At 46.5% G+C, this 125,212-nt stretch overlaps 13 protein-coding genes and 4 pseudogenes across 20 annotated transcripts; 9 read left to right on the top strand and 8 right to left on the bottom strand.

Annotated features, from left to right (window-relative positions):
* The window catches only part of LOC101765399, a 3,921-nt pseudogene extending 1,041 nt beyond the window's left edge, over positions 1–2,880 (top strand).
* Positions 2,881–10,545: 7,665 nt separating this feature from the next.
* Positions 10,546–11,768, bottom strand: LOC101765005 (probable NADPH:quinone oxidoreductase 1). The gene is made up of 3 exons (XM_004984246.2): positions 11,607–11,768; positions 11,282–11,479; positions 10,546–11,119 (listed from the first exon to the last, which is right to left on the bottom strand). The coding sequence occupies exons 1-3, from the start codon at positions 11,701–11,703 to the stop codon at positions 10,812–10,814; spliced, it is 603 nt and encodes a 200-aa protein (XP_004984303.1). The 5' UTR covers positions 11,704–11,768; the 3' UTR covers positions 10,546–10,811.
* Positions 11,769–13,994: 2,226 nt separating this feature from the next.
* On the top strand, positions 13,995–19,216 carry LOC101775287. Its single transcript, XM_012849122.2, has 4 exons — positions 13,995–14,919; positions 18,162–18,369; positions 18,455–18,584; positions 18,696–19,216. The coding sequence occupies exons 1-4, from the start codon at positions 14,117–14,119 to the stop codon at positions 18,932–18,934; spliced, it is 1,380 nt and encodes a 459-aa protein (XP_012704576.1). The 5' UTR covers positions 13,995–14,116; the 3' UTR covers positions 18,935–19,216.
* A 3,792-nt stretch (positions 19,217–23,008) lies between these two features.
* LOC101764326 lies at positions 23,009–36,823 on the top strand. 4 transcript variants are annotated; one of them, XR_001162991.2, is made up of 2 exons: positions 23,009–23,206; positions 23,599–23,959. XR_001162991.2 is itself a non-coding variant. In XM_004984244.2 (2 exons), the coding sequence occupies exon 2, from the start codon at positions 34,104–34,106 to the stop codon at positions 36,675–36,677; it is 2,574 nt and encodes an 857-aa protein (XP_004984301.1). In that variant the 5' UTR covers positions 23,027–23,206; positions 34,075–34,103; the 3' UTR covers positions 36,678–36,823. The 4 variants fall into 4 exon arrangements, 2 of the variants coding, with proteins under 2 accessions (XP_004984301.1, XP_012698100.1); XR_001162990.2 differs by having other exon boundaries at positions 23,592–23,959; XM_004984244.2 differs by lacking the exon at positions 23,599–23,959 and adding an exon at positions 34,075–36,823 and having other exon boundaries at positions 23,027–23,206.
* Positions 36,824–43,425: 6,602 nt separating this feature from the next.
* Positions 43,426–44,355, bottom strand: LOC101774882 (annotated as a pseudogene).
* A 2,910-nt stretch (positions 44,356–47,265) lies between these two features.
* LOC101763920 (uncharacterized protein HI_0077) lies at positions 47,266–50,248 on the top strand. Its single transcript, XM_004984243.4, has 2 exons — positions 47,266–47,974; positions 49,188–50,248. Exons 1-2 carry the CDS (start codon positions 47,390–47,392, stop codon positions 49,752–49,754), a joined length of 1,152 nt encoding a protein of 383 aa, XP_004984300.1. The 5' UTR covers positions 47,266–47,389; the 3' UTR covers positions 49,755–50,248.
* Positions 50,249–55,111: 4,863 nt separating this feature from the next.
* LOC101774485 lies at positions 55,112–56,640 on the top strand (annotated as a pseudogene).
* Positions 56,641–57,639: 999 nt separating this feature from the next.
* On the bottom strand, positions 57,640–58,875 carry LOC101774079 (GDSL esterase/lipase At5g03600). Its single transcript, XM_004986917.1, has 3 exons — positions 58,827–58,875; positions 58,494–58,715; positions 57,640–58,403 (listed from the first exon to the last, which is right to left on the bottom strand). The coding sequence occupies exons 1-3, from the start codon at positions 58,873–58,875 to the stop codon at positions 57,640–57,642; spliced, it is 1,035 nt and encodes a 344-aa protein (XP_004986974.1).
* A 1,996-nt stretch (positions 58,876–60,871) lies between these two features.
* Positions 60,872–63,996, top strand: LOC101763252 (atherin). Its single transcript, XM_004984242.3, has 5 exons — positions 60,872–61,397; positions 61,556–61,634; positions 61,712–61,799; positions 61,892–62,061; positions 63,596–63,996. The coding sequence occupies exons 1-4, from the start codon at positions 60,909–60,911 to the stop codon at positions 62,025–62,027; spliced, it is 792 nt and encodes a 263-aa protein (XP_004984299.1). The 5' UTR covers positions 60,872–60,908; the 3' UTR covers positions 62,028–62,061; positions 63,596–63,996.
* A 4,071-nt stretch (positions 63,997–68,067) lies between these two features.
* Positions 68,068–69,344, bottom strand: LOC111255948 (putative F-box protein At3g13624). The gene is made up of 2 exons (XM_022823614.1): positions 68,936–69,344; positions 68,068–68,816 (listed from the first exon to the last, which is right to left on the bottom strand). The coding sequence occupies exon 2, from the start codon at positions 68,774–68,776 to the stop codon at positions 68,306–68,308; it is 471 nt and encodes a 156-aa protein (XP_022679349.1). The 5' UTR covers positions 68,777–68,816; positions 68,936–69,344; the 3' UTR covers positions 68,068–68,305.
* Positions 69,345–70,104: 760 nt separating this feature from the next.
* On the bottom strand, positions 70,105–75,230 carry LOC101762841 (sugar transporter ERD6-like 16). Of its 2 annotated transcripts, XM_004984240.3 has the most exons (18): positions 74,851–75,230; positions 74,633–74,695; positions 74,177–74,266; positions 74,029–74,088; positions 73,886–73,951; positions 73,626–73,691; positions 73,468–73,543; positions 73,154–73,218; positions 72,677–72,769; positions 72,520–72,600; positions 72,285–72,369; positions 72,171–72,214; positions 72,033–72,095; positions 71,895–71,954; positions 71,189–71,242; positions 70,915–70,974; positions 70,667–70,781; positions 70,105–70,425 (listed from the first exon to the last, which is right to left on the bottom strand). In XM_004984240.3, exons 1-18 carry the CDS (start codon positions 75,220–75,222, stop codon positions 70,304–70,306), a joined length of 1,635 nt encoding a protein of 544 aa, XP_004984297.1. In that variant the 5' UTR covers positions 75,223–75,230; the 3' UTR covers positions 70,105–70,303. The 2 variants fall into 2 exon arrangements, with proteins under 2 accessions (XP_004984297.1, XP_012698449.1); XM_012842995.3 differs by lacking the exon at positions 71,189–71,242.
* Positions 75,231–77,125: 1,895 nt separating this feature from the next.
* On the bottom strand, positions 77,126–81,973 carry LOC101762444 (sugar transporter ERD6-like 16). The gene is made up of 18 exons (XM_004984239.3): positions 81,582–81,973; positions 80,798–80,860; positions 80,351–80,440; positions 80,207–80,266; positions 80,053–80,118; positions 79,846–79,911; positions 79,682–79,757; positions 79,534–79,598; positions 79,284–79,376; positions 79,122–79,202; positions 78,908–78,992; positions 78,788–78,831; positions 78,652–78,714; positions 78,509–78,568; positions 78,255–78,308; positions 77,983–78,042; positions 77,764–77,878; positions 77,126–77,555 (listed from the first exon to the last, which is right to left on the bottom strand). The coding sequence occupies exons 1-18, from the start codon at positions 81,840–81,842 to the stop codon at positions 77,434–77,436; spliced, it is 1,524 nt and encodes a 507-aa protein (XP_004984296.1). The 5' UTR covers positions 81,843–81,973; the 3' UTR covers positions 77,126–77,433.
* Positions 81,974–82,994: 1,021 nt separating this feature from the next.
* LOC101773262 lies at positions 82,995–86,825 on the bottom strand (annotated as a pseudogene).
* A 68-nt stretch (positions 86,826–86,893) lies between these two features.
* Positions 86,894–91,328, top strand: LOC101761877 (serine/arginine-rich SC35-like splicing factor SCL28). Of its 2 annotated transcripts, none has more exons than XR_215935.3 (7): positions 86,894–87,223; positions 88,294–88,371; positions 88,868–89,032; positions 89,125–89,192; positions 89,279–89,318; positions 90,242–90,521; positions 90,742–90,883. XR_215935.3 is itself a non-coding variant. In XM_004984238.3 (7 exons), exons 1-7 carry the CDS (start codon positions 87,018–87,020, stop codon positions 91,006–91,008), a joined length of 729 nt encoding a protein of 242 aa, XP_004984295.1. In that variant the 5' UTR covers positions 86,894–87,017; the 3' UTR covers positions 91,009–91,328. The 2 variants fall into 2 exon arrangements, 1 of the variants encoding a protein (XP_004984295.1); XM_004984238.3 differs by lacking the exon at positions 90,242–90,521 and adding an exon at positions 90,999–91,328 and having other exon boundaries at positions 90,742–90,903.
* Positions 91,329–95,115: 3,787 nt separating this feature from the next.
* LOC101761478 (probable protein S-acyltransferase 17) lies at positions 95,116–100,002 on the top strand. Its single transcript, XM_004984237.2, has 10 exons — positions 95,116–95,412; positions 95,490–95,583; positions 96,704–96,798; positions 96,875–97,042; positions 97,335–97,407; positions 97,481–97,533; positions 98,330–98,421; positions 98,725–98,777; positions 98,858–98,983; positions 99,517–100,002. The coding sequence occupies exons 1-10, from the start codon at positions 95,264–95,266 to the stop codon at positions 99,790–99,792; spliced, it is 1,179 nt and encodes a 392-aa protein (XP_004984294.1). The 5' UTR covers positions 95,116–95,263; the 3' UTR covers positions 99,793–100,002.
* A 182-nt stretch (positions 100,003–100,184) lies between these two features.
* LOC101760819 (nodulation protein H) lies at positions 100,185–103,978 on the bottom strand. 3 transcript variants are annotated; one of them, XM_022822901.1, is made up of 8 exons: positions 103,743–103,978; positions 102,755–102,917; positions 102,393–102,525; positions 102,078–102,316; positions 101,713–101,971; positions 101,244–101,423; positions 100,792–100,947; positions 100,185–100,701 (listed from the first exon to the last, which is right to left on the bottom strand). In XM_022822901.1, exons 3-8 carry the CDS (start codon positions 102,411–102,413, stop codon positions 100,525–100,527), a joined length of 1,032 nt encoding a protein of 343 aa, XP_022678636.1. In that variant the 5' UTR covers positions 102,414–102,525; positions 102,755–102,917; positions 103,743–103,978; the 3' UTR covers positions 100,185–100,524. The 3 variants fall into 3 exon arrangements, with proteins under 3 accessions (XP_022678636.1, XP_022678635.1, XP_022678637.1); XM_022822900.1 differs by lacking the exon at positions 102,755–102,917; XM_022822902.1 differs by lacking the exon at positions 102,755–102,917 and having other exon boundaries at positions 102,393–102,520.
* Positions 103,979–115,829: 11,851 nt separating this feature from the next.
* Positions 115,830–117,869, top strand: LOC101760000 (probable serine/threonine-protein kinase PBL15). The gene is made up of 2 exons (XM_004984233.4): positions 115,830–116,895; positions 116,987–117,869. Exons 1-2 carry the CDS (start codon positions 116,176–116,178, stop codon positions 117,572–117,574), a joined length of 1,308 nt encoding a protein of 435 aa, XP_004984290.1. The 5' UTR covers positions 115,830–116,175; the 3' UTR covers positions 117,575–117,869.
* The last annotated feature ends 7,343 nt before the right edge of the window (positions 117,870–125,212 follow it).

Raw genomic sequence — 125,212 nt, 5'->3', positions numbered from 1 at the left:
ACTGATATTCGTAATTAAATTCTGCCCGTTGTTACTCTATTTCTGCGATCGAAGATTACACCTAACTACTTGTTATATAGGTTAACTAAGTTTAAATTTGTTTTCTAGATATGTTGTAGTAGAAGCAATCAAATTGCAGTCGTATGAATTATTTTGTCGTCCATTTTATATGGTATTTTAATTAAAAATATTTCTATAAACATTTTAACAAATGTCATTGAGCAACTCCAAAAGCTCTCTTATATTACCCCCCAGATCTTATTTAGGGAGAAAAACACATGAAATCAAGCTCCAATAGGTCCCTATTCTTCAAAAAAAAATACAGCAAGGTTAAAAACTCCTCCGTCACCCCACATATTTCCACATTGACGCTGCTCCCCAATCACCCCTGCTTCTCCTTTCCCGCGTGCGCGCAAGCTCCTTTCCGCCACGCCGAGGCATGTCGTCGTCACCACTAGGCCGGCCTCCCTCATGCCGCGCATCTAGTGGGGTGCCTTCTTGTGGCGGCGGCAGAGGCGGTCCGATGGACGGGGAGCGACGTTGGGAGCCCCATCACACGATTCCTTTGCCGCCGCCTTCTGACATGCCTCCGTCGCCAAAGATTCCGACGAGATGGATGGCTAATGAGAGGCTGCACCGCTGCAGTAGGGGCTGGAGGAGGCGCCGCGCTGGATCGTGCAACCATGGTGTTAGGCCGCAGCGGAGGTGGACCTGGAGCACGTCCTAGTGCGTGGTGCGGAGCTTGGTGAGCGGCTCCAGCAGGTGGGCACCAATAGCAGGCGGGGGCGTAGGGCATGCAGCGCAGAGGATGGGTGCGTGCTGCTGCGGTGCCGGCACGGGGGCACCTGTGCCTGTGCCGCGGGTGTGAGGCGGCTGCTGAGGAGTGCTCGTAGATGGCGGCAGCTACTGCCGGTGCTTAAGTTCTACGCAGAGGTCTTGGTGCTGATGGAGAAGATAAGGATGCAAACTGGCTTGATTAAATTGAGGAGTAGTAACATATTGTATTGGATTTGGTGTATCGATTGGATTTGTGAGCTGAAAATTGCATGATGATTGCCCGATTAGACACGGAAGAAGGACATGCTGCTGCTTGCTTGCTTCATGGGAACAGGAGATGCGAGAGCTGATGATATGCTTGGTCCGGCTGCCCTAGACCATGCTGCTCGACAGCCGGCGTACGGCGGCAACGTGGCGGAGGTCACGAAGGGGAGGGAGAGATCGTGAGGGGGAGGTGAGGGCAGCCCAAGTGGATTGAACCCACTCGTAATGACATGGCCTATTTTAATCCGTGGTGGGATGATAATATTTTGGGAAAAGAAAATTTTAGAGAAAACCTCAATATATAGTTTTGGGAAAGAATTTTTGGAGCCATCTCTCTTTTTTCTCTTGACACTTAAGAATGATGTGTATGGTGAGCCATTACAAATTTTCACACCAAATGCTCTAAACTATGTATAAAAGCTGAACACGTGGAAACTACATGGATTTTGTTTAATTAAAATGCGTTCATAACATAGTCCTTTCCTTTTCATAGTAGCTTGATGAGCAGACGGCTAAGAATTTTGTGCATATAAGATAGGGTCATTTCAAGCTTTCCACACCAAATGCTCTAAACTATATTATATATACATAAACGTTGAACACGTGAAAGCTACATCAACACTAGATTTTTTTTTATTAAAATGCTTTCATAACGTAGTGCTTTTCTTTTCATAGTAGTTTGAGCAGCCATACTGGGACTGTCCTATATGCACAATATTCTCAGGCTCTCAGCCATACTCGGACTGTTCTTGATGCACAAAATTCTCAGCCATACTGGGACTGTTCTAGATGCACGAAATTCTCATCCATATAATGAGTTGGGCATCTAAGATATAGTGTCTGGGATAATGTTTTCTATTCCTTTGCAGAAAAGTCTTATATGCAGTTTCATAAAGAGAGTTCTTATACAGGCAAAAGTCCCACAATCCATCGGACAGCGATGCGCTCCATGTTCTAAACCAATACTCTGCTACGTTCGTGTAGGACCTCATCGTTGGCGGCACAGACACCTCGTCGGTGACCATCGAATGGGCCATGTCGGAGCTCCTGAGGAACCCTGACGCCCTCGCCAAGGCCACCGAGGAGCTCGACCGCGTCATCGGCCGGGAACGCCTCGTCACGGAGGGGGACATCCCGAACCTCCCGTACATGGAGGCCGTCGTCAAGGAGGCCATGCGCCTGCATCCTGTGACGCCATTGCTAGCTCCGCGGCTGTCCCGTGAGGACGCGTCCATGGGCGGCTACGACGTTCCGGCAGGCACGCTCGTGTTCGTCAACGTCTGGGCCATCGGCCGTGACCCCGCCGTGTGGGGTGATGCTCCCAGCGAGTTCCGGCCGGAGAGGTTCGTGGGGAGCAGTCTGGACGTGAAGGGGCAGGACTTTGAGCTGCTGCCGTTCGGCTCCGGCCGTCGGATGTGCCCTGGCATCGGACTTGGGCTGAAGATGGTGCAGTTGATCCTAGCAAACCTGGTGCACGGATTTGCATGGAGGCTCCCGGATGGCATGGTGAAGGAGGAGTTGAGCATGGAGGAGAAGTTCGGGCTGTCCATGCCGCGCATGGTACCGCTCGAAGCCGTCCCAGAGCCCAGGCTTCCGGCTCACCTGTATGCCGGGCCATGATGCAAATGCTTGTTCATTACCTGCATCATCATCTCGGCGTGTACGTGGGGGAACAAACATTATGCACGTGCTTGATCCGAAAATAAATAAGGGTTCGTGCCATACTCGGTTGGGACTCTTTTTGGTGTTTGTGCTTGATTTTGATTGTGTATAGTGGTCTATCAACTCGTGCTTCCGCACAGAGTAGTAATTTTGAAAGGCATAAGAATTAGAAATTTATTGAAAAAATTAGGATGCGCAACTCAGAGAAAGACTAAATTTGCAATGGTACGAAGCGGTGAAGGGTAATTAATATTTAGTGGCATATAAGGAATTCGCTCTTTTAGTTGGCCTCAATTCTAATTCTTTAAAATTTTACAGTTCTAGCAACCGGTGTAGTACTTGTATGTTGTAGTGTCAAACCATCAAATGGACAGAGAAAAATTGAGTGCTACCATTTTTCTGAAAAAAGTTCCATCGTCCTGAATGACACAAAATCCCTTTGTCGCCTAATCAACCTGATAGCTACTTCCACTAATGATTGGTGCGATTGTCGATCTTAACATCACGAATAATTTTGAAAGGTAAACAACGAAAACCCCACTCTGAGTGACAACTGATCGAATTATTAGCACAGCACGAAGACAATAAGTTAAATAGTGTACGACAGTTTTAATTGACCCGCAACAGGGACACTATGAGTAAGATATGCCATGCTTGAGTAGCGTAGTTGGAACACGAATTTACAAACAAACTCACTGTTTGCCCATCGAGCGATCCCTCCATATCATCCCACTTATATACGTCGTTGCTGCACACGATAGGGAGTTCTATTGCTTTTGACTCTTGTTGTTGGTCCACTGTCTGGCCACCTAGACAACTTCAAATAAAAAAATTCAACTAAAAATATAGTTCTCTTTACCATTTGCGAATAAAGCTTATCTCCATTCAAGTTTATATATAAAACTTGCAAATTCCTAAATAGCACATGAAATTCAAATTGCAAATGCGAAAAAAATTATCCACACTGGCTCTTAATAGAGCCGGCAAATAATCTTAAAAGTATCCTTGCCGGCTATTGTTGGGAGACGGCACATAGAGCTAGCATGGGTAATGAATTTTTCATGCCGGTTCGTGCTCGTGCTAGTATACATGACTTATCTGTTCCAGCTTTTAAATGACCAAATAGATGATTGTTTCTCTAGTAAGTATGAGATTTTGGTATTTCGATATCAAAGAAATTATAAAATCATTTTAGTTAGCATGAAAAAGTGTTTGCATATACGGCGCTGCTAGCGCCCAAACGTCGGATGTTCCGACGAAACATAAAAATTACCTAGTGCAACATCAGCGGTCACTATTTGCAATATGAATAATAATATGTAAAAATGACAACGTCGTTCGACTCTGGAATAGAAAATTTCTGCCGCAACATGAATGTTCATGCAACATTCACTGTAAAACATGCGAATACAATAGTTGCAACATCGGTACTTAACTATTGCAACATTAGAACGTCCGATATTTTTAAGAATAAGTATTACCGTTGCATATAAGTCATTGTATATAGATGGTAGGGACCAATAACTGATTGAGTACATGGCATAGTTGTCAGTTTGTCGCGGCTCCGCCTAGGCGACGCCAAGTCGCCGACCAGGCGTCCAGGCGGCCGAACACAGACAACAGTCAACAAGAGCCTTCGCCTAACTATTCTGCCTACACGCGACAAGAAAGCAAGAATCCTCCGCTCGATTTCAGCCATCCCGGCTCAATTTTTCTCGGGAACCAGAGGTAGACGCGTGACGGCGTGAGGCGACGACATGCCGGCCCATCTCCGAAGATGGCCACTGGCCAGGACGGCGCTAGGCCGAAGCTCGACAGCACGAGCAGCAAGAGCGGGAGAGGCCCTAGCGCTGTGGTTTTTTTCGAACTGGCCCTTTCAGAAAATAATTTTTACAAATAGACCCCTGATAGAACTATTTCTAAAAATGGACCCAAAAACTCGGCGTGCTGTCTGTTAACGCCGAGGTACTACAAACTCATGCCAACTATTTCCACGTCAATGCCAGCGTGGCCGCCCGGATTGCCTGAGTCCGTAGCTTGGTGTGGTGAGGCTTAACGCCAAGCTGCCTTACCTGGGTGTACCAAAACGTAATGCCGAGCTGCCTTACTGTGGCGTCCCACATCCTAACGCCCAGATCTTAGCCTTAGGAAGCAACAATTGAACACGCTTCTGCTGTCTTATGTAGCCGCTCAATACAAAAAGGACATTGGACTCTAGAACTTGCTTTTGCTCGAATTGTCATGGTATTAGCTGCTAGCCTGCTACGTGCCTTTAATTTATCAAGAATGAACAAAGTCTACAAATTGTGGCCGAAGGAAAACTAGTAAGATGTGAAGAATTTTTTTTAAAAGGCAAAGCTAGTAGCTGACTAGATGGATTAACATATGAACTCCACAAAATCAACACCTCACAAACCTGAATGTTGAATCTGAATGGATTGAAACTTCATACAAGCCAAACATTCACCCATCGACATAGCAAGAACTCATCATCACTTTTCAGTACATTCAGAAATTCAACACACGATCGGATGCAAGCAAGTGTTTTTATTGCTTCATGCACACCGCGATGTGGAAACAGAAGTCAAAGAAATAATTCAGAACTCAATACATCTCATGAACGTAATCACACAAACAAAACTACACACGGAGCTCACTACGATGTCGGGCTTAGCTATGTCGACGCCGGCCTTGATGTCGCCTAGCTGGTCAGTGCGCAGTAGTTGTCTAACCCACCTTGTGTGCCCAGTTCAGTCCACAGGAGGCAGCCAGGCCATCGTCGACTGTAGATTCTCGATTCCAAATACTCTGCATCGTGCGCAGTTAAGCCATCATGAGAACCTGCACCACCGAGCCTGCTCCATGACTCCATCGCCTTCGCTCTGGTTGTGTTCAAGCTGTAGCACAGTTGGACAGGATCAGCTTGAACATAATCCCACAGTGTGTGTTCCATTTTGAACATTTGGCTTCCGGCTCACCTGTATGCCGGGCCATGATGCAAATGCTTGTTCATTACCTGCATCATCATCTCGGCGTGTACGTGGGGGAACAAACATTATGCACGTGCTTGATCCGAAAATAAATAAGGGTTCGTGCCATACTCGGTCGGGACTCTTTTTGGTGTTTGTGCTTGATTTTGATTGTGTATAGTGGTCTATCAACTCGTGCTTCCGCACAGAGTAGTAATTTTGAAAGGCATAAGAATTAGAAATTTATTGAAAAAATTAGGATGCGCAACTCAGAGAAAGACTAAATTTGCAATGGTACGAAGCGGTGAAGGGTAATTAATATTTAGTGGCATATAAGGAATTCGCTCTTTTAGTTGGCCTCAATTCTAATTCTTTAAAATTTTACAGTTCTAGCAACCGGTGTAGTACTTGTATGTTGTAGTGTCAAACCATCAAATGGACAGAGAAAAAATGAGTGCTACCATTTTTCTGAAAAAAGTTCCATCGTCCTGAATGACACAAAATCCCTTTGTCGCCTAATCAACCTGATAGCTACTTCCACTAATGATTGGTGCGATTGTCGATCTTTACATCACGAATAATTTTGAAAGGTAAACAACGAAAACCCCACTCTGAGTGACAACTGATCGAATTATTAGCACAGCACGAAGACAATAAGTTGAATAGTGTACGACAGTTTTAATTGACCCGCAACAGGGACACTATGAGTAAGATATGCCATGCTTGAGTAGCGTAGTTGGAAAACGAATTTACAAACAAACTCACTGTTTGCCCATCGAGCGATCCCTCCATATCATCCCACTTATATACGTCGTTGCTGCACACGATAGGGAGTTCTATTGCTTTTGACTCTTGTTGTTGGTCCACTGTCTGGCCACCTAGACAACTTCAAATAAAAAAATTCAACTAAAAATATAGTTCTCTTTACCATTTGCGAATAAAGCTTATCTCCATTCAAGTTTATATATAAAACTTGCAAATTCCTAAATAGCACATGAAATTCAAATTGCAAATGCGAAAAAAATTATCCACACTGGCTCTTAATAGAGCCGGCAAATAATCTTAAAAGTATCCTTGCCGGCTATTGTTGGGAGACGGCACATAATAGAGCTAGCATGGGTAATGAATTTTTCATGCCGGTTCGTGCTCGTGCTAGTATACATGACTTATCTGTTCCAGCTTTTAAATGACCAAATAGATGATTGTTTCTCTAGTAAGTATGAGATTTTGGTATTTCGATATCAAAGAAATTATAAAATCATTTTAGTTAGCATGAAAAAGTGTTTGCATATACGGCGCTGCTAGCGCCCAAACGTCGGATGTTCCGACGAAACATAAAAATTACCTAGTGCAACATCAGCGGTCACTATTTGCAATATGAATAATAATATGTAAAAATGACAACGTCGTTCGACTCTGGAATAGAAAATTTCTGCCGCAACATGAATGTTCATGCAACATTCACTGTAAAACATGCGAATACAATAGTTGCAACATCGGTACTTAACTATTGCAACATTAGAACGTCCGATATTTTTAAGAATGAGTATTACCGTTGCATATAAGTCATTGTATATAGATGGTAGGGACCAATAACTGATTGAGTACATGGCATAGTTGTCAGTTTGTCGCGGCTCCGCCTAGGCGACGCCAAGTCGCCGACCAGGCGTCCAGGCGGCCGAACACAGACAACAGTCAACAAGAGCCTTCGCCTAACTATTCTGCCTACACGCGACAAGAAAGCAAGAATCCTCCGCTCGATTTCAGCCATCCCGGCTCAATTTTTCTCGGGAACCAGAGGTAGACGCGTGACGGCGTGAGGCGACGACATGCCGGCCCATCTCCGAAGATGGCCACTGGCCAGGACGGCGCTAGGCCGAAGCTCGACAGCACGAGCAGCAAGAGCGGGAGAGGCCCTAGCGCTGTGGTTTTTTTCGAACTGGCCCTTTCAGAAAATAATTTTTACAAATAGACCCCTGATAGAACTATTTCTAAAAATGGACCCAAAAACTCGGCGTGCTGTCTGTTAACGCCGAGGTACTACAAACTCATGCCAACTATTTCCACGTCAATGCCAGCGTGGCCGCCCGGATTGCCTGAGTCCGTAGCTTGGTGTGGTGAGGCTTAACGCCAAGCTGCCTTACCTGGGTGTACCAAAACGTAATGCCGAGCTGCCTTACTGTGGCGTCCCACATCCTAACGCCCAGATCTTAGCCTTAGGAAGCAACAATTGAACACGCTTCTGCTGTCTTATGTAGCCGCTCAATACAAAAAGGACATTGGACTCTAGAACTTGCTTTTGCTCGAATTGTCATGGTATTAGCTGCTAGCCTGCTACGTGCCTTTAATTTATCAAGAATGAACAAAGTCTACAAATTGTGGCCGAAGGAAAACTAGTAAGATGTGAAGAATTTTTTTTAAAAGGCAAAGCTAGTAGCTGACTAGATGGATTAACATATGAACTCCACAAAATCAACACCTCACAAACCTGAATGTTGAATCTGAATGGATTGAAACTTCATACAAGCCAAACATTCACCCATCGACATAGCAAGAACTCATCATCACTTTTCAGTACATTCAGAAATTCAACACACGATCGGATGCAAGCAAGTGTTTTTATTGCTTCATGCACACCGCGATGTGGAAACAGAAGTCAAAGAAATAATTCAGAATTCAATACATCTCATGAACGTAATCACACAAACAAAACTACACACGGAGCTCACTACGATGTCGGGCTTAGCTATGTCGACGCCGGCCTTGATGTCGCCTAGCTGGTCAGTGCGCAGTAGTTGTCTAACCCACCTTGTGTGCCCAGTTCAGTCCACAGGAGGCAGCCAGGCCATCGTCGACTGTAGATTCTCGATTCCAAATACTCTGCATCGTGCGCAGTTAAGCCATCATGAGAACCTGCACCACCGAGCCTGCTCCATGACTCCATCGCCTTCGCTCTGGTTGTGTTCAAGCTGTAGCACAGTTGGACAGGATCAGCTTGAACATAATCCCACAGTGTGTGTTCCATTTTGAACATTTGGCCATCGACATATTAAGAAATTGTTGGAAAATTAGACAATCGTAAGACTAAATTCCGAACTAGATTTATCATGACAAGAAAAAAAATTAGCATGTATATCTCTAACATACTAAGCAACATCAAGCACACCGACATAATCTCAGAAAGTACGCTGAAATAGCAAATCAGATCACAGTGTACGTACTCAGCTGTGATGACAAGCGGTGCTGACGGAACGACGACGGTGTCGTGGATGGAGTGCAGCAGATGACATCGAAGACGATGGCACGCCGCAACGTCGGACTTGGATGGAAGACGAGCCGTGGCGAAGACCCTGAGCAGTTGCGCGGAGGGCTTCCCAAAAACCTTATTTGCCCTCTCCCGGTGCAGGATCACAAGAGCAAGAGATTCCGGAGACCTACTCTCCTGTTCGCCGGTGCACGTCGGCACTTGAGATGGAGTAGACTACTGTGGCAGCACAACAGCAAGAAGAGGCAAAAATCTAGCTCGATTAGATGTCTATTCGGTAGAGGCCGATAGGTCGTATATAGAGGAGAACCCATGATCTCACGTCGCGATGATCTAAACCAAATTAGGCTTCCATATATCTCACTGAGATTTCGGTGGACCATCTATCTTGAACCATATCATACATGAATCAAATGATACGTACAACAAATACATCCTATGTTATGCAACTTTTTTAAAAAAAATCGGGACTAAACAGAACAAATCTAAACACATTTCAATGCAATCCAAATGAACTATAATGGAAAAGTTTTTTTCTTATTTTTTTTTTTGGGGGGGGGGGGGGGGCGCAATTGCCCCTTGACAAACCCTCCCTGGCTCTGTTCGTGGCGACAAATCCGGCGACGACAGCGTAGAATTGTTGAAACATGACATTTCATCTTTTAACTACGGAAAATCTAACCCGCACTCGATTGTTACAGAGGTCGCCATCGCTCGATTAGCTGATCCTCCGATCTTCGCGTATGTTTGATCTGTGCCGTTTGCTACCTGTGCTCCGTTGAGCTGCCTTTTCATCTGTTATATATCCTGGATTGTGGGCCCCAATTGTTATAGACAAATTGTTCAGATTTTTGGGAACCGTGCTCCTTTTCTCGGAGCCAACGGCCTTCCACGAATAGTCTCAGCATTTCTTCATCTTCCTCGGCCCCCGCTCCGCCAGCGCCAGGTCGGCGATTAGCTCTAGGGTTTAGTGATTTCTTTCATTTTCGAGTTTTATCTGTCAGATTTTTGCAACTAGAACCGTAGCTACATGTACGAGCTGCCATACTGAATTAGAGGCTCGAACCTTTGTCCTGTTGGAGTGGAAGGAGGCACTGTACAATTTTCAATCTAGAGTTGAAGGACAATGCTAAATCTGATGAGTCCCATGCTACACTGGCGTCCCCGACCACCGTCCCGCACTTGCAGCAAGAAGCTGGCACCACCAGCACCCCACCCCCCCTGGCTGCCTCTATCAACCCGTAGGCTAACAAGGAGGGACGGAGCTAGGATGGAACAGAGGGGGGGCCAAAGCAAACTATGGCATGCAAGTTTCTTAGAGATTAGGGACAGGGACAACCGAAACAAATTTGAACAAATTTCAATACAAACCAAATGAGCTGTCATGGAAAAGTTTTGACTTTTGAGCATAGGGACAAACCCAGCGACAACAGCGTAGAATTGTTAAAACATGGCATTGCATCTTTTAATTATGTATTTAAGATGTTTGTAAGACATCTTAATAGGTTTAAAACTTGTATTAGAAATTGGCACTTTACGTTCGCGATATTTCAAAAAAATATTCTCTGTATATTGGACCAGCCTAACTTCTTCAAATCCTGAATTCGTTACTGGTGAACGGTGTTATTTATCACTTCCATTCAATAACTGAAATGGGGTACAAGACCAAATTATCGAACAATAGGCAAACTGGGGAGTAATCCCGGTACAAGACCAAATGACGAACAGTGCGCAAGCTGGAGGGTAATTTCAGTTTATCTTTGGTTCCAGCCTCCAGGGATGCATATACGGTTGGTAAGGACAAAGTTACTAGACGCTCAAGGTAAACGCAGATTAATTATTACTGTAGCGAGGTGATCCCGAGACTGGATTATTCAATCCTTCCTCTGGAGCCTGAGCGTGAAGGCCTGGAGGGACAGGAGCACCTGCTTGAGCCGCTCCCTGGTCTCGGCGTGGATCAGGTTCCCATCGCCGTCGAAGAACTTGTCCGGCTCGGAGAAGGCGAAGACGAACAGCTCCGGCTTGTTGATGAAGTGGATGTCCAGGAACACCCCGACCTGGCGCAGTTGGTAGCTCGACCTGCCGCCGCCGAAGTTGCCCCCCGCGCAGACGATGGCGGCGGGCTTGTCCGCCCAGCAGTTCACCCCTCTGGAAGCCCAGTCCAGCGCGTTCTTCAGTGGGCCTGCAGCAATTATATCATTAATTTTTTTTTTTTGCGATGAGTTGGTGATCATCACACAAATAAAAGGCATGTAAAGCAGAGAGAGAATACGATAATGGCCAAATTAAAAGGGAAGAGACAAGAGAGGTATAGCCGTGCAACAACAACAACGTGCGTACTAACTGGTGATGGAGTAGTTGTACTCGGGCGAGGCGAAGAGGAAGCAGTCGGCGTCGCGGACGCTGGCGCGGAACGCCTCGACGGCGGGCGGGAAGCCCCTGCCGCCGTCGGTCTCGAGGTCGGTGTTGAGCATGGGCAGGCCGGCGACGTCGACGTCGTCGACGCGAAGCCCCGGGATGGAGTCCGCGCACACCTCCGCGGCTGGTCACGTTGCATTATAATTGCCGGTCAATTGCCAGCAGGGTGAGCGTCAAGCCAAGCGTGGTGTTTACTACTAGCAGGAAGAGACAAGTACACTGCTGAACACAGAACACTGGAGAAGGTGTACCGGCGCGGATGAGGCCGCGGTGCCAGGAGGCCTTGCGGATGGAGCCGGAGATGGCGGCCACGCGGAGGACGACGGGCTTCGCCGCCGACGCTTCCATTGTCGTCTCTATCCTCGATCAGTTCCTCTCACTCCTCAATTCTACTGGCTACTGGCGATCGAGCACACTCTGCACTCTTGCTCTCCGGCTCGGCCAATGTTAGTGCCAATAAATAGAGGGAAGGTGAAGCTGGTCGCGCAGGAGGATAGCCGCCCGGCGGCGAGATTATCTTATGCAGTGGTTAACGGCGACCATCACTCTCGCGTAACAAGTTAATCAGCTTTTAGGCTACTTAATCAAATGCTCCTATGTCCCCAGGTGAATTTTGTATTCGGACGGGAAGTTTCCAAGTCTTGGTGTCTCTATCTGTAGCTGCGTGCCTGCGCGCTGAGAGTGAGAGGCACTGCAACAGACTGGAGCTGCGGGCGCACGTGACCAAAGTCGCCCGGACGCTTGATGGTATAAAAACGGAGACAATGAATGCTGCCTTTCTCGGACTGTCCCATGATTAGAGGCAGCCAAAAGCAAGGGGCGCCTGAGGTCATCCGTTAGCTCATGAGGGACGTCATGTGGCATACTGGCATGGCTGGTCGGAGAGAGCTTTATGCGCTAGTAGGCTCCATCTCCAGAGTCCACATATAGCGGTAATGGGCCGAACAGCCTACATGCTGATTTCCATCTCCCGGAAGTTTTTTTAGTTACCGTTTGAGATTCGTGCAAACATTCACATCCGTGGGATCGCCACCACCCAAGTCCTAGCTTCACCCCTCCATGCCTGCTCCCTCCCTCCCCCACCTGCGCCGCCGCTGCGGCCGGTCCCACCATCATCACGTGTCGTTAGGGTCGGTCGGTGCGCCTCCCCGCGCCGGTGCGCTGCCGGCCTCCCCGCCGCCGGTCGCCGCGCACCGCCGCCGGAGTCGGAGAAGAAGATTAAAAAAATATTGATCAATTTTTTTAAAAAAAATGTTAGTGCAATTTTTTTTAAAAAAATGTTGGATTCAACTTTTTCTAAAGAAATTTTTAGCCCAACTTTTCTCAAATAAATGTTGGTTCAACTTTTTCGAAAAAATGTTGGTTCAACTTTTTCGAAAAAATATTGGTTCAACTTTTATAAAAATATTTTTTTAGTTAAATAGTCTTTGGTAGGTTTTTACTGTGCTGGGTGATAATGAGCCGGGTGGGCTGAAAGTTTCAACCCCCTGATTTTGTGGGTTTTCAACTTCGAATTTCTCTCTCAATCCATTGTCCATTTTGTCAAGACCAATCCAATATTGACATGTTTTGAATTCTTTGAAAGAATCGACAGTTTCAGTGCACTGCAAATTTGAGCATACTATTTTAGTAAACCAAACAGCTGCTTCGAAAAATCGTATTCATTATTATGTTGAACACAATATCGCTATTGACAAGGAAAGAACAATTGTCCTAGCAGGATTTGAACTTGACGCTCTGATGCCTTGATATGATATACCATTCTAAGTTTATATGTATCGATGACTTTAATCCAAAAACTTGCAAGGACGGAGGCACCAACTAGTTCAGCTTAAAAATTTAAAGCTTATGAAGAATGTATCCAATTCACATATACTTCACAAGTTTGCGTGTGTTGCATTCTGCAAGTTAACCGTAAAAGATGCAAGGTCCCTAGACAGGGGACGGAGGAGTTGCAAGCTGCCAAGCTATGCCTGTGCGTAAGCAACTTAGAATCGCATCACACCTCACACTGTCATGAACGTTATCAAATTCGTTTCAACACTTGAGTTTAATTATTTTTTAAGATCAACACTTCAATCTTACTAATAGAGCTGATAAGTGCCCCCACAGTCTGATAAGCGCCCCACAGTCACGGCGGTGCCCGGGGGGCCATGCGCCCCCCCTCCCCCGCAATGGTCCATATACAACGAAGGTTAGTACGTACTAAATCATCAATTATTTAGACTAATCACTAATTGTTTAGGATAATCACTATTATTTATTCTTCAAATGATATCTTTTTCTAACAATTAGGTCTTCTAATTCTCCAATTTTAATTGTTGCTGCCACTGCAGACATTATTCTAAACAGATTACCTCTGAGTTTGATTAGCTTGGCTCGACCTTAAATCTAATTTCTGGCTCCGGCCCTGCACACAGCCCAACATTTTATCCAGTGCCTGGAAAGATGCCACGTACTGGTGCTGAAGGCCGGCAAGCATGGATCCACACCTGTTAGGGAGCAGTTGAGGATGATGAAAGATATGAGATGGCCCACGGGAGAAACCGGTCGGAATCGTCCACCTCTGTGGTCCGTGGATCACTTGATAATGTCAACTGCAGCAACTTAGGCAGTTGTTGAGCAGTTGAATGGGTCGATTCAGTGTGATGAGCTGCAATTGCCAAGTTCCCGTATTGGAATCGTGTAGCCTCTGCCGTTTCCCGTTGAGAAGGCAGGTGGAGCCACGAGTATAGCGCGTGCGTCCTCGGCGCCTCGGGCCATGACGACGGTGAAGGATGCGCTCCATCGCCTCATCGACGGCCTCCGCTCGCTACCGCCACGTCGTCGGACGGGCCGCCGCGCGGGCGCCGCCACCAGTTCCAATAAGGGGCCCCGGGTCGTCGTCATCCGCCGGCCCGGGAGCCCGGACCGCGCCGCGGCGCAACAGCGAGCGACGTCCTCGGCACCGGTCACCATCCGCGTGGCCACCTTCAACGCCGCCATGTTCTCCATGGCGCCCGCCGTTCCGCCGGCGGCGAACGGCGACGACGAGCTGCAGTACCCGCGGAGCACGGGCACCACCGCCGGCGCGGGGCGGCGGCAGCCGAAGAAGGGGATCCTGAAGGCGCAGGGCCCGGCGTCCCCGGTGAAGCAGCAGCTGCGCGTGTCGATCAACCTCCAGGACGACGAGATCACGGCGGAGAGGGTCCGGAACGCCGCCGGGGGAGCAGGAGCCGGCAGCAGCAGCAGCAGCAACGGCGGCGGCGCCTGGAAGGGGAAGGAGGCGGTGGCGGAGGATGCGAGAGGGGGCGCGAGGGTGCCGGAGTGGAGGAGGTCGTCGTCGCGGAGGACGAGGAGCGTGGCGGAGGTGCTGCGGGAGGTGGGCGCCGACATCGTCGGCCTGCAGAACGTGCGCGCCGAGGAGTGGCGCGGGATGCGGCCGCTGGCGGACCTCGCCGAGGGGCTCGGCATGCGCTACGTGTTCGCGGAGAGCTGGGCGCCCGAGTACGGCAACGCCGTGCTCTCCCGCTGGCCCATCAAGCGCTGGAAGGCGCACCGCGTCGCCGACCACTCCGACTTCCGGTAATTAAGCCACTCCATCGCCGTACTATGCATCTATGCCATGATTAACAGCTTAAATTTGCTCCAATGTGCGCGGGTGAACAACCTAATTTGTCCTCTAGAATCTAGACATTCAAGCACATAATTGCACGGAAATGGACTGGAGGGGAGTAGGACAAAGCATGCCGTGTCCTTTGATGTCCTCTTCAAGACTTCAAGCTGTAGATGCTCCGTAGTTTCTCGTTTGTTGCATGCTATCGATCATAGATTCATAATTGTACGTAGATTATATGCATACGTACGCCAAAAAAACCATTAACCGTACATACGTTTTTTTTACGGTGGTTTAAGCTTTAAATCGAAGATAAGTCGGTTCTTTGTACAAAATAACCCATCCTTTGTCGGGTGAACTATAGATAATAAGTATACTGGGAACCAGATTTTCTAAACTTTCACGATTCATATCAGTCAATGTATATATCAAAATCAGCTACATATACATGAAGTTTATATTGCAAGATTTATTTTAAGAAAGTCACTAAAAGTAATGTTTTTGTTGCATACTTGCATATCAGCTTAAAAAGTTATAGAAACTAATGGTTAAAGTTGTATCTTGTAGGCAGGTAAAAATGAAATCTTAGTAGAGGCTCCTTTAGAAGCCTTCAGGACAAGCCACCTAGGAATTCTATGTGGACACTCTGGAAAAAGAGAGAAATACTAGAAATTCTCACAGAAAAGCAAAATATTTAGCTATCAATCGGTAAACTCAAATCATCGTAGTCATTGGATCTATTATGTTTTCTAAAAAATTACCCACACATGCTATTATGAAAATAGCCTAAAATAACCCCCTAAATCTATATCTAAATTACCCACTTCTACCATTATATAAAATAAACTAAACTAACCCCTAATCTTCATCTAAATTACCCACCTATGCCATTATAAAAAATAATTTAAATAACCCCTAAATTTGAAGCCAAATTGTCACCACTAATACTTAAAAATAGTTTAAAGTAACCCCTTAAATTTACATCTATATTACCCACATATGCCATTATTAAAAATAACATAAGCGAATCCTAATTTTGAATCCAAATCACCTTCATTAAAAATATACACTAATATGATTATAAATTTTCCTTTTCTTACACCATTGGTATATGATATAATCATCATTCACCATTTATAAAAATATAGTGAAAGTGATGAAAATATAAATATCTATGTTAAAATTATAGCTCAAATTTAGGGTCCAGTAAATAAATTCATGCGCATACCTACGATGCAATGTGATGCAACGTGAAAATTTAAAGATTATAAATGTGGATGAAAACATTATAAAGTAATTACTAGCTAAAATCTATCACAATCGAATAAAATAATAAGTATTGTGTTTGAATATTTAACAAATGAGAGGTAGTTCAAGGTAATAGTTTTGTAGCAATATGAACTCATTTTGTTTCCATTGGAGATTCCACATTAATTCTCACAAGATATGCTATAAGAAAAAGACAAATCCTAAAAATTCTCATAAAAATCAGAAACATCAAGCATCAATCCTATAAACTCTAATAATCATAGTAATTGGTCTATTATATTTTCTAAAAAGCTACTCACTACTATCATTATGAAATTGTTCTGAAGTGAATCCCTAAATCTATATCTAGATTACCTAGCTCTGCCATTATAAAAAATATCTAAAGTAACCCCGTAATCTTCATCCAATTTACCCATGCATATCATTATAAACCATAACTTAAAATGCAATTCTAAATTTGTATCTAAGTGACCCACGTATATTTTTAAAAATAACTTGAAGTAAACACCTAAATATTAATCTAACTATCTTCATGTTTATCATAAAGAAATATCCAAAAGTAAACTAATATATGATTCTGAATTACCTATTTATGTTATTGTTAATATACATATACTAAGTTAAGGTATATACGCATGATGGGTGTCACCATGTAGACTATTTATACATGTATTTGAGAAAGTGATGAAAAATATCAATTTTTATTCTAAACACAATACATATGAAAGTGCAATACAAAATGAAAAAGGTATGCATGTGGATGGAAAAATGTATAGAGTAATTACTAATTAAATATCAATCATAACAGGATAAAAATAAGTACATATCTATAGAAGTATTATGTTGAAGTATTAAAAGAGAGAGAGAGTAGTGGGTAAACAATTCTGATTATTAGCTAGGAGTCTAATTTCTAAATAATTTTTAAATACAATAGTTTTTAAAAATATTAGCCCGTGCGGGAGTACGGGTTGATAGACAAGTTGTTTAAATACGAATGCAGGTAGTCCATAGTGTCAAACAGTGTTGTTGAAGATGATAGCTTTTGACAAGGCTGCTACTAATATAACTTTTTGCAATAATAAAATGGATAAATGTCATCCATAGTGTCAAGGATGGATACGTCTCAATTGAAACCTTCAACGGGAGATCCAAATAAAAGGATCAACAACTGCCCATCATTTATATGTAGAATATCAGAATCCTAGTACTATTGGTTCATCTATGGGGAGTACTAGCTCTCACCTTTCTGATCCTTCTCAGCCAAAAGTAGCAAGTATCAAGCAAAATATGATGCTGACAAACTCAAGACGAGCAGCGTTACCTTTTACCAGTATCCCCAAGATTGATTATGGAGCAAGTATAGTTTTGTTTAATCTTTGGAGCAAGTACAGTTGAAATGCTGAGCAAAAGTCAGATGCTTCATCCACTTTTTGATTATGTCAGATCATGCCTTGCGATTTAATTTGTTGGATTAAGGATTAGGTGAGCTGCTCCAAAAGCATCGACGGTGACACATAGTTGTAAATTATGGCTGCTGGAAAGTCTACATTCCGTGAGAAGAAAAACTTTCATTCTCCATCAGACAAAACAGATTATACAAAAAACAGAACTTTATTGGGATCAAATTATTGTGCATTTTAGATTGCTATGTCTCCGAATAGTATATTGCATTTTAGATTTTGATAAAGAGAAGGGCAAAATCACCAGCAAATGCTAGGAAATTTTTTGGAGCTTAACAGGGGCTGAAACTATGCAATCTCACTACCTTATCACTAGTCAGTGATCTCACACAAGGAAAGTTTTACACATCGACATGGTTCAGAAATGTAATTTTACCACAAAACTGTACATTATTATTGTATTGCAAGTAAATAGTAAGTTTTCATCGGCGAGAAAGTACATTTGAGGGGGAAGTAACAAATAGCATTATGCACGAGAGCAGGAACGTACTGAGGGTCACTGTCGATGTGCCGGGAGCAGGGGAGGTGAACTTCCACTGCACGCATCTGGACCACCTCAACGAGGTCTTGAGGATGAAGCAGGTGAACTCCATACTACGATCGGCCGATGGCCATCACATCCTCGCCGGCGGCCTGAATGCGCTCGACGCCACGGACTACTCCGGCGATCGCTGGGCCGACATTGTCAAGGTAGATGGATTACTTATACTGTAATTCCGGTCCAAGGAGGCCATGATCGTGGCTCATTCTGAACTTCTGGTGACCCCGATCGCAGTACTACGAGGAGATCGGCAAGCCGGCGCCGAAGACTGAGGTGATGAGGTACCTGAAGGCGAAGCGGTACGTCGACGCCAAGGACTTCGCCGGAGAGTGCGAGGCCGTGGTGGTGGTGGCCAAAGGGCAAGGTGAGATCAGACGACGGGGGCAGCTCGGGTTATTAGAGAGTTTCAGTCCATTCTGTTCGCTGCTATTTTCTCTGAATTTGCTTCTGATGAACCAACTGCGTCGGCGTGCAGATGTGCAGGGGACGTGCAAGTACGGCACGAGGGTGGATTACATCCTGGCGTCGCCGAACTCTCCCTACAAGTTCGTCCCCGGGTCGTACGCCGTCGTCTCCTCGAGAGGGACATCCGATCATCACATCGTCAAGGCGGACGTAACCGTCGCCGGCGATGACGGTGCGCGCAGCGTTCGGAGGCAGAGGGTGGTGAGGATGAGCAAAGGATCGGCGAAAGGGATATGGGCAGCGAGATAGCTCCGATTTCTTGGTGATTCTGTCACTAGATTTCTTGTATATATATTTTCCTTGGTTTGTAGATTGCCTCTGTTTTGTTCTTATACAAATTATTAAAGGTCCCTGTTCTTCTGTTTATCTCGAATAGATTATACAGCTGAGCTATTGACCTTAGTGAGAACATAGGTTGTGATACTGATCAAGGCAGCACCACTGTGAGTAACGTGTAACCAGAATGCGTTAAAAGTTGAAACCAGTGGAAGTTTGTGCGGCCCAACAATAATGGGCACCACTTGCAGCACAGCCCAACAACGTTTTCTAATTGTTTGTTCTTTCTCTTTTTCTTTAGAGTTTTCTGTTCTCTCTCCAAAACTTACATTTTCCTTGAGTCAAAATTTCGCCTAAGATGCTAGGGACGTTTTGATCGGCCCACGCCCAATCTCCAGCACATCCAATGTTAAAATTTCCACTTCAAGATTTATGAGCATAATAATTAAATTCGTGTAGAAGTTTCCCGATCAAATATATATAGATTTTGTAGCTGTCAACTAACATAAGTTTCCAAACATTTTGACTGCCTCGTCGCTACGGAACGCACCCAACCCGTTGCCTAGCAAACTGACAAACTAATCGAAGCTAATGGAAGGCGTGAGCGGACCGGGAGGCTATTTGCGTGGCTCGTAGCTGCTGGGACGTCCATTTCTCTGTTTCTGTTTTTTCCGAATATACGTGAGAAAACGAAGTTTGCGGCCGTACATCCATCTTGATATGGAACACCTAGAACTGCTATTAACGCAATTGGAAGTTTTGAAATAAATCTAAAAAAAATACAACCAACCTATGTTGAGACAAAAACTCAAACCTAAAATGGTATATTTCATCATAAGAAATCTAACCAACAAGATCAAAGAGGAGGCATTCCCTCTGGGCAGCAGCAGGAGCAAAGCACCTGAACACGCTAATTCACCATCTTTGAGGCCTTCCTCCATTATCCGGTCTATTTTTTTACCTAAAGTTTTATTGAGTGATCGCTTACCTGTGTTGTTGAGGTGTTGTATAATTTTGTGCTTATTGGCTTTCCGATCTAGTCTCGCTCTCATCTATTGAATACAATGGGCAGCTCTTTTGCTGATTTGTTTCAAAAAAATAAAAATAAAGAGTCGCTGATCGTTCCTTCTCTTTGAACCTGCAATCTTTTCATAGGGCTGCTTTGGATCTGTCCATGTTGGATAACCCGATCACTGAAGAAGAGGTCTGGGCAACTATCAAGGCCTTGCCGACCGATAGGGCTCCAGGACCAGATGGATATACGGGCAAGTTTTACGAGGAATGCTGGTCGGTGACCAAATCAGATTTCATGGCTGCTATTATCACTTTGCAGCAAGGAAATGCTAGGGGATTAGGCCTTCTTAACGTAGCTTACATCACACTCATCCTAAAAAAGGATGATGCAATGCTGGCCAAAGATTTTCGCCCCATCAGTCTTGTTCATAGCTTCGCGAAATTAGTAAGCACGATCCTTGCTAACAGATTGGCACCTCATCTCAATTCTTTGGTTGCTACAAATCAGAGTGCTTTTATTAGAGGGCGAAGTATTCATGATAATTTCATCCTTGTCCAACAAACTGTGAAGGTGCTTCATCGCCAAAAGGTACCAAGTCTATTTCTGAAATTGGATATCTCTAAAGCCTTTGATTCGATAACTTGGGTGTTCCTCCTGGAAGTACTCTCTCATTTGGGTTTCAGCATATCATGGTGTAATCTGATTTCAAATCTGTTATCTACCTCATCCACTTGTGTGTTGATAAACGGGGAACCTCGAAATGTTATTCGGCATCAGTGTGGACTCCGGCAAGGCGATCCTTTATCCCCCATGTTATTTATTCTAGTTATGGATGTGCTTAATTGCCTCTTTGTCAAAGTTGGAGAGGAAGGGCTCCTGCAACCCCTCTCCTCTCCCAAAGAATTTCTGGACAGCGCCTCTCTCTATATGCTGATGATGTTGCTCTCTTTATAAGACCGATGGAGGATGAGCTAGAGGTCACAAAGAAAATTCTCGATGTCTTTGGTATGGCCTCGGGGCTACAAACCAATTTGCACAAGAGCAGCATTATTCCAATCCGATGTGATGATGTTTCCCTGGTGTCAGTAAAAGACTCTCTCCCTTGCACTGTTACTGAATTTCCTTGCACTTATCTAGGGTTGCCGCTATCCAACAAGAAACTAAGAAAAGCTGACCTGTTGCCTTGGATTGAGAAGGTGGCAGATAAGTTGCTAGGGTGGAAAGTTGTCCTAATGAATAGGGCAGGGCGTATCACTATGGTCCAGTATGTTCTTTCAGCTATACCTATCTATCTTCTGATCGCCATCAACGTCCCAAAATGGTTCATAAAAGCAATTGATAAAATCCGGAGAGGCTTTCTTTGGAAGGGGAAGGAACAAGCTAATGGAGGTTGCTGTTTAGTTGCATGGGAAAAAGTCAGGCAACCACTGGATCTTGGTGGTTTGGGAATTATCAATCTAGAGGTCATGGCTTGGGCACTGCAAGCTAGATGGCAGTGGCATAAGAAAACATGAACTGATCGACCGTGGATTGATCTTGAACTCCCCTCGCATCCTAACTCACTAGCCTTGTTCTCTATTGTTGTCAGCACAGAGTTAGGAAATGGAAACAATACGCTTTTTTGGACAGACAGGTGGTTGCATGGATGTTCGGTGGAGAATCTTGCACCTGAGGTCTTTGCAAGTGTGTCCCCAAGAATCCGCAAAAGACAAACAGTAGTTGAGGCTTTGGACAATAATAAATGGGTTTCCGTAATACGTAGGAGTCTATCCTAGGTTGGAATTAGGGAGTTTTTGCAAATATGGGACTGTGTTCAAGGCATCCAGTTGAATGATCTTGAAGATCGGCACATCTGAAAATTGGAAACTGGGGGCTGCTATTCTTCTAAATCTGCTTATCGGGCTTATTTATAGGGATCAGTAACTTTTGAGCCTTGGAAAAGACTTTGGAAAACTTGGGCTCCAAATAAGTGTAAGGTTTTTATTTGGTTGGCAATTTGTAATAGATGTTGGACGGCCGATAGATTTGAAAAGAGAGGCATGCCTCATCCTGAACAATACCCCCTATGTGACGAGGCAGATGAGACAGTACAGCACTTGTTAGTATCTTGTGTGGTGGCAAGACAAGTTTGGTTTAAGCTTTTAGCACACTTGAACCTGGGTGATACCATTCCAAGGCAGCGGGAATGTAGCTTTGCTGAGTGGTGGCGCAAGGTTTTGAAGAAAGTGAAAAAAGAATACAAGAAAGGGGTAAATTCCCTAATAATTTTGGGTGCTTGGATGATTTGGAAGCATAGAAATGTCTGTGTGTTTGAGGGAATGGCTCCCTCGGTTAATACCATTATGAGAGATCTCAAAGATGAACACAGCCTTTGGTGTCTAGCTGGCGCTAAGAAGCTGCAAGGCCTAGGCTTATAGGGTGTAATCTAGACAGCTAGGTCAAGTTTTGGTCATGTTCTATTTTATTTCATAGGCTAGTTCTTATTTTGTTGAACTATGTCTCATATTCTCTCCCCGTATGAGAGATGGAAGCTATATGGGACTTTTTTCTCTCTCTAATACAATGAAGCGCAACTCTCCTACATTTTCTAAAAAAAACAACTAAACCATGCCATGTTCGCAGTGATTAATTATAAACATACGTGTCTTCTATTGTTACCTGATCCTGCTGAGGACTTCTGGTCCGATTAATTTAGAATATATATATATATATATATATATATATATATATGATTTTGATTACTTCGAATGCAAGATAGTAATAATGCACAATAGAAATCTGCAGAGCCTATATCCAAAATATAGTTTTAATGATTTAATGATACAGTAAACACTGTGTACCAAGCTAGCTCGTTCTCGTAAACTAAATCGATTATTTAGGGTGCAGAACCTTGCTTTCCGCTTCGTCTCATGTAGGCCACCCATTAGCTGATAATGCCTTGTGTGGTCGTATGCGCACATGCATGCTGTGCTCCTTTGCTAGTCCAGCCAGTATGTACCTAGCAAAAAGCTCTTTAAATAGAGATGCGGCTGCAGCATTAATAGGAATAAGGAACTTGTAACGCAACACATCCTGATCATATGGCTGAAAGCAAGGCTGCTCCTCCTGTTAACCAGGAGATAGGTGGCTCAATGGTGGTCGCTGCCATCGCAACCCTCGACGATGGCAGCCCATTTGATCCCAGCTTATGGGATGACTTCTTCATCACCTACACCCCTCCTGAGTCAGAGGTATGTATACAGACAATATAACTTTTCATATAGTCCGTATATACAGCACCTATAGTTTGTGTGTTGTTTTTTTTATACCAGTTCAAAAAATAGGAGGCCGATATTAGAATTGGGAGGTTCCAATATTATTGTGTAATTCTAGTACCTCCCCCATGGATAAAAAAAATCTACAAATATATGCATACATGTCACTACTGGAACCGCGTGTGTATAATTTAAGGATCGGATTAATAAGGGCCGGGCTAAAATATTATATAATTTTGAACTAAATAATTGAGTTGGATTGTGAAGGAGGCATGAGGTCATAATCCAATACATCTTCATCCGCATGTAATTTATTGCAATAAGTTCATATTGTTTTAGTTTTTTTTAGCATGTTACTTAGTCTACAGAGGTAAGAAGATTGGATGAGGAAGAAAGCAGATCAACTCAAGGTGGAAGTGCACAGGATGTTCGAAACATCCAAGTCCATGAGCGCATCTGATCTGACGTGGCAACTCAGCTGGTGGATGCACTCGAACGCCTTGGCATAGATAACCACTTCCACGAGGAGATTGCAATGGCATTAAGCCGTGCCTACAATAACGGGTTAGAATTTGGCAGCTATAACAGTGACCTACATATTGTGGCCCTATGGTTTCGCATTCTAAGGCAACATGGAATCTGGGTATCCGTAGGTGCGCGTAGAATTCTTATGCAGAAATATAGTTAAGCAACTGATTATAATTATGCACTGAGTATATATACTCTGTCACTGCAGATGTGTTTGATAAGTTCAAAGATAGCATTGGAAATTTCAAACCAACCTTAAGCAGTGACCCAAGGAGCTTGCTGAGCCTGCACAATGCGGCTCACCTTGCAACCCCCAGCGACGAGCAAGCCTTAGATGAAGCCATCTCCTTCTCGAGGCGTCACCTCGAGTCCATGAAAGGCACATCTCTAGCGAAACTGCCAAGCGGAGTCCGTGCAGGAGCGCTTCGTATTGAGTCTCATTGTTGGACACCTCTCAGAAGATTTGCAGAACATATTTGAGTTGTTCGCCTTTGGGAGAGATTAAGAGTACTCCTGCGCCGGCGCCCTCGAGATCCATCAAAGTACATGACTCAATACTTTGGTCATTCTGTTAGTGTTGGTACTTGATTTTCCCGACACTCTGCCATGAAATCAACTAGTGATTCCAGAGATAAGGCTCCGAGTTCTACTGCCTACTTGGAGATTCTTCCTGTCGCATCTCGATTGTGGAGAATTTGTCCCAAGGGGAAGTCTATGACGACGGAGATGTTGTATTTCTGGAAGTAGTGTCGTAGCTTCCGCGAGGTGAGTAGTATTGCGTATAGTAGCTTCTGAACTGGCGGGTACCTGGTTTTGGAGTCTGACAACACCTACTCTAATTGCCATGAGTAGTTTTATAATCCTCGACTAGTTCTTATCCTCCACGTAGACCACGCCGTCATGCACTGTAGTCTCCATGTCTAATACGTCTTGGTGCACAGCCCTGTATCTAAGACTGTCCAAACCTTCTGGTGGGCCCATAGATGTATGGCTGACAAGTAGGACTCACTAGTCGAATTCAACTAGTAATCTTGTAAACAACCGACCTGTAACCCTGCCCCTGGCAATATAAGGCAAGGCAGGGACCCTCTCCAAAGCAGTTCAATCCAATTCAATACAACCAACACACAAGACATAGGGTATTACGCGATCTAGCGGCCCGAACCTGTCTAAATCGTGTGTTCGAGTTCACCTTCGAGTTGCTGATCTCAGTGAGCCCCACACACTAAACAGTACCTCGAGCACCCTCCTCGGTAAGTTTCCGAGTCTAAACACCGACAGCTGGTGCGCCAGGTAGGAGCTCTCGCTGAGAATTCACCGGTGAACTCGATGGCCCAAGTCATCATCAAGGCCATCGTCGCATTCGAAGTGGGCACGACATTCATCTTCGGCTTCTGAATTTGCATCGCAGACAGCGCTGAAAACTTCCACCACCACATTACGCCAGTCCTGGAGAAAAAGCACCACGCCATCAACCTTCAGCATCAAGCTCTAGAGGATCTCATCAAGAAATTCAGTGAAATTTTAATTTCTAACCTACTCAGAGTCTAGGGGGACAAGTCCGAGTACAATTCGACTTCTCCCGCTAGTCAGACTAGTTCACACAAGCCGGTACTTAAGCCATTGTGCGAATCGGTCTACAACCCAAGTCGATTTCCGTTTGGATTCCGAAACTCGAGTGCTGTCTACCAATCTACCCTTTCCAGATCACAATTCAACTTAGATTTGATTGAGGACCATGACTACTACTCAAATCCGGACAAGGAGATTCCATTATCAAGTCCACAACAGGGCCTAGTGATTACATCAACTCCACAAGGCAGATTCGTCTACTGGCCCAACATGAAGCCACCTGCTCTTGCCAAGGATGACGAGCCACGCCTTGTCGCCTACCTTGATACCCTCCCGTACCAGGAGGAAACCCCTCTGTCACCCATCTATGAAGAAGACGGCTCCATAGAGGTCATCACGTCAAGTTTGGGAAGCTATTTCTCCGGAGCGGGAACACTTCACCCTCGTTGCCGCACAAGAAGGCGAGGATGAAGAGCAACCAGAGAGAAATTCATGGTGTGAACGTCACCCAGATGACGTCTCGCGGAATGAGCTCACCACCAATGTAGTCGGAGAAGAAACTGAAGCTCAAAAAAATCGACGGCGAGCAAGAAATGCTGCAAGGGTAGAGTGTCGCAGCCACCTTGCAGCTGTCTTACCAATCATGAACTTGGATCATGCATTTGAAGCAGTTCAAATGCATCAACATCGTACTCCTCTCGCCACTATCACGTCTATCGACCTGATTACTCGGGCAATACCACAAACCAAATACACCAGACAATTGGAGGAATTGGCGGAGCGCGCGTATGAACAACTTGATCAACAAAGCCCGATACATTCGGTTCCACACACCACATCCCAGCATGGCAGTAGCCATAGGTGCACTCAGTCCAGACCAAGCCAAGTCGGAGCAGAGGGTAGTCGGGCGGAACCCTCGGGAGGCCGTGGCCACCGTGGGGCCAACCCAGAGCCTGAACGCCCAGTACGTGACCTCCATCAAAAGATCAACACCAGCCGCAATGCCCATACAATCATTGATGGACGCCATCATGAGCGCGAGCAAGAAGTTGAGTACCTAGGAGAGAATTCTAACAGGTTCCCTACCTTCTCAATATGAGTAAGGAAGATAGTTCTACTCGACAAATTCAAACCTCCGGATATCACCAAGTATGATGGCAAGCAAGACCCAGTCCCATGGCTACAGTGCTACTCCTTGTCAGTATAAGCGGTAGGAGGAAACGACGACACCAAGTGTGGCGGAACCGCCCAACTTAAGCTGGTTTAAGTGCGCCTAATCGCCGTCGGACAGCAATTATCCGCAACGCACCTAAAACAGTATAAGCCCGGTAGTCCGTCGAGTGTCCCTAGGACTCCTCGAAAGATCCACGATGTGTCTCATAGCCATACATCAGGATAGTATCCGCGATGGGATAACATCAACAAACATTACATTTTTACATACATATAAAAGGTACGAGTTATTACAGAACGTAGATTGAAGCAAACTTAGCAGTGCAGTGTTAGACAGAGTGCTAAGATTTTAAATATAAACAGTTTAGGAGGAGATGAGCATTTAAAACTTCTTCTCTAAGGGCATTGTGAGACTCAGGACAATACCCTAGGGCTTCGGGGTTTCCTCCTCTGTAGACTCCTGCGGAGCTTCTGAAAGATAGCCACAAGGGGAAAACCCTGAGTACGGGGTACTCAGCAAGTCTTACCCGACTAACCAATATAATAGTTTTTCTTGGGATGTATATGATGGCTTTTGGTGTACTTGGCTGATGCAACTTTTCGCCGAAAAGCTTACTACAAGTGATGCCTTAGTTTTATCTTTTATTTGGGTTAAGTCGTTACCTAACCATCCTAAATGATGAGCAGAGAGTAAAAGCAATCCTAGATACTAAGTCATACATCAAACATTATCAGGAGATATATATATTGCATGCATTTAAACTACGATGCTCAACAGTGATCAAGTGCATTCATATCCGAGAATTGCGGTGATCCGGATCCATTTACATCCTGCAGGAGAGTACCCTGATCACCAGCTTTATACGACTGTCCAGGTCGTACATAACAATCTCTCGATTAGCAAAATCAATGATTAGGAATACGACTACCCGGACCCAGGGATGCACCCCCACATGGGACCCCACGTCTGGCCCGATCACCATGTGAGTTTCAGGCTACACCCCTGCCAATCTCCAGCACGTCAAGCGCGGGTACGAAGTATTCCCGATCATAGAGTTTACTAACCTACTGGGCTTTACTGGTCCCATACCCAGTAAGTGATCAGCTGCTTATCACTTGATCAAAGGTTAAGACAACGAATTGGGCCTTAACCAAATGAATCTAGCAGATAGAACTATATCTCTAGCTTCTGTCCGCTTCTCAATTTCCAAGATATCTTTTCATAAGCAACATGTATGACTCAAAAGTCTTCCTTAAGGTTGGTAAACCAAGTATGTAAGCAAGTAAGCAATTCTAGACTTGGGTATCTTCTAAGGTTTGAACAAGTGGCAAAGATGTCCTTAAAACAAGGTATGATCATACACAAGAATAGGTTTTCAAGCAACTCCTAGACTTAGTGCATACATATAGCAAACAACCGATAATTGGATACATGAAATAACGATTCCAAAATAGATAGGTATAAATGCACCGGGGCTTGCCTTGTTCGCTTAAAAAGTTAGTATTCTCTGATGGGTTGGCTTCACAGGGGACTAATTCAAAAACTTCTTCGAACTCCGATGGTCCTTCTGAAAATTCCAAATATTCTCCTTCTGGTGCTTCGGGATCTATAGCATAATACATGCAGGGGTTAGGAATGCAAAATTTGAATAAAAGACTATACAACTTTCCTTCATGATAAAGTTGCAAGCCAACAAAGACTATACAATTTATCATGATAAAGTTGCAAGCCAACACACAAAAACCCAAAAAGATTAACCCACAATTTTTATTTTCCTATTTAACCCTACCTAAGGCTTTTTCTTTTGTCTTAATTAATTTCTAACTTGAAAACTTAATTTACTATGAGTTAAGAATAATTTGTGATTAAGAAAATGTTATTTCATATTTTATACATTTTATAAATATTAAGTATTTATTTAATTACCTTAAAAAGGAAGGCATTAAATAAATACTCAAATTTTTATTATTTTCCTAGGGTGTAAAAATTTTAATGCATAAAGGAAAATAAAACAAGCCTAACAAAATTGGTTTCACTAATTTTGGACACTTCTAGAAATTTCTGTGATTTAAATGGTGAAATTCGGATTTAAACTAATTACTTTCTAAAGGAAATCTAATTTTCCCGAAAAACACCCGGAAAATTTTTTTTCACTCAGCTCGACGCTACCCTCTCTCACGCGCACTGGGCCCCACGGCGCGGACCCACCTATTCCTATTCCTTTCTACCCGCCGGCCTTATTCTCCCTCTGACGGGCCCTGTGGGCCGCTTTCTTTTTTTCTTTTTCTTTTCTCCGGTCCGATACCGGCCCATGGCCCTCTTCTTCTTTTTCCGTTTTCCGCGGGCGCGGCCTACTCCTTACTGGGCCTCCGGCCCCTTTCTCTTTTCCGGTCGACCGCGTCGGCTCCGTGGGCCTCCAACATGCCGGCCCATAGACGCCCGCGCCTCGGCCTCTTTCTCCCCCTCCCCTCCTTTCTCTCTCTGTCGCGCGGGCCCGAGCATCCAGGCGCTTCTTCCTCCTCCCGCCAAAACGCGCGCGTGACAGGGGGCGGCGCGACTCGCCGGCCGGCACCCCACCGGCGGCGAAGCTAGGTCAGGACAGCACCTCTACACCTTCACGCACCCGCGCGCGGCAACAGCTCCTCGGGAGATGGCCGGAGCCATTCCCTCCACGGCGGCGGGCGGCGACACCTTCGGCCGGTCGTGACTACTCACGACGACGGCACAAACTACTCGAACGACTACTCTCACACCATCCTGGCATCCTAGGGACTCGCCTACGACTACCTAAGAAGGAAGGGAACCGGTGCAAGATAGTGCTCACCGTGAGCAGGAGGCGCGACGACGGCGGATAGAAGCGGCGGCGGTTCAAGGCGTGCCGGCGGAGAAGCTGGGCAACAAGTTGCTAGGGTTGCTGGTGGGGTGTGGGCGGAGGTGTGGACGGAAGGAATCGGCGGGAGCTGCGGTGTAGCGGTGGAATTTTTGCTCGGCAGCGGTGCTTGACAGAGGAGCGGCGGCGGTAAAAAGGCAGCGGTAGAAACGGCGGCGCGGGAGCGGTAATTATACAAACAACTTACCGCACGCATGGCTGCCACCGTGGTCTACCCATAGGCTTATGTGGTGAGGAGGTGGCCTAGCTGGTTGCGCTGGCGAGCGACCGACGACGGCGGCGGCGACACGTCCTGCCTGCTCTGTCATCGTTCCCCTTTCTTTCTTCTGATGCCCGAAATCTTCAGAGCCTCCCCACGGTAGATTTCCAATCCGACGGTGCACTTGGGTCTTAACCAAAGTTGTAGATAATCTCAAGCTTTCCAATTCATCTATAAACCTTTGCCCGAGATAAACATCAAAAGGTCTTCAAATTTAAATTTTTCCTCAGGCAATGTCTGAATCCCATTTACCCTTCCATTCAGTTTCGTTAGTTAATCAAGGTGCTCATTTGCCCGACTTAGTGATCCATTTCGATGGTCCAAATCCCCTTTCTGTAGTCCAACTTCTTCCCAATTATGTTCTACAACATCCAAAGTTTCCATTTTGCCCAAGAACACCTACTCCTTTTGATCTCCATCTCTCTGAAATTAAATCCAAAGTTGATCACATGCTGCTGTTTTTCAAACTTAGGCATTTTCAGTGACAGTCAACTGTGACAATGTGCTGACTTTGAGCTAAATTTCGAAATTTTTCCCTTCCATGTTCCTGGCCAACAACACCCAATTCTAAGAGTCCAAAGTACATACTTTGATATGGTGTAGTTGTTCTGATTCACTTATTTGAAAAATTTCTCAGAATTCAATTTCCAAAATGGACTCTGAGGCTGTTTTTCTGAATTTCTGTTTTCAAATGAGGAACAGTAACTTCAGTTTTCTTTTTCCTTTCTTTAATTCCTTTGAGATATTTTGGACCAGTTCTACTCCAAATTCTTGATCCTTAAGTTCTAGTTACTCTTACACTTATAATCCACATTTTTGCCGAATCTTTCTGAATTTCAAATTCAAAATTCAAATTTCGGTCAAATTTGACCCGAATTTGATTTTTGGCCAATTTCTTTTTCCTTTCTTCTCGAATTACTTCCAATTCATCCAAGTCACTTTAAATGACTAAAATGGCAGCTGTTACACCAAGGTCATCTACTTCCCCATCTGCATGGAGGCAGTGCCACTCACGTGGCTTGAATCATTAGACAAAAACTCCATCGATACATGGAAGGACCTCAAGGTGGCGTTCACCAACAACTTTGCAGGGGCAATGGAACGTCCTGACAATAGGATTGACTTGTCTCAAGTCAAGCAGCAACAAGGCGAGACCCTACGCAGTTATCTACGACGTTCTTCGACAAGAAGGATACAATTGTGGACATCACGGAGCGCGACGCCATAGATTGCTTTCAGAACGGTCTCTGTGACCGCCGGATGTCCCAAGATTTTGGTTGAAGAGGCCCCAAAGACATCAAATCTCTTAAGATCATGATACAAGCGTGGGCGAATGAAGAAGATAAGGAGATCGAGAGGTTCGAGTCTAGTCGTAACAGGGGTTAGAACAACAACAATCAAAGTAATGGCCAACATAACGACAAGAACCGTAATGATCGCCCCAATAATGACTATCGAAATAACTACTCGGGTGGTCAGAATTGCAAGAGGAAGCCAGACAATACTGTCACGGCAATGTCTCAACCTTCCAAAAAAGCCGGCAAGAATCAAGAAAGGACTCCGTTTAGCAAGCTCATGAAAAGCAGTACCCATGGCACCTGCACCATAAGCACTCTGCGATGGATTGATATAGTCTGCACGAGAGCGGCGGTGCGCGGACGAGCTCCCCGAGAGCGGCCGCCCACGGCGGGCCCCGATGAGGGCCGACGAATCCTTCGATGGGGATTTTTTTTGGAATTTTTGTTCTTAATTTTTTTAGAAGTTTTGTTCTTCTTTTTTAGTTTTTTTTCTAAATTTTGTTTCAAACATTAGGTTTCCAAAAGTTTCTGTTATCCAAAAGGTTTTTGATGTTTGTTGATAAATGTTTTCAAAAAAATTTTGAACTTTTCTTTTGGGTTTCGTTCATAATTCTTTCTATCAAAAAAAATTTCCCATTTTTTTCCTCTTTTCCTAAATTTTTTCAAAAACTTTTTGTTCTCAATTTGTTTCTAAATTTTTTGCCTATAATCTTTTGAAATTATTATTCAAACTTTCTCTTGTAATTGTTTTTCGAATTTTTTGCCTTGTTGAACGTTTATAAATATTTTTCACAATTTTTCTTTCAAAATTTTTTCAGAAATATTTTGTTTTCAAAATCTTTTTTAGACTTGATTTCTCGGTAGCGATGGAGGGCAGTAGCCCGTTGGCCGCATTGCTAGTTGCCTGACCTTGCTGCACACGCCTACGCCGCTGCATGAGGAAAGCTGAAAAGGGAATAGTGTACGCGGTACGCAAGTAAAGAAAAAGAAAAGGCACTGCGACTACCGTCGTACCATCCGTAAATTAGAGTCCCCAAAGCCCTCAAGGATCACATCACCTCCCTCTTCCTCAACCCGGTCCCGGTCTAAACGATTTGCTATTGTTGCCGCTTATATTGGTACCGAATGGTAATAAACTGCGTTCCAAGGGTAGAGAATTGGGTGTGCATAGTATCATTAAGTGGAAAATAGATGCATTATCGATGTTCGGTTCAGATTTTGGTACAATAATTCCCTACTTCCAAACCTACATATATAGCACAAATAGAGGATACAAATTCTTTTTAACTTCCCCCTATTTCCTCGCAGCTCAAACAAGGTGTTGAAACTAGAAAACCAAACTCCCATATGTCAGCTCTCTGTCTCTCACCGTCGATTCACGTGTCATCCCTTGAATTCGATTTCTTTTGTATCTAAAATAAAAGCTTTTTTTTCCTGAACTATTTAGATGGTTATGGACTTGGAAAGCAAAAGGCTTATTGGGCCTAAAGTATGGTAGAACATGTGTGTTCCAACTCGGCCCTTTTTGCCGCTGGAGCAGAGAGAGGTTTGGACTTGGTCGGACGGCGTTGCCAGCCCGTGCTGCTTCAGTCAGTCGGTCGCCGAAGCCTGGAAAAACCTGTGCTGCCGCCGCTGACCTGGTCTCGGCATCGCACGTCAGTCGCCGTGCGCGTGGCTCGCCGACCGCTGCTAATGGAACCAGGCCCCATGGACGTACGCCGTGGACGTGTGTGGATAAGGAGAGGCCGTTGAACCGGCGGCCCCGCCTCGCACGTACGCGTCCGTGTCCCCGCGAGCACCGCACGAAGCCACGAAGGCGTGCGGTGCCTGGTTTCTTCCGGTTCCCCGTGGACCTGGACGACCAATCCGGCCGTGGCACTGGTGGTGCTGGTGGCGTGCCGCCGCTTTGCTTGCACGCCAACGCCGGCGCGCTGGCAGGGCCGAGGCCACCGCCGGCCGTGGCAGCATCTACTTCTTCTTCTTCTGTCTAAAAAATGTAGTAATGCATGCATGCCTGGTTGTTGGACAGGGACGGATCGGTTTGTTTCCTCCTGTCACTCATTCAATGTGGAGACGTAGTTGCCTCCTGCTGGCGCTTGGCGGTTGCCTTCAGACTCGTATCCTTTTCTTCTGAAGACCAAATACATCGATCTCCTCCAACTTGCTCCATACCCTTTTTCAAGCTTGTAGTATCTTTCCAAACCAAAGTAATTAAGGTCTGGTTTGGTTCCAGTTGCTTATTTTTAGCACATGTCACATCAAATGTTTAGATATTAATTAGGAGTATTAAACGTAGACTATTTACAAAATCTATTACATAAGTGGAGGCTAAACGACGAGACGAATCTATTAAGCCTAATTAGTCCATGATTTAACAATATGTTGCTACGGTAAACATTTGCTAATGACCAACGAACTTCCTTTAATAGATTCGTCTCGTCGTTTAGCCTCCACATTTGTTTTGTAAATAGTCTACGTTTAATACTTCTAATTAGTACCTAAACATTCGATGTGACACGTGCTAAAAATAAGCAAAGGGAACCAAACACCTACTAAACCTGCACAAATTGTTTGAAATCTTTAGTTTCCCCGCTGTGCTGGTCGTCCACTCGTCCCTGGGTATATCCTACTCTGAATTCCCATGTTCTTGCATGATAGGGGTGGATCAACCTTGCAACTGGATTCCCCATTTTTTTATCTTTATGCAGATTGTTGTCGCTCATCTGTTCTTGCCGATGCGTGCAATTAACAGTCCGGGGTATTTCTTTACACCAGCCACCAGTAGCCACGCAGTGCTGATTGTGAATCGTTCCAACCAAGTCGCCATCAGTCTCCACGCCAGGACGCCAAGTCGTCACCAATCATGGGCCGTTTCTTGTCTGCTCCCCGGCCTCCCTACGTGCATCGAATCCATTCCGCGTCAACAAGTCTCCGACTCCTCCCCAAAATTTCCAATTCTCTAATTTTCTACAAAATTTTGCACAGGGATCCCGTCCCCATTCGAATTCTGGAAAGAAACGTCAGACTGCATCTCCATTCGCTTCGTGTGTTCTTGCGCTCTTGGAAAAGGCAGCGCCTTTTTCCCTTGTTGGATTCCACAACTTCAATTATCCTTTTTCTCAGGATCACTGAGCCGAATCTGAGGTGGCTCCATGAAGTACAACAAGAGCCACGACGCCGGCGGCGAGTTCAACGGCGATGGTAGCCCTCAGAAAGGAGGCGGCGATGTGCCGCTGACGCCAAGCATCCATCTGGACATCATGGAGCACCATGGCGGAGGCTGCGGCGGGGGCCTCGGCAACGGAGGCGGCGGGTCGGCGTCCTTCTTCGAGCCGTGGCGCGAGCAGACGCCGGGCAGCGGGAGCGGCCACGGCAGCTCGGGGAGGGGCGGCTGGCGCGAGCCGCCGGAGAAGCGCCTCACGCTGTTCGCGCTCCGCCTGGCCGTCCTCGAGAAGGCGGCGAGCGGGCTCGGGAAGCTCGACTTCGTGTGGGCCACCGTCGTGCTCCTCGGCGGCTTCGCGAGCTCCCTCAACATCACCGACTTCTGGTGCGTCACCGTCATCCTCGTCGGCGAGGGCGCGCGCGTCTTCAGCCGCAGCCACGAGCTGGAGTGGCAGCACCACGCCACGCAGACCTCCACCGCCGGCGGCGCGCTGCGCTCCAGCTCCCGCTTCTTCCGCCACGTCATGCACGCCATCGCCGACCCGGCCGCGGCCGTCGGCGGTGGCGGCGGCGTGGACGACGAGGCGCGCGCCAGGGCCGTGATGTTCCAGCGCCAGGTCGTCGCCTTCATGAAGCGGCGCGCCTGGCACGCGCCGGACGTGTCGCTGCTCCCCTACACCGGCTGGGTCTTCGTCTCCAGGAAGATCGGCAGGCTGCTCAACATGCTGCAGGTGCTCTCCGCGTTCGCCTGCGTCGCGCTCTCGCTGATGCGCCTCTGGAAGCACGACTTCGGCGGCGACGGCAACATGAGGCCGGCGCTGCTGCTCTTCTACACCCTGGCGCTCGTGGAGGCGTCGCTATTCCTGCTGGAGAAGGCGTACTGGACATGGAAGGTCTCCATCCGCAAGCTGCTCCACCAGGTGAGCGCCGAGTGCGAGCTGGGCGAGTACGGGCTCGTGGCGCTCACTCGCTTCTTCTACGACGCCTACTCGCGGTGCATCGCCGGGAGCATCTTCGACGGCATTAAGATGGACCTCGTCTCCTTCGCCGAGGAGCTCATCCTGTCGGACTTCCTCGACGAGCAGATCATCGGCGTGTGCATCCTGCAGAAGTTCGCCACCAGCGAGCACTCCGCGGGCGACACGCTGCGCAAGGTCGGCACAACCCCGAGGTCCATCGAGCGGCTCGTCGAGATGCTCAACTGGAAGCGGGACGACGAGAAGGTGGTGCGGCAGTGCGCCGCCGAGGTCGTGTCCAAGCTCGCCGGCAAGCGCCAGAACGCGCTCCGCGTGTCCGGCATCCCCGGTGCCATCGAGTCCATCATGTCCCTGCTCTCAAGCAACACGCCCGTGTCCGCCACGCACCCGCAGAATATGCCCGGCGCCGTCGCCGAGCACGAAGAGGCCTCCCCGGCGGGACGCGGCTATGACCACCTGCCGTTCAATCTGCTGGGCCTCACCATCCTCAAGAAGCTCGCCAGGGACCACGACAACTGCGGCAAGATCGGCAACGCGCGCGGCCTGCTCGCCAAGATCATCGGCTTCACGCAGGAGTCCCCGGGTCTCCTCCGGAACCCGTACGCGTCGGACTCGCAGGTCCGCGTCGTGAAGCGCGCGCTCCAGCTGGTGAAGATGCTCGTGTCCACGACAGGCAGCACGGGGCTGGCGCTCCGGAAGGACGTCGCGGAGGACGTGTTCACCGTCAGCAACCTGCGCGACATCCTGCAGTACGGGCATCAGCACAGGGAGTTGCAGAAGCTCGCCACCGACGTGCTGACGGCGCTGGCCATGGACGAGCACGGCAAGAAGGCAGTCGCGGCCACCGGAGGGGTGGTCAAGGAGCTCCTCTCCATATTCGTCAGCGCCGAGGAGAGGGAGCTCGGCGGCGAGGCCGGCGAGGCGCTGGCGATGCTAGCGCTGGAGAGCGAGGCCGGCTGCGCGGCGATCCTCAAGCGTGCCGACGTGCTGGACCAGCTCGTGTCGGCGCTGCAGGACGACGGCGACGCGCGCCGCCTGAACGCGACGAGGGTGCTGCGGAGCCTGTGCGCGTACTCGGGGGAGAGGCACGGGGAGCGGCTGCGCGCGGTGACCAAGGCGCTGCCGGCGGTGCTGAGCGCCACCATGGCGGCGAGGGACAAGATCCTGGAGGTGTCCGTCGGCCTGACGACGGAGATATGCGGGTTCATCGACGGCGAGCAGTTCGCCGCCGAGCTGCGCGGCGCCGGGGTGGAGGAGCGAGCGTACGTGCAGCGGCTGGCATGGATCCTTGGGGAGAACAAGCGCCCGGAGATCAAGGTGCCCCGGATGCGGCGGTTCGTGGTGCAACAGATCATCTGGCTTATGAACTGTTCGCGCGGCGACGTGTACGTGGGGCTCCTCAGGGAGGTGGGGATGGAGCGGCTGCTCGAGTCTATCGCCGACACCACATCGGAGCTGGAGTGCTACCACGTCTTCTCGGGCAGCGTGGGCATCAGCAAGCACCGCGAGAGCTTCTCCGGGATCGTGGACTCCGCGCTTGAGCTGATCGCCGGCAGTGGTGGTGGCGGAGCTCGAGCTGAAGAGTAGAAGCTTCCATGGAAATGCCGAGCCTGAGCCAAGCATGGAAATATATTCTTTAATTATATCACAAATTCACAGTGCATATGGGGCAATGTGAAATATGTGATACATGTAAAAAACAAAACTAATAAATCATATTGTTTGATGACGTAGATGTGATGTGAGGCAGTATTTTTATGAACTTGATAAAAATAGACAAATTTAATTTAAAATAAAACTAAATCACCTGACATTTTTTATGGATATGGATACCCCATGGGTTCCCACCACCAAGGATACTGGCCGACCCTGGCAAGTGGGTCCGCTCGACCATAACGTGCAGGTCAAGGACGTGAAAATACTTAGAGTACAAGTCAAGGAGGCCGGGTGATTCAAAACAGTCCAGATATTGTGAGATACTTGTTGTAATCCAACTCAGATTGCTTTCCATGTAACAACCGAATAGGATTAGACTCAAACTAACTTGTAACCCTATGTCGCCATCCTATATAAGGCGGCCAAGGGCGCCTCCTGAGGGCATCCCAACCCTCCGCATACCATACCAGCAATACAATCCAGCAAAACACAGGATGTAGTGTATTACTCTCCGGAGGTTTGAACTTGTCTAAACCTTCGTGTTCTCGTGATTACCTTCGAGTTCTTAATCTCGCAATCCTCCCTGCCTACAAATCTACCACTTGGGTAACCTCCTGGTGGACTGCCAGGCTACTAAATCTGACAGTTAGCGCACCAGATAGGGGTGATCATGAGATCCTCCCCAGCGAGCTTGATGGCAGATGTACCATCACCTACGACTGCTTTGTCGCCGGTAGATTCGTCATCACCTACGTCATCGATGGGTCAACAGTAAAGCTGCAGGTGCCCTACTACAAGCGTGGCGATTACCCGATAGCCGCATCAGCTCGACAGCAGTATACCACGCACTGCTACCCATGCAGCCAACATCGCCGACTACTTCGACTCGAAATTGGCTTCGTCAACAACTGTTCATCGACGGCTGCTCGTTCGGGCACAACGCTAACTCTCCAACTCGAACACGAATCAAGCTCAGTCTTATTTTTAATTTAATATTTTACGGCTTCCTTACATCTCAATACACCCTCATGCTTCAATTTCTCCATGTCTCCGTGACTTTCGCCGACCGCCTCGGCTCCTCTGTTTCTCTGTGACTTTCGCCGACGACCTTGATCGCACCCCGACTGCTTTTACAGCTTGGTCTGTCCACTACACAGGTGGTCGGGGGCTACACCCCACGGGTGCCCAGCTCATGCTGGTACTTTTCCGCACAGTTTCGACTGCTTTTGGCTTGTCCATCCCTCTTAACGGTTGCTAAAGTACTCGGGTAGCACATGCCTTAACCCTCATATGTCGCTTCCTGCTAAGCACGCTCGAGTCCGCTCGACAACACCCTGGCAAGATCAGGTGCTTAAACGTAACGGGCTAACTACTCGGGGAAATTACCTGACCTACAAGAGCAAGATGCGCAAGAGTTTACTTCTACAACGAATCAAACTTCCGAGATATTCAATCATTAAATATTCTACATTATGCTACATAATGTTTGCATTGTATTTTTACAGCTCAGAAACTACTCAGCGTGCCTCCAGCCGCATAGCCGACCTAATAGGCTTGGAGGCTGGGTGCGGGAGGCGACTCGGCATGCTTCCGTGACACAGCCAACCTCCCACGCTCAGGGATCGGGTGCGAGAGGCGACTCGGCGTGCTTCCGCGGGTCGGCCAGCTCCTAGGCTCGGGTGCCACAGACAACTCGGCGTGCCTCTGTGCCTCTGCCAGTCCTCATGATCACGCTCGAGGGCTGGGCACCTACTTCAGGTCGGCATGCCTCCGTGGCTCCCTCAGTCCTTGCGCTCGGGGGCTAGACGCCTACTTCAGGTCGGCGTGGCTCCGCGGCTCCGCCAGCCCTCGCGCTCGGGGGTTGGACGCCTAGTTCAAGTCGGCGTGCCTCCGCGGCTCCGCCAGTTCTCGTACTTAGGGACTGGATGCCTATGTCAGGTCGGCGTGCCTCCATGGCTCCTCCAATCCTCATACTCGGGGGCTGGGCGCCTATTTTGAGTCGGCGTGCTTCCGTAGCTTCGCCTATCCTTGTGCTTGGGCACTAGGACGTGCTTTTGGGATCAATTTGTTCTTCCTTTTTGACCATTAGACCAATTATATTAATCGCTTCAATGCTCGAGGGCTACTCCATATGGAGTGCGTCTTGCGACGCCCTCCATGTCCTTCCCTTCGACCTATTGGATGCCCGACATCCATCAGCTCGGCGCTCGACTTCGCCCTGCACGTATTGCTCTGCGTTCGCTCGAATTTTCTTCTTTTTTGAGCACCGTGCAGCCTCTCCGTCACTGTGATACCATCGCAGCTTCAGCTGACCACATTCCAAGCTTCGCTGCGATGTCCTCAGGTTCCTATTCGCCTACACATCGCTCGGGGGCTTGAGGGATATGGGTACCCCATGGGTCCTCACCAACCAGGATACTGGCCAGCCCTAGCAAGTGAGCCTGCCCGACCATAATATGCGGGCCAAGGACATGAAGATACTTGGAGCACAAGTAAGGAGGTTGGGCAATTCAAATCAGCTCAGATATTACGGGATACTTGTTGTAATCTAACTCAGATTGCTTTCCATGTAACAACTGACTAGGATTAGATTCAAACCGACTTGTAACCCTAGCTCGTCAGCCTATATAAGGTAGCCAAGGGCGCCTTCTGAGGGCATCCCAACCTTCCGCATACCATACGAGCAATACAATCTAGTAAAACACAGTACGTAGGGTATTACTCTCCGGAGGCCCAAACCTATCTAAACCTTCGTGTTCTCGTGATTACCTTTGAGTTCTTGATCTCGCAATCCTCCCTGCCTACAAATCTACCATTTGGGTAACCCCCTAGTGGACTGCCGGGCTACGAAATCCGATAATTTTGAAATGGACGGAGTAGTTCAATATTATTTCAAGTTATTTTGTTGAGATGGTAATATCTTTTGGCCTTCTTAGGTCGATAGAGAGGTACCTGAGGTACCTTCACTTTAAAAATTTTGGTCAAAGGAATTTAAAAATACAGTTTAATCTTACTATTACTAATCGGAGACTCTTTTTAAAGCCTTCAGGTGAAGCCACCAGGATCCTAGGTGGACACTCTAGAAAAAAAGAGAAATTCTAGAAATTCTCACAAAAAACAAAACATCTAACCATCAATCGGTAGACTCAACTCATCATAGCCATTGGATCTAATATATTTTCTAAAAAATTACCCACCTATACCATTATGAAAATTGCCTAAAGTAACCCCCTAAATCTATATCTAAATTACCCACCACTGCTATTATTTAAAATAAACTAAAGTAACCCCTAATATTCATCAAAATTACCTGCTTATGCCATTATAAAAATAATTTAAAATAACCTCCTAAATTTGCAACTAAATTGCCCACCACTAATACTTAAAAAAATAAAATAATATTTAAAATTTGTATCTATATTACCCACATATGCTATTATTAAAAATAAACATGAGGAAACCCTAAATTTGAATCCAAAACACATTAATTAACAATATACACTAATATGTGATTCTAAATTATCTATTTCTCACACTATTAGTATATGATAAAATAATTAAGTTATATACGCATGATGTGTGTCACCATTTATAAAGATATAAAGGATGTGATGACAATATAGATTTCTACGTTAAAATTATAGCTCAAATTTAGTTTCTATTAAACAAATTCAAGCGCATACCTGCAATGCAAATTGAAAATTTAAAGATTATAAATGTGGATGAAAATGTGGTAGAGTAATCACTAATAAAATCTATTATAATCAAATAAAGGTAATAATTATATATCTGTATAAGTATTCTGTTTGAATATTTAACAAATGAGAGGCAGTTTAAGGTAACAGTTTTATAACAATGTGACCTCATTTATTCCATTGGAGACTCCGTATTCGTTATCACGAGACACGCTAGAAAAAATTACAAATCCTAGAAATTCTCGCAAAAATCAGAAACATCAATCATAAACTCTAATAATCATAGTTATTGGTCTATTATATTTTCTAAAAATTTACCCACCACTATCTTTATCAAAAAATTCTAAAATAAACCCTAAACCTATATTTAAATTACCGATCATTACCATTAGAAAAAATAATCTAAAGTAACACCACAATCTTCATCCAATTTACTCATCCATATCATTATAAAGCATAACTTAAAATGTCATTCTAAATTTGTATCTAAGTTACACACGTAGATCGTAATTGAAAATGACCTAAAGTAAACACCTAAATCTTAATCGAATTATCTTCATGTGCCTCATACAAAAATGTCCAAAAGTAAACTAATATATGATTCTAAATTACCTATTTATGTTATTGTTAATATAGAAATACTAAGTTAAGGTATATACACACAATGAATGTCACCACATAGACCATTTCTACATGTACGTGAAAAAGTTATGAAAATATTAATTTTTATGCTAAACACAATGCATGGAGGTGCGATACAAAATGAAAAAAGTATGAATGTGGATGAAAATATATATAGGGTAATTACTAATTAAAAATCAATCATAGCTGGACAAAGATAAGTATACATCTATATAAGTATTATGTTGAAGTATTGAAAAAATGAGAGAGTAGTATGTAAACAATTTTGATTATTATCTAGGAGTTTAATTTTTAAATAATTTTTAAATACAATAGATTTTAAAAACATTAGCCCTTGCGAGAGCACGGGTTGATGGACTAGTTTCTAGTAATATGTTGTGCTGGAGTTGCCTTTATTCTAGGTTGTGTGCGCGCACGCGGTGGGGGTAGGGGCCAAGGCCCTCCACCCCACCAAGCCATGCAATTTTTTTTACTAAAAATTCAAATTTTCAATAAATTTTAACACTACTTGAGTGATCTCGGTGCAACCATATGTTGATTCTGGCTCAACATATGCTTCATGGCTTATCCCACATCTGTGGATTTAGAGCAAGTACTTTAACTACCAAAAGCAAACCCGTTGTAGTATATACACCCTAGATATGGACCTGGTGTTAAGGATTCTCGGAATAGGCACACATTCCTGTTAACTGGATCTACGAAGTACTCGTAGTTGTGCAAGTACCTCACTTTACGTTTTATCTACTAGTCCATCAACCTGTGCTCCCGCACGGGCTAATATTTTTTAAAAGCTATTGTATTTAAAAATTATTTAGAAATTAGACTTCTAGATAATAATCAGAATTGTTTACCTACTACTCTCTCTTTTTTTAAAATTTCAACATAATACTTATATAGATGTGTACTTATTTTTATCCTGTTATGATTGATATTTAATTAGTAATTACTCTATACACTTTTCCATCCACATGCATACCTTTTCCATTTTGTATCGCACCTTCATATGTATTGTGTTTAGCATAAAAATCGCTATTTTTCATCACTTCCTCAAATACATGTATAAATGGTCTACATGGTGACACCCATCGTGCGTATATACCTTAACTTAGTATTTGTATATTAACAATGACATAAATAGGTAATTCAGAATCATATATTAGTTTACTATGGGACATTTCTTTATGATGAACATGATGATAGTTAGTTTAAGATTTAGGTGTTTACTTCAAATTATTTTTAATACGATATACGTGGGTAACTTAGATACAAATTTAGAATGGCATTTTAAGTTATGGTTTATAATGATATGCATGGGTAAATTGGATGAAGATTACGGGGTTACTTTAGATTATTTTTTATAATGGCAAAGCTAGGTAATTTAGATATAGGTTTAGGGGTTCACTTTAGAATAATTTCATAATGATAGTAGTGGGTAGCTTTTTAGAAAATATAATAGACCAATTACTATGACTATTAGAGTTTATAGGATTCGTGTTTGATGTTTCTGATTTTTATGAGAATTTTTAGGATTTATCTTTTTTTATAGCATATCTCTTGAGAATTAATGTGGAGTCTCCAACGAAAATAAAATAAGTTCACATTGCTACAAAACTATTACCTTGAACTACCTCTCATTTGTTAAATATTCAAACACAATACTTATTATCTTTATCCGATTGTGATAGATTTTAGCTAGTAATTACTCCATAATGTTTTCATCCATATTTATGATCTTTAAATTTTTACATTGCATCGTAGGTATGCGCAAGAATTTGTTTGCTGGACCCTAAATTTGGGCTAGAATTTTAACATGGATATTTATATTTTCATCACTTTCTCTATATTTTTATAAATGGTGAATGATGATTATATCATATACCAATAATGTAAGAAAAGGAAAATTTATAATCATATTGGTGTATATTTTTAATGAAGGTGATTTGGATTCAAAATTATTATTCCCTTATGTTATTTTTAATAATGGCGTATGTGGGTAATATAGATGCAAATTCAAGGGGTTACTTTAAACTATTTTTTAAGTATTAGTGGTGAGCAACTTGGCTTTAAATTTAGGGGTTATTTAAATTATTTTTTATAATAGCATAAGTGGGTAATTTAGATGAAGATTATGGGTTAGTTTAGTTTATTTTATATAATGGTAGAGGTGGATAATTTAGATATAGATTTAGGGGTTATTTTAGGTTATTTTCATAATGGCACGTAATAGATCGGCTATGATAATTTGAGTTTACCGATTGATAGATAAATATTTTACTTTTTTTGAGAATTTCTAGTATTTCTCTCTTTTTTTTCTAGAGTGTCCACATGAAATTCCTAGGTGGTTTCATTCAAAAGAAACCTCCAACAATTTTATAAGCCTTGTAAAGCAAAGGTGCGCGAGGTGTTACGTGCTCGATATATTTTGTCTTTGAAATATTCGAAACAACTGTTTATAGTATGTACTTGCACAGATGTTCATTGCATGACACACGGTATAGTATTTTATAAGCACCGAACGAGACGAAGTATATACACGGGCCATCATCATCATCGAGGCGACTCGTGCTCGATCGTGCACGCGGCCTCAAGTTGGTGCCGGGCCTCTTGACGACGACAACGGGGCACTTGCAATTCTGTACGCGGTGGTTGGTGACGCTCCCCATCAGCGCTCTCTGCAGGAAGCGGTAGCCGTGGCTGCCCATCACCAGCATGTCGGCGCCGGCCTTCTCCGCCGCGCCGCAGATCACGTCGCGGGGGTCGCCCTTCTCCACGCACGTCTCCACCCTCAACTGCATGATGCACGTGTATATCCATCAGCTGGTCGTCTTTGACGCGACGAATAGTCTCAATCCATGGTCGACGATCGTCTGATGGGTGGCACGTACGTTGGGGAAGGCGGTGCAGATGCTCTTGGCCTTGGTGTCGGCGGCGGAGGCCATGTGTACTGGTCCATGCTGTCCACGACCTGCCTCGTCAGGATGTACTCTGCACAGGGGAACCATCGCAATCGCAGGAGGCATCCGTCAATCACCGATTAATCCACGACCAGAATCGCATCCGATACGTGCTAAGGGAAGGAGAAAACTACCGACGCCAAGGAGGAGGAGGAGGAGAAGAAGGAGAAGAATCTCACCGGCGCCGTCGACGGCGGGGTAGTAGAAGGGGCGCGGCGAGCGGGCGTGGACGAGCACCACGGCGGGGGGCGGCGCCGCGGCGGCCTCGGCGGCGGAGGCGACGTTGGAGAGGCACCAGGAGAGCGCGTGCAGGCCACCTCAAACGAATGACTTAGCGCGCTAAGCTCTCTGTAACGACTGTCCTTCGCTCTCTGAGTCTGTGTCGAGCACTTATTGCTGAACGCCAAAGGCAGTTAGGCAGAGCAGAGCTATCGCCTATCGATAGTAAAAGCTGATGAGCTGATGGGATGATACCGGCAGTTGCCCAGTCCTGCCAGATGACGTGTCAGCTTGGGGATGTGACACGGCTGCCTTTTTACTGTCCTGACCAACGGTGGGGGCCGTGCTACATGAGACGGGTTTGGATAAGGGAGCGGGGCATAATGGTCAATTGACTGAGGCGGCAAACCGCATGCTACTACTTGTTTCCGTGAACGTGAGCGCGCGGTTTCTTCTGCCGCGGGAAGCAAGGGAGGAATGGGACACTTCTGAACCTATGCATGCTCGAAGCTGAAGGCGAAGTGGAAAAATCTGCCATGCACCAATCCATCAGAGGCTTGGGCAGAGAACAACATGTGTATCTGGTACGCTAGATAGTTATCCACTCCGGCCTCGTGGGCCTATGCCTATCCAAGCTGCCGGATGGAAGCTTGCGAGTGAAAAGCAATCCAACCTTGAAATTTTCCTGCAACATTGCATATCCAGGTTGAGTGCCAATCTGTCGTCTCAGGTCACCGTTGAACGCTAGTTTTTGTTTGGTTGGACGAGGGTGGGCGGGAGTGCATGTACAAGTTTCGTTACGACGCGAGTACATGTGCGTGTGCTTAACTGGATCTAAAAGATGTGCACTATATCAACTGGTCCATCAATTCGTCCAGGCACGGGGCTAATATGTTGTCTGGCCTGTTATGGTTTGAGGCTATCGGTCAAAACTAAGGTCATCATATTTGTTTTAGATTATAGTCCATTTAGATTATACAATTTGAATTATGGGTCATGGATAGTATAAGTAAAAAAGCACTTTAGAATCATCATGGGATCATAAATAACCTCAAATAGCTTATTTTAAATTATTTGCGATCCCAACGTAATCTTTTACCCTACTACACATGAGCTATAATCCAGCTTATATAATTTAGAGGGAAAATAAACGGGACCTAACTTTGCATGGTTGCAATCTTTATTATGTTTTTACTGTTATAATTTTGATAGAAATCAGGGTAAACTGAAACTTTTTTTGATTAAAAATATAGCATTTATTCGTGCATTCTTATCATAGGGAGTAGTGACCGTGAAGAATTTTACACAAAGATGATGCATCAATCAACTTACGAAGACATCATTATCAACTTATGAAGAGGCGACACATTAACATTTTATATCTGCGGGAGATCATGTAGCAGCCAGTGAAGAGACATTATTATATCCGTTTATGTAGATAACATTTTATATATGATCATTTAGAAACTATGCGCAGATATTTTTATCAACTATATAGACTGAAGTGAGCATATGCATATGTAAGGACCTGAAGACCATGTATGTAGAACATTGTACTAAATTTTACATATATTCCGTATTAACTTATGTAGAGACAAGTAGCTTATATAGGTATATTTTATCAAGGTAAAATAGTCACTTTGGTCCCTTAACTTTGCTCAGAGGTTTAAATCCGTCCCTCAACTTTTAGATCAACTAATCTAGTCCCTTAACTTTTTTTTTTCAAACTCGTCATTAGCATAATGTGGCACTCCATGATGACATGAGACTATTGTGAAAAGTCTTTTTTGCCCTTGGTTCCTTCTTCCCTTCCTCATTTTCCGCTGGCACTGTGAGGGATTGTGAGTTTGCATGTGAGCATCCTTGCGGTGCTGTGAAGCTCACCATGGCATCAATGGAGGTAGAGAGGGACTGGTGTGGCAGATCAATGCGAGCTAGGCCGGCGAACCGGGTCATCATGGCAAGAGTTAAGGTGGGGTCGACATGCTGTTGCTGGTGGCTTGCTTGCTGAGAGAAATTGGAGCATAGCAGCAGGCAGCTGCTAGATGCTTATGCTTTCTATTTGTTCCATACTTGGTTTCACGGAGAAGGGAAAATGGGAGCTGATTGGTGTGAAGCTCAGATTGGTGAGAAAGGAGCAGGCAGCTGGTAGCTCGCTTCTCGGCGGTGCTAGAAGCAGATAAAGGCGGTGGTAGTTGTTCCAACTCGGCTTGAGCAAGGAGAAGCAAAGAGCTAGTTATTGGATTTGGTCGGACAGCTAAGTAGGTCTGTTTGGTCATATGGTGGAGTCAAACGGAAATTGAGAAGGGGAAGGAGTGTAGGCCAAAACGGACATTTCTCATTAGTCTTATGTTATTATGGAGTGCCACGTTAGTATAAGGACGAGTTTGACTACAACAAAAGATGAGAGATTAGATTAGCTAATCTGAAAGTTGAGGGACGAACTTGATCCTTAGAGTAAAGTTGAGGGACTAAAACACCTATTTTGCTTTTTATCAATTTATGTGGAGACTATGTAGCAGCTTATATCATATATGATATAAAAGTACCTAACAACATAAACAATGTGGGTCCTATTTTGTTTTGTTAACTATCATCAATATAATGGAAAATAGATTGAAAAGTAGATGATAAAGTTAAGTTACGATGGTATTCCTTTAGTTGTTATAGTTTTGACCAAAGTCAAAAATTTTAAATTATCATCAAATTTATACAGAAATGCACAAACATGTACAACATCAAATATTCAAACTACTTTCAATAGGTAGATTATGGATTATATTTTTATATTGCATTTATTTAATATTGTAAATTATAGTATTTTTATGAATTTGGTTAAATATGGAAAAGTTTGCCTTAAAACAAACTAAAATAATTTACAATTAAAAATGAAGGAGGAAGTGGTATTTAAAATGACAACATGTCTAGTCCCGATGACGTAGCCGCTTGGCAGGATGGCTAAGCAATCCTACATTTGCCGGCCCAGAAAGGAAGAGAGACGGCCCGGAAAGGATGAGACATTCACATTCCTGTGTCTGAACAAAGAACAACCTAGGCAGCTGGTACTGCGGGCCGCCAGCGGCGGCGGCGCCGGTAAACTCCGATACTCGTTCCGCGGCGTGTGCTACTGCAGATGGAGGCTACAGCCGACGCCGGCGGACATAGCAGCGGCGTCCCGGAAGACCAGCAGCCTCCCAAGACGCTGGTGGACTGGGCGCTGCAGATCCTCTCCACGGCCGACCCGGACGAGAAGGCCCGCCTGGGGGACCTCGCCGCGTCGCTGTGGCTGTGCGGCGAGATCCCGCTCCCCTACGACCCGTCCCGACCGGCGCCCCCGCCGCCCGACCGCCCCGCCCGGAGCGCCGAGGTGCGGCTGCTCCCGCCGTCGCGGATGCCCAAGCTGGGCAAGGGCGGCAGCGCGCAGAGCCGGCTGGCGATGCTCCACTCGCTGGCGCACACCGAGAGCTGGGCCGTCGACCTCTCCTGGGACATCATCGCCCGCTTCGGCGCGCGGATGCGGATGCCGCGGGAATTCTTCGACGACTTCGCGCGTCTCGCGCAGGACGAGGGGAGGCACTACACGGTGCTCTCCGCGCGGCTGAGGGAGCTGGGCTGGCGCTACGGCGCGCTCCCGGCGCACGACGGGCTCTGGGACTCTGCGATGAGAACCGCGCACTGCCTACTCGCGCGCCTCGCCGTCGAGCACTGCGTCCACGAGGTGAGGAGCAATGCCTCTGCTGTACTCGTACATTCAACATGTTATCAGTATGAAGTAATGAAGACATGCATACTAGGTTTGATACAATTGAGTCAATACCATGAGTAATGTTGCTTGATGTTGTCTGCTGTAACCTTGAATATGGAAAGGCTAAAATATGCTATGCTTTTCTCAAAATGGTTGCGTTAAACCAACAAAAATTGAGATTTAGAAGGCCGATATTCTTCTTGAAACATGGAAGGTTGAAAATTGGCAGAAAAACCCAGAGGAGAACTTCATTCTTGTGCATAAAATGTTCCCCAATCAGCATCCTTGCCAGGGGTCTCAGTAGACTATCTTGTTGCTATGAGCATGATGTAAGAAAATGAGCTCCCCTGCCAAAGTCTGAGCCTGTAACCGTTTTCTCAATCATTAGTAGTCAACTCAGCATTGCGTTGATAGTCTAAATGTTAAACATTTAATGCTCAAAGGTTTGGAACGGACACACAGCTTCTTCCTCCATTTAGTTAATATCTACATGATTTGATTTGTATAGTAGAAATGCATATTGTTAATTTGTACAGAAGAACATTAAGAGAAAATGAATTATACAAGTGGGTACACAGTGGTGGAGCCCGGATCGGAGCACAAGGGGGTTGCTAAGTGCTGTGCTTGGCAGGGTTCTGTGCTGACGAACTGCGTTAGGCAGGGCACTGACCCTTGGCTGAGCCATGGTTTTGGTCTATGACTTATGGGTTTACTGGGATTTTCTTATCTGAACGGGTGCTACAGCCCCCCAGAACCAGTGCTAGCTCCACCCTAAGGGTACAATTTGATATGTAACTGAACATGGGTTCTGATATTAAATCAGTTGAACTTCAGAATCAAGATATTTGAAATGTCAGTATGCTTCTTGTTTACTCCGGGGGACCAAGTAATCCTTGCAATTCAATTTCTACAGTAAACATGCATAGGACACCATTCCGGAGTCCTGCTGCTGCCATTCACATGCTTTGATTTAGTGCTGCTGCTTTCTGTATTCTCACTGTAAGTTGTCTGCAGATTACAAGGCAGCAATTTTCTCAGTTTTGTGAAGGATGGCATTCATATGAACTGTGTAGTAGTATATAGAGTTCACTGTGCATGATGAACTCTTATTAGTCACATTTAAATATAAACAACTATTCTTTAAAAAACACATACAAACAGCTAACAAATTTAATTTGGAATGCAGGCTAGGGGATTAGATGTCCTTCCAACAACCATATCAAGATTCCGAGCAGGCGGGGATGAACAAACAGCAAAACTGCTAGAAGATATTATTTATCCTGAAGAAGTTACACATTGTGCTGCTGGTGTTAGATGGTTCAGATACCTGTGCCTTAGGCCCTGCAGTGATGATCTGATCTCATATTCAGTTCCTCATTCTGAACCCCACTGCCCTGGGATGCCAGGAGATGGTACTGCTGATGATAAGACAGTTCTGGAGGGGAGAAATGAACTAACATCAGTCCAACAGGTAGAAGATGAGACGTCCAAGATTTCACAAGACTTCAACAGTAATATTAATATGACCCAACAGGTTGAAGATGGCTTGGCAAATTGCAAACTAGGCAACAATGTAGACAAAGATGAAGCAGCAGTTATTCGGACTTTCCATAGGATTGTTAGAGAATATTTTAGGGGACCACTGAAGCCCCCTTTCAATACAGAAGCGAGGAAAGCCGCTGGCTTTGAGCCTGCCTGGTATGAACCCCTGGCAGTGAAGGAGGTACATGTTGAGGGAAAGGCGGACAATTGAGTGACATGCCTTATGTGTATTGGATCCGCTCTTCTGTTAGCATGAACACATGAATGCTTGAAGGCCCCGCTCACCCGAAGTGATTTAGAAAAATTCTTTTTTCTCGATGGTGATCAGGTAAGACGGAAAGCTGGTAAGCCATTGGCTGGACAAGCTGCCCATTTCTTTGTACCCCTGCCTTATCACTACAGCCACGGATTGAGCGAAAGGACTTGGCAGATTGAACTGAAGACTATAAAGAAGGACACTGAATACCCGGCCAGATATATGAGAACATGGAAGCATTATGCTGTTTTTTTTTTCACTATTTGTGCTATGCTATAGCAGGCCAGAAAGCGCATAGATACGGTAGGTGTTCCAGTTTTCTTTTGTTAGCAGTGAGATGTTGGTGACCTCTGTGATCGTTTTCTTTACCACGGACATACTTACTGATCTGGAACTTTACAAACCAAGCTGAACTTTGTATTCCATTAAATGAACTTTGTTTTTACTCATACTCCCTCCGTTCTTAAATATATAGTGTTTGGGACAAGCAAATTAGTTCATTTTTGAACTAACTAGCTTGTCCTAAACTAAACGTCATAACGGAGGTAGTAATTGCTTAAGTGAGCGGCCGCACTGCACTGCAGGTACGCGGCTTGGAAGTATATTGTGGGAGCTGTGCATTGCAAGTTGTCCTGTCCAGTATTTGTGGCCATCAACTTTGTAGGTTTGATGGGCTAAAAGGAACAGAGATGTAGACATCTCTAGTCCTCAACTTGTTCGTTTGTGCTCAAAAAAAGATCCCTTCATTGATGTGTTATTCTGCCTGCCAGGTCAGCTAAAATTCACTTGGGTTTTGAGGGGACCAGGCGTGTGAAATGTTTGTTGCACACCCCTTTTGCTCTTTGTGAGCAAATGATGATGGCACAAATAGAAGAAGGGTCGACGTCATCCCGGAGATTGCCCAGTTAAAAACGAAGGCCCTAAGTCCTCTTGGTTTCTCTTTCTCATACTATGATAAATGGCATTGCTAAAATGTGCGTGCGGTCTTAAGCGTGAATAATATAAGTCATCTTGCGGCAATCATGGAGTTGTACAAATTACGTGCCTTCCTGTCGGATTTGGACAACTAATAAGGCCGTTTTCAGATTTGTTAAATTTTGTGGTTACGTGTGACCACGACTCAGCAGGACTATGATAACAGTACAAGTTTCCAACACCAGAAGCGTCATTATCTGAGAAACGCCGCCCTTCTACATCTCGAAGAATAATATAAGCACCTACGGCTCTATTTGGATTATATGAACACACAAGATTCTACGGAATAACACCGAAAGAAGCCCGGATGATTACATGTACACCTCAAACGCAAGAAGCCCGGATGATTACATGTACACCTCAAACGCAAACAGTACAGTAGACAGCAACTCCAAGAGGTTGCTAATCTTAGAGCAACTTCAAAAGCTCCCCAAAAAATTCTTCCCAAAATCATGTATTGGGGGCTATCCCAAAAAAATTTTCCCCTAAAAACATATCAACCCACAGCAGAACGCTAATACCTTACCCCCAATATTTTAAAACAAGCCACATCATCATAATTGGGTCCATTAGTTGTTCCTCAACAAATTTGAAGAACGCTAATAGCTTCAGCTCGTGTGCGAGGATGCCATGCAGACACCACCGGCAAAGCCTGATGTCACGGCTTCCCTCACACGAGAGCTTGAATGCTTGATGGAGCATCACATCACAAGATCTTAATCACCCAAACAAGGTTAACTACACTGAATTGCTACTGTCAGCAGCATCTTGAGCCACCGCCTCGGGTTGCGAGAGAACTTAATGCCTTCGTCCTGAGCTCCCCACTACCGCGTCCCGAGCTCCCCACTGCCACATCGTCCTCAGCCATCCTCCCACCACTGCTTGCGCCGTCCTCGCTAGCACAGCCGCCATCACCTCTCCCTTGCTCTCTTCCCTGGACCAGCCGGCCCTATCCGTCTCCCTCCCATTTTCTTACTTCTTCTTCCCAGGAAAATCAGAGCAGACGGCGTAGCTCCCACTCGCCGGCCAAATTCGCCAGTTACACCCCACCTCCGGCTGATTCCTCTCACCACCGGTACCACAACCTCCCCATCTCCATCCAAGACCAAACCCTAGGCGCAGCCGAGCTCCACCCCGACGGGAATCACAGATCTCGCGGCCTCCATTGCCGCCGGCCGTCCGAGCTCGACCCCGCCGTCGATCTCCTACCTCCGGCCACCGTCTGCGCCATCCAACAACTCAACTCGTGCCGCCGCCCGCTGGCCCGGGGCCCTAGGACCGCGTCGCCGTCGAGATCCGGCTCGAGCGCGACACCCTCCACCAATGGCGTCTTCGGCTCACTGCGCCGCGCCTCCCCGAAGTCGAAGCACAAGGACCTGAGTTGGGAAATGAGCGCGCGAGGGGCGATTGGGGGAAGCGTCGGCTCCCGCAAATATGCGGGAGAAAGGAGGTGGGATTCGGGTTCCTGTAGTTTTTGGGAAACTTTGCGGGAGCTGTTGGAGTGTGGATTTTTTCGTTTTCTCCCTAAATTTGGTTTTTGGGGTGTTTTACAGAGGCTCTTGGAGTTGCTCTTACCCAATACCTTTTTTAGAAAAAAAAGAGAAAAAACGAACTCCAACAGTCCACCAAACCTTCCCCAATTTCTTCGCAACGCTAAAAAACAGCCTACCACCGCGTATATTTTAGTGTTGGCGTTCCTTCCCCAATCCCGATTCCCGCGTGCTCGGACTGGGCCGTGAACTTGTGTCTGGCGCTCAGCCTCGGCTTCCCCGCCGCCGTCGCCCTGTACATGGTCTACGGCCCGCTCGGCAGAAAGGTCGTGCTCCCGGCATCCACCGACAACGAGGACGCCACGGCAGTACTGGACGAGTCTACGGTCGTGAACGCCTCCTCGCAGTACAACAATGGCAGAGCGGCGGTCGCCAAGGCGGAGTGGGCTGGCGGGTTGCTGGACCTCGCCGACGACCCGACGGTGGCGGCACTATCCCTGACGTGCACGTTCTGCGTGTTTAGTGGAACATGGAGCGCCTGGGATTGGGGAACATGTACGTTCACGCCTTCACGTTCGCGATGCTCTGCGCCGCACCAGTGCTTATCTTCGCCGTCGCCGCGCTCAACATCCACGATGCCGCGCTAGGGTCCGTCGTCGGCGCCACCGGTGCGCTGCTATCCGTGCTCGGCCTACTGTACGGCAGATTCTAGTGCGCGCAGATGAGAAGGCGGCTCGGGCTGCCAGCCGACCGATCAATGTGCGGCGGCCGGCCGTCGACCGCGGACTACGTCCATGCTTTTTTAGTGAAGCACAATGCAGATATCAAAGCCCTCATGCTTTTATTAGAGAGCTGGCGACTGATTTTGACGGACGGAGGAAAATCGCGGCACCACTGGAGATCGCTACGCAAGGGGGATTCTGGTCACGGCGGCACCACTGGAGATCGCGACGCGAGGAGGCTCTTGGTCACGGTGGTGGGGAAAAAAAGCAACAGATCCTAATGGGCCCAGTATGATGACGTGGCCTGTTTTGAAATATTGGGGGCTATTTATTTGCAATCTGCTGTGGATTGATATATTTTTTGGGGAAATTTTTTTGGAGAGCCCCCAATGCATAATTTTGGGGAAGAATTTTTTAGGGTACTCTTGGAGTTGCTCTCGTTCTTTGGAAAAGGGATACGGAAATGCTATAAGCCATGCGTCCGAACGCGAGACCCCCGTCGGGCGGCTACGTGGCTCAATCTGGTCCGAGCGTTCTCTTCCACCAGACACTTCTAGACGCGGTCCCACGGAAGTCTCCCCTGCCTTATCCTTTCACCCACCCTTATCCCTTCACCCACCGCTCCTTTCACCCAACAAATCTATCTCTCTCTGGACCTCTGCTCCACCAGGGAGTGGGCTTGGCCATCGGGGAGCTGCTCCGCGGGGAAGGCCAGGTGTGGGCCGCCGCTCCACCAGGGCTAGGGGTGAGCTGTGCCGGCCGCCGGAGGAGCTACCGCATCAGGGGACGACCCCGACGCTGCCGACCCCTTCCTCGTCTGCCACGCTTTGTCGCTGCCCACCCTGACCACGGCGGCCTCCCTGTCGTCACCAGCGGTCGCGCCTACCTAGGCCGCTGCCCCTTCTCCTGCCCCACCTTGGTCTCCGCCTCTGCAGCCTCCCAGGCCGCCGCCCTTTCTCTTGCCCCGCCTCCACCTCCGCAGCCCCCCAGGCCACCACTTGAGTGCTGGGGCACGGTCGGGCGTGGCCACCGCTTCCCCTAGGCTAGGGGCGAGCCGCACCAGCCACCGGAGGAGCTGCTCCGCGGATAAGGGCGTCATCCACCCGCTGTAATCCTCCTCCCCATCATTTCCTAACACCGGATTCCGTTGTGTAGTGCTCCTCCCGTCAGGTTTTGCTGCATGTTGCAAGCGTATGTTCCATGTGTTTTAGATGTTTCAGATGTATGTCGCAAGTGTTTTATATGGATGTTGCAAAAGTAGATCCAGATGTTGCATATGTTCCATGTGTTTTAGATGTATGTGGCAAGTGTTTCATATGATGTTGCAAAAGTATATCCAGATGTTGCATATGTTCCATGTGTTTCAGATGTACGTTGCAAGTGTTTCATATGGATGTTGCAAAAGTAGATCCAGATGTTGCATATGTTGCAGTGGCTATACACGTATGTTGCAAACGTCAGTTCCAAATGTTTCATCTGTTTTTCATATGTATATTATAAGTGTTTTATCTGTATTGCATATGTTTCACACATATGTTACAAGTGTTTCATCAGGATGTCGCATATATTTTGCAATGGCTTTTCAAGTGTTTTCCGGCGTTTGCAAGTTTTTGTAAGTGTTCTAGACATATGTTTGTGTTTCAACTGCTTCGGACCTATTTCATTTGGATATTGCAAAAAGTAGATCTGGTGTTGCACATATCGCAATGGGACCCACGTGTTGCAGCTGCTAGGACACCGTCCAGCGGACCCACACGGTCCGACGCGCATGTGCGTGGGAAGGAGACGAGGGGGAAGGGGGGCGAGCGGCCCCACATGGGGTCGGCGGCGCGTACCCCATGGGGGCGCGTGAAACGGAGGCAAATGTGGATTTTTTCAAGGTTCATCCAACGGTTACGCTTCACCCAATCAAGGGCTGCGCATGCGTCCGACGCGAGCAGTCCGGATCGGACGATCTGGACATCCGGACAACTAGCAGGTCCGAAAGGGATAACATAACTAAGCTCCTACAACTTCGGCTGATGGAGACAAAAATGGTAAAATAAAAACTACTAAAATTCTACTGCAAAGCGCTATATATGAACGCGTATGGGCTTGGCCTGAGCAAGAAAACCAGGCCCCAGAAAAGATGGAGCACGAGGTCTGGTTGCTCTGGGCAACGCTCGCCGCCGTCTCGCTCCTCTACTACCTGGCCATCCTCAGCCGCCGTCGAGGCTCCGGCCGGCTGCCGCCGGGCCCCCGGCCGCTCCCGATCATCGGCAACGCGCTGGACCTGCACGGCAACCTCCACCACGCGCTCGCGCGGCTGGCGCGCACCTCACGGGGCGCTACACCGTCGACGCCGTCCACGCGCTCGGGTGGGCCGACCGCTCCCTGCTCAACATGGCCAGCTCGGACCCGCTGTGGAAGCTGCAGCGCGGCATCCTGGCGGCGCACGTCTTCTCGCCGCGGAGCCTCGCGGCGGCGCGCGGCGTCCGGGAGCGCAAGGTGCGGGACCTGGTCGCACACCTCCGAGCGCGCGCCGGGCGGGAGGTGGACGTCGGCAGGGCGCTGTACGGCGGCATGATCAACCTCGTGTCGAGCACCTTCTTCTCCGTCGACGTGGTGGACGTGGAAGCCACCGGCGAGTCGGCGCACGGGATACGGGAGCACGTGGAGAACATAGCCGACCTGATGACGAAGCCCAACGTCTCCGACCTCCTCCCCTTCCTGCGGCGGCTCGACCTGCAGGGGCGGCGCCGCGAGGCGGCCTGGCACCTGGGGGAGATCTACCGCATCGTGGACGGCATAATCGAGCGCAGGCTGGCCGAGAACGCCGACGGCAGGCACGGCAACGACTTCCTCCAGGTGCTCCTGGATCACATGTCCACGGGCAAGATCGACCGCGACACCGTGAAGGCCATCGTGTTCGAGGTCTTCATCACCGGCGGCGACACGATCACGATCACGGTGGAGTGGGCGATGGCCGAGCTGCTCCGCAACCCGAGCGCCATGGCCAGGTTGCGCGCGGAGATCGCCGGAGCTCTGGGCGGCAAGGAGACCATCGAGGAGCCGGACGTGGCGGGCCTGCCGTACCTCCAGGCCGTGTTCAAGGAATCCATGCGGCTGCACCCGGTGGCGCCGCTGCTGGTGCCCCACAAGGCCGTGGAGGACGGCGTCGAGGTCTGCGGCTACGCCGTGCCCAAGGGCTGCACGGTCTTCGTCAACGTGTGGGCGATCATGCGGGACACGGCGGTGTGGGACGAGCCGGACAGGTTCATGCCGGAGCGCTTCTTGGGCAAGGCGGCGGACGTGGACTACAGGGGGAAGGAATTCGAGTTCTTCCCGTTCGGGTATGGACGGAGGCAGTGCCCCGGCATGCCCATGGCGGAGCGCGTCGTGCCGCACCTGCTGGCGTCGCTGCTGCACGCGTTCGAGTGGAGGTTGCCGGAGGGCATGGCGGCCGAGCAGCTGGACGTCAGCGAAAGGTTTAAGACTGGCAATGTCCTGGCCGTCCCTCTCAAGGCCGTGCCCGTCGCAATTACCTAGCAGGAACCATTGTACTGCAAATGGTGTCCGGTAGTTGTTGTAGCGAAATGTTTCTTGTTTCTAGCGTATGATTGATGCTCGATAGTGATATTTTCTGAAAGTATGGAGGTGATTGCATTACTTGTATCATTTTATGTATAATATTACTTTTTTTTGGAACACAGTAGTATAGTCACGAACGCTTCGTTTGGACGGGCACATCACCTAGTCGCAGTAGTATAATTTTTAAATGCGAGCTCATTTTTAGTGAAAGGACGTACTCTCGCCGGGACGGGCACATCACCTATGCGTTGTGAGGTCAACTCTGATGATAGTAATAAGCTTGCACCTGGTACTTCCTCAGTTCTAAATTATAGTTCACTTTATTAGCTTTGTTCTAAACCAAAGTTATATAAAAAATATAATAATATCTCTATCAACATATTTCTTAGCGGTTATAATGAAACTATAATTTGACGTTATAGATCTTAATACCTTTTTTATGAACTCGGACAAAAGTTAAAGAAATTTGATTTCGAACAAAACCTATACGACTTACATTTTAAAACGGGTAGAGTAGTATCCTAAATAAAAAAGAATTATAAAATAAAGTAGTTCTCGCAATGAATGTAAAATTGACTAGAAGAAACCTCAATGACCAAATTGGAACTGCAGAAAGTACCTTCCCATCCAATTACTTTTTTTAGAAAAAGAAATTTTTATTCTGATCTTTGCAAGAATTTTGCCCACAACCAATACAGTTCCTGCATACAGCAGTTTTAGAGAAAAGCTCTTGAAAAACAAACCAAGCAATGATGCGACTAAATAAGCGCTACGCACAACAGAAGAAAAGCACGAGCTTGTGGCCATTATTTCAAACAATAATATTAGCACTAGTCACTTGTAGAGAAACCGGCAAAAACATCCAGAAATACCACGCCACAAAAAACAAAATTCAGCAAGCTGTTGGTACTCTAGCGGTTGGATACAGAACAATAAAAAAACTGCTGCTACTAATATTCTCTTAATGAAATACTTGAACGTTTTATAAAAAAAGACTCACTCGCATGACCTAAAAACCTAAACCTAGAATAGACTCGATTGAAGCTACTCACTGGCATGTAACAAACTAGAGTCTAGAGCTATCTAGATATTGAGGTAGTTCTTGATGGACTCCTCGAACTCCTTGACGACGGCCTTCCATCCGGCATGGGTCGGGTTGATGTCGTCCCAGTAGAAGAACTTGTCCGGCTTGGAGCCCAGGCTGTACTGGGGCTCGCCGTCCTGCACCTGCCCGCAGAACCCACTCTGGTCGAAGCTCTCGCAGCACGACTCCAGCCTGTACTTGAACTGCTTCCATCGCGGCGACGGGCCCGCGTAGTGGCTGAATGCGGCTTTGAGGTCGAGGTTGAAGACGGCCTCGTTCTGGAACACCTTCTCCTCGAGGTAGGAGTTGTGGATGCTCGCGACCTTCTGGCTGTCGCACTTGCCATCGTAGACGCCGTCCTCGGACCTCGACAGCCATGGCGTGCACCCGAGCGGGGGCAGCGAGGTCACCACCACCTTCTCGACACCCAGCTCCATCAGCTGGTCCACGGCGTCGGCGATCTTGTCCGTCACCTCTTGGGCCTTGGCCCTCACCTCGGTGCTGGACATGTCGTTGAAGCGCTCGTAGTCGCGCCTGCCGGAGAAGGCGATGAGCGCGACGGAGTCGGTGAGGTCCTCGTCGATGGTGCCGTGCCTGACCAGCCTCTTGAACTTGTCCACCTGCCTGCCGAGGTTGGGCGCGTCGCTCGTCCCCTCCACCACGCCGGCGCCGCCGACGGCGAAGTTCATGCCGGACGGGTCGACGCCGTCCTGCTGCCTCTTACTTTCCGCCGGAGGGGACTCCTTCCTCCCAAGAATCCTCGCTGCACAAATTAATTAAAGCCCCCATGTATACTGATCAGACAGGACCAAGATTTATATAACTGATGATCATATCCGAGCTTATTACGTACCGAAGAAATCAGAGAGGACCATGCCGTTGGAGAAGCGGCCGCTTGGAGCGGTGCCGTGCTCCTTGTCGTTGCTGCCGTACGGGTAGTACCATGCGCGCGTCGTCTTGGTCAAGTCCGCTAGCGGGAAGTTGCCGGTGTCGGCGAACTCGTCGCCGAACACGAACAGCTTATACCGCCGGCCCGAGTCGCGGTCGCGATGGCGCCGGGACTCCACAGGACCAGCTGCTAATTAACAAGAAACAGCGTAACATGCAGATCGACGTTAAATAAAGCTCCGAGAACAACTAAAACAGTTGTGAAATCAATTCGAGAGCAAGTAGAACGCGAACATACCGTTCAGCAAGAGCACGAGGGCGCAGACCGCGGCGAAAAGAAGCTTCATGTTGGGCGATCGAAGGCGAGTTGCGCGGGGGGCGCGGGTGCGCGCGGACGAACAAAGGGTTGCGTCGATTGGTGATGAGTCGTGGTGGCAGGACGACGACGTGCGTCGCAATTTATACACGGGGAAACATGGAGATCCTTGGGGAGCAGTTCCGAGTCCTACTGGGAGGCTCGCTTGTTTTTTGCATTGTTCGATACGGACAGCACTTGCCCAGTCCACCGGCGACTGTAACTCGTTTACAAATCATACTCCAAGCTGGTACACTGACGAGCAACAAAAGCAGTTGCATGCAGTGTCCAATCATGAAAATGAAAAGTCGTTTATTACATGCATACCGGTATGAACTCAGCTAGAGGGCACTTCGTTCCTTCTCCTAGCTACAGACGGAGACGGATACATGAGCTAATCGAGTAGCCATGGAGGTAGAGTTCTGGTGTTCTGCGCTATGCATATGCATCTTCACAAGCTCACCTAAACAGATCAGAAAATTATCTTCCACAGTACTGGTGTCAGATCCAATCAGCAAGATTTCGGGTGTTTGTTTGCATAGAGATGAGAAGCACATGGCGGTGATATTTTAATGGGTCCAAACTGAATTATTGAACTCTTAGAATTTTAGCCTCAGCCCTAATGTAAAGATTGGGCAATAACCAGCTGCATGTAATAGTTAGCCCTTGTAGAGTTTGTTGTGATTAATTTATTCCGTAATGTAAATTTCTCATAATTTAATATTGCACTTTTAACTTTTGATGTGAGGTTGTGAGGTCATTCTCAGCTAGCTGACTACTCGGAGGGAGTACCACATGCGGACACGCAACACATCTATCCTGACCAAATCTAGTAATCGACCAGTGCAATACAACGTACGAACCAAACCATTGCCGTGCACACCTTTGCCAGGTGCACAACTGAACATATTTAAAATATACCCAGAAGGACAATTTTGCATGGACACTTGGACGAATGGGAAACGAGAGGATTCTCATTTTTCAACATTACAAGTCGAGGTCAACTCTCAACTCATGAACGGAGGGTGGCAGGAAAGAAATGTAGTATAGCTCTCGTGCTTTGGTGTTTAGCGCGTTAACGATGGCGACGTGATTGGAATAATTCAAGATTATTTCACACTCTTTGTGCAACGGAAACAATATCTGCTGTTAGCTTTCTTCGACCACCATAGTGCCGCCGGCTTTATTAGTAAATTTCATCGAAATAGCTAGGATTACCGTTTAGCGTGAAGTGACTGCTATTCCTAAATTCTAAACACCCCACAATCGCGAACCTTTGACTGCAGTAGTTTTTCCGAACACCTCACAATCACTTTCGGAGCTCCTATCTATCTATCTGGGGCGGCGGCTGCCGCGCCGTCACGCCGACCACCGCCGCACGCTCTTCTTAATCCCATGGGCATCCTCGCCCCCACCACCGGTCACCGACCGTCCGACCCCACCCAGCCGATGGTGCTACCGCGCCGTCTCACCTCCGCTGTCGGCCGAACCACCACCACCACCACCGATCCTCTGGCGCCCCCAACCCTCTCCTCATCTATTGTCGCAGGCCATTAGAGCTCCCACCCCAGTAACCTAAACCCTAACTCTAAGTCGCTGCCTCGACCACCACTAGCGCCCGGCAACGACCTCACCGCCGGCCGCTTCCGCCCACCTCTCACCCTCCGTTCCTAAGGTGGGCCATGCGAGGGCGACAGGGGTGGAGCACGGCGGTAGGAATGGGGGTGGGACGGAGGAGGAGGACGAGTTAAGGCTACTACTGGATTATAGATGTTTAGTTTTCTACGGAATATGGATAGGATTTGCCCACTTTCGGCCATGTTTACATGGGCCTCCAATAGCCATGTTTACGAGCCGTCTAATCCTAACATATATGGGCCTGCTTACCTAAAAAACATATATGGGCCTGCAGTGTTCGTCTTGGGTTGTTGAAGTTTGTTTTGGGCCTGCAAGCCCTGCTTGAGGCCTTGCGAGCGAGGAGGGGATAAGCGAAAGCGAGCGAGAAACTACTGAAGCGAGGCGAAGATGCTGCTGCTGCGCGGCGCCAGGGCGGCGTCGGCGGCATCCACCGCGGTGGCCGCAGGCGCCAGCGCACGCAGGTCCATATCCATGCGGCTCACCGCCATGGCCGCCATGTCCTCGGGCGGTAGGAGGAGGAAGGGCCAGCGGCGAGGCGAGGCCAAGTCCCCACCCCCGTCCCCGCCGCCGCCACCGCCGCCCCTGCCTCGGCACGGCGAGACCCCGAGCAGCAAGAAGAAGTCCGGCGCGAGGCCATCGGTCGAGGCCAAGAAGAACCGCCCGGCGGAACTGGAGGAAGCGCGCGGCCCGCGGAGGCCGGAGGGCGGCGAGGCGAGGAAGGGGGGTGCGCAGCAGCGGCCGCAGGAGAAGGCAAAGGCGAAGCGGGCGGTGCGGTGGAAGTGCGCGAGCGGGTGCGGCGCGTGCTGCAAGCTGGACAAGGGCCCCGACTTCCCCACCCCCGACGAGATCTTTGCCGACCACCCCGATGACCTTCAGGTAGGATCGTCGGCAACCTCAGCGTTTTGCAGTATCCGGGAACAACAAAGGATTGTTTCTTGACGGAGGATGCGAGATTTCGGTCACTTTGAGCGTGGAATTTGTTGTTGCGCATCAATCGACCAACTGATGGCGACGGTGTTGATCATTGCGTGCAGCTGTACAGGAGCATGACCGGCGACGACGGATGGTGCATCAACTACGACAAGGCCACCCGCACCTGCAACATTTACCAAGGTAGTTGCTTATCACCGGTTTGTTAATGCGGTTTTTGTAATTCAGATGTCATTCTGACCGATGTCTTGCTATTTTAGACCGACCTTCGTTCTGCAGGGTGGAACCAAAGATTTTCGATGAGTTCTTTGGCGTGCCACGCAGCAGATTCGATCGGGAAGCTTGCAGGTCTGCTATTCGGTCCTTGTTTATGTATCTGCATGTTTTTTTCATCAACTTTGAAATGATGATTCGAATATTCGATTTATCTGCTTGTTCAGTGCTTGCCTGGATAACATCAAGATGGTGTATGGTGATGACTCTGCTGAGCTCAGTAACTTCAAGCGTGTGATAAGGGAGGAAAGTAATAAGCTGGAAGCAAGCAAGAACCAACAAGATAAATTGTTGGATACATAGATCCCAGGGCATGAATCTGCTATAAAATCACCGAGTATGCCCCCCATCACATCTGCAACTCAGATTCTGCTTCATTTGTCACATGTGTCAGTCTCAATATATTCATGGAGTCCCTATGGTTGCCAACTGCACCAAAGATGGAATCTGATAATCTTGTTCAGTATCCTGGTAATTATTGCTAGGTACCAATTACCATCGTTTCGAGGAACCTCGGATTTCTGTAGTTGGGAAAATCATTAGGTTGGGGGAAAAAATAATGCAAATTCATAGTTCAAATTCAGTTATTTATTTGCTCTTTAGAGAGATTCTTATAGAAAAGTCTAGCACAAAGCATGAAAATTAAAATAAAAATACTTTAGCCTTGACCAATGTGTGTATCGGGATTTGATGCGTAGTTGCATTTGTATACAAATGTTGTCCTCACACATATTAGCTAAAACTGTACAGAGTTTTGTAGTAACATTGGCACTGGAGACGTGGACATTGTGGAGACTGTAGAATCAATCATGATTTCAGTGTGATTCATCAGAAAACGTTGTTGTTTCTTTGTTGGTGATAAAACTGAAACAATGTCACTAAACTACTAAAGTAGGCTTATACATAGGCATATGGTCATATGGTCTTGGCAAAAGTAATCTTTAGGAACAACTACTTTACAGCAGAAGGTAACTAATGTATAACATTGTGGTTTGATATGATTGTTTGCATATCCAAAGATGGTATGCTTTGTAAAACTGATAGCAATATCCATACCAAGGCATGTGTTAGACTTGCAAAAGAAGGTCCGTCCCATCCCGTCCCACTTCATCCTCGCATCCAAGCACACCCTTAGTAAGTACTTCCAATATGGCTGTACGATTTTTGAACAAAACTGACTATATATTCAGAACAGCATCGGATACTGAAACATTAGCTGGAGTGTTTTTTCATCAGTAAACTGGCCAACCAGCAGAAAACATTCCAATATTAAGATTTTGAACCCTGGTTGGTCCTGACTTGCCACCTTCTATCATTTTTCCTATTACTTATGGAGTTTCTCAAGATATTCCCATCTCATGTTCCATTACCATGCGGGTACAGTCAGTCTCCGAGGTTGACTTTCATTGGTCCAATGACCCACACATGTCAATTAGACAGTGGCATATCCTTGAACTCAACCTAGGTTAGTAGCATATTCTCCCTGAAATCATAAGCTAATTGATACAAGCTTGGGCACCTGGAAAATGGGAAAACATATTTGCTCAAGGAACTAACTATATCAGTGAGAAAATATGGTGGATGTATATGTTTCTTTACTTTGCTGTCAGGACTCGACATTGATAATTTTGTAGGATCTTATTTCACAATATCAGTGAGTACCGTGCTTCTATCGGATTACCTTTGGCTTATTAGGATGGAATCTCTTTGTATTTTGTTGTTTTCTGTGCTGGCCCAATAGATTATGTTATTTCCCCAGACAGACAATTCCATTTCAGCTTTTCTCTTTCTTTATTTTCGTTGATTTCATTCTCGATAACTTAAAGAAGCCTTTTCATGACATATATGCTGTCGCATAATTTTTTTTCTAGGGAAAACCGAGAAGCTAACAATGTGCAAACGCGGAACATGCTGAGCGAGATACTCAGTGGAGGCAACCTAAACAGCTGCCACGACAACTCTGACATGCGAGTGCACACTTCAGTTCTGAACGTATTCACGATACTTTCTTCAGTGAAGCCTGGTGGCAAGAGCCCAAGAGTTTGTGGTATTCTTTATTATTGACAATTGTTTCCGGCGGCACAGCATAGTACTATAGTAGTAGGTTTTGATTGGTCCCAGACTGTTTGTTTTTCTTTATCGGGACTGTTAGTTGATTTCGGACCTACACTCAAAATTTGGATCCTATAAGAAATGCTGGTTGTTTTCTACATATTTTTCGATCTTTTTCCAAGCCATACTAGCTTGTTATTCAAATGTGGTGCCCGTTCAACATTTACCGACCTCTTGCACGGCATGAGATTGTGCAGGCACCTCCTGCGTGGCCCGCCCAAACTCAAAAGAATCTCAAGGGAACTAAAGCAAGTACCATGTGTTGATTTAGTTCCCTTGAGATATTAATGTACTATATCCCATGCAGTAGTTTGCTGGCTCCTTTCTGTCTCCAAGATTTGTGGCTGCAGATATAGTGCGGCTTCAGTACATGGACTGGACTATTGTTGATTGCGATCCAACAAATTTCACACATGCTATCGCCGTGTTTGTTATTCTGATGCGGTGCTCCGTATACATTTTCATGAATTCTGGATCCGCCATCACTAGTTTTAGTAGTGATTTGGGCTGATTGAGCTATAAACAGCGCACAAGACAACCACAAAGACAACCGATGCAGCGATGAGAAATAATAAAACAAGAAGATAGAATATGCGGTCAGTCCAATTATGAAATATCAATGTAGCATCGATCATGCAACAGGAAACACTCAAATTCTAACGCAAAGCGCATATGAAATGGCTGCTTTGTTATATTGACAGTAATCAAACAAGCAAAGGAGGATGAAAAACTGAAGACACGGCTGCTCAGATTATTTTGATAAAGAAACCGTTGCTCAAAAAAAAGATGGAATCGTAAACAAAGGGTATGCTGTACTCCATCGTTCCCATAGCTTGCAGTGCATTTGTGCTAATCTTCACTTCGAGCTTCCAAATTGCCAGGGCATTGGTTACTAAAGAGCAAAGACACATGGTCGCTCAGATTATTTGCAAACATAAATAAAGGACAAAAACTAGGTCACAGTGTCAAAACACGAGCACTGGTAGTATGGTACTGTCTACTCCTTGCTCGCATAGCTTGCGAAAACATGAGTGCTCATCTTAAATTCACACTTGCAGCTTTATTTCTGGGAACTCCATCCAGCATGGTGTGTACGGGAAAGATCTCTCGATGTCTACACATTGGCCAGCAATGTCACGGTAATTTTTCGGAAAGATGTTGCCCAAGTCCTGAAACCTCGAGGTATTCCAATGATAGGCTACTGCTCTGCTCAACGCTGCATTCAAGAAGACAATCTCTTTGTAAGGGTGAAATCCAAGAAAACTGGTATATCCATCGTAGTGTCCTTTAACCATATGTTCAGTGTTGAGAACACTGTCGTCGTCGGAGCTCCAATTGAAGTTGTCTTCCACAACCTCTTTATGTTTATCATTTCCACAAGGATATTTGTAATAGCTAATATCCTGCAGTATCCAAGGTCCTTTATGTTGCAGATCGCCGTAGTCCTCACGTGCATGCAACTTCCGTGCAAAGGTCCTAAGATCAACATGATGCTTCATTTCCCAGACCATCTGACCGCATGATCCATTGAGGAGAAAAATCCAAACTCTATGCCAGTCATGATTGAATGCAAAATACACCCCCTTCTGTGAAATTCCCAGATAAAGGCTTCCATCATAATCCTCGAGGTCGCCGGAGATGGAGGGGCCCGTGGTGGGGCTGGAGAGGAACTCCGGGAAGCAGTGCGCGCGGTAGTTCAGGAAGAGGCCGCCCACGGAGCGCGGGAGGAGGTCCGCGCGCGTCGACGAGGTCGCGCCACGCACTGCAGACGCACCGGGACACGGCCAGGCCGCGCGGCGAAGGACGTCGGCGATGAGGTCGTAGGGCAGCTCCCACCCGATCAGCGTCTCCGCCATTGTTCCTTCCTGTTCGACGGCGAGATGGCAAGGGCGGCGGCCGGGACACAGATCCAGTACTGTAGCACTAGTAGCAGCCGGAAATCAGAATCCAGGACACGATGCCAATCACTGTGTCGCGCACATGCCCTCAAAAGCCTCGCTCAACAGATTTTACTGATTAATAAAATGGAGATATTCCACCTCATTTTTTTCTCCCCAAGATTTGTTTGGACATGGGTTTAAGGACACATGAATATAGAACCAAAACGTGATAACTGCAATTTAGCAACCCGTCAGATAGTCTGCACTTATAACTGAACAAAAGGAGAATGCAAGATCGATTCAAATATCCTAGGCTCACGTTACAAACTGAGAGCAACACATGAGATGTAAAAGATGAAGTTAACCCAGCAACAACAAAGAAAAAGGGTAGAAATATGAAGATGGTCACTCGGATTATTTCCCAAAAGAAGCATAGGGCATATACAACTAGATACAAGGACAGAGAGCCTGTGCTTGCACACATTTGTTCTAATCTTCACTTCGTGCTTCCAAATTATCTTCGCATGGTACGGTGTGTATATGAAGGAGGTCTCTATTTCTGCACAACTGAGAGCAATTTCATTGTAATCTTTTGAAAATATGTTGCCCAAATCCTGAAATCCCTGCAAGTATTCCAATGATAGGCTGCTGCTCTGCCCAAAGAGGCAGTCAAAAAGACAATCTCAATGTAAGGATGAAACCCAAGAAAACCTGTATGTCCCTTCAACCATATCTTCTGTGTTGAGAAAATTATCATTGTCAAAGTTTGTCTTAATATCCTATAGTATCCAAGGTGGCAAGGTCCTTTATGTTGCTGATTGTAGTCCTAACTTGCATCCAACTTACGTGCAAAGGACCTAAAATCGACTTGATGCTTCTATTCCCATCACATCTGGTCACTTGGTTCATCGAGGAGAAAAATTCGAAGTCCATGCTAATCATGCACGAATGCACAATACACCCCGTTCTCTGATCTTCCCAAAGAAAAGCATGATGGTGCCTACATTCAGCATCTATGGCCTTGGAACCAATCTGTACTTTGCATTCAACAAGGATATCCTAAAAGGAAGAATCAGTGACAAAAGATCTTGCAGCTTAGAAAGAGGAGAGGAGAGGTAAGAACAGAGGCGGCAATTGTACTAAACAGCAAAGCGAAGCTTGCCTTGCTTTCCTTTTGCTAGGAGAGGCGAATCGGGCATTGGAACCATGGGCGCTCTTGCTCTTGTCCCACTTCATTTTTTTTCCTTTTTTACCTAGATTTGTTTCGACTGGAGCTTGAGGACATGGAATAAAGAACCAAAAAAAGGATCGCTGCAGTTTAGCAACTCTTTAGATAATGTCTTGTACTCTTGTTATAACCGAACAAACATAGAACATAGATGAACGTTGATTTATATATTTTGGTGCATTTTACAAACCGATGGCACTATCATCCAGGCAACAACCAAAAAGAAAAAAAAAAGGGTGAAAATGAAGATGATAACTTGGATTATTTCCCAGGCAAAACATTAAGACAAACTAGAGGGGCAGAAAGTCAAACATGAATACACTGTCTTCTATACATTGCTTCCACAGTAGCAACACATTTGTGCTACTTTTCGATTCGCACTTCAAAATTATTTTCTGGGAAATCATCCATCCAGCATGGTGTCTATGTGAAAGAGGTGTTTATTCCTGCACAATGGCCAGCAACCTCAAGGTATTCTTTTGGAAATATGTTGCCCAAATCCTGAAATTTTGAGGTATTCCAATGATAGGCTACTACTCTGTACAAATCCGAGTTCAAGAAGACAATCTCTTTGTAAGGATGAAATCCAAGAAGACCGGTATATCCCTCAAAGTGCCCTTCAACCATATCATCTGTATTGAGAACATTATCATCGTCAGAGTTCCATTCAAAGTTGTCATCCACTACCTCTCTTTGTAAACCATTGTCATAAGGATATTTGTAATTGTTAATATCCTGTAATATCCAAGGTCCTTTATGTTGTTGACTGGAGTCCCCACGTGCAAGAAACTTACGTGCAAAGGACCTAAGATCAACATGATGCTTCAATTCCCATCTCACTTGACCACATGATTCATTGAGGAGAAAAATTCTTAGTCCATGCCAATCATGCTCAACTGCACAATATACCCCCTTCTCTGATCTTCCCAAAGAAAGGCATCCATGGTACCTAAATTCAACATCTGATGGACTTGGAATCAATCTATACTAAGCATTTGACATGGATATCCTAAAAAAAAGAAGAAGAATGATCAGCGACAAAGGTGAGCATAATTTAGTCTAGCCATGATTAGACCAGGAAATCTAAGGATGTTTTTTTAAAAAAGAACACCTACCTCAGGACAAAACCATTTTTGCAGAGCACATAGAGCGCTTCTCGCCAATAAACTTTCGTGTGAGTAATGATTCGTACCATACGCCCTCTTTCTGAAACAAACAACCTCTCCTCCAAGTCCCAGCTCCCTTCTTCGAGAGCAAAGGACCTCTCCTCCCAGCACCCAGTTATTGATGAAAACACTTGCAGTGATGACGGTGGCCATTCAGATTGCATCATCTCAGGGTCTATCTTTGACTTGGGCTGATTAGGGAGGGACGGGATCAAGAACATTGTAGTGTGGTGACACAGTGGGATCGTACACGAGGCATTCGATTTGATCACAGGCCTCCCCCATCTGCGAGGTTGGGCGCGGGGGCAGCCGCGCCCACCGCCGCGTGGCAGGGTTGGCGACGTAGTCGTCACTGGTCTCCGTGACAAGCAAGAGGCCGTTGCAGTGGTCCACGACCGTGGAGAACCCAGGGATGAACCCGAGGTCGCCGGAGATCGAGGGGCCCGTCGTGGGGCGGGAGAAGAATTCCGGGGAATAGAGCGCGCGGTAGTTCATGAAGATGCCGCCCACGGAGCGCGGGAGCAGGTCCGCACGCAGCAGCCGGCGCGCGTCGACGAGGTCGCGCCACGCCCGGCAGACGCACCGGGACACGGCCAGGCTGTGCGGCGGGAGGTGCCGCACGACGTCAGCGATGAGGTCGTCGGGCAGCTCCCGTCCGACCGCCATCGATTTCCTCCCTTGTTGTTGGACGCCGAGATCGCGAGGGCTGCGGTGGCAGAGAGACAGATCTTGTTGGTATAGCAAGTAGCAATAACGAACGTGATATGCTGCAGGTCGTTGGTGAATCGAATCTATAATTGGACGAAATCAAACCGGAACCCATACGCGTGGTAGATCGATGGGCGAAAATTGCAGGGGCGGAGGAATGGGAGCTGAGCGCGATCAGGAAAATTGCAGAAGCTTCTTGTGGCAGAAGGTTTGGAGCAGAGATATGCGATCAGGAACCCTAGGCGCGTACGTCACGTGGTGGAGGCGGCGGTGACGCGACGGGATGGAGTTGAACTGTTCCTGATCCCTCTCCTCCCCGAGGAGCACGAGGCCAGCCAAACTGGACTCCGAGACGCTGCGATCGGAGTGGCCTCCTCCGTCATACACGCCGCGAGTGTTCTCGTCGACGACAACTACGTAGTGGAAGCGGAATTTGAATGGGACTCTGACAACGATGATGTCCTTGATACTGACGATGTGGCTGAAGGGAACTATGCCGGATACACCGGTGTTCTTGGGTTTCATCCTTACAAAGAGATCGTCTTCTTGAATGCATCTTTGAGAAGAGGAGTGGCCTACCATTGGAATACCTCCAAGTTTCAAGACTTGGGCAACATATGGCCACAGGATTATGATGAAATAGCCGGCCAATGGGCAGGACTAGAGATGTCCTTCATATACACGCCTTGTTGGTTGGAACTTGGAAGAGTTCCATGGAAACAATTTGGAAGCTCAAAATGAAGATTATTCAGGACAATTGTGTTCCAAGCGATGGAATGTTGATGTCGACAGCATACCCTTTGATTAAGTCTGTCTTATTTCTGGGTAATGATTTATGTATGGAACTAATCTGAGTATCCTCAATTGTTGCTCCTTTTTTTCTGTTTGATTGATCACCACCAATCCCAAGTTTTCAATTAAGAGTCTCTTTGGTAAGACTCCGGCTCCTAAAATGGAAAGGAGCTGCTATTTTTAGCTCCGACTAGCGACTCCTCTAGTGCTCCAGGCGTGAAGTCATTTTTAACATACCTGTTTGGTAGGGCTCCAGTCGGAGCTGCGGGAGCCTTGCCAAAGGAATCCTAAACTTTATACTTTTCTTTTTTAAGACAGGAATGCATATTAATAGGGAAGTCTTAATCTTTGGTCAACAATGTATTAAATATTTGTAAATTATAGAATATAAATTTAGTAACATTTGATTCATACTTGAAAGTACTTTTATATGATGTCACTTTTACGGTCATAAGAGGTACTAATTGTCAAAATATGGCCTTGAAGAGCGCACCTAGTCAAACCATGCCTTGTATTTTGAAAAAGGAGGGAGTACATTGCAGAAGAATTACATGAGGTGAAATTAGCAAGAACATCCTTCACCAGTTCAAGAGAATTTACATGAGGTGATAGTTTACAAGAGGAGAGTATTCACCACAATTTTTCAAATGTGTTCTAGGTAACGAGCGTATGTACGTCCTTCATCACAGTCTCTCACGTGCTGGCTTTGAGCAACGCCTGGATCTCTTCCAGTGTTCTCCCTTTAGTTTCTGGTACTAGCTTTGCCACGAATAGCACAGTGACCAAGCTCGCTGCAGAGAACAAAAAGAACGTACCTGCATACAGAAGCGAATAGGAATATCCAACAGTTATAGTTATATCAACCAAACAGATACAATACACACTGCAGCTTCGAATCAGATCCTTCTGTGGCTAAATTTCCAGCTACTGAAATGTTTCCTTTCAAAACGTCTGTTGTTTTTTAACTGCTCCTTGAACAGCCCAGTAGTAAATGCCCTAATCATCACCCCCCCCCCCCCCTCACTCTCCTGTGTTTTCGATGATAAATAACTTTACCTGCAGGATTCCAGTCCATAAGGGAGTTGAATGAGTAAGAAACCACAAAGGAACCAATCCAACTGACCAGGGTTACCAAGCCCCCGGCTATTGCTTTCATGTCAATTGAGAATATCTGTGGAAATAAATCAGGAGATGTCAACAGTTGAAAACATATTCTTTTCAAAACAGTTGAAAACATGAGTCCCTTACACACCCCTGAACATATGATCATCATCTAAAATTAACTTCACATGATACTTTCTTACCTCAGACATGATAACCCAAGGAACTGGTCCCATTCCAACTGAGTATGCTGCGTAATATACCTATTTTATTAGAAAGCAGGATCACGGTGTAAAATCTCCAAAAGTTCAATGGTGTCATTTTCAGAAAGGGTCCATTTCAGAATGTACAGGGTTGATCCCGATTAGCAGTGTTCAAGAGATTATCTGAGAATTAACTTCAACTCATGGAATATGTAAACAAATTTACATTTCAATTACATAAATATAGGAGTTTCAGTGATTGTAATTTCTATACCAATATTCCACAAAGAGCCAAAGTAGGAACCAACTGGGAGTACAGTCCTTGTGCCTGTAAAAGATCATTGGCTAACATCGCAAATCAAAATATAAAGAAAAGTAAATGTTATGTTTGCTGCATTGTTTTTCTAGACATAATACATGGATAGCTGGTGGATGTTCACAAAATTGTTATTTAGTTTATGTTTATTCAACTGTTTGATCATGTAGGTTTGGTCAGTTCCATTTTGTGATATTTCTGACTTCATCCAGTTATTCAATGGAGCCTCATACATACGAAGTATGAGTGTCTAGTAATGCAGGTCTTGTAGGAGTATTATTTATCCCATCATCAGCTACAAGATGGAAAAAAATAACTCAAGGCTCCGTTTTGGAATTAAGAAAAATTTTCTGAATCCCAGCGGAAACTGAACCATTTTTCTATGAAATTCCTGCTTTCCAAATAGAGCTTGAGCAATTCAAGGAGTGCAACATTCATAACTGCAGCTACCTCTGCGTGCAAACACAGTCTCAAAATAACTACTATTGATCAAAGGAGTCAAAATCAATTAAGTATTGAAGAAAGCAGTGGACAATCACAGAGACAAACCAGAAGTTGTTATAAAGTTCATTTTTTGTAAATCTTGATACCATTTGATTGCTAATTTTAAACATTAAGCTCAACTGTTCCTCTGTAAATTGACAGACTAAAATGTTTATGTTACCTTAAAATAGAATGATAACCCAGTCAGAAAGCAGCCAAGAAATGTTCCAGATGAAGATACCTAAAAAACAGAAGAATATCACACATAGAACTCTGTTTTTCCTGTGTGCACATCAGCACAGTTTTTGAGTGTCCATACCAAAAGAAGGGCTCTTCTTCCACTCCTATCCATGAGAAGGGCCCCAAGCAGTGTGATTGGAATCTGAAAAAATTGTAATTATAGAAAAAAAAATCTATGACCAATTACTTTTATTGAAAGAAGTGGTTAATCCTGAACCTGAATAATGCCAATCAAGGTGGTCCCAAGTTTTCCAGAAAACCCTGAAATTTCAGGAAAGAGCAATTGCAGATACCTCATTTTGAGAGAGAGAAATTTATCTAGTTCAGATACCTGCAGAGGAAAAGATATAGCTTGTATAGAAGCCTAAGGCATTTATTCCTCCCAGTTGCTGAAAAATCATCAGGCTAACACCCACCTGGGTATAGAAGTTACAGAATTAGCTCTGAACTTCTTTCATACTTTCCCAGAAAACAATAGACTGCACCATTAACTTCTGGATATTTTTTTTGCTTTTACAAGAAACTGATAAGGTCTTTCATAATAAATCAAGCGAATAAATTCTTACCGTGACTGCATAAATATTTTTACTCTGAAATAAATCTTGAATCTTTGCCTTAGGTAATCTGTGAATTGATTCTATATAACCCTGAATAAAATATTTAATTGAATATCTTATGGTCCACATTGTCTGATAAATGGAAGCTGTGTTGGGAAGAAATAACTTTGATCTCAGCAGACTCTTCAGAAATGTCTGAATCTCTTCCCCTAAACTTCTGTAATGAAGCATGAAACTCTTTCTCTCTCCCTACGTTGGCCTGTCACATCTCATCAAAGAATAATGTACAGTTAGAAGTTATCACTTCCGTCAAGGTTTTCGCTTCATAAAAGAGGTTATATTTTATTATTATTTTGATATATTTTACCATGTGTTGCAATGAGAAATAAGTCATGAATGTAACATAATCTTGATGTTGTAAGGAAAAACCAATGAGTGCTGAATTTGTAATACACATATCTTACGAAACAAACAGGATGGGAAAAATTGCCTGCCACATGATTGCCATCCTTAGATGAAAACCATGGACAGCAGAAAATGATGTTATTTTCCTCTAACAATACATGAAATTAACAGAAAAAAAAATCATCTTTCACATCACGAGTCATGACCATATCACACGCAAAGTCAGTTACCGTCTCACCAGCCACCTTGGAGACTCTGGAATGAAGAAAAGCCCCACAAGTAAGACAGCACAAGGTACTAATCCTGCATGAAATGCTACATTAGTTTCTCTTGATGCGGGACAACATCCATGTGAAGATAGTACTCCCTCCGTTCCAAATTGTAGGTTGTTTTGGCTTTTCCAGGTTCATAGATATTATTATGCATCTAGACACACACTATATCTAGATGCATAATAATATCTATACACCTAGAAAAGCCAAAACGACCTACAATTTGAAACGGAGGGAGTAGTTATTACTTGTATTCAAGAAAAAAAATAAAGGTTATTACCTACTAGAACCAAAGAGCGCCATGGAAGAAGTGCTCCAATAATGTAAGCAGCTGAACACCCTGAACAGATGAACAACTGCATGTGCCAACGAGCCCATATTAGTTCTTAAGATTCACTAAAAAAATTTAAGAAGCTCTTCAGTTCTGATTTCTCTAACCTGGTTTGAGGTTGCAAGGCCCCCTCGGATATCCTTTGGTGCTATTTCAGATATAAAGACAGGCACCTGTGTTATAACCCCACGGAATGTTAGTGCAACAGAATAGGATGTTGTTAAATAAAACAAAATCTTAAGAAAGTTCTAAAAGCTGTGTGCAAACTTTTGCTGTTTTGCAGAGGCTGGGACACGTTCCCATTGTCTAAACAAAGTTTTAGAAAAATGAAAAATTCAGGTGCATATTGAGAACTATATATGCTCACCACATAGGAAAGAACTCCGGTACAGTAGCCCAGCAGAACTCTTCCGGCATAGAGCATCATAGCATCCTTCATATCATTCCAGGCCAGTATTATAGCTAAGAAATAACAGATGAAGCAATAAAATAGCTGATGGAGGAACATACCTTGGCAAAATATACAGTAAGCCAACCAAAAATGCCTACAACTGCTGCAAACCTCATGGTCTGTGATAAATGCAAATGGAAGAGATATCATGAGGATGAACAGAAGCAACAACGTGTGTTATCCCAATCATCAATTAAATTAGTTCACCATTTTTCGTCCAAGTATGTCCGCCAGGCGGCCGCTAGTCAGAGCACCAAGCATTGCTCCAATCGTCAAGACAGATGCAAAGACACCATACTACAAGATTAACATGAATCAAAATGATGTTGTGGTTGAAACCAACAGGGACCTTCTGTCCAACATTGTATTTGGTCAACAAAAAATCGATTCGAGAAAAAATAAGACAGGTTCAAAGGGACCAGTAGCTTGGTTGCATTTTAAATCATAATTCATAGCTGCTTCATCAACTAAACTTTTAGGATACAGTTACAATAAATCCATATTCTGCTTTGATAAAATGATGAAATTGCTTCTGTTGTTCTGCTAATAGCCTTCTACCATTTCTGGACACAAAGGTTAATTTGAACCACAGCCACGAGAGGCAATAAAGAAACTAACATCCCTGCTCGAGAAGGATATTGCATATGCCAAGAGCTAACCTACCTCGGAGTTCGACAGTCCAATGTCGCTCACAATCCCAACTTGAGCAGGTGCAGAATACCCGACCTGCATAGCATTAGCATGGCGACCAAACCACATTGAAAGCAAATCAAGAACGGCAGGTCAAAATTTTCTCCTCGAGAAGTATTACTTCGTGGAACTAATAAATCATATATATGCAGTAACATGGCTCATATGGCTAAACCAGAGTTAGTTCTCACACAGGTGCCGAACTCGAAGGAGCCGCACACGACCACCGCGGTGGCGAACAAGACCATCCACAGCGACCCCTGCCCCTCGCTTCCTCTGTGCGGCGCCTCCCCCGCCGCCGCCGCCGTACGAGTGGCTCCGCGCGCGCCATTGCATCCGGTAGGCGCTGCTGGCGGCAGCCACCGCGCGTCCCGCATCGCCAGCGGAGCTCCGGGTGCATCTCGCCGTGTGGCAGCCGGGCGCTGCCAACGCCGGCGGCAGCGGGAGGATAGGGAAGCGGCTGCGTGGCGGCGGAGGAGCAGCGGCGATGCTGCGGCGGACGAAGGGAGCGTTGCAGCCATACGTGGCGGAGCAGGGAGTATCATGTGTGGCGAGCGCCACATGTTCTTTTTTTCTGGAAAAAAACCTTTGGGCGTTGCTAGCGCCCGACGTCGACGGTAAAATTTCTCATCGGACCCGACGTCCAATGCATCGTGACATCAAAAAAATAACATTTGCATATAGAAAGAAACATTTGCAATATAAAAAATCACCATTTGCAACATCAAAAAATATATTGAAAAAAATTTATTAGCTATCTATTGATGATGAGGAAAAAAACCCGCCGCAATATTTGTTTCGTGTTGCATGGATCATTCAAATCTCTCATTGAAAATGCAACATCCAGATAAAACACTTACAACATGTGTGTGAAACATATGCAACATCGCAACATCTAGATCTACTTTGCAACATCCACATGAAACACTTGCAACATTCTTCTGAAACATCTGAAACACTTGAAACATACGCTTGCAACATGCAGCAAATCCTGGCAGGAGGAGCATTGCACAGCGAGATCCGACGCTAGGAAACTGTGGAGGAGGAGGATCACTGCAACAAACCGATTTACTTCATGCCACACGCACTCATGTTCTCACCGACGCCATAGCTACAAAAGGCTTGTGCTGCTGTTTCCGCCTCTCGCTGCTCGACCGAGAGCATGCTGCTCTCATTCAACTGGATTGCAAAACAAAGAGAGAGGGTGGTGTAAAAGTGGTTGATGAAGAGTATCCGGGGAGCAGGCCCAATGACCTTGACTGCATGCTTCCACCCTGGATCTTACTCAAGCAGCACGAAGAAGCCAACAATCTTGTTGCTGTGCTCCTTGCCTAAGAGGAAGGAGAGGGAGGGAGGGAGATGGGATGATTGAGGAGCTCCAACGAGAAGACAACTGATGAGCTGTTGGGCGAGATTGGAGTATGGAACGGAGGCAGCTGGGTCTAGCGGAGATAACGAAGGAGTTGATATTGGACTTGAGACGGCAGCAAATTGACATTGATGGTTATTCGGGTCCGGTTACAGCATGTAGGCTCATAAGAGCGTCCGATGCTTTGATGCTTCCAGAGCTATTGGACGTCTTCACCGAAGCATTTCTGACAAAAAAATTTATGATACAAGAAGGTAAGGAATATCCACCGACACTTTGTAGCCAAACATAGACCGCGATATCATTCAGTAGTCGTGATCATTTGTGTTGAACTGGATGCTGTGTTCCCTTTGTGTATCTTGGACGGTGTTGAATTGCAATTTCTTCATAGTTGTAATTGAGGTGGTGTTTGGTTGGGTCGTAATCTGATTATTGAAGGTAATAAATCATATTATATATGTTTGATTGCGGTGGTTTGTAATCAATTGACACTGTAATCAAATCCCTTACCTAAATAATATCTATACAAGCTTGTTACCCCTCCTCTCCTACTAATCAGATACAACACCCACACCGTATTCTGACTAATCTTTGTTTTGAAACATTTATTTGACTAATCTAACTACGTTACCAGAGCGCAACCAAACAAAGAGGGTAATCACCCGTTCTGCCGCCAAATACACTACAATATGATTCCCTTTGCGTTTACATTACCTTAGCACAAACCAAATACTTCTCCAGCATTTATCAGTCGACAAAAAAATCCAAATATATTCCTAATATGAAGCTATGCACTGCAGGATCTGCCCCTCATGCCTCAATAAACAAGAAAATAGTGTTGATTTCAGAATTTTGTAATTAACTGTAAGTAGGTTCAAGAAAGGTAGAAACCCCGGGACACTTTTTCTAATTAAGAACATTTGTATTATATTAGAATTAGAAATGTCTTTCAAAGTACATGGGGATTCCATAAATTTCTCAAAAGTTCAAAAATCTCACAGATAATTTTTTTAAAGATTTTTGCTTGTCTAGGATGATGCGTATGGAGGAACGTCCCGGTAACACAGCAGCAGTTATAACACCACTGTCATATCTGCTGATCATGAATGTACATGTGATGCTCATTAATCTGGAGTGACATGGTACATTATTATCTTTCAGTTACAGCTCAATAATCTGGAGGGAACATGGTACATACTACATAATCTCAATATGCGTCGTCCTAAAACTACATAGGGTACACTATAGATAACAGAGAGAGAGGCAGGGGGGAGGGGGAGGAAGTGAACATTTGCATCTTCTATCTCCTGCAATGGGGCAGAAGTCCCACAGTGAAGGTGGGAAGGGGAACTCGTATATCACTTTCCATCTTGGAATTCTTCTGTAGTATGGTGTAAATTCATTATTATCTTCGAGAGTTCAGAGAGTCTTGGATCTCCTCAAGTGTTCTTCCTTTGGTTTCAGGAACAAGCTTCGCCACGAACAGTATAGTGATCAAGCTGGCTGCAGCGAACATGAAGAAGGTCCCTACGAGCAACGAGCAATGGAACAAATGTAAGCAGGAAGGGTACATTCTATGTCTTCTCTGTTCGTCTTTCAAAAAAGAAATGTCTTCTCTGTTCAATCTGAAAGTCAGCTTCTGACTAAGCAAATTTCGTAACAGCGACGTATTTTTTTATTTACCAAGAGAAAAGGAAGAGTAAAAGGTGAACTCCAGTGGAGTCAGGTGCATTACCTGCAGAGCTCCAGTCCATGAGGAAGCTGAACGAGTAAGAAATCGCGAAGGAACCCAACCAGCTGACAAGGGTTACCAAGCTTCCACCAATTGCTTTCATTTCGATTGAGAATATCTGCAGGCAGGAAATTCGGGTAAAGGTAAATGGCCAGCATACATAATGTACCATTTTTCAGCCAAATTATAAAATCATCAAGGCCAATCCAGATGCCATTTTACCTCAGACATGACAACCCAAGGGACAGGACCCATTCCAATCGAGTATGCCCCTATGTACACCTATTTCAGGAGGTAGCAACGTGCAATGTCAGATTGCTAGAGAGTGCGTGACCCGTGGCTTATATGGGGATAACTATCTCCCACAATGTGCCGCCTTACTAGATATGATAATTTCAAGCGGCTTTACCTAGAATAAATACAGCTTAGGGTCCTTGAAGATTTCAAATTGTAACTGAAGAAAACTGAAAGTGCAGGGATACAGTATCACTTACCAGTATGCCGGAAAGAGCCAATGTGGGAACCCATTCAGGGAAAAGTCCTTGTGCCTAACAGAGGATTAAGCATTACTATTATACACAAAAATAAATCAAAACAATTTTTCATAGCACGGGTTGCAACTTTTACCGGTAAGTCCCCAAGTGATTGCCATTAATTAACTTAAGATACTATCATACATGTTGTCAGTCTCAAAAGTTATTTTTTCCTCCACATACTAGATTAAGACTTAAGATCATTATACTCTTACCTTTAGGTAGAAGGATATTCCAGTCATGAAGCAGCCCAAAAATGTTCCAGATGTGGAGACCTAAACGATAAAAGGATCTCACAAAACATTCTACCTAACAATCTTTCTTTGTATACATCAGTTCAGCTTTGTAGCATTTATACCATCAGAAGAACCCTTCTTCCACTCTTATCCATGAGAATGGCCCCAAACAATGTAATTGGAATCTGAAATGGTCATTGTTATAAACAAAATGTTCTAATTAGTAACTTTTACCAACTGAAAGTGGCTTTCTCAAACCTGAATAATGCCAATCAAGATGGTTCCAAGTTTTCCAGAAAATCCTGAAGTTGCGATAAAACCAACAAATTCATAAAGGACTGTTAGAAAAACACAACAGTATCAGAGATATTTGCACACCAGCAGAACTGAAGATATAGCTTGCATAGAAGCCGACACCATTAATCCCTCCCAGTTGCTGAAAAACCATCAAGCCAACACCCACCTGCACATATAAGATCAACAATTATTGTCAGCTGGCAAATGTTTCTGAAAAGTTTCATATATTAAATTCCAAATTTAGTGAACAGAAAGAGACGATGTTGTAAAAGTATAGTTGCAAATGATTCCTTACAATGACTGCATATATATTTTTGCTGAGAAACAAGTCTTGAAGCCTGGCCTTCGGAAAGCTATGGAGTGATTCAATATACTCCTGAATAAAATATCAGTTTGAGCATAGTCCTCTTCACATTATAAATTCAAATATATACAACCAATTAGGACAGAAACCAACTTTAATCTCAATTGCCTCTTCAGATATGTCAGCATCCTCTCCTCGCAGCTTTTGCAGTGAGATGTGAAATTCTTTTTCCCTTCCAACATTAGCCTGTAATTTAAACTCATCAAACTCACATTTTGTATGTCCTACTAAAACCACTCTTGTTTAGCAGTGGAACCACGGGGGAAGCTAATTGTTGTTCACCACAGACACATCCAAGAAATAAAGTTTCGCATAACATTCACCTAAGGGAGAAGTGCCTTACCAGCCATCTTGGAGACTCCGGAATGAAGAAAAGCCCGCCTAGTAGGAGGACACAAGGCACTAATCCTGCACACGATAACTTCTCATTTCCATCCAGCATAAATATGAAGTATATCCATGAATCCCATATTGATACGAACACAACATACCTACTAGTACCAAATTGCGCCATGCAACCAGGGCCCCTATTATGTAGGTAGCTGAGCTTCCAGAACAGATCAACAACTGCAAATGCAGAAGAAAGCCAGTGGTCAATATTAACAGTTAAGAATCAAATGCGAGATGTGGAATTCTTGAGCTCTAGTTATCAAACCTGGTTTGAAGTTGCAAGGCCCCCTCGGAGATTCTTTGGTGCTATTTCAGCTATGAACACAGGCACCTGCCAGAACCAGTGAATCAGTACACTAAAAATGAAGGTTAACAGGGTTAAAACATGAATGATGCAACTGATATAGACAGGGAGATAGGATAGAGTAAGAAGTGTAGTGCATCTAACTCGGAGATGCCGTGAGCTGCGTACCACATAAGAAAGAACTCCAGTACTAAATCCCAACAAGGTTCTGCCGAAATAGAGCATGATAGCACTCTGTACATTCATGACAAGTTACAGATGAGAACTGGTCTCTCAGAACAGATACGACTTGGAACAAGAACCATTATATCAAATAACAAACCTTAGCCAAATGTATAGAAAGCCAACCAAACATGCAAATAGTAGCTGATATCCGCATGGTCTGTTACATATCGAAACAGAGGAGACACTGAGAAATGATCTTTAGTAGGCAAATCGGCCCAACTGACAGGGGTAGTAATTTTACCATTTTACGTCCAAGAAAATCTGCTAAGCGCCCACTAGTAACAGCACCAATCATAGCTCCGATTGTCAATATAGATCCAAATATTGCAAACTGCAGATTAAAATGTGACAGTACACATCACAGTATAACAGAGAAAAAAGGTCAGAAACGAACAAAGTCTTGTACAGTTAATCTACTAAGGCACTACTCAGAAAGCTTGTTCATGCATGCTATACCCTGATGGGTCAAAACAAAGGTGACATTTTGAATAAAGTTTACTAAGACAATCTAAATATTTGCCATCTAGTTTTGGTACACTAAGATTGAACATCTGAAAATGGTATTCAAATTTTTTTCAAAAGTAGTTTTTGCAATACCATTGCTGTGGTTTATATACACAATTGTGTTTAAAGAACATGCCAACGTTCTGAATAACATTTAGTTTTCAAGGATGATATTGTCACAGACCTCGGAGATAGATAGCCCGACTTCATCTATTATCCCTGACTGCGTGGGTGCCGAATAGCCGACCTGCAAACAAACATGGCCGAGCAAATGCATCACGATTCGACAAAAACAAAAAGAAAAAACTCCACCAGCACGTTCTAGCTAGTGGAACACAGATATAGTATTATATGCCCCGACAACATGATTGGAAAAGGAAATCTTGTCCTCTAGCTATAAAAGACGGATCCAAGACACGTCCGAATCTGATATTTCTTTTTTCACTCGAGGGGGCTATAGCTAACAAATATACGCTGGACTGTTCGTTTCACTATATGCGCTTTGTGTACTGCAAACGCATCCGTGTAGTTTTGGAATGTTTCTTTTTCTTATTTTTGAGACATTTGTCCCTTGCGGCATCGCAGTAAACCACATGGTGACAACTGAGACAAAAAGGAAGGTAACTCTAGAAAAGCAGCAGTGATGCGGTGCGGGGTGGTACTGCAATTAGCTGTCTCTCATCAGTACTACACACTCATATCTTCCTTTTTTTATCTGTCCAGGCGTCCAGCCAAGAAGCTAAGGTCCATATTAGAAATTCAGAACAACGAACGCAAACTGTCCATCGTATTTGGGACGAAGAGATTTACGAAAGATTATGCCTGGTTCCTGAAATCTGTAAGGATGTGGTCGTCTTCTGATCTTCTCATACAAACGTCTCTCCCGGAGGCTAAATGCACGGCGCCAAATAGAGTAGTATATATAGGTAAGAAAGGAACGTGGTTAATGAGGCGGCGGCGGGGCTTACGCAGGTGCCGAACTCGAAGGAGCCGCAGACGGCGACGGCGGTGGAGACGAGGACCATCCGCAGGGACCCTCCTCCGCCCGCCTGCCGCCCCTCGCTCCCGCACTCGGACGCCTCCGCCTCGTCGGCCCGGATCTTGGGCTCCGCGTCCTCCTCCTTGCCGCAGAGCCGGAGAAGAGGCTCCGTCACCTCGCCGCCCGCGCCGCCGCCGCCGGCACCGACCACCCCGGCCTCCACATCCTCGGCGACCCGCACTATCCCCATTGGCTCCGCACCAACGGATCAGGAACCCCCACACGCAAATCAACCGGTCCTAGTACCCCGCGCGCACGGCGGATCGGCGGCACAGGCAGGCCGCAGTGCTCTCCGGCCTCCGGGGCGGGCTGTGTGACGAGTTGGGCGACGCGAAGCGTGGCGGAGCAGCGGGGTATTTATACCCTGGCGCCGGGGGCTCGCTCGGGGGCCCGGCGTCAGTGGGACAGAGGAGGAAAATATCTCGGCCCCTTTTTGGCAATTTTCTTCTCGACGCGTGTGGCGATTCGTCGTGGAATGATCGATCTGGGTGGTTGATTAAGCGCCGCGGTTTTTTGTCTCGTCTGATGGCGCCATAACATTAAAATTTTTGCGAGATCAGGGTTAGGAAGACGAAGGATCTTGATCTGGTTGGTTGGTGACAGGCTGACACCAGAGTCCAGAGAGCAGAATGCAGGTTTAATCCTGTGCACGCTGTAGGTAAAAACTTGTACAACTCACAAGCCAGCAGCGTTCCGGAAAATATCTGTCATATGAATGTAGCCGTGCTTCATTCCTAGGAAAATATCTTATGTCGGAGCTTATATATCACCAACCATTTGTTAAGCTTTTACGGCACCGGCTGATCTACGATTACCGTTGCGTTAATTCAAATCGGGCTCCAAGTCCTACAGATTTGGATTGTGGTTAATATTCCCCCGCGTTGGCTAGGCCTGTCCTGTGTGTGCATGAGCGGAGATGGATCATCGGTTGGCAGTTAGCACCACTCAACCGATCGAAATCATGGCTGAGGGGGTGCCGACTGCCATCTCTCTGCCCATGCACCACTCAACCGGCAGCCATGATTCTTTTCATTTGGAGTTTGCCTTCTTGGAGTACGCGTACGGTCGAAACCCGAAGGATATCGTTAAATGGCGTGCCATGTCGGTAGAGCTCGCTCGGAATTATACGAGACTACATTTTTATTTCAAAAAAAAGAAGGAAATTATACGAGACAACATGACGCAGCAATCGAACGATGATGATGCATCACTATCGTCAAGGAACACCCCAGCCGAGTGCTAGTGCGCACTGACCCCGCGCTTCGTCTCTCGCTCGGGACTTGGCTCCCCTCATCGAGTAAAATGATCAGCTGCAAACGAATACAGCATACTAACAATCAGCTGCACAAAAGAATATCTCACTGTTTCTAGCGGTGAACAGTACATAATCAGCCACATGATAGTGCAGTATAGTATATACGATAACGATACTGTTTCGATGATTTCTCACATGGACGCATGCAGCCGATCACATTGTGTGTGTCAGTGACTCAGTGTGTGTGTGGCCTGACTGGCAAGTGAAGCCATGGGCTGCAACAGCAAGTCAGCAACCAAACCCCCCCACCTGGTCAAAGAATCATGGCTGCCGGTGGGACGCCTCCAGCAGTCGAGCCGAAGCCCGTGCATGTTACGGCAGACCGACGTGGGATCCGTGCACAAACTCCCGGATTCCCCCAATCATTAGGCGCTGTGTTTTTGCAGATCGACCATAGAACCATTCAACTCGACACAGGTCTGTCTCCACTTCTCCAGCCCACCCGGTCGCCTCCAATGATGGATCCTGCACGCATACTTCCACGTCACTGCTCTGTACGGAGTGCCGCAAAACAGTATTACTTGTGTGCCTCTTCCAGCTCCGCAGCACAGTGCACTAACACCAACCAAGAAATTTATCAGGAAAAAAAACACTAACCAAGAAATGTAATAGCGCCTCCCTTTGCACCCTCTGTTCCAATGCTGGAAAGGACGCTCGCAAGAGGCTGTTAGCCAATGAGGCTTTCCAATCAGAGCTGCTAGCGAGAACAAGCATCAGCTTAGCAACAGCTCACAGGTTACCTTAAGTCGCGATTCCTATTGTCAGAAACGAGCAGCTTACCGGATGCATCCTACACAAGTTCAGTGGAGACAATGTGGGGACTTGTACAAGATACCTGTAAAGACGAATAATTCCTTGTCCAATCTGTTGAGTTAGCAAAAACAAACGTTGGATCTGAACTCAGGAAAATCTCATTTCCTCAATTTTGGCGAACATCTGAGCTGATTTTACAGTCGTGGTAACAATTTCAAGCGAAAAGCATTGTCATTCAGTGGAGCTGCTAATGAGATTGGAGCTAAATTAAGAGCCACGCACATGATCAAGCACCAGCTAGTTACGGGTTACCCATGACCAGGAACGAGCAACTTACCAGATGTATCCTACAAAGGTTCAGTGGAGATATTGCTGCTTCTACTAGCTCTGATGATGCAAACATTGGATTTGCACTCTGGAAAATCTCATTTGCTCAGTTTTGCCAACCACCTGAGCTGATTTTACAATCACAACTTCAGGCTACAAGCATTGTCATTCAGCTTTATACACATGGTCCAGGTAAATCATAAATAGTCCTTCTATCTTTTTAGCTACATAAGAAAGCTGAACGGGACAGAGAAGAACACTACCAAAGGGAAAACAGAAAGAAAGGAGAGAGCATACCTCACATCCCTTGCAAGACAAAACGGCGTTGCTCTGGTACGGCCAATAACATGATGCACATGATTCAACACCATCTGTTGGAAATCTACATAACAACAGGTACATGGTAAAGCAGTGAAAGTTGGAGTATGTGCTGTGTGCCTATAGGGTGCAAACGTAATCCCTTACCATGCAATTTGGTTGATCAGATTTACATTTGCAACAGCCTTCAAAAAGTTAGTATCAGGATGCAGGAGTTAGCTCCTTTTTTGAACCATTTCCCACTACAATGATTCCTACACAGTTACACTGTTAAAAGTTTGTGTGAAGAAAAATCTTCTCTGTGATATTTTGACAACATGAAATGTCTCTCAGAGTATTACTCATATTTTGCAGCAAAAGGAACTCTGAGTATAGTGCATTATTCTCATCTCTGAATGATACACATTGATAACTATTTTTGATTCTTCAAGAAAATTCTACAGTGACACTACAGGAGCTACGACACTCGGCAAGCTCCACGGCAATTGCAAAAACGCTAGTCAAGAGTCAATTACGAACCAACAATAACATCAAAATTTTCTGATCATCAGAATCTTCTGCAGAAGGCATTTGAGTAACCCCCCTGACAGAGTCAAAACAACACGATCTTGGTGGGCACATCAGTCTTGGGAGGGCCAAAGAAACATTTATGCCATACGCAAGGCAGTTGATTGCTACTGGTTGCTCGCCAAAATATCATCCAGTTGGTGTGAGTACAATACATTGCCTGTGCATAGCTTATCAACAAGTATGGTACAGGCACACCTGCCTAATTCAAATCCAACTTTGAACATTATATCTAGGATCAGCAACGCATCATCCACTCGCCCTGAGGTGCTCAGCGATTCCACCAAAGAATTAAATGTCTGTTGTCGAGGTTTTATGTTGTTCTTCAACATACCTGCCAACCATGCCATACCCTCATCTGATCTACCAATCTTACAGAACCCATTGATGATGCAATCATTGTTCCACACCAATGGCTCCAAGCCCTTAGCCTGCATAGACTTGATCAGGTCCACTGCAGCATCCACCTGTCCTTCCTTACACATGGTGGCTATGAGCGGACTGAAGGTTGACACTGTCGGCTCCAAACCAGATGATGATAGCCACTCGTACATCCGTATTGCCTCGGCTAACATCCCAACCTTGCATAGGCCCCGGATTAATGTGTTATAAGTGATCACATCATGCTTGATCCCCTTTATTGACATTTCCTCAAACACCTCAAGTGCGTCATACACCCTCTCATGGACACAGAACCCTTTGATGAGAATGTTACAGGTAACAGTGGTCTGCTTGAACCCCTTCCCAAGCATTTCATCATATACCTTGCGGGCCTTCTCAAAATCACCAGCTTTGCAATAGTGAGTGACACGGGAGCAGTAGGCATACTCATTGGGCTCGAACCCCCTGCCCACCATTTCATCCCACATCTTCCGTGCATGTCTAGTGCGCCGCATTTCGTATAGCCCGTGGATCACCATGGTATACATAGCTCTGTCAATCTCATAGCCCCGCTGCTTGATCTCTCTGAACACACGAAGAGCCTCTCTACCCTCCCCTCGCGCAAAGAGCCCATGTATGATCCGCTGGTAGACCACCGTGTCCGGGATGGACCCGGCGGCGATCATGAGGTGGAGCGTCGCCGAGACCTTGGCGAAGTTGCCGTCAGCCGCGAAGGCGCCCACGACGTCGGCAGCGGCGTCGGCCGGCGGAGGGGACCCGCGGCGCGCTGCGTCGCGAAGGAGTTGGAGCCCGTCGAGGGGGCGGCCCTCGGCGGCGTAGGCCCGCGCGAGGCAGCCGACAGTGGTGGCATCGCCGGGGTAGTCGGGCGAGGAGGAGAAGGCGGAGAAGAGGCGGAAGACGAGGTCCGGGCGAGCGGCGCGGAGTGCGACACGGGACGCGGTATTGAGGGCGCGGAGGGAAGGGTGGATGCCGAGTTGGGAGGCGAGGAGGTCGGCAGCGTCGGCGGCGAGTCGCGGTGGGAGGCGGAGGAGGAACTCATCGACCCCGGGCAGCGGAGGGGAGGCGCCCGCCGGGGCGGCGTCTGGTGCGGGGGCGGGGAGGTGTGAGGAGAGAAAGCGGAGGAAGCGGAGCGATGGGGCTGGGGCGGGGAGAAGGCGGGAGAGCGTGAGGCGGGCAAAATCCGGGTCGGAGAGGACGGCTGCTGGGACCAGGGAGAGGAGGCGGGACTCCGAAACACGTGCCGAGGGCCGCGGCCGCGCGAGCTCGGCCGCGTCGAGACCGTGGATGGCGTCAGGGTGCCGACGGGATCGGATGCGGAGCGGAGCAGAGGCGCCTAGCGAAAAGGAAGCGAGATGGGGGCATGGCTGTGCCCTGGCGGCGGCGGCGCTAGCGGGCGGCGGCGGCGGCGCGAGAGATTTGTCCGCGCTGTGTGTGAAGATGCCCATATTTGGTTGTGGGCCGACACAAAGTTGGCCCATGGGGCTTTCCGGCGCTGTCTCTCTCATCTCATAAGAGCCTTGTTCAGTTGTTCCTCTCTCTCTCTCCCCCCTCCCTCTCAAATCCATTTTCTTGGGTGTCAAAAATCAAAATCTCTCGACAGAAAACACCTTGAGCCAAACCCCGGAGAAACCCTAGCAAAGCCGGTTCCTCGTCTCAGGCGCGGCGCAGCATCCGCGACGAACGATGGCCGGCTACCGCAGCCGGAGTCCGAGCTGGAGCTACAGCCCGCGGAGGCGGTACAGCCGGAGCCCTCCTAGGCGCAAGCACTACGACGACCCCCGCGACCGCTACCGTGGGGGCGGGGGCGGCGGAGGCGGACCCCGGCGTTTCTACGGTCGGCCGTCGGCGCAGTCCGGTCTCCTCATCCGCAACATCTCCCTCACAGTCAGGTGAATTCTCGTTGTGCCTCGTGCCTGGGGTTCTATAGCTCGCATATGACCGTAGGGTTCGTGGACTCGGCGCTATCTGGTTTGGTCGATGTGCTAAGCCGTCAATCCTAACCTCTCTATATTTTGTTGGTGTTGCATGCAGATACATCTTGTTGACTCAGTTGTATTGTTAGTCGTTGTTTTGTTGCTTAGGACAGTTTAATTAGTCATTGACTCCCTTTATGTTTATTGGCCCTTAACGTGATACAACAAAACAAATACAATTGTTTCTTCTCATAAGTTTAGCTTTGATTCAATTGTTCACTTGTGATGACGAATTGTTTGGTTGTTTACATGCTGACAAACGCTTGCTTGAACCTCACTGCAATGGGTTGTTTAACCCTTTTTGATGGTTAACTGAAGATGTGTGCATAAATAACTACTCAGATTGTTTATAAAAATGTAAAAATGTATTAGGAGAGAAATAATTCCATCTGCCATGAAAAATGCTTTGGATTTTGGAAGCCATTCACTAAATGGTCTTAACATGATTGTGTGCATTCTTAATCTGAGCTCCGTGTCTTGTTGGCAATCCCATCGGAGGTGACATTTCGCGCAGTTAGATCCATTTCCCAATCCGCAAAATCCAACCGCCCAGCCAATCCTGTTCCACTGAATCCCCTCAGTCTGGACCCACAGCAGGAACAACTGCCTGTGGCCTTGGATCTATATATCATATCATTCATATGTTAGATCAGTCCTGTTTAAGGCTTTGACAATTTTAGAATCAAATCTGGATTTTAATTTGATGTAGTGGGATGACATTTTCCAACCACTTTGGTTTTTTAAGAAAATAGATTACTGGTTCATATATGGAGTTGGTGCTCGCGATTGTTAGTATTATGGTATTCAAGGAACACTGCTAGCAGTTATAATCCAAGCATTTTAGGTTTGCTCAACCATATGATATAATCATATCAGTGATCAGATCTATGAACAAGATGTTTCCACATCTTATTTAGTGGTTGCCACCATGTACACCCCAGATCTTACAGCTTGATGAACTGCTTTTTCTTACCCATCTGCTTCAGGCCAGAAGATATCCGTGTTCCATTTGAGCAATTCGGCCCTGTAAAGGATGTCTACCTTCCAAGGAACTTCCACACCAGGTGAGAATAGCTTTCTTTTGCATTTCTTATATCAAATTTTAGTTCAGCCTCATGCCAACCTCTTCATTGAGGCTATAATACTTGTGCATAGACAGACACTTTTTTGAATATGAAAAAGCAGATGAATTATGTGGCACACTTAGAAGACTAATACACTATGAAGCTTTAGTGTTTATTTCCAAAGTTCATTTGAAGACTATTAGTTTGACCCATTTGGATACAAATGAAAATTTAGTAGAAATGGGTCGAAATTCTCTCAATGAAAATGCCTTGTTCTTTTTTGTCAATAAAGGCCCTCTATGATATCATGGTGGAGTTTATGCTGTATATTCTGTCTTTGATAAACAGTTGTTTTATGTGTCTTTGCCCATTCTTTTTAATTGGTGATGGGAATAAACAACCAACTGTTGGAAGTTTGGAATGATGACTTGTCCTTTTCTGAATTACAATAAGTTTCTTCTTTCTTGATTATTAGTTAAAATGGTCGATGTTACAGGGAACTTCGTGGTTTTGGATTCGTGAAATTCCGCTACCCTGAGGATGCTGCAGTGGCCAAGCAAGAGATGAATCATCAAGTTATTGGTGGTCAAGAGATTTCAATAGTTTATGCTGAAGAGAATAGAAAAACACCGCAAGAAATGCGCATGAGAACAAGAATAAGGTAAGTTCATCCTTTATCGGCGCTCTAGATTGGCCTTAGTGGTAGTAAACTTGAAGCAAGCAAAGAAATAATTCGTGCTTCTGTTGCTGTAGTGGTAGGTACATGGATGGAAGGTTCACAAGACGATCACTATCAAGATCTCCAAGGTCTCGTTCCCACTGTAAGTGTAAAGCGGTTCATAAAATTTAGATGTTACATTTTTTCCATTTTACTGTAAAATAGTAAACGCTATTTGTTTCCTGGCAGCTCATTCACCCTCACCGTCTCCACTTAGGCATCACTTCAGGTATGAATCCAATTTCTGTTGAATAGATGAGTATGTTGATTGTTCTTCACTCCTATAGATCCTTTGAATGTCTATTTTTGGCTTCTGAATAGTTGAATTTATGCTTTTTTTTCTTTCAGTAGTTCAGTTCTTATGGACATACTGTTGACCATGATCAAACCAGTAGGATTAATATGCTACATTAGTTACAGTGTTCCTAGTATTTTATTTTAGCATGTCTAAGCTTGTAAATTTCTAAAAATTTCCAGCACAAGCCCTTCTTAGAAAAGAAAAGAGAGGGCATCAGCTTGTCTAGAAGTTTTGTTTTGAGGTTAATAAATCCATATAGCCTGAAAATCCGTACTGTCGTAGTGATTCATTTGAATTTAGGTAAAACAAGCAGGAGATGGATATTATAGCCCATTCGTAAACATATGATGTTTTAGAAATCAAACCTCTAAAATTACCAGCATTGTAAAGAAATATTTAGTTTGTTCATGTGAAAATATCATTGGGTTTATCATGAAAAATGTTTTCAGAAGATAATGTTACAATATCTGGCTGTTATTTCGTATAAAAGCAGCGGTCAAAATTGTGTATTGGTGACTCGAGAAATCTAATTTACCTTGCTTGTTGAGTAACTTTTTATCTTTTTAGTCATGCTTATAACTGACTTTGAAGACTCGAGAATGATTGTGTTGCTCGTCCAGAATGTTAAATTGTTAATTACTTACAAGAAACAAAATAAACCAACTATTGACAAGAAACTGATAAACATACCTTTCCTACATTTACATTTGGGCATGCTTGCCATGTTTCATTAGCGATATGGTTTGTTAGATTGTTTGACATTTGTTGATTGGTGTAATAATATATGTTAATGTTGACAAAAGGCTTTGAATTTTGCTCTGAATTGTTCTGTTCTGGTTGTGTTTATTATCCAGTCAACAAAGAATATAGTGTGTAAGACCAAAAGACAACCATGATGTTTGGAGAATAAAGAGCAAAGTGAAAGTACAGTGACCTCCAGAGTTGGAGAATGTGAAAGGCATTACTTTTAAAGATAAAGCAGTACTGTCACCCAGAGTGTAAAGATAATCTTGGCTAAGAAACCTGGGGGAAAGAGTATTTTTCAAGTGAGCTGATTATGTTGAGCCAGCACCTTAATGCATTGCACATTGCATGTTTGGATCAAACTGGGTAGCTTTTATTGATATGGGACAGGTAAAAATTGATATCTCGCTTTATACTTCAGTTGTCTTGGGATAAAAGTGGTACTGTACTGCTAGCTGCTGTTGACAAGTGTTCAGTTATATATAATTTAGTTTGTTGATGATTCTGCTTGTTCTTGTACTTTCCAGGTATTATGCTTTTGATGTAGTGCTCCTTTTGTCCTTTGCGTGACATCCATACTCAGGATTTTGAACTCTTAAACTATTTATAGGGGCAGGGACCACCGTGATAATTACTCACCTGGGGGATCATGCTCTCCACGTCCTCGGGCCAACAGGCACCGCAGGTCACATAGTCGATCTCCAAGCCCAGATGGGGGCAAACCTCGTGTGTCACCAGTCACTGACAGACATGGTCCAGCTGTTGTATCCAGGTCCAGACCTCGCTCTTAAATGTTGCATTTTTGTTTTGTTGCTTTTGTACATTCTTTGTGATAATTTCATATTTACACGATGGTTTTTCATTCAGCCCCAGATAAATTTGATGCTGTTTGGGATGCGTTGGAATGGAGGTGGGAGGATGGAAACTGCAGACAATCCCTTATTTTGAACAATCTTCCCTAGAAGAGTTCAGTAGGCTTTTAGTAAAACATGCTTGTATGACAGGTGATGCTGTCGGTTTTGACACACGCTATCTTTTTTGTGTCACGGCTTTTGCCGTTTTGCGCATTTCAAACTGATGGTACTGTTATGGAATTTTCTGTATTCTTTTTGCTTGAATGATATCGTCTATTTGGCTATTTGCCAAGGACATTTTCACCCCGTCTTAATGGATTGCCCTACTGCAAATTTAGGTATTGTTGTTACTGTGTTATCATGAAGGCATCTTGATAAATGATCTATTGGCTGAGACAAGGTTTGAATGGAATTATAACCATTTGAGTCCTGTATTTAGGCAGGGTTAGAAAATTGAATAGAAACTGCTCTAGGATCAGAAATGCCCTGGTGGAACTCGTGAGCCCTGTGAACCGACGTCCTTCACGGCGCTTTTCCTTGTGAACTGTGAAAAGCTACATAGTGGCGTCTTGCAGTTGAAGTAACGGGGAACGCTTTCAACACTTCGATTTCCTGCGATCGGGCCAGTTCAGTGCTCGCACTGCGAGTAACGTCCGGCTGCTGGCGCAGAATCACAAAAAAATGGTCGCAGATATTACAAACATATGCAATTAGATTTTGAAACATGTTAAACAATATATAATGTAATCCATTACTCATCGATACCTTGAATAAAAGTCGACCTCTTTGCGTATCTAGCCCTCTCTTAAAGCCTGTTTGGTTCCCCTTGCTTATTATAAGCAGCTAAAAGTTATTTTTTTTGAGTTGCTTATTTTTAGTCCAAGCTGTTTGGTTGCTTGGGCTAAACAACATTGAATGAGGTGGACATTGACGTGTTTGCCCCTAATTATTACTGCTCCTGCCCTTTTTCCTTCTCCCACGGGCCCACTCCTCCATGGCAGAGCTCCAAATCCATGGCCGTCGGCACCTCATGCGCGCTGGCCTCCGCGCCGCGCGGTCCCCCTCCTCCTCCCCCGCTGCCTCCGCGTGCTGCGCTTGGGACGCCGGCAACTGCGTCACATCCCTACACCTCCCTGCGCGGCCTCGCGGGGCCCCTCCCTCCTCCTCATCCTGATGGCCCTGAGCACGATGGCCACCAGAAGCCCCGCCGCCGCCGCTGCCAGAAGCCCCATCCCCCACCGCCGTTGCCCTATCCCCCGCTTCCAGGCGGCTGCTCCCCTCATCCTCCCTCCTCCGGCTCCCGCGGGGGCCATGCAGCTCCAGCGCGCGCTGGGGGTCGTCGCGGCGGCCGCGGGGGACGAGGCGGATGTGCTCCCGGGGCCCGGGGGCAAGGCAGTGCTGGGAAGGCTCGAGGAGCCGCGAGACATCGGTAGGCTCGCCTTCCAAGGCGACGTGGCGGGGGCTTCGCCGGCGGCGGTGAGTTCAGGGGCTTCTAGCGGCTGGGATCCGGGGGGAGCGGCGGGGGATGGCGCAGGGGCGCCGCCGCCAGGGATGGCGCACGGGACGCAGGAGAGAGAGATCTGGGGGAGAGAACGAGAGAGAAAGGGGATCGGTGGGGGGAGAGAGCAGGGATGGGAGGAGAGAGAAAGGGGGAGTCACCCAGCCATAAATGAAGGCAGGGGTAAAGACCACCTTTTAGTCCTCATAAGCAACACAAGGCTAAAAATAAGCAGCCCCATAAGTAACCCAATAAGCAAGGGTGATTGGTTTCATAAGCAAATAAGTTACTTATTTTTAGTTGCTTACGCATAGACAACTCAAACCAAACGGGACTTTAACCTGCCGGTCTACTTTTGATTTTGAAGATAATGATTGACCGGTAGGGGCGGAAACCCAACGAGCATCACCTCTACAAAATCTATCTATACTACCGGTCTACTTTTGATTTTGAAGATAATGATTGACCGGTAGGGGCGGAAACCCAACGAGCATCACCTCTACAAAATCTATCTATACTAGTACTATTTATAAAGTGTGGATCCTGCTGCCCACTTTTTTTTATTTGATCCAACTTTAGTCATTGACGGGTGGGTCTAACAATTGATTTATTAACCGCGGTACGTGAGCGTGTCCCGGTAGCGGAGGATGGAGTCGAGGCGCTGTAGCCGGAGCTGCTCCCGGAACCGCCAGATGAAGTCGTCCGCGCGCGCGTCCACCTCCACCGCCAACACCTCGCCGAGCCCAGCACCAGCACCGACGCCGGCCTCCCTCACCACCGCCGCCGCGAGGTGGGCGCGAGCAGGGGTGACGACGACGTCGTGCGCGCGCGTCGACTCCTCGGCCGCCACCGCCCTCCGCGTCCTCCTCGTCCGCGGACGCCGGCTGCTGGGCGCCAGCTCCATGGCCGCCTCCAACCGGGTCCTCTCGATGCACACCACCTCCTCGCGCTTGAGCTCATCGTCGTGGCCGTCATTCCCCGCCGCCGCCGCGGCCCCCCTCGCCGGCAGCTAGGGGGATGGCTCCGCGGCCGCATATTCGAAGAGCGGCGCGTGGTCGGCAGCGAGAAGCTGAACGACGCGCGGAGGCGGTCGACTGCGAGGGACAGCACGCGCAGGAGGGCCCTTGAACCCGCCACCCCAGCCACCCGTGCTGCCCCGGCCTCGGCCCCGCCGCCCGCCACGGCCACCCCGCCCGGCCATGCCCGAGCAGCCTCCCTGGCCCCGGCGGGCGGCGTTGACTTAGCATCACCTGGAACGGAGGGAGCGTTGAGACTGGCAGCACCAGGGAGCAGATGTTGAAGGGTTACTGCGGCTCACGGAGAGGTAGCTACCGGTGGCGCCGAGGGTCGATGTCGCCAGTGGCAGCAGGGGCGGCGAACACCTCAACTCACCATGGCCACGACCAAGGCGTGGAGGCCTCTCCGATGAGGAAATTAGATAAATCGACGGCCGAGAATGTGGGGTGCTGGATTTGTAGGTTGATTGGATTTTGGGACTGATTTTGAAGGGGTTGCGGTGGATTCAGCGTACGAGTGGCTGGCGGTGAGCTATCGTGGGAGACTAGGTTGGAAATACGAGTAGATTTTGAATTTCTAGTGTCCCTCAGGGTGAACCAGTAGAAAACCGGAAAAAAAAACTAACTTCCCCCACTTGAGTCGACGCATAGGACGCAAAATCAGGAGAAAGCGAACTAGGAAACCGGATAGGGCATCCATGCCATACGTGGCAATGGTCAGAGCTATAGTATTCCTTTTGGTATCACATTAAAAAAATATTTTTAGTTTGCAAGGAACATACATGCAAATATTTTTTTTAAAAATTTCAAGCTATCTATTTAGTTTCCAAACTTTAGGTACCGTTTGTCGCTGGAAAAAAAACATGGTATTTATTAGGAGTCCAATATGTACTAGAGTAGAAAAAATATACATGAAGATAAAAATTATCGCATATTGAGTAGTGTCGGTGTAGACTTACTTACACTTAGAAATTGATCCACATCTACCAACGTATATACGCAGTGTTCAGACAACAATGGTATTTGCTAAGCCAGAATATATGTGAATGTGGTCGTACAACATGGTTACATATTTTTTCTGTAGCAACTCTCTTGCTTAATAAAAAAAGTTTTAATTTAATAGGTATTTGAGTTGAAGGAAATAATTAAGTCAAAATTCTTTTGGTTTTCTATTAAATGTCTAGATATGCAATAAAAATTTAGTGATGGAAATAAAAAATATAATAAGTTTAAAAAACACAATTGATCTTTTACCTAGCAACGCACGGGTATTTTGCTAGTCTAACCTAAATTCTGAATTTTAGAGCAACTCTCTCCAAATAGCAAAATTCAAATCTTAAGAAATAATTTTAAATCCGAACTAGTACTCCGTACTACTCCCTCTGTTCCTTTTGATAATGATATTTCCAAAAAATCATATCATCACAAATGATAGTTCTATCTGCCATTGACGTGGGCTGCGGCAATAAATTTTACAAATAACGAGGAGTTATTGAGGTAAACATTGGGGGACTCATGAGAAAAGAATGATTTGCATTGGACGATAAGTAAGGTTTTTTTTTTGTCAATGTGAAATATCTCTGTAAAAAGGCCTAAAACCTCGCAAATGCCACGTCTCCCAACTCAGGTGCCCAGGCAGAGGAGGTTGCTTCGCGTTGTTTCCTCCGTCCGGCGGCGGTTCCTCTGACTGGATCGATCAGAATCACCGGTGGCGGCGACGGCTGCGGTTCCCCGGGGAGGGCGACGGGAGGGGCCGGCGGCGGGATGGAGGTGCCGTGGCTGCTGGTGGCGCACGGGTCGGTGACGGCGCTGGTGGTGGTGTCGTTCCTGTGCGGGCAGTGGCCCATCTTCGAGGGCACCTTCATCCAGAGCATCAACCACTTCCTCACCTTTGGCGCTTACCACTACCTCTTGTACGTTCTCGCGCCTCCTTCCTCCCCTTCCCTTCGCTCCCGCCCCGGCTTAGCGAGTGAAGGGTTTGTTCGCGCAGGCGGTTCGTGCAGGCGGTATGCGGCACCGGGGCCAGGGATCTCGTCCTCGGCGTCGAGCAGTACTGCTGCGACCGGCCCAACCCGATCCTGCAGGTACGTAACTACTCATTCAGTACTTGAATTGGCAGTGATTGGGGAAAAGCGTCTTGAGTTGTCCATGATGGGGTGAATTATTCGCGACGAAAAGGGCATCTAGTGAGGATTTAGGTTTTTTCGCTTTCAGTTCTGAAAGCTTAATGCTGAGTGATTCCGGATAGCTGTCAAATTGTTGATAGGGGGTGTGGGTTCTGTAGCAAAATTTCCCTAATCGTCATGATGCGTCCTTGGAAACCCTGATGCTCGATTTAGTTCTGCAAATTTGGAGCTTGTTCTGAATTATAATGTAGTTGGTTGAAATGTTGAATATGTTGGGGCTTCGGTTAGTTGCATGCATTGGGTAAACCTGCTGCATTTTCCGAACAGTAAACATGTAGCCAAATCCTGCTGATTGAGGGAGGGATCTTATATTCTTCAGGTTCTGTGAAATTGTTAAAGGCTTTGTGCAACTCTGCTTCTTAGCTGGTGTAGCTTGGATGCATGAGGTGTATGCCTTATATGTAGGTTGAATTGGAGTGAACTAAATGTAGGTTGCCAACCACTATAAGTCATTGCAGTTGTCACACAGGTGTGCGAGGTTATGAAATGTGAATACTTGGGAGGAAGATTGTGAAAGGAGGGAGGTAAGAAAGGCAGGGGGAGGAGGGGGGTAGAAACGGATTTGGAAGGCGGGAAAAGTGAGTGAGGACCGGAAGGTAGACCAAGTGAGAATAGTTTACTTTCTGGCATCACTTGGCATGTATAAACATATGCTTGGACAGTCGAACTGAATTTAAACTCTCTGCTCTGAAATAGGCAGCACACTGGTTCTATTATGAATGGATAATACATACATATAATTCATGTCAATTTCAGTTCCTCCTATAGTTAGATTCCCTGTTTTCACTGAGAATTTTGGCTTATTGAATATTGATTATTCAACTAATATCCTTAGACACATGAGCTGGCATAAAATGCTTGCCATGGAAAATCTGTAGCTCACTCTTATTCTTATATGAAACTCCCAACTGAGCTGAGAGTTTTGCTCCTGATGTGTTAGCTGAATGCATAAAACATTTAGTGTCGGCAGCAGCTCCAAAACAGTAGTTGGTGACTTCATTTCTTCTCTCAACTGCAGGTGTTTTATGTTGCCATAATTGGGGTGACATATTTTATGATAGTGCAGACATCTTTCGAGTACATTCCTGGGTATTATGTGAGTGGATGGCACAGGTAGCTTGCAAAATATTTACTAATTTGGGATAGATTTCATTGTCCATTTCTAACGATGAGAGGTCTGATTGTGCAGATATTTGAGCATAGTTGCTGTTGCTGTTGGTGCTATACTCTTCGTGCTCACTAGCTTTTCTGATCCTGGGACCGTTACTGCTGAGAATTTCTCTCAATATGTATCTGCCTACCCATATGACAACATCATTTTTGTGGAGAAAGAATGTTCTACTTGCAAGATTACTAGGTATATTTTACTAATCTATCAGCTAATTATTGCATGCTGAGGACTTTGGAATAGTAATCTGTAAGATGGTAATTAGCTTTTCTTGTAAGTTCCACCGTAGAATTTCACAGGGGAGATGCAATAAGTAATCCAACACATGTGCAACAGATAGAACTGATTTCTTTCATTCTTTGAAGTCCTTTTAATTTTGTTAAGATTCTAGGATAAATAACTTCCATTCTCTTCTAATGCTCATTATATCTGTTACCTTTATTTCATATCTTAAAGTGATTCATCAGTCATTTATGTGCAGACCAGCCAGGGCAAAGCACTGCAGAATATGTGATAAATGTGTTGCTCGATTTGATCATCATTGTGGATGGATGGTACTTGCACTTGCTGCTTGATGGTATTTTTTTTGCTTTTATTTATGTTCTGAATTTGTCCTTCTTGATACAGAATAATTGCATTGGGGAGAAAAATACTCGCTATTTTGTGGCCTTTTTGGTTTGGTGAGTTTTGCTCAGGTTTTCTTTTTCAGCCTACCTTATAATCTTTGTCTGGCCTAAATGAGAAATCTGAAGGCTCATGCCATTTCTCACAGATAATTCTTTATATTTTTCTATGTTTACCTTCTGTCTGTCTTTTATGGCCTAAATAAAAATTCTGAACATCAACATGATTCCCAATTAGAGCTCCTCTGTGTTACTATTGTGGAATGAACTGCCATTCTTTTTTAGTACCAAATATTAACCCAACTACAATAACAACAATAGGACATCAATTAATGTGAAAAGACAAGTAAACGTCTCAAAATAGATATGTTATCTGACTTTGGCTTCAAGATTACCTTTCTTACAATAAATTGGATCATTGGCTCCTTGCTCTGTTCTTTGTTTGTATGTGAAAAAGCTTTGCTTTCTAGAACTCTACCACATAATTTTACAATGTAGTGTGCAAAATGCAGTTGTTTAGATGTAGTGTTAACTACTAATCGATTTGTGCTGTAACTTCATGGGTTTTGTTATAACTTATAGATCATCTTATCTTTGCATTGCCAAATCAATCCGGGAGATTTAGTTAGCCACTTGGCTATTCAACCTAGCCAAACATTAGAGCCTTTTTGTAATAGTCATAATTGTGTAATTGTCATAAGTAGCAAGCTAATTAATCATCAAGGTGACTTACTAACCTGAAATATTTAAAAAGTTTGTTATTGATGACTATTGAACATTTTTTTATTGACATAGTCTTCTCATTTTCTCCCCTAGATGTTTTATTATTTACTTTGTCCTCCCTTCATAACAGGCACTTTCTTATATGTGTGTACGGGGCACTAGTCCTTGGCTTCATTCTTGCTGGCGAACTAAAAGAGAGGAAAGTTATCTACATTCTCACAGGTAATTCAATGCCTTCTTGAGAACTTGCTGCCTTGTTCAATTTGAGCAACTTAACATATCTGCTATAAAGCTTAACCATTCGCATAGGAGAATTGAGTTCTCTTATGGGAGGGTTAAACTCTCCTAGTAGCACATTTTAGGAAATTGTGTGCCATCTTGCTGAATCTCTGTAATTTCTGAATCTGTTATGAACGACCTGCATACACTAATAGAGGGATCATATAAACCGTGCTACGTAACATGTCTTCTTTTAATGGACTTATATTTTCGCATTTGAATTGAACTCTTGTTGGATTTTGACAGCTTATTATGGTATTGAGAATTCATTCTTGGGATTATTTCCACATGTTGCACAGGTATAATAGTGGAACACAATGAATCAATCTTTTTTTATTGCTCTACTGTATCTGGTTTTTTACTCTGGTCAATTTTGCAGTGGCTGCTTGCTGTACATAACACACAGATACTTCTGAGTGTATTTTTGGCTATACTAGCATTGCTACTTGGTGGTTTCTGCGCCTACCATGCACACCTTTGTTTAACAAATACAACAACCAATGAGGTAAGGCATAATTGACAACTGCACTTAAACATTTGAAATTTAATCAAAATTTCTATCTCAACACGTACACTTTGTTCCTGTTTATCATTCTTTGTTGTAGTCTTTTAAATATTATAATTAAAAGACTAGCTTCCCTTAGGGATATGGCTTTTGTTTGGGTGGACAAAGTATAACTTTCTCTTTAAAAAAAATCCGAAGAATTTTTCTAGATGAAGCATATATCACTGTGGGCAGATTTTTTAAATAATCAGATGCCTCTCTCAAGTAGACATGAAGTGCTATATCAAGTGGGAAAATGACTTTAATTATAAAAAAACTAGGCCAACCTAGGAGTAACTATGTGTCTTTATATTAAGAAGAAAATAGGCACCCAAATTCCCCTCGATAAGATTTGAACCTGAGTGGTCTAGGTGTACATCCACACTCAACCGAGCTAGGTTCAGCTTCCTGAATTTAACTGTATAAAACAATAGTTTGAAGGATGTTTCTAATACAAAAATTCCTTTGTGGATTCTTTGCACAATCTTCTTCAGTCATTCAAATGGCAAGACTACATCATGTGGATGAAAAAGGAGAACGAAGCGAAGGCAAATGCTGCTGCACTCAAGGCCAGCATGGGCTCATCTAACAGCGAGGCACACAAAGCTCCTCCAAGCAAATGGAGGTCATTCTTTGTTAGGTCCCGAAGACCGAGTGTGGAACCAGTTGTGAAAAACAATATATATGACAGAGGCATGATTAGAAACATGTGCGAGGTGATTGTCCCTTTGTCGGAGCGGAAGTCATTTTCCCGCAGGAAATCAGATTGAGACCGACTGTTCTTACAGCTGTTGTATCAACAAACTGTTGTATATCCATGTAGAATTCGCAAAACATTTTTTTTCATACCATAGAGGAAATATTTTCAGGATAATCTTGTTCAGGACTGATGGGTTAGCATCAAAATATAGATAAGAAGTTTTGAAATTCCATTTATCTGTAACTTTGTACCCTTCCTGAAATAGAGAAACTTGCTGCAAGGAAAGAGGATTACCGCTGTTGAAGTAAAATTAAATCAAATCGGTGCTAGGAATCAAACCCTGTGCAATAAAAGTGTGCATAGCCGGCAATTCAATGCGATGCATCAATTGCTGGTTGGGGTTCATGGAGCACTGGAGAATATACTGATCTACTCGAAATAAAAAATAGAAGTCGTCAGTAATAACTACAAGTATCAAACGGCATCTGATTATCTGCTCATTGCGGTTTTCTTGGAAGAATTTCGGAAATGGAGCTCAATTGCGAGCCACCTTTGGAGGACACCCAAAAACCCAGAAAAATCTATACACAGAATCTAAAAGGCGGAAAATGAACGCCTCAATTTTTATAATCTCTGCTTCCCTCATCCCTTCTGTAAACCTCCTGCCTACAAACAACGCTGTCGAAACTGCAACCCTCTTACGCACTCTTTTTGTGGGGGCCAAAAAGAGGAAAAATCTATTTATGAACTCTTTAAAACTGGAACTATATCCATGACCCGTTTGGCCCTGAACTAGAAACCATCACTTGACGTAGTCTGCATCATCAAGAAACCGAGCGTACTTCGTCCCGTTCAGCATGTCGCTCACATCCTCCCAGTTTTCGACGAGGTCCGGGAGGGGGCGGGTGTGGATCTTCACATGCTGGCTGGACAGCTTCGTCACCGGAACTCCAAGGAATTCCTGCACTCGAGACAGTGCCTGCATAAATCGTAGAAAAGGAAAATTATGCTATTGAGTAATCCTGGAGCTAGTCAGAGGATGAGAACGTCGTTTGTTTGTGATCACTACATTTTTGTCGCTGATCACATCCTCATAGTAGAGGATCATGTGGCGTGTCTTGCTGAAGTGGCCCAAGCAAGTTCTCATGGAATGTTCAGCGTTTCTGATGCTTGGGATTAGAGTTGACACGTCCATCTTTGGCTTGAATCTCGCTAGTATCTCAGCCTGCCCAAGAAAAAGGTACAGACAGGATGAACTACTTTCCAGAGAGAATCAGGTAAGGTTGTTTCAGTAGGAGCAAAATGATATCAGCTGAACCATCTTACTAATACAATAATTTCATATTTTGTTTCATTACTTCATTGCCTGTTGGACTTTAGCTCATTCAAAAACTGACAGATGGCTTTGGTATTAGTCATGTTCTTAATTAGTAGGCTTATGAGCTTAACCATAACTCCAGAAATTGCATTAGAATAAATTTCTTCAGAAAATGTAATTGCAACTGCATATGCATGAGCTACCTCCTCTTTTGAGTGGACGTGTGATTTATGAATGCCATTCAACTGCTTTGTTCTCCTATCATGGTTGTTAGCCAACACAGAGATAAGCCTCCGTAATGTATTCCTCCTGAAGAGAAGTATCACCATAGCCCCTTTTCTGTTTAAATAATCAATAATGTCTTCATGGTGCTCCATGAGTCCCTGCAAAACATGCATGGAGCAAACTATCTTAATGCAATCCAGTGCTTTTATGCTTCATATCTACAGCATTTCTCAGGGCAAGAGCATGATGAGTAGCATTTTTAAGTTATCAAAATCCTTGTTGCTAGGTTTGGAGTACAAGAACATAAATATAGTCAAAGGCTACATGATAAGACCTATGGGTATGCCACTTCTGACCAACCAAACAATATGTGCTTTGAAAGCAGCTCACTGGGTAAACCTTCACACATACCACAGTGAAGTGGGGAATAATGCAATGATAGCTTACCTGATTTAGCATCCACTTCAATCCAAATGCTGATGTGCATTCATTTTTTGCTGCACTAGTGAGCCAGTCCATGCTATGCAGTTTATCAAGAGTCCTCAAAATAGTTGAGATATTTTCTCTTCTATCTCTAACAGAGAAGATTTCACCATTTGAGCTGACATTAGGATGGCTGTTCAACAGAGTCTCAAACCACCCACTTCCTGATCTCTGCATAGACACAATAACAAAGAAACGGACCGGGGTACATGCGCATTCGCCCCTTTGAAGCAGGAAATGAGTTCAGAAACAAGAATCAGAGAACATGACATGCACGAATTATATACATAGAACATTGGAGTAAGCCATCTATCTTCAAACCAAGTTACCTGTCATAAGTCATAGGCTTTGGGAAGTGCACATATCGCCTCTGCTCATGCGGAACTGCAGGTTTACTGCAAATACTTTTTGTTTGTTCTTCTTCGTTTGTCATTTTTTCTTCATTTTCGAAAGTTAACTGATTAAAGGAGAAGTAGCAGACGTAGAAGCCAAATAATGCAATGAAGAAGACGAGGATTGATCGGAGAGGAAACACTGGACCTTTCGAACCTTTTAATGAGTAAACACTCTGCAAAATGAGAAACCAATGATCAGAGATGTTAACAATAGTGGGATGAAGAAAAAAATTCGTTCCATAACATTACCATTCTCTCTTGCGATAGCATCTGCTAGATCAACTGTCTGCCTGTTCTCCTTGCGTGGCATGTGAGCAAGAAACCGATGCCTCTTGTCTTCATTGGCAGCACACCTCACCTTTTGTTAGTTAGTTGTGCTGCGCTACATTTACAGAATTTCAAAGTTAGCCCTTCAGCAACGAAAAATATAAAAAAAAATTGGGATGGTTTTTGTTCCAGGAAGTGCGAGGACTCTTCTTTCCATGCAAAATTTTAAACCATTTTTTCCCGACAAAATTGACCTGATATTTAGCGGCTTTCAGAACAACATGTTCCTGCTGAAACATTTAAAAACTTATAGGATTCTAGACTACGTGATGCAAAGTACGTACAGCAATCATACATAAAACATGGGTCTAGTTTTGTCGAGGGCTGTGCAGGATTGATTTGCATAAAGACTGAAATAAGTCCTCTGGTTAGTATCAGTCCCCTGGCCCGTATTGCCGTACAGCTTTGTTGGTAGAACCAGCAGTTGCTTCTGCCATGTTTTTCCTACTACACAAGCAAGATTAGTTAAGATTGTGACAGGCTGACAGCTACATTTTTTTAGATAACAGAAAAGGCTGTAGCTGTCAGCTACATGCCATACAAGTAGTTCAGCTCACCCAAAAAGAAGGAAAGAAAGAAAGGCAAAACAAAATAGCTAGTTACCCTACCACAAGTCAGAGGAAGGATAGCAGTGGCTTAGCGCACTTGCATCATCGCAGCTGGATCAGACAAGACTCGGTAAGCGAAATGCACAAGTTTTCTTCAGTGAATGCGTAATCACTCGAATCGCCTTGGGCCACGACTTAAAGGACGGCAGAAAACACGGTAGCAACTAGCAAGCATGGAAAACTGGAAATGGAATTGGCAACCAAGGCTCGAAGCAACGGAAGGGACCGGAGAATGCAGAAAGCATGGAGGATTCACGACAGGGCAAATGAATATGCTTGAGCAACGAAAATAAATAAACGAAGAGGAGAGAAACGTAGTCAATTCTCAGGTGAGAATCCTGGGAAATGCTGAAGCAATTTCAACCTGGAATCACTCCATTTGGCAAGAGGACAAAGGAATCCATCCTGTCTGGTAGTCTGGTGAGGGGGCTAGAAGAGAAGTAAACTAGCTTGAGACGACGAACTCGAGCAACAGCTACCCGATTCCTCGGAGGTTCAGAGAAATTCAGGGTACGGGGAATACAAATAAAGCCCAAACCAAGAAAGTCCCAAACGCCCAGGCAAGACCACAAGTCGTTGGCACGCAGACGCAGGCTACCGGTATGAAGGCCATGATCACAAACAGGTCAAAAACCATGAGACGGAGGTGTCTTGGATCGCTTACCTGATCCAGCCGCGGCGAGGAAGCAGTCTACCTGGAGCGGAGGAGGAAGAAGGCTTGGAACACTCGGAGGGAGAAGAAAAGGAGCGTGACGTCGCGGGGGCGGAGGGAGGAAGACAACAAGTAAACAAGAGAGAAGAAGAGAGGAGAAGAGCGTGGAGAGGTGCGTGACAGCGACAAAGCCAAAAGGAGCCGCAGCAGAAATTACATGAGAACAGAGGACTGGAGGATCGTGGGTTGCTGGCTTGCTGCTGCAGGCCTGCAGCAGGGAAGAGGTGCTTATTAGCCATGGTCTCTCTCATGGACCACCAGCCAAACGAAACGGATGGTAGGGTTTGGCAACGGCTTCCAGCTTGGAACTGCTTGCCGGCCCGTACTACAGTGCCAATCCTACCTACATGTACTTGCAACATAAACGTGATGATGTACCGGTGTGTTTGCTGGGACTGGTGCAATGTCTTTCTTTTTTTTTCTTTTTCTAATTCCTTCACTGTTTGCGACTTGCGAATTTCATAAAGGCAGTTCGATTTTTTTGGTCTGGACCCTAAGATCAACCAGCAGCAATTGGTACTGGTGATGTTATGTAAGTAGGTTAACTAACAACTCGATAGACCTCTTCCATTGCGTGAGACACCAACCGCGCTATCACAGGCAAAGTATGAAGGCCCGCGCGATTACGATATACTCCCTCCGTTACGCCATTAACTTTTTACTCCAACTTTGACCACCAATATCTATTGAAACTAAAATAAAATATGTATCATTATATCTATTATCAAATGTACTTTAAATTTAATTTAACTAAATTTAACTTGTAGGTTTATCTATTTGCAAAAATATTTGTAGAAAAGATAAATAATTAAATAAATGAAAAAAAATCAACAGCGTCAAATACGTAAGAACGGAGGGAGGGAGTACTGACTGAAAATGGAACTCACCAAAAATGCCAGGTAGACTGTGTTTGAGGTTTAAGCATGGCACCAACCATGCAGGCCGGCAACACCGACAGCATTAGTGGCTCACGGGATAATAATTAAGTAATTAACATAACGCTGCCTACCTGCCAAGTCGCCGGTGCGTGTTGATCGAGTTTTCTCAAATCTCCCGGCATTAAGCACAGGTCACTTTCTTTTCAGTATGGTGACTAGGACATCTCGACCCATCTCTTTGCAAGTTTGCAGTTATCCCCCTCTGCTACCTGGGGCAAATAAAAAATATATATCGCCCCCGTAACAATGATCTGACTTTATGCACGTACGGATCGTGGGGCAGGTGAGGTCCAACACTAGTTCTGCACTACAATGCGATATATTATATTCTAGGGAGTATTATTATAAAAAAAAATCGGATACGATTATGTTATCTGGTTGGCGTATCTGCATCCGTAGCTGTGTACGGAGGGACGTTGGGGCCCACTACCCTACCCCCGGAGGTCAAACTCTCTCAGATGGAAGCAGAAGCTTGGGCATCATCGTCCATCTCTGTCGTTGCTCTCCTGATCCATTCATGCTAACCACCTATCACTTATGATCGCATCTTTGTTTTTATCTATAAAAAAATATGCGTGCAACGGCACAGGAATTGCTCCAAAATTAATGAAACCTGATTTCCGTCGACTTGGTACGAATGTGATCGTCTTACGCGTGTTTCTCCAGACGTGTAGCTAGAATTTCGGTTCCAAGGACGAGAGCAACTAACATGAAAAGGGTCGTGCATAGTGCGTACCTGATGTGTACACCATATCATTCATGTGCTTCTATGAGCACCAACAAACCGTACCAAAAACGAGATTCACACGCCGACAACTTTAGCATCACGGATGGCTAAACTTTAACCGAGACGAAAGAGGAGAACCACAATTCGCAAATTTGGGTTCAGATTGATGTGCAAGCAAGCATGTAAGACGACAAAAATTAGTCCAAAAAGAAGAATAAACTGGGCAAAAATTAATTTTTTTTCCGAAACGAACGGAGAAGAGTTGCCGATTATATTAAAAAGAACGTGAATTTCAGACCGGACGAAAACAACAAAAAGAAAAAACAACACAAACACCGACGGTTGGATAAGGTCATCAACGCCTGCCGCACCACGCCCTCACACGCAACTCAACTCTACAACACATCGGCCGGTTGGATTGGGACATCAACACGCGCCGAACTCAACTCTTCTTCAACACCTCGGCGACAGAACCGAAACCTTACCACAGCCCGTACCACCATACACACGGTCAAAGTCACCGATCCCTCCCAGCGTAACCTAGCGTCGATGTTGAATCGAGAAGCAGACTGCACCACACCGAGAAGGCCACCGCCATGCAGGACCTTCCGCCGTAGTGTCACTGTAACATCACTCTCCACCTAACAGGATGATAACACCGAATCCGGATCTCTCGCAGACTGTCTCGCGGTCGCTGCCACGATAACACAACACGCGGGGGCCTCGCCACATCCGCCGTTGGACTCTGTCTCTCTCGTCGCCTCTAAGAGACACCGCACGCGGGGTCTCGCTACGCCCGTCGCAATACTCCACGTCCCGGATCCGTTTCTTTTGTCGCTGTCAGAGTGTTCGGCGATATTGCCCCGCTCCCCACGAACTCCATTAATCAACCAAAGCCGCTGTAGGGTATCGACCTTGCCTCGTTGCTTCACCCTCGTACATAGCCTTCTCCGTCGTGACAGCAAGTTAGAGAAGTCGCTTGCACCGTCTTCCGATGATGTACCGCACTGGATAGCCCAGCCAAGCTGAGCAACCTGCCGTGATCCGCTGCAAGCCTAGTCGTTCCACGCAACCGTTGCCGCAAGCGCCATCCTCCGACGCAGTTCCACACCGCATTGACCGCTGCCAAGCAACGTTAGCCGCCGCGGTCCGCTGCGAGCAGCCAAATCCAACAACCATGCAAACAACTTCTGACCGCCACCATAACTTTGATTGCTTGCACATGGGCTCGGCAACACCCAGTCAGCTCTCCACGCGGCGTAGTTGCCGCCATCGGCTATGGCCTCCCATGACAATGATTCAGCAATGCCACGAACCAAGTTGTGTCTCTAGAGAAAACGCCTCCAAGGAGGGTACGACACCAATGGTGCCGCCATCGCTCGTCTAGGATCTAGACAGTGTTTTCACCCAGAGAACCCCGTGCAGTAGAATCGTGATTCCAACATGACGCCCCAGCAGGAAAAACGACGTCCTAGGACGCTGCCGTCATGTCTACCAGCATGATGGTCAGTGAGGGCTTTCGCCCGGAGCAATACAACCCCGTGCTGCACGTACATGGTTCGGCATTTCCGGACCACTGCTATGGCAACCCAGCCTAGGCAACGTCGCCGCCGCGCCTCCACTCGCCATGCCATCGTTTGTCCATCTTCGTTTCTGTCGCCGCCCTCCCCCGGTGCCTACACCCCTCCGCCGCATGCACCTTCCTGGCGGCGGCGCGCGTCCGCTTGCCATTCCACCGTCACATGGCCTGCCGCGCGTCCCTCCTGGCCGCACGCACTTCCGGGCGCCGCGCGCTCCTCCCGGCAGAACAATCGTGACAGCGAGGTTCCAACAAGCAATTATGGAGGAATCATGTCACTGCAAAGTCGCCCATTTGTGTTAGGTCGAATCACTAGTTGGTCACAGAATGCAGTTTCTTCTTACCATTGCACGGCAGATTAAACAATATGCAGGTGCATCGTCGGTTAGATGGTCAAAATCAAGCCTTGATCCAGCCCATGCATCAACTGTTGCCCAGCACAACATCCATTCCCATTTCGCAAGACCAAAAAGGAAGACGAGCTGCAGCGAAAAATTTGGTGTCCTTAAATCACACGGAAAGGCAACAGAGCCTGCAATCACGACGACGACATGAAATCCTCTGGCCTTGCATCTTGCAATGGAAATAAACGTCCTCAAACTCACTGCATGCCATCACCTGTTTCGAGAATGAATAAGCAATCAGGTATCTCTGTGCACAAACTGTGGAGATGATCATGTTCAGGAGCCACCAACAAATATGCATGAAACTCGGTTGAGAATACTATCCCCATTCACCATCCTCTTTAAACAAAAGACTCGGCGCATTTAACTTGCATGATTAGAAACAGGGTCCAGAAACCACCGCGAGACATGCCAAAGCGCTATACACCAGCTTTTGTTAGTCAACTTTCATGTTTTTGCTGCCAATTCATGATGAGATGGTTGTAACAACAACTAAAACAAACCAAATGGATCGCCGTAGCACTACTGATTCATAAATAAGATTAAATAAAGTATAAGTTGCCTGCGTAAATTTGCCATAGATGGTTGCTAATAGAAGCTAGGATAGCAACCACAAACAAACAGTTAAAACGTGAGTGTGTTCAAGAAGAAATTTTAACAAAGACGGAAACCTTTTCTGAGTGTTAATGCAACGATGGCATCATTTTCGACCTTCAGACATAAATAGACAAAATTACTTGCATTGTTGTACATGATTCAGAACAACAGTTATAATGATAATAAGCACAAGTTTATTGCTAGTTAAGAAAAGCCAAAGTTCAATTGGCCTTTTTCTAGAATATATAAGTGCCTCTCTTGGCTATTAGGCTCCCGTGGAAACAGCTGAAGTAAAATTGATCCAAAACTCTGTTTGGACCGGTGCACTGTGGGCATAAGATTGGTGTGATGGTACCTTTTGATTTGCCAATGTCTTTGAGTCATCCAATACATCATTCGTTGACAATAAGATAAGCCGTTGATTACTGGGAGGCTGTTCTATCAGTGAATGCAATTGTTGTTTGATGTTCAAAGTTGTCTCCGTTGGATCACATTGTATGAGGTAGGAAGTCTTGTTCCTCTTAACTCTGAATATACATTGCCTGCACAACAGAAGATGTCTCTCGAATATCAGTAAACAGATAGTTTGATACACTAAGCTGAGCTGAATAAGATTTGTAAAATCATAAAAAGGGGGCACTTCAATGTAATGCTACACATAATAAGCTGAGCTTTCTTTTGGACACCGTAACCATCAATGGAGGAGTCAGAAACTCAAGATTTATCTTGTTAGTGAGGCCAATAGTGTTAAACTGCATTTCGCGACTCTAAATGAGTGCCAGGCTAGGCTTAGCCCGTCAAGCTCGGCCCGGGCCTCTTTTACTCAGGTCTAATTTAGAGTGTGCGTGCATGTAAATAAGTGTTTGTGGTTGTAACACATGTTTCACGGAAAAATACAATATAACAGTTATAAATAATTTGAATGCTAATAAGATTTGGTAGATATTAGTTTGTAACTTTCTGAAACATGTGCTTATGCTAATAAGATTTGAATGCTCGGCCCGGGCCTCTTTTACTCTAATGAAGTGCTTATGCTATCCATTCAAAGATTCATAGATATTAGTTTGTTTTCAGGATCTTGTTGGTATGCTACATATATAATATTGAAGCACACAATCCCCACAAGAGCCCGTGTTCCCCATTTGAAGCACCAAGCCTGTACAAGATGGCAAGCAAAGGGATACTTGAATTCATAGTCTTTGCTTTAGTTTTTATCTTGTTTGTAGCACATCAAGTTTCTTGTCTGAGGGAGAGAGACAACTGTTTGCAATAGAAAATTCGCATTCTGGACGTTTGCAGGGATTCCATAAGAAAGCGGGGCCGCTACATTGGTCCAAACCTGGACTGCAAAAATACTTGCAGAAATACTGACATTCCTTGCGTGTGTAGGATACTCACTCCGATCGACGAGGCTTCGATAAGTGCAAAAAAAAGATTGTACGGGTGGCAAAGAAATGCGGCAGGCCGATTCCAGTCGGAGCCTGGTGTGGATGTAAGTGACCATTACAATTTATATGTCCTTGTCAACTGATAGTGCAGATGTTTTCTCCCATCAAACTCCATCTTTTTTTAGATAAAGGATGATCTTAGAATATTACATCAATATGGTACAATTAAACTAACAATGGGACTCAACTTTGTTTTTCAGGGCATACTGTTAAGCCAGCACCGGCAGCGCGCGCGACCACCACCACAATCGCCACTAATGATACAGCCATGAGAGCTCAGAGGGAAGCAAACCAAGGGGAATAATGAAATGATAATGTGTATTCTTCCATGCATGTCTTATTGTCATGGCAAGTTACTGCGAATAACAATGAGATTGATAATATAAGCTACATGGCAAGATTTGGTTGCAGTACGGATGACCTTATGAACTAGTCCAAGAAGATTGACAGCTAATTTGAAGCAAATTCGAAGAAAAACCTAGTAGTCAGCTTCTATATGAACCTAAAAGCAAACGCCGCATTTAACATGTAGCTAAGCTACACAAATACACTTCCTTAGCAACATGACTTTTGAGAATGTTGAGTTAGTTTTTCGCAATTGTTGGATTTTGCTTCTAAATTGCACCGTGCACAAAAGAGGAAACTAACTACTAAACCAAAGACAATAAACGCATGCTTGAATAGGAAAAAAAAACTTGGAAAAGAAAAGGCTGTACACAGAAAAATGTAAGAAAAGGCTGCTTCGTTCGTGGGCCACTAATGGGCTGGCTGGTCTGAGCAATTGGGAAAGGCTTCGTTCGGTCAGCCGGCATTGAGAACTCTCGATCCAGCGCGTTCGACAACGACAAACGGAATCGGCGATCCATGTCATCATCGCAGGTCACAGCGACCACAGCCAACTGCTCCTCCTATCGTAACAAGGCTCAGATGCTGCCCAACCCAAAAAGGGGCAGATTCGTTTGCTGATTTTCCTTCGCTCTTCACAATTGCTCAACCTTTTCCACGTACTCTTCTAGCATTATCAAGTCCAAAGATAGTTAGGATCCGATCCGTTTACAAACTTTACAAGATTTTGCTTCCCCCAACAAGATGAGTTCAGTCCCAAGGCCTCCAAATAAAATGTTCCAAGAGCTAGCTAGCTGCAGTGGCGCGTACCGTAAGGGAGGCACTCGTAGTGGGTTGGAGCCAGGTGACCCAACGCGTACATGATCCAGTGCAGACGTCCGGCTCGCGGAATGCTATCTGTCTGTAGGTTCGGCTCCGATGCGTAAAGAAATGGAGCGCATGATGTGGAGAGGCGACATGCTGCTTGTTGTGCAGTGGTTAACACGCATGGGGCTCACTGAATGGTTGGGATGATGATGCAATTGGCCCGCACTTACCCAGCAAAACTAAAGGTTAGGCTCTGTATGTTTCCCGCCATCTATAATCTGTGAGCTGACAATACGGCCTGTATAATATAATCTGGTTATAGCCTATTAGGGCATGTTTTTGGGCTTATTTTTGGTCGAAATAGCGATGGAGACGACCCGAATTCCATATCGTTGCAGATTCAACTGCTTTCGTACGGTGCACGTGCATGCGCGACACCAGGGTAGCTAGCATATGCAGTAGCGTACGTGGAAATGGGCGAATAATCCCATCGACCTCGTGCGATAAACATATAGACGCTGATCCACTACCGCGGCTGTCTCGCAGTCGATGGATGCTTTTTCGATCGATAACAATATTTAAGCGAGAGGATGACGTGGAGATCGAGAGGCGACAAAGATGCTGCTGCTGCTCGTGCAGTGGTTAACACAAGGAAGCAATACCATTGCGCTGCTCATTGAAAATGGTTGGGATATCCAAATTTCAAGGAAGAAAGGAAAAAAAAAAGAATTATGAACTATTGAGTTTGTATAAATACTCAATAGTTTAATAAGAATTATGAAAATGGTTGCTCACCACTAGCAGCAGCAACGCGATGTTTGTATAAATGCTGAACACTATTGAGTTTAATAAGAATTATGAACTGTAAAGGAGCACGTATCCAGCACGAGCACCCCGCGCCCTTTTTTGACTAGCTGCAGCATATTGTTGCCTAGCACTCGCGTCATGCCCATCTGGCATGCATGCAAGGGGGTCAGCGACCAAGTCAAACTAGTCAATAGTCATGCAGGGTGGCCCCCAAATCCCAATTCAACATTGTTACACCTTGCACTACTTTTTGTGTACGGTACATGTGCGCAATGCCAGGCTAGCATATACGGTACACTACTGGAAAGATGCACGGATGCCTTTGCCACATCCATGGTCACGTGTAACACGCTGAATATATACTACCCATTTATCGTTGTTAACTTTTTCTCGTAACATTTGACCACTCATCTTATTAAAAAAATATGCAAATATCATTCGCTTTGCTTGTGACTTACTTTACCATCCTCAAAAGTGTTGTAAGCTAGACTTATCTTTTCATGTTTGCAATAATTTTTTTTAATAAGACGAATGGTTAAATGTTGCGAGAAAAAGTAACAGCAACAAATGTTTTGATACGGAGGGAGTATCTAGATGCCGTGGATGCATACTTTCCTATAAACTGGTCCATCCTCCCAGCTTATTTCTATGCTGGTCTAGCAAAAGATCATACTCTCTCCGTTTATTTTTATAAGGCGTGATATGATATGGCACAGCCTCCCAAATTACACTTTGACCGTTAATTTATCTTATATTATATTTTTTTACGGTTATATAAACTTATAATTATTGCCAATTCAAGTTTACATCATAAAATAAAAAATATTAGTTAAATTATTAGTTAAAGATAACAAAGTTTGAATCTTGATATGCGCGTAAAATGATTTTATAAAGATAAATGGAGGGAGTAAAACACATCAAAGCCTACGCTTGATCCATCGAGTAATTTGGCTATTTTTTTTGTGAGTGTATGTGTACGTGTATGTTTATACATGTGTTACTTACACCTAAGGTTATATTGTTGAAACCTGATCTTTGGGTGATATAATAATCACATGATCTCAAATAAAAACTTTATTATCTTAAAGTGCCTTGTTTTCTTTAATATATATCGGATTTGGGACACTAGCCAAGTCAATGTCTCTTTCAAAAAAACCATAATAAAATCATAGATTTTATGAAGAGTATATTTTCGGTCCAGTAAGGAAAACCGGAGGTATATATGATAAAAATAAAATGACCTACAATTTGGGACATAAGATTTGGGACATAAGAGTACATATCATCTTATTAAAGGTAGAAGTATATGTCTTGTGTTCTTTTCGAAAAGGACGCTAGATTAGACTGGAAGTTCCATCACCGTTTCCCCACCGTACCTAGGGACCTTTTCATCTACATGTAACGTGGTGGGCTACTCGCTAGCATACAATAAAAATAACCGTGTAAATAGGATCGCATGCTTGTAGATGCTTTGCACAGCGCAGCGGAAGACTTTATATAGATGTCGCTAATGGACCTTCTACAGTTGTAGCCCATTATGACTCTAATACCCTAATGGATCAAATCCATCAAAGACCATTAGCGGATCCTAATCCGGTTGGCTCTAGGGCATATCTCCAACACTACATGTGTCTTTTCTCTTTGAAAAAAACTAGCAGAAATATCCGTGCGTTGCTACGGGTCCTTACTTGCTCTCACGTTATTATTCGCTTGTTCCTAATATGTTGGCTTCGCTTCACAGTACGTTGGTGCGTTGTTCCTAGTAGTCTTCTTTTTGCAAGTATAGTAGTAGAAGATACTTGTGGGTGGTTTGATTCCATTTGTTTATTACGTGAGATCCACACATGGAAATAAAAAAAATTCACCGCTTAATCTCCGCTCTATCCATTCATTTAATTTTCCGTGTACTTATCGTCATCCAGCCAGTCGTTGCCTCTTCATCCATCAGCGCCACCTGCATCTTTCTCCATCCTCGCCGTCACCCAGGCGCTGCGCATCTTGCCGTCCTCGCCGTCACTCAAGCAAGCGCTCATCCTCCCCGTGCCTAGCCTCATTCCCGCTTCAAGCGCTAGGCCATAGCGCCTCTGGCCGCCATGAGCAGGAGTGCGTTCTCCTCTTCTTCTCGTTTCCATCCACCTCCCTTCAATAATCCACTCCAAATCGTTCCAATTAAGTGCAAAATCAAACCCCCAATTGCTAGATGTGGAGGCCTTAGTTCCGGATGTGAAGGGGATGGACGTCATTGAGAGGGGGGTGTAAGGTTCCGGGCGAGCGGCAGTAGTGCGTGGTAAGCACGAGGAGGGTTGGTCTCGTACAAATACTTTATTGAAGGTGCCACCAAGATGAGTAAAGTGAATATAGGATGATTATACGAATATAAGAAAATACAGAGGATAGAATATTTAGAAGAGAAGATGATCTGATGTCATACTGAGCTCCCATCGATGAAGTTTTTGTTAGATTATTAAGAAGTGCATGCATATGAGTCTTTTATGATGACTTGCATCCTGGCGTTCTAGGCGATCACGCAGCAAGGGAGGCCGGGGCAGACTTTGTTGATGCATGTGGCAACACGTACAACGCATGGTCATGAACCGTGTCGAGCTGGCCTTTTAGTACGTGCATGTGCACCAGCAGTGGCAGTACCGGACGGACACGCACCACGGAAGTGTGGAGGATGGAAAGGCTCGGCTTTGTTCCAACCCGGCTAGGCTCTCGGCATGCAACTTCCGCGTGATTGGTTGCCTGCCCCAGCGGCTAAGTCAGGCTCCCGCGATGCAAGATGCGCCTCCCAGGTCCGCTGGAAATGCAGGAATCGAGTGTTTTCGCTGGGCCAGGCCGGCGCGAACGCACGAGTTGCATGAGTGTGGAGAGCAGCGGTTCAAGGCCAGCTCGTGCACCTAGGCAACCAATCAGCTTATCTGCTGGCCATGGTGCATGCGCGCAGGCAACCAAACAGTAGGCATTTGCATGGCAGGACTTGGCTCACCGGTGCGATGCAAGGATGGGGCGTGCGGGGAACCAATCAGGCCCTTTATCTTCTCAATCGACCTTCTCCTCATCGTTCTATTCTACCGCTTCCATATTTTCTTTTCTGTCCTCCAGCAGTCTCACCGAGCGGCGCCGCATGAGCCTCCCTCATCGCGCGCAAGCCCACCCATGGGCCATGGCGGCGCACGAGAAGAGGGAGCCTGCGCTAGCTGTTGCCCTCGACGCGTGTCATCGACTGTAGCCCACATGGAGGCAAGCGGGGTAGGGGTTGAGTGGTGAGGTGTGCAAGCGGCTGCTCGTGCGTTCCGACGAAAGCGGGGGCGGGCACAGCTCTAAGTGGCGTACCACCGTTCGGAGTCCCATTGCCGTGGTAGAAGACGACCTACGATGGGAGCGGCGTCAAGATGTATGACGACGATGACAGCGCAACTATTGTTGGGTTCCGTAAATAGAAACAAAGCTAAGGATGAGAATGATTAACTTTAAAGGCTATATTTTTTTAATACAAACTTTTGCGTACGATCTCGGATGAATACAAACTTTATATCAAAATTATAGACCTCGATGAGATTTTGAACTTTGTATTTGATAACTTTTTCGTTCGAGATCGTTTAGTAGTCCAAAATGTGTTATAAGTTCATAGAAGAAACACATTTGCCACGTCATCGATCCACAACTCCGAAACCGAGCGTTCCTATTGGCCGAACTCTCCTCCTACCCTTCCCTCTCAAGCAGCCAACCTTATCTCCTACCTCTCTCTCTTCTCTCCCACCTCTCCTCTCTCTCCTGGCCCTATCTCCTCTCTCTCTTCTCTCCCACCTCTCGGGCGCACCCCCGCAGAGGAGCCCCGGTGGCCGGTGCGGCCACCTCGGCCCGACGCCGGCAGCAGAGGCGGCAGGAGCGGCGACCATCCCAGCCCCAGCCTCGGCGGCGGAGGCGGCCGGCACAGCGGCCACCTCGGCCCGACCCTAGCGGTGGAGGCGGCAGGCGCGGCGCCCACCCGGGCCCGACCCCAGCAGCGGAGGCGGCAGGCGTGGCGGCCACCCTGGCCCCAGCCCCGGCGGCCGCCTCCACCAGCAGCGCGGGTGGTCGGCCGGCTCCAGCTCCACCGTGGCGACAGACGGCGCAGCCTAGGCAAGGCTAGCCGGTGCGAGCGGCCCCGACCCCGACGTCGAGGCCGGCCAGCGCGGGCAGCTCCACCTTCACAATTGCAGGACATTTTTACAAAATCGTCAAGACATATTTCAAGGACTGCAGGTTTATTATGAAAAAAATTGAGGAACTTTTTTGCAACACAACCACGACGGCTTTAATATTAGGTAGATATTTATATATGTTGTCGTGGAGAGAGTACTGGTAGTAATACTTACAAGATAATCGCCCGTGTGTTTGATGCTGCCGGAAAATTTTTACAAGGAAAAGACAAGCAAGTGCCAAGCAGTGCACGCGAAAGCCGAGGCCCATGCTGCCATAAGCGCACAATTGCCAGAAACGGGGAGTGGTTCGGAGCAGTTGAGTTGTGTGTTGGAACGGTTGGCCTCGCCTTCCCTTTCCGTGCCGGGGCCCCCTTTTCCTATATCATCCCGCCTCCCCCGCCGCGCTAACCACCGCACTCCCCTCTCTCAGACCATTCCCCTGGTCAGCTCATTCCTTTCCTCCCACCTGATCGATCACACGCGCAGCTCAGCTAGCTAGCTAGCTCCCGCAAGCGAAGCACCTGACCGTCCGTACGAAAGAAGGCGATGGGGAGGCCGTGGCGACCAGTGCTGGCGTCGGCGACCAAGTGCTGCGCGGCGGAGGACGCCGCGGTGGCCCCCGACGGGCTGGCGCGCTGCCGTCCCCAGCAGTCGGAGCTCTCGCGCCGCCTGGCGTCGTTCCGGCGCCTGTCGTCCCTGGCCAACAGCCCGGCCTCGGCCACCATGGCGTCGTCAGACGGCGGCAGCGGCAAGGCGTGCGGCGGCGAGGCGGCGGGGGAGATGGCGGGCCCGCTGCAGCTGCACTCGTTCGGCCTCGGGGAGCTCCGCGGCGTGACGCACGACTTCTCCAGCAGCTTCCTGCTGGGGGAGGGCGGCTTCGGCGCCGTGTACAAGGGCTTCGTGGACGCCGGCATGCGTCCGGGGCTCGGCGCGCAGCCCGTCGCCGTGAAGCAGCTCAACGCCGCGGGGTTCCAGGGCCACCGGGAGTGGCTCGCCGAGGTCATCTTCCTGGGCCAGTTCCGCCACCCGCACCTCGTCAGGCTGCTGGGCTACTGCTGCGAGGACGAGGAGCGCCTGCTCGTCTACGAGTTCATGCCGCGGGGAAGCCTCGAGAACCACCTCTTCAGGAGGATCTCGGCCACGCTGCCCTGGGGCACCCGGATCAAGGTCGCCATCGGCGCCGCCAAGGGGCTCGCCTTCCTCCACGCCGCCACCACACCCGTCATCTACCGGGACTTCAAGGCCTCCAACATCCTACTTGACTCGGTTAGTTGGTGTCGAATTCTCTGAACTCTTTCTCCCCCGGCCCTCTGAATTCTGAACTGAAGTCTGAACTGATTCCTGCATCAATTATTAGGACTTCACGGCGAAGCTGTCCGACTTCGGGCTCGCCAAGATGGGGCCCGAGGGCGAGGACACGCACGTGACGACGCGCGTGATGGGCACCCACGGCTACGCGGCGCCGGAGTACGTGCAGACGGGCCACCTCAACGTGAAGAGCGACGTGTACAGCTTCGGCGTCGTGCTCCTGGAGCTCCTCACGGGCCGCCGCGCTATGGAGCACGTCCGCGGCCGGAGCGCCCACGCCGAGCAGCAGGTGAAGCTCGTCGACTGGACCCGCCCCTACCTCAGCGGCGGCAGCCGCCGGCTCCGCTGCATAATGGACCAGCGCCTGGCCGGCCACTACTCCGTCAAGGGCGCCCGCGCCGTCGCGCAGCTGGCGGTCCAGTGCACGGCGCCGCAGCCCAGGGACCGGCCGCGGATGGCCGCCGTCGTCGAGGCCCTCGAGCGGCTGCAGGGGCTCAAGGACATGGCCGTCACCGTCGGGCTCTGGCCCGCCAACGCCCCCGTCGCCGGGAGGAACGCCATCTCCGCCAAGATCCGCGCCGAGGTCAAGGGCGCCGCCGGGTCGCGCCGGAGGAGCGCGTCCTCCAAGCTGCCATGATTCAGTCGCGTCGTGTGCCGGCCAGAGTGTATGATGGAGTTGTATTGGATTGTATGTGTCCGCGCGTGCGTGTGTGTATGTACATAGTGATCGATCAAGATTTGCGTGCGTGGTGTTAAAAATCGGCGCAATGCGGGATTGAGTACTGCTGCTAGTGTCCGTTTAGTCTAGGTGAGCTGCTGGCAGATGATCGATCCTGCCTGTGTCTCCATGAACTGTACCATGCGATCGATGGCTTCGTTCCAGCGATCGCTATGATGAAATCTCGATCAAAAAATTTTCTTACCTGGATCTCCGAACAATTTGTGACCAGAGTGACCAGTGCTCTCAGCTTCACCTATTCTTGCATCTTGCCTGCGCAATGCACACGCAAAGCAGGTCAACCAACCTCTCTTAATCCCGGTGTGGAGAAGGAATAACGTCGATGTCTAGCGTGCCCGTGGATTGGCCGGCCAGCGAAACTGCAAGTAAAGCATCCGAACGAAAGGATAGGATAGAGCACCACTTGTCGGGTCTGCATCTTCCGTCTAATTTTCCGGTGGATCGAGATCGGAAGCTTGAGACGAAGCAACGATAGCGCGCGGAGCTACCGGACACTGGGGTGCCATTCTCGACGGCGACCCTGCCGCTATGGGACGGCGCCATATTCATCAACTGACCCATCGGCATGTCCCTGTTGAGCGCGCTTACTGTTCTCCTTCGCCGATACGATCAACGAAGGTGTAGGTGAGCCGCCTGGTGGGCCGTTTCGAATGCATGGATTTTTCATGGATTATTTGCCGCGGGGACAGGTAAACACCCATCCAATTCCACGCACTGTCGCCAGATTATATCACCGGGGTCTCGATCGGGGACGGGCTGCCGGCGCGGCACGTAGGAGACTCATACGTAACGGTCGTGGCGGACCACACGGATCTTTAGCCGCTGGCCAGGTCCCGACTTGCCTCCCCAAAGCAGGGCGTGGCCGGGCATCTTGGAACAGCGCCGTGCTCCGCCGGGTGGGTGGCGTGAGCAGGAGGGCGACAGGGCCCCCGAGCAGGGAGATGCGTGCGGCGCGGCCGGCGACCCAGCTGCGAGGAGACAAAAACACAAACCGCGAGTGCGCGCGGACCCGGCCGCCGCGACCGCGACGGCGAGAGAGAGAGAGAGAGAGAGCTCGCAGTCACCTCTCGCGCGCGCGGGTGGATGGATCTCCGTGGCCGCGACACAGGATCACACACACAGGAGACCGCGTGCGCCTGGTGAGCTCAACTTCCTGGACGGACTCCGTCTCGCCGGATGATTGATTGGCCCCGCACGCCGCAACAACCCGGGGGCTACTCCGCCGCGGTCAGTCCACGCGCGCGCCGGTCGCCGATCCCCTATTCCCCTCTGCGTCTGGGCCCCGGATGGCGGCGGCACTGACGTACGACGACGCTGGGGGTGAGTTGACGCCCATGCATCACTGCGTGCGAAAGCGGCAGGTGGCTGGCTGGTGACGTCACGCGTCGCGCTCCTCGCATCCGTCTCTTTCCCTGGAAAATTATAAGGAGCTCGCCACATTCCTGGAGCTTCGCGTCAAAGACGTGGCCAATCCGAGCACGAAAAAAAATATTCTTGACTAGTTGAGGTGCGTTTTTTTTTCCTTTTCCTTCGTTACGTTGCTGAAGAGATGAAGCTTGCGTTATCAAACTCAACACCTTCTGGTTCTGTGCGTGCTTCTCGATCCGTTGCCACTTCCTAGTGTGACCGTAACTACAGTTCGCCCTGGAAAATATGGTTCCCAGTTCCCACGTTGCCATTCATGCTTGCTGCATACCGCCTTCGTTGCAGAAACTGCTGCTTGGCAACGACCGACTATTCCTTCCTCTTTCAGTCAACCTCGTCCGCAACCTTCTGCATGATCATGAACCGGCTCTTTTTTCGGCCCATCAATTCCACTCAGTTGAAAGCTTCAAGGACAGCGACGCGTCATCGGGACACACGTCGTCTCAGCGAGTTTTTTCTGTGTTGCCTCGAGAAAGAAGGCCTTGTTTTGGGCATGTACCTCGAATCACGGCCCAATCAACGTACGTGGGCTCAGATTTGCGCTAGATTCCAGCTCACCCATCATGTCTTGATTGGGCTGTCCCACCCAAATCATATATAATCCAGCCACCTAATATTTTTTTCCCTTTCACGTCTTCGGTAAACGGTTAGGCTGAAAGCTGTGAAAAAGCCATCAACCGGTGAGCTGTGAAAAACCTTATGGTACGAGGAAGCTAAAATCCGTTGGGTATGAACTGTGAGACGTGAGATATCTGACATGTAGGGCTAATCTGTCAGCCTCTCATTCCCTTTCTTTCTCTCTTCCTTCTTATTAATTTTCTATGCTTCAATTTTCTATGCTCCAATTTCTGTTGGCAGCAAGAAATTACAAATTATTCCCCTGCTCTCCCCAACAAAGCAAATCCAAAGCGCCTCTGCAGGAGCTAGCATCGCCCACGTCGAGAACTCGCATGCGCTGTTCGTGCTTGCGCACCGTCCTCGCTAAAGCTCAAGGTCACCAGCAATGGAATCTCACGCGCCGTCGCTGCCGTCGCGGCTCTCAGCTCCTCTCGCTCCGCCGGGAGAGGAGGGGCCCAGGAGAGGGGCACCGCCGCTGGGAGAGGAGGAGGGGACCGCGGAGGGGCGCCGCCGTCGGGAGAGGAGGGGACCGGGGAGGGCGGCCGCCGGCAACCAAGCGCGAACCAGGTGCGCCTCTGCTGGGCAGGCGAGGAAGAAAAGAAGAAAGGCCCAGCAGTGTATTTTTTTACGAAGGGTACGCATAACCAGTGGGGGTAATTTTGAGGAAAAACTCGACTCCACAGCTCTTTGATTGATCTTCGGCTTTTTCTAGCAAAAGAACTTCTGGAAACCCTGGGAACCCAACCAAAGAGCCTTAGGCCCACGCTAGCGGTGTTATAGGCCGAATCCGTTTGAGTTTTTGTTGTAGAAGCGCGCGTGGTCCACTTCGGCCCACATAAATCATGAGATTGATTCCTGTGCCGTGCTGCCTAGTTTTTGCTTCCCTTTGTTTTGTCTTTTGTTTTTTTTCTTTTGAGACTTTTTTCCCTAAAACAACGATACTATTTCCCTACGAATACAAGCACACACAACTAACAGATCTTGAGAATAGCTAAATCACTATAGTGCTTCACCCTCAACGATCATATCACCTAGCACTGAAAGAATAAAACTATTTATCCTAAAATAAATTTAGGACATTGTGAGCCTAGAACTCGAACATGAATATAGCTTCTTCTGTAACGAACCTAACCAACGGAGCTAATCTCTGTTTGGTTTTCTTCAAAGACTTTGTAATCATAGTAATTCAATATTGTTACAACATACATATCTATATCTATTATCCATTAGTATAGCGCTGGAAGGATTCCTAGCCTCCAGGCGCTCGACGTGGTTCCAGCCGCACGCGTTGTGCTGCGTGTCCAGGCACGCGTGGGCGACGCGGTTCCCACCGCTCGCGTCGCGCCGCGTGTCCCCAGCCTCCAGACGAGTGCTTGCTTTGGCCTGCCTTGGTTGTGTGGGTCGGTCTCTTCATCGTCCGTCCCTGCTCATTATTTCGGACTCATCCCTACTGTTTGCAATCCATAGCACGCGCGAAAAGTAGGCACATGAAAGCCTCAGTGTTCGTATACCTCACGGGTGCCTGATGTCGTCACATCACACTTCCCGTGGTCCAACCATCAGGTGGCCATCAACTGATCACTATCGTCATTTCCTGGCGATTGTTTCGGCGCTCTCTCTCTCACCACCTTCTTCCATCTCTGCCTACGGACCTCAGCCCCAATGCTCGCATGCACCATTGCCGCCGCTGTTGCCCGCGCTGGCCCCTCCTTTTCTCCGTTGCTGCCAGCGCTGCCTGGGCTGCCCCAAACCGTCGTTGTTGCAACTCAACAAACTCGACCTCCTCTGAGCTATTCAATCCTAACACCCGTCCCTTGCTCTCTCCTGTCATGGTGTTCGCCACCCTCAATTTGTGTCTGGTCTGCGCCACTGCAGTAACAACCACTTCACTGGTTTCCAACACGAGCAACGTCCCTTTTTTCTGCCCTATTGATGTGACCATCCTGGAGGCATGTGTGCAGCCGCACGGTGTTCTGCAGTTGAGTCCCCACGCCATCTGGCGGCCTACGATGGCCGCTACGAGGCATCCCTCTCTGACGGCCTATCCTCCAATGGATCCGTCGTATTTGAGGTCAATGATGAGCACTCATGATACCGTCATCAGCCATGCCAATGCTATCCTCTTCAACAAGTACAAGTTCTTGAATGCTCATGCGCCGTCCTCCCCTCTAATTAATGAGGCCCTACTGCCTCAGCAGGTCATCCATCCCAACTTTTATTCAGTTCGATTCTCTGTCGGAGTGCATGTACAATCTACATTAGAGAGCGCTCTTATCTATATTTTATCTCTTCATCACTAATTGTGCTGAACCTCATCATCTACAAGCGCGTCATAGCGCGCCAATCTTGCTAGTATATACATGCTTCACCGGCTGTTCTTTTCAGTTTGCATCTTCACGAGATAACAACATGTAGTATATGCTTAGGTACATTGATTAATTTGTAGCCAAAGCCCAAAGGTCACTACTAGAAAACTGAGCATTCGTCCTGAGGCTCAGTACCAGTTGTATTTGGACCTGGTACTAATATAAGCATTAGTACCGAGCCTAACGGATAGTTTCCGAGATTCCCCTCGTGACCCCCTTCAGTACTCCCACCCGGTACTGAAACCTTCCGCCACCTTATCCTCAAACCCCCCTACCGACCGCTCCTTCTTCTTATCCCGTCTCCCTCCTCTATCTCAGTCACATCTTATCCTCTATCTCTCTCACAGCTTCCTCTCCTCCTCGATCTGCCTCCCCTCCCTTCCCCCCTCCGCTCGCCCCTCACCGGCAGTGAGGAGCAGCGGCGGGGAGAGGTGAGGCGGCGGCGGCGACGGCAGGCGGGAGCGGCCGGGGTTGGCGGCGGGGCGGGGGCCGGGGAGGGCAGGGTTGGCGGGGGGAGGCCGGTGGGAGGCAGCAGGGGTGAGGCCACGCAAGGGTCGGGGGGGAGGTCGGGATTTTTTTTATTTTTTAATACCCCTTTAGTACCGATTATTTCAACCAGTACTAACGGGCCCCCTTTAATACCGAACTAGTAGTACCGGTTGAGAAACCGGTATTAAAGGGGGTTCTCAACCGGTACAGAAGGAGGTTTCCCTATTAGTGGGTTGACAAGCCTGCCTAGCTCCGACCTATGGATGGTTAAATTCTCCAAACTCGTGGTGAGGGAAACTGGTAACAAATATTTCCTTTTTGCAGGAGCACTAATCACATCAGCTTAGAGCAACTCCAAGAGACTGCTAATCTTACCCCTAATACTTTTTTACGTAAAAAAAAGAGAAAAAATGAACTCCAACGCGGCAACTGGTGTTGGCCCTGCCATTGCGCGTGCTCCGCCACCGCCTAGTGCTCGCGCTCCGCTCGCAGTCCCGCTCGTCGCTCATGTGAAGCTTGCCCACCCACTCGCCGCCGGTGCCTGCTGCTTGCCCCCTGGTTCGCTCAATGTCAGACCACACCGCTCAAAGCTCCACCTGCGCATGGTCACTGGAGGTCGACCCAGATCTGGCCACTGGAGCTCCACTCGCGCATGGTCGGCTCCGCCAGGATCTCCACATGCGTGTTGCAGCTCGTTCACCCATGTCCCTGCTGCCACCTGCTTGCACGCAGAATTATTGCAAGCTAGCTAATTGTGAACGAGCACGAATTGATTCTCGGATAGTTGAAATTGAATCCCAATTGCAAGAATCCATGCCTGGTGGAGTGAATCAATAGCGATGGCAAGAATCAACACATGACTGCGGCTGGAATTGATGGATTTGCTTCGGCTCGCTGCCCCGGCTCCCTGCGCCGAACGTCGAGCTCATCGTGGCCGCCACGGGCTATCCCCCGACCTCCTTGCGCCGCCCCTCGAGCTTGCCCAGCCCACCGCTTGCCGTGACGGGTGAAATGGATGCGGGATGGCGAGAGGAAACTGCTGGTGCGAGGAATCGAACAGGGACGGTTTGGATACGGCGGATTTAGCCGGCGGCGAGCTCTGCTCGGAGGGGCAATGTAGGGGGCTTTGTTACGGAGGTAGGCACAATTACGATGACGTGGTAAATATTGGGGAGTAATTTTTAACATTTTGTTGTGGTCTTGTATGTTTTTGGAGAAAATTTTTTTTAGCATAGCCTTCAATATCCTGTTTTGAGGAAGACCTCTTGAAGTTGCTAGTGGCGTCAGCCAAGTTGCCGATGAGCGGCGTGCTGGGTGTTTATGGAAAACCCCGTTACGGAAATTGGCCGGCACTTATTTTCTCCTACGAGCTATATTATACTCCCTCCATACTCGCAAAGGAAGTCATTTTGGATAAGGGTTGGGCCAACATTGGGAATATAAATCATGAATAACTTTTAAGTTGTTGAGTTTGGAAATGTGAAAGCCATATAAATAGATTTGTCCTGGAAAATACTTTCATAAAAATATATCACTTTTTGATAAATATTTTTAAAAAATAAAAAGTCAAAGTAATACTTTGGAGATCGTGTCGCTGCCTAAAACGACTTCCGAGTATGGAGGGAGTACTCCGTACGTGACAACGGCGTACACGTCGATGTGTTCAGTAATCAAAGCACATGCCCACCGGCGTTACGGTACCGGTCGCGGTGGACTTGTCGCCGGAGCTCTGCCTCGCCCCTCCCTCAGCCTCAAGCAGGGGCCACAGGCGACGCCGAGTGCAGTCAACGCCGTACTAGCACGAGTGCACGACGAGAGGCGCGTGATGCGACGCCGATCGACGAGCTGGGAAAGACTAGGAGGAGACAATTCCAAGCGATGCCGCGAGCAAGACGACGCGGACCGAGCTAGGGACGCGCGCATGCGCCCGTAGCGTTCTCGTCGACGGCTAGAGCTGGGACAGTGCCGGCGGCAGCGAAATTCTTGGCTCCACCCGCATGGACGTGCATGACAGGGCGAGAATCAAAGTGGCCTCTCGCCGTCTCGCGGTTGGTTACTGGTCAACGGTCATCATCCACCCGGACTCGGCCAGTCAACTCCGGTCGTCGCCCCCCTGCCCGTGGGCCCCGCATGCGTGGAACCGAGATATACGGCGATGTGGCCTTTGCCTCTTGGATGGACGTTCTTTTTTTTCCCCCTCCCTCGCCTAGCCTAGAGCTAGCTAGCAAACTGCCGACATCACACTCATTGCTTTCAGTGATTCCTCGACAAAATTAACCCTGCCACGTTTATAGAGATCAAAATTCGTACATTAAAAGAGGTTGTCTACTTTGCTTTCTAGATTCTAAAATCCCGAGCTTTACAAACATTTTTTTGGCAGTCCCAATCCATGAAGTCAGGTAGTTTCTATAGTGCCAAATCAGCCAACATAAACTTTAGAAATCATGTCACCCAACGCATCCAGTTTCTTTGAGTGTTGAGCTCGGTCTGGGGGGGGGGGGGGGGGGGGGGGGAAAGAAACCCCCAAAAAAAAAGTAGAAATGTATTTCTCCTCTTATCGATCCATCAGAACGGCGAGACAAGAAAGAGAGAGAGAACAATGGCTGCCGGAGTTTGAGTGGCCGTGGTTGGAGCTGCA

This window comes from Setaria italica, chromosome IX (assembly GCF_000263155.2).
Source record: "Setaria italica strain Yugu1 chromosome IX, Setaria_italica_v2.0, whole genome shotgun sequence".
NCBI classification, from domain to species: Eukaryota; Viridiplantae; Streptophyta; class Magnoliopsida; order Poales; family Poaceae; genus Setaria; species Setaria italica.
This window is presented reverse-complemented; position numbering and strand designations above follow the sequence as displayed.

Excerpts from the sequence above, each read along its gene's own strand:
- LOC101765005 (XM_004984246.2), bottom strand. The coding sequence starts at position 11,703 with ATGGAAGCGTCGGCGGCGAAGCCCGTCGTCCTCCGCGTGGCCGCCATC. Across the intron at positions 11,480-11,606 it reads CCGCGGCCTCATCCGCGCCG|CCGCGGAGGTGTGCGCGGAC; the intron begins GTACACCTTCTC and ends CAACGTGACCAG. Across the intron at positions 11,120-11,281 it reads GTACAACTACTCCATCACCA|GCCCACTGAAGAACGCGCTG; the intron begins GTTAGTACGCAC and ends TAATTGCTGCAG.
- LOC101775287 (XM_012849122.2), top strand. The coding sequence starts at position 14,117 with ATGACGACGGTGAAGGATGCGCTCCATCGCCTCATCGACGGCCTCCGC. Across the intron at positions 14,920-18,161 it reads GCCGACCACTCCGACTTCCG|GAACGTACTGAGGGTCACTG; the intron begins GTAATTAAGCCA and ends GCACGAGAGCAG. Across the intron at positions 18,370-18,454 it reads GCTGGGCCGACATTGTCAAG|TACTACGAGGAGATCGGCAA; the intron begins GTAGATGGATTA and ends CCCCGATCGCAG.
- LOC101764326 (XM_004984244.2), top strand. The coding sequence starts at position 34,104 with ATGAAGTACAACAAGAGCCACGACGCCGGCGGCGAGTTCAACGGCGAT.
- LOC101763920 (XM_004984243.4), top strand. The coding sequence starts at position 47,390 with ATGGAGGCTACAGCCGACGCCGGCGGACATAGCAGCGGCGTCCCGGAA. Across the intron at positions 47,975-49,187 it reads TCGAGCACTGCGTCCACGAG|GCTAGGGGATTAGATGTCCT; the intron begins GTGAGGAGCAAT and ends TTTGGAATGCAG.
- LOC101774079 (XM_004986917.1), bottom strand. The coding sequence starts at position 58,875 with ATGAAGCTTCTTTTCGCCGCGGTCTGCGCCCTCGTGCTCTTGCTGAAC. Across the intron at positions 58,716-58,826 it reads CCTCGTGCTCTTGCTGAACG|CTGGTCCTGTGGAGTCCCGG; the intron begins GTATGTTCGCGT and ends GTTAATTAGCAG. Across the intron at positions 58,404-58,493 it reads GGTCCTCTCTGATTTCTTCG|CGAGGATTCTTGGGAGGAAG; the intron begins GTACGTAATAAG and ends TAATTTGTGCAG.
- LOC101763252 (XM_004984242.3), top strand. The coding sequence starts at position 60,909 with ATGCTGCTGCTGCGCGGCGCCAGGGCGGCGTCGGCGGCATCCACCGCG. Across the intron at positions 61,635-61,711 it reads CACCTGCAACATTTACCAAG|ACCGACCTTCGTTCTGCAGG; the intron begins GTAGTTGCTTAT and ends TTGCTATTTTAG. Across the intron at positions 61,800-61,891 it reads TTCGATCGGGAAGCTTGCAG|TGCTTGCCTGGATAACATCA; the intron begins GTCTGCTATTCG and ends CTGCTTGTTCAG.
- LOC111255948 (XM_022823614.1), bottom strand. The coding sequence starts at position 68,776 with ATGGCGGTCGGACGGGAGCTGCCCGACGACCTCATCGCTGACGTCGTG.
- LOC101762841 (XM_004984240.3), bottom strand. The coding sequence starts at position 75,222 with ATGTGGCGCTCGCCACACATGATACTCCCTGCTCCGCCACGTATGGCT. Across the intron at positions 74,089-74,176 it reads ACATACTTGGACGAAAAATG|ACCATGAGGTTTGCAGCAGT; the intron begins GTGAACTAATTT and ends CATTTATCACAG. Across the intron at positions 72,096-72,170 it reads CCTTGATTGGCATTATTCAG|ATTCCAATCACACTGCTTGG; the intron begins GTTCAGGATTAA and ends CAATTTTTTCAG.
- LOC101762444 (XM_004984239.3), bottom strand. The coding sequence starts at position 81,842 with ATGGGGATAGTGCGGGTCGCCGAGGATGTGGAGGCCGGGGTGGTCGGT. Across the intron at positions 80,441-80,797 it reads TCGGGCTATCTATCTCCGAG|TTTGCAATATTTGGATCTAT; the intron begins GTCTGTGACAAT and ends TTTAATCTGCAG. Across the intron at positions 79,758-79,845 it reads GCCTTGCAACTTCAAACCAG|TTGTTGATCTGTTCTGGAAG; the intron begins GTTTGATAACTA and ends CTGCATTTGCAG.
- LOC101761877 (XM_004984238.3), top strand. The coding sequence starts at position 87,018 with ATGGCCGGCTACCGCAGCCGGAGTCCGAGCTGGAGCTACAGCCCGCGG. Across the intron at positions 87,224-88,293 it reads AACATCTCCCTCACAGTCAG|GCCAGAAGATATCCGTGTTC; the intron begins GTGAATTCTCGT and ends CATCTGCTTCAG. Across the intron at positions 89,033-89,124 it reads CGCATGAGAACAAGAATAAG|TGGTAGGTACATGGATGGAA; the intron begins GTAAGTTCATCC and ends CTGTTGCTGTAG.
- LOC101761478 (XM_004984237.2), top strand. The coding sequence starts at position 95,264 with ATGGAGGTGCCGTGGCTGCTGGTGGCGCACGGGTCGGTGACGGCGCTG. Across the intron at positions 97,534-98,329 it reads TTTGTGGCCTTTTTGGTTTG|GCACTTTCTTATATGTGTGT; the intron begins GTGAGTTTTGCT and ends CCTTCATAACAG. Across the intron at positions 98,422-98,724 it reads AGTTATCTACATTCTCACAG|CTTATTATGGTATTGAGAAT; the intron begins GTAATTCAATGC and ends GGATTTTGACAG.
- LOC101760819 (XM_022822901.1), bottom strand. The coding sequence starts at position 102,413 with ATGCTATCGCAAGAGAGAATG. Across the intron at positions 101,424-101,712 it reads TGAAGTGGATGCTAAATCAG|GGACTCATGGAGCACCATGA; the intron begins GTAAGCTATCAT and ends CATGTTTTGCAG. Across the intron at positions 100,948-101,243 it reads ACGTCCACTCAAAAGAGGAG|GCTGAGATACTAGCGAGATT; the intron begins GTAGCTCATGCA and ends TTTCTTGGGCAG.
- LOC101760000 (XM_004984233.4), top strand. The coding sequence starts at position 116,176 with ATGGGGAGGCCGTGGCGACCAGTGCTGGCGTCGGCGACCAAGTGCTGC. Across the intron at positions 116,896-116,986 it reads CCAACATCCTACTTGACTCG|GACTTCACGGCGAAGCTGTC; the intron begins GTTAGTTGGTGT and ends ATCAATTATTAG.